At 36.6% G+C, this 128,257-nt stretch overlaps 2 protein-coding genes across 3 annotated transcripts in view; one reads left to right on the forward strand and one right to left on the reverse strand.

The window, feature by feature from the left end:
* LOC111544109 (disintegrin and metalloproteinase domain-containing protein 5) overlaps positions 1-9,609 on the forward strand; it is a 124,734-nt gene extending 115,125 nt beyond the window's left edge. The window contains exon 20 of the mRNA XM_023214502.2: positions 9,523-9,609. Coding sequence (XP_023070270.1) covers positions 9,523-9,601 — 79 coding nt within the window. The 3' untranslated portion in view covers positions 9,602-9,609. The remainder of the gene's footprint in view (positions 1-9,522) is intronic.
* A 31,122-nt stretch (positions 9,610-40,731) lies between these two features.
* Positions 40,732-120,615, reverse strand: LOC111544190 (A disintegrin and metallopeptidase domain 3-like). Of its 2 annotated transcripts, XR_002732060.1 has the most exons (21): positions 120,379-120,615; positions 111,713-111,768; positions 110,274-110,352; positions 103,904-103,980; positions 103,449-103,626; positions 102,325-102,390; positions 99,624-99,695; positions 99,200-99,366; positions 98,056-98,137; positions 85,376-85,512; positions 84,094-84,277; positions 82,578-82,672; positions 67,988-68,086; positions 67,069-67,264; positions 66,493-66,580; positions 66,039-66,219; positions 60,185-60,262; positions 58,399-58,513; positions 45,029-45,194; positions 43,721-43,771; positions 40,732-40,848 (listed from the first exon to the last, which is right to left on the reverse strand). XR_002732060.1 is itself a non-coding variant. In XM_023214648.1 (20 exons), exons 1-20 carry the CDS (start codon positions 120,434-120,436, stop codon positions 43,723-43,725), a joined length of 2,211 nt encoding a protein of 736 aa, XP_023070416.1. In that variant the 3' UTR covers positions 43,695-43,722. The 2 variants fall into 2 exon arrangements, 1 of the variants encoding a protein (XP_023070416.1); XM_023214648.1 differs by lacking the exons at positions 40,732-40,848; positions 82,578-82,672 and adding an exon at positions 119,888-119,970 and having other exon boundaries at positions 43,695-43,771; positions 120,379-120,436.
* Positions 120,616-128,257: the final 7,642 nt, after the last annotated feature.

Here is a 128,257-nt window from a genome sequence, read left to right on the forward strand (position 1 = left end):
GTTAATAAATTTCTGCTTTTAAATATTGTTTATTTTGGTTCTAAAATATTTTGTCTTTTTCAGTTTTATACTTAAGTTTATAACAAACATTTTGAATTCATTTTATATTTAACTGGTTTCATTTTTTGAAGTTCTAAAGAATGATTTTAACTTTTAATGGTGTTAAAAGCCTTTTTCTAGCCAGAGAACTTGGAATGCTCGAATCTTGACTTTGCCATAACTTTCTTCTTTTATTCAATAAATAATGTGTGTATGTGAGTGTGTGACTCATTCTTCTTCTTATTATAGTAGTAATGTATAAAAAACACTGATTAAAAATATATATGAGAGTAAAAGAATGAAACGGTAATCTTCATTAGCCCCAGCACCAGGGATGATCATTCTTAAAAAATTTCATTATATAGATATATACACCAATGTGCATGCATGCATGTGTGTGTATATGTACATGTTGGTGTTATCTAATAAAAAGGTACTTAGAATTACCATCTTTTAATTTTAAAATAAAATCATTGCATATGTTTAGAATGGAGTTTTCAAGGCACTTTATTTATTGACCTAAATAGTTACCAAACATGGATTAAAAAAAATAGTGTACTTTCACAAGTCACTTCTATTATAAAACTGAGAGTATTGTCAGTTGAGGTAACAGGTAATATTTTTCTGGAATTTTTATTTTCTTAATGTTTTTGCTTTTAATCACCCATAGTTTTAAAATTACTTGAGTTAGAAATGTGTTAGCTACAAGAAAGAAAAATGACCAACACTGGCATTTTATTTGTTTTGTTTTCTTCTATAGCACCAGTCTCTAACAACCTTGAATGCTAATACTTGGAGAGAGGAGAGTAACATATACATCATCAGAAACTGGCCCGAACCAAGGAGGAACAAAACACAATTTCTCTCTCAGTGCGGAGGGTTTTAAACTGTGAAATAAATCATCCGGCCTGAATCTCATGACTTATGTCCATTGAATTCTCTGTATTTGCAGTCCAAATTCTACCTTGTCAAATTTGGATCCATAAGATGCTCTGAATCAGGTGAAAGGAGCCTAAGACCTTCATCTAATAAAGCTAAGAGGGACTGCCAGTCAGCCACACAGCAGAGTATCTGTTTCCCCTTCTGCTTCTTAGGTTGACCAGAGTCTCTCTCAAGTCTGACCTATCCCTTTTCTTTCAGAATTCCTAGCCTCTAGCTAGTCTGTGACTGGTTACAGTGACTTTTATGAAGATGATATCTGAGCCCAGTTCCTCTCTTCTTACTCCTGCTTATTTTTGAAAGTTGTAAATCCACTTTAGTGAGTTAAAATACTTGTTTGCTAAAAGTAGATTTAACATAAAGCTAAGGAAGCAAAAACTTAAGAACAACTTAGTTGCACAGATTCTCTTTAAAGTCATGAGCCTAACTTTGTATTCTTAGAGTTTATCAAATTATATATGGTTCAGGCCCCATTGAGCCTGAATCATGTCTTCTGTTTACACGTTCCTTTGGCAGTGGTGTGCTAGAGACAGTTCATATCATCTCACCAGAGCTCACCAGTGAAAGTTTCAGAATATTTGCAAGTCAGTTGTTACACAGCGAATTACTTAAATCTAATACATTAAAAACCAACATTCAAATAACACCATTTATTCATTATTTTTTATTTTTATCTTTGCTTTTTAGGTTATGACTATTGCATCTTTATGGTTGAACTACTATACTATGGTAATGTGTGACTTACATGTATTACCAACTCTTCCAGAAATATCAAATGGTAGCTTGAAATTAGCCTTTGCTGAGACTGATAAACCTATCGTTGTGGACTTCCTCTCCCTCACATCACAGAAATAGCTGTATAATAATTGCTAGCAAACCACTGTTCTTGGGGATAGTTCACCTTTTTTCTGTTTTTGTTTTTAATAGCTTGCTGAAGGTACTTTTCTCTCATTGCTCAAATCTATCTCCAACTCTTTCTGAATATGAATACCCAATTGGTCTCAAAAAAATTGAGTATAGAAAGAATATAAATAAACACAATAAAGGTCATGTGTTAAAAATTAAACCCCACAGCTAACATCATACTGAATGGGGAAGAGCTGAAAGCTTTTCTTGTAAGATCTGGAAGAAGGCAAGTTTCCCACTTCTACTACTTTAATTCAGCATACTATTGGAAGTACTAGCCAGAGCAATTAGGTAAGAGAAAGAAAACAAAAGGCATATAAATAGGAAAGGAAGAAGTCAAAGTATCCCTGTTTGCAGATGACATAATCATATATTTAGAAAATCCTGAAGACTTCACCAAAAAAAAAAAAAAAAAAATTGTTAGAAAAAATAAATCAAGATAGTAAAGTTGCAGAATGCAAAATTAACATATAAAAATCAGTAGCATTTCTATATACCAATAGTGAACTATCTGAAAAAGAAATCAAGAATCAAGTTAATTTACAATAGCTACAAAATGTTAAATATCTAGGAATAAACCAAGAAGGTGAAAGAACTCTACATGAAAAATATAAAAGATTGATAAAAGAAGCTGAAGAGAACACGAGTTAAAAATTCCATGTTTATGGATCAGAAGAATTAATATTGTCAAAATGTCCATATTTATCCAAAGCAATCTTCAGATTCTTCAGAAATCTCTATCAAAATATCAGTGAAATTCTTCCCAGAAATAGAAAAAACAATCTTAAAATCCATATGGAAATGGAAAAGACTCTAGTAGCCAAAGCAATCTTGCAGAAAGAACAAAGCTGGAGGCATCACAGTACCCACTTCAAAATATGCTACAAAATATCGTAATGAAAACAGCATGGCACTGGCATAAAAAACAGTCACATAGAACAATGGAATCAAATAGAGAAATAAATCCATGTTCAGGGCCAGCTAATTTTCATCAAAGGTAGCAAAACACACATTGGGAGGACTGTCTCCTCTGCTGAGACCAGCTTGATTGGGGAGACCCTAACCCAGTGGCACTAGAGGAATTAAAGACACACACATAGAAATATAGAGATGTGGGAAATCAGGGGTCTCACAACCTTCAGAGCTGAGAGCCCTGAACAGAGATTTACCCACATATTTATTAACAGCAAGCCAGTCATTAGCATTGTTTCTATAGATATTCGATTAACTAAAAGTATCAAGGATGGCCTGAATTAAAGAAATAGGTTGGGCTAGTTAACTGCAGCAGGAGCAGGTCCTTAAGGCGCAGATCACTCATACTATTGTTTGTGGCTTAAGAATGCCTTTAAGCGATTTTCTGCCCTGGGCGGGCGAGGTGTTCCTTGCCCTCATTCTGGTAAACCCACAACCTTCCAGCTTGGGCGTTAGAGCCATTATGAACATGTTACAGTGCTGCAGAGATTTTGTTTATGGCCAGTTTTGGTGCCGGTTTATGGCCAGATTTTGGGGGGCCTGCTCCCAACTCTCCTCAGTAAGTGGTGCTGGCAAAACTGGCTATCCACATACAGAACAGTAAAACTAGGCCAGCATCTCTCACCATATACATAAAATTAACTCAAAATAAATTAAAGACTTAAATTTAAGACCTCAAACTATGAAACTACTAGAAGACTATAGGGGAAACACTTTATAAAATTGGACTGGGCAAGGATTTTTTCCAATAAGACCTCAGAAGAACAGGCAATAAAAGCAAAAATAGACAAATGAGATCACCTCAAACTAAAATGCTTCTGCAAAACAAAGGATATCGATAGTGTGAAAAGACAACCTATTAAGAAAAAGTATTTGCAAAATATGCATCTGACAAGGGATTAATACCCAGAGTATATAAGGAACTGAAACAACTCAGTAGCAAAACAAACCAAATAATCCAATTTTAAAATGGGCAAAAGACCTGAATAAACATTTCTCAAAAGAAGAAGTAATGGCTAAGAGATACACAGGCATATGAAAAGGTGCTCAACATAACCGATTGTCATAAAAATGAATAGAAATTACCATGAGATATCATCTCACCCCAGTTAAAATAGCTTATATCAAAAAGATAAGGAATAACACATGCTGGTGAGAAAGTGGAGGAAAAAAAAACACCCTTGTACACTATTAGTGGGAACATAAATTAGTACAACCACTATGGAGAACAGTTTGGAGGTTCCTCAAAATCTAAAACTTGAGGTATCATATGATCTAGCAGTCCCACTGCTGAACATATACCCAAAAGAAAGAAAATCAGGCCAGGCGCAGTGGCTTATGCCTGTAATCCCAGCACTTTGGGAGGCTGAGGCAGTTGGAAGTCAGGAGTTTGAGACCAGCCTGGCCAACATGGTGAAACCCTGTCTCTACTAAAAATACAAAAATTAGCCAGGCATGGTAGTGGGCACCTATAATCCCAGCTACTTGGGGGCTGAGGCAGGAGAATTGCTTGAACCCGGGAGGCAGAGGTTTCACTAAGCCAAGATTGCACCACTGCACTTCAGCCTGGGCAATAAGAGTGAAACTCTGTCTCAAAAAAAAAAAAAAAAAAAAAAAAAAAGGAAAAGAAAAAGAAAAAGTTCAGGATGCTGAAGAGATATATGCACTCCCATGTTTGTTGCAGCACTGTTCACAATAGCCAAAAATTGGAAACAACCTAAGCATCCATCAACAGATTAATGGATACAGAAAATGTGGTACACATACAGAATGGAGTACTTTCAGCCATAAAATGAATGAGATCCTGTCATTTGCAAGGAGGTTGAACTGCTGATCATTATGTTAAGTGAAATAAGCCAGGCACAGAAAAGCAGACATCAAATATTGTCACTTATTTGTGGTATCTAAAAATCAAAACAATTGAACTCATGGAGATAGGGAGTAGAAGGATGGTTACCAGAGGCTCGGAATGGTAGTGGCAATGAGGGTGAGGGTTTTAGAAGAGAGATATTCTCATTCATTCATAGAATTTTATTCATTCATAGAAAGAATGAATAAGAACTACTAATTTCTAGCACAACAAGGTGACTATAATAATATACTTGTACATTTTAAAATAACTAAAAGTACAATTGGATTCTTTGTAACACAAAGGAAAAATTGAGGGAATAGATACCTCATTCTGCATGATGTGATTATTACTGATTGCATACTTGTATCAAAATATCTCATGTATCTCATAAATATCTACACCTACTAAGTATCCACAAGAATTAAATATAAAAATAAAATGGCCAAGATATATGTGAAAAAATGGTCAACATCACTAATTATCAGTAAAATTCAATTCAAAGTCATAATGAAATACTATTTCACCTTAGTTAGAATGGCTATCAAAACATCAGGGGTTTGGTCTCGGTTCTGCTGCTCACTGCACAGAAAGCCAATGACTGAGACAATGAGTATTGACAGGGAAGATGCTTTAATCGGGTGCTGCAGCCAAGAATCAGTCCAAATTCATCTCCCTGACCGAATTGGAGATTTATATAGCAGGGAAGAAATATGTAACTAGATGTGGGAAAACAGGAACTCAGGAGGGGTAAAGAAGCAATCATGGGCTGGGTGTGGTGGCTCATGCTTGTAATCCCAGCAATTTGGGAGGCCAAGGTGGGTGAATCACCTGAGGTCAGGAGTTGAAGACCAGCCTGACCATCATGGCAAAACCCCTTCTTACTAAAGATACAAAACTTAGCCAGGATTGGTGGTGGGTGACTGTAGTCCCAGCTACTTAGGAGATTCAGGCAGGAGAATCACTTGAACCCAGGAGGGGGAGGTTGCAGTAAGCTGAGATTGTGCCACTGCACTCCAGCCTGGGTGATAGAGACTCCTCTGAAAAACAAAACAAAAAAACAAAATAAAACAAAAAAACCCAAATAAAAAAAGAAGCAATCATGACAAATGAGACAATGAATTATTGTCTGGATGTGATGACCTGGTGAGTTTCAGTTTTTAAATACTTTCTGAGAGACCTGGGAGTCCTTTCCTGAGGAAGGAACTCAGATAAAATGAATGTAAGTTTTAAGTTTTAACACCAGAAGGGTCAATTTCTATGTTTATCAAAAACAAACAAAAACAAAACTGTCCATGGGACTCTTGGATTGGCTTCATGGCTATGATAAAAAATACAAAAAATAATGAATGTTGATGAGAGTGTAGAGAAAGGGGAACTCTTTTGCACTGTTAATGGGAATGTAAATTAGTACAGCCATTATGGAAAACAGTAAGGGGCTAAAAACTCACATGTTAGTTTTTGGAACTACCATGTGAGTCTGAAATCCCATTACTGGGTATATATTCAAAGGAAATGAAACTATATGTTGAAGAGATATATGCCATCCCTTGTTTATTATAGCTTTGTTAACAATAGCCAAGATACAAAATCAACATAAAAGCCTATCTACTGATTAATGTATTTAAAAATGTGATATATATACAAAACAAAATATTCTTCAGCCATATTAAACAATGAAATTCTGTCATTTGCAGCAACTTGGATGAAGCTGAAAGGCATTATGTTAAGTGAAATAAGCCAGGCAGAGACACAAATGATTTGAACTCACATGAGATCAACAAAGTTGATTTCATAAAAGTTAAGAATAGAATAGTAGTTACTAGAGGTTTGAGGTGAGGATACTGTATTAGTCCATTTTCATGTTGCTGATAAAGACATACCCAAGACCGGGAAGAAAAAGAGTTTTAATTGGACTTACAGTTCCACATGGCTGGGGAGGCTTCAGAATTATGGCAGAAGGCAAAAGGCACTTCTTACATGGTGGCAGCAAGAGAAAATGAGGAAGAAACAAAAGTAGAAACCCCTGATAAACCCATCAGATCTTAGGAGACTTATTCACTATCACAAGAATAGCACGGGAAAGATCAGCCTCCAGGATTCAATTACCTTTCCCTGGGTCCCTCCCACAACATGTGGGAATTCTGGGTGACACAATTCAAGTTGAGATTTGAGTGGGGACACAGCCAAATCATATCATTCCACCCCTGGCCCCTCCCAAATCTCATGTCCCCACATTTCAAAACCAATCATGCCTTCCCAACAATCCCCCAGTCTTAACTCATTTCAGCATTAATTCAAAAGTCCACAGTTCAAAGTTACATTTGAGACAAGGCCAGTCCCTTTTGCCTATGAGCCTGTAAAATCAAAGGCAAGCCAGTTACTTCCTAGATACAATGGGGGTACAGGCTTTGGGTAAATACAGCCATTCCAAATGGGAAAAATTGGCCAAAACAAAGGGGTTACAGGGCCCATGTAAGTTCAAAATCCAGCAGGGCACTCAAATTTTAGAGCTCCAAAATGATCTGTTTGACCCCAGGTCTCACATCCAGGTCACAGTGTTGCAAGAGGTGGGCTCCCATGGTCTTGGGCAGCTCCACCCTTGTGGCTTTGCAGGGTACAGCCTCCCTCCTGGCTACTTTCATGGGCTGGCATTGAGTGCCTGTGGCTTTTCCAGGTGCACGGAACAAGCTGTTGGTGGATCTACCATTCTGGGGTCTGGAGAATGGTGGACCTCTTCTCATAGCGCCTCTAGGCAGTGCCCCAGTAGGGACTCTGTGTATGGGCTCTGACCCCACATTTCCCTTCCACACTGTCCTAGCAGAGGTTCCCCAGCCCTGCAGCAAACTTTTTCCTGGGCATCCACGTGTCTCCCTACGTCTTCTGAAATCCAAGTGGAGGTTCCCAAACCTCAATTATTGACTTCTGTGCATCCACAGGCTCAACACCACATGGAAGCTGCCAATACTTGGTGCTTCCATCCTCTGAAGCCACAGCCTGAGGTCTATGTTGGTCCCTTTCAGCCATGGCTAGAGCAGCTGGGATACAGGGCACCAAGTCCCTAGGCTGCACACAGCACAGTGACTCTGGGTACAGCCCATGAAACCACTTTTTCTTCCTGGGCCTCTGGGCCTGTGATGGGAGGGGCTGCTGTGAAGATCTCCGACATGGCCTGGAGACATTTTTATTATGGCTTGGGAATTAACGTGAGGCTTCTTGCTAATGCAAATTTCTGTAGTCAGCTTGAATTTCTCTTCAAAAAATGAGTTTTTCTTTTCTACTGCATTCTCAGGCTGCAAATTTTCTGAACTTTTATGCTGTTTCCTTTTTAAAACAGAATGCTTTTAACAGAAGCCAAGTCATCTTTAGAATGGTTTGCTGCTTAGAAATTTCTTCCACTAGATATCCCCAAACCATCTCTCTCAAGTTCAAAGTTCCACAAATCTCTAGGGTAGGGACAAAATGCTACCAGTCTCTTTGCTAAAACATAACAAAAGTCATCTTTGCTCCAGTTCCCAACAAGTTTCTCATCTCCATCTAGGATCACCTCAACCTGGACCTTATTGTTCATATCACTATCAGCATTTTTGTCAAAGCCTTTCAACAAGTCTCTAGGAGGTTCCAAACTTTCCCACATTTTCCTATCTTCTTCTGAGCTTCCCAAAGTGTTCCAACCTCTGCCTGTTACTCAGTTCTAAAGTCGCTTCCACATTTTCAGGTATCTTTTCAGCAACACCCCACTCCTGGTACTGATTTACTGTATTAGTCCATTTACACACTGCTGATAAAGACATACCTGAGACTGGGAAGAAAAAGAGGTTTAATTGGACTTCCACATGGCTGGGAAGGCCTCAGAAGCATGGCAGAAAATGAAAGGCACTTCTTGCATGGTGGTGGCAAGAGAAAATGAGGAAGAAGCAAAAGTAGAAACCCCTGATAAACCCATCAGACCTCATGAGACTTATTCACTATCATGAGAATAGCACGGGAAATATCTGCTCCCATGATTCAATTACCTCTCCACTGGGTCCCTCCCACAACACATGAGAATTCTGAGAGATGCAATTCAAGTTGAGATTTGGGTGGGACACAGCCAAACCATATCAGTTACCAAGATACATTGGTCAATGAGTACAATGTTACAGTTAGACAGGAAGTTATAGTGTTCTACTACACTGTAGGGTGACTATAGAAAATAAAAACATATATTTCGAGATAGCTGGAAGAGAAGACTATGAATGTTACCACCACAAGAAGTGATAAACATTTAAAGTGATGGGTACAGTAATTACCCCGATTTAATCATTTTATTCAATGTTTACATGCATTGAAGAATCACACTGTGCCCCAGAAACATGTACAATTATTGTGTATAGGTTATAAATAATAAAAATGAATAATACATAAAAGAACACGCAATTTTCTGGGTCCCTAGGACATTTGACATAGTTTGGAGTGAGCTTAACACCAACATCTGTCAGAGTTCCAAAAGGTACATTTCAGACCTGCTCTCTGTTATGGAGGGTGGAGAAGCTGCTAAGAGATAACTAGAGTTGCACCACCAAAAATAACAAGGCTACCAAGTCTGTGTTCCAACGACCTTACCCTTAGAGCTATTCAAATACTGATAAGCTGGGAGGTCTGAGAAGAGGAGCAGTATGTAAGGCAAACATTTACCAATTGCTATGATTAAATGTACCAAGTTTACGAAAACCTAAGGTAAGTGAAATACTCTCATGGCTCTGGGCCAGTGTGAGTTTGGGACATCTTATAAAATAGGATTTCTACTTTTACTGACATCTACCCTGAAATTGTAGAAAGAAGTGGAAGGGAGAAGAAATCTTTGAAGATGGAGTAGAAATTTCTTGGAAAAAAGTGACTTGCTTTTATATCTGAAGAGAGAGGTAGGTGCTACAAGTTTGAAGGTGCTGTAAAAAGAAACTATTTTGCTTCCTGGAAAAAAAACTTTCTTGTTACTCAGAACTCCATACAAACTATGTCAAAGGCTGGTGATGATTTTGGTCCCTTATTTTTTTCTGAAATTACTCTGGAAACATCATCACTTATCTCTACAGTGTTAAATTTATGAATTCCTATTCCTCCTCTTTTTTTTTTTTTTGCTTTTTAAATTGGTATTTGATTGTCTGTTTTTAAACTCGCTCCTTTCATTTCTAAAATGTTTTTATCTGTTTTGATTTTTAGCCCTGTGTCTAACCTCTCCAAGAATTTTTTCTCACTTTGCTTTATTACAATCAACTTATTTGTTGATTAATGTTTACTCACTCTTGATTTCTATCTCTTTTCACTACATACTAGTAGTTTATAACTAAGTGTGTAGATTATTCCACTTGAGGAGATTTTCCAAATACTCATTACATAGCACCAATTCTAAAGATTCTTATTCAGTAGGACATTTCTCTGATACCATCAGTTATTCTTTGGGCACAAATATTTGTATTGCTAATGATTCAAATATACATATATAAAGCTCAATATTTTAACTGAATTCTTATGCCTAGTGAACTTGAGAGTAGGTTCATGATGAACTGAACATCAGACGACCAATTCTCCATGAGTATTTTATGCAACTTTATATATTTTTTTCCTTTTAGATTCAGCATGCAGATGTGCAGGTTCATTACATGCATACATTGTGTAATGGTGAGGTTTGGGCTTCTAGTGAACCCACCACCTAAATAGTGAACATTGTACCCAACAAATAATTTTTCAACCCTCATTTACCTCCAGTCTCCTTGCTTTTGGAGTCCCCAGTGTTTATTATTTCTGTTTTTGTGTTCATGTGTATCCATGGTGTAGGTCTCACTTATAGGTAAGAACATGCAGTATTTCATTATCTATTTCTGACTTATTTCACTTAGGATAATGGCCTCAGGCTCCATCCATGTTGCTGCAAAGGACATTGTGTGTGTATGCATTCAATCAACCATTGATGGACACTTAGGTGATTCCATGAGCAAATTCACTTTTTGAATTCCAGGGTCAAGGAAGAAGCCTACTTAAACAGATATAGCACAGATCATGCAGGACACCTCTGTGAACCACCAAGAAAACCTGTAAAGCTTGCCTTCTTTACCAGAATTATAGTTAAGAACAAAGACAAGTTTCGTAGGATGCTCTTACCCATGATGCTTGAGATGATCCATCCTAACATTTTAGAATTTCTAACAATTTAAAATCCATCTGATGTTGGTTATCATATATCATCTTAGGCAGGTCCAACAATTCTCCTGGGCAGCAGAGTCTGTCCTTTATGTGATAACTAGATATCCAAGCTTCTTCAGTCTTGTGGCTCCATATTCTCACCACATGGTCCCACAGTTGCCAACAAAATTGAAGGAAGTGTGAAAAACTCATACCTTCTCACTAAGTGCCTCTAACCAGCAGTGATACAACAAGTAATTTATTCTCATGGTCCATTGACCCAATCTAGTCACACAGTCCTAGCTGCAAAGGAGGCTGGGAAACATCAAGATAACCTATAGAGTATTTGGTGAGTGCTACTTCCCTCTCACACTGTGAAATAGAAACTATGAAGGATGTACCACCTGTGACTAGTTGCAGGCATGCCATAGTTCCATATTGGAACATCTTCTAAATTACTCTGTGACAGGACTGTCATCATTTATCTGGCAAATGCATTCCAGCTCCCTTCCTCCCTTATTGGAGTACTCTTGTTATCTAGGATGGGTGAGACAAGTTCCTGTATAATCAGTTTGCTGGTTTTCAGGTTGGATGTCAAATAAATCTGAGTTACATCAATGTTGGAACAGCGTTGTCACTGTGCTGACAAAGCCTAGAGCCATTTTTAAAGCCTGGAAATTCTGGAAGCAGGTATGCATATCAACTGATGCAGAAAAACATTCACAAACACGAAACAAACTGGGAATAAAAGAAAAATGCCTTAATATAATACAAGCCATAGATGAAAAATCCACAGTTAACATATTCGTCACTGGTGAAAGTTCGTAAGGTTTTTCTCTAAGATCAGAAGCAAGATAAAGATGCCTGCTTTTGCATAATCTGAGTGGTATGGGTGGCACATGGGAGTGCCACTTGCAGATCTCCCACTACCAGGAGCATAAAAAATAAACGGTCTGAGCAGCTGCAGGCTGAAATGCACCAGTGGATTTTTATGAAGTCCTCACTTCCCATGGTGTGCTCCCAACCAGTGACTGAAAATGATGGAGATCCTAAGGAAGGCATTCTTAGGAGACCTGAGATTCCCCTGACAGCGGCTCTGGCTTGAGGACTTCCCAACAGCTTTGTGAAAACTTCCTGGTAGTGCATGGGCCTTCTTTAAGCTGCATAAAGCCTGGATGGCTTCCATCCAACTTTGTCTCCTTCTCTTTTTTACTTCAGTGTTTGGCAGCTTTCTCAGCCTTTTCATCTTTCTTTTCTTTATTTTTATTTTTTGCACAGGGCTGTTTCTCCTGTCTTGGTGTCTATTTCTCAGAAAATCCAAACTAAAAGAAGTGATAATGAGACTATTATAAGTACACAAGGGGTAAGATGTAAATTTGTCTTGGCTTAACTAACCTTGCAACTGACAGAGTATATGATCCTGGTTGGGAGGTGGGGGAGAGATAGTCCCTGCCACGAGATGACAGTAAAATTCTAAAAAATTTTTGGTAACTGAGAAAAATGTTCCAATAGAGACAAATTTGACAGATGCAATAAAGCAGACATTTAAAGTCAGTGGAGTTTGGCCAGGTGCAGTGGCTCACTCCTGTAATCGAAGCACTTTGGGAGGCTGAGGTGGGATCACCTGAGGCTAGGAGTTCGAGAACAGCCTGTCCAACATAGTGAAACCCTGTCACTACTAAAAATACAAAAATGAGCTGGGCGTGATTGCGCGTGCCTGTATTCCCAGCTACTTAGGAGGCTGAGGCATGAGAATTGCTTGAACCTGGGAAGTGAAGGTTGCAGTGAGCCGAGATCACACCACTGCACTCCAGCCTGGATGACAGAGGGAGACTCTGTTTCATAAATAAATAAATAAGTCAGTGGCGTTAGCTGATTGCTGCTAAGTTTTATTGATTATTGATGCCATGCAGAAGGATAATGAGATATTGAAGGCTGTTAACAAGCGATTACTGGCTATGATTGAGACCCAGAGAATCTCAGTGGTAACTTACAAAGAGGCCTTTATCAGTCATAGCAGATAGGAGAGTGGCAGGTGGGAGTTCTGTTTGTTGCAGCAGCAAGCTCTAGAGACTCTAAATACTCAGCCAAAAGAGCTTTGTTGTGCTAAGGTTTCGACATTGTAGAGAAAATTTGGGATCCTGAGAATTAGAAAGAGGACTTCTGGATGTAAGTCTCTGAAGATATTGACTTCACAAAACCCACTTCTACTGGGTTCATTGGGTTTGCAGAATAACCCAGTTTTGCATTTCCACATTTATTGTAGATGCTGCTGAGCATGTTAGAATCCTGTGTCCAGAGATCAAATAGCAAACAAATGAACAAACAAACAAAACAAAAAACAATCACTGTACTGTTAAGGAAAATTGATTTTAATCAGCAGGAGGAGGTAAGGGTGTTTTACCCAATGGAGGTAGAGCAGAGAATAGAGGTGGAACCCAAATGATCTGTTTGGGATTATTCCACTGTAACTATGAAAGGACATGTGCAACCCTAGCATGAGAAAAGTATGACAATTCATGGTGCAAGCACTTCACGATAAAGATTTGATTACATACCCATTAAGGCATGGAGTCAGGCCCTGTGAGACCTGAGCAGGAGGGTTGTTCAGAATGTGCTGTAGATATTAGGGGCTAATTTATAACAAATAGTTAGATACAATTTTCCCTTAAAGTTTAGATACATCTTTTTAAAAAAATCCTTTATATTACCTAAAATCAGAAATGTAGTAAAATGTAGATTTATTGTATAAATTAATTTTTCAATATAAGATTCATTAGATCTAGAGTTCTAGATCCATGAAATCCTTGCATTTTAGTTTTCTAATTTGTTATTTTGAAGCTAACAAATAAGCTACACCCTTATAAATTTTGAGTTGAGCATAAGCAATTGAATCCAAGGACTTCAAGTTCTGTATTAAGTACATTTGATGTGAAATCTAACTTGGCTACAAAACAAGGGGTTGGTGGTGGAAAATGCAACTTCTGGCATATGCTTTTATGGGTGTAATAATTCTATGGGGTTTTAAATAACTTTATTGAGATATGTTTTTTATATCCTAAAATTTGCCTACTTCAACTGTACAATTCAATGTTTTTAATAACTTTTGCTGTGGCTATCATCATAAATCACTTTAGGCCGTTTTCATCCATCACCCCATAAAATCTGTCTTGTCAATTTACAGATAATCCCTGTTTCCAACCATAGCCCCAGGCAACAATTAATCTATGTTCTGTCTCTATAAACTTGCATTTTCACTACATTTCATACAAGTGGAATCAAAATCCCTTATTTCTGCCTGAGTTTTTAGAGATGAACAAGGCTGGAGAAAATTAATCTCACATAGTTCATTAATGTCTCCACTTAATTCCGGCTCACTACACTTGCATTGGCCTTAATGCCTCTACAATTCCATTAGAAATTCTCTTTCTTAAATTTTTGGTAACTTTCATGTTTCTAAATGCAATGGTTATTTCTTTTTATCTATTAATTTAGGTTCAAGGGGGCACATGTGCCAGTTTGGTTATGTTGTTAAAATAATGTGCCCCTGATGTTTGGTGTATAAATGATCCCATCATACAGGAAGTGAATATAGTATCTGATAGTTTTTCAATCTTCTCCCCTTTCCTGACATCCCTCCTCTAATAGTCCCCACTTTGTGTTGTGCACATCCTTATGTCTTCGTGTACCCAAAGTTTAGTTCCTACTTATAAATGAGAACATGTGATATTTGGTTTTCTGTTCCTGCATTAATTCACTAAGATAATGGCCTCCGGCTGCATCCATGCATTCATTTTTCTTTTATGGCTGCGTAGCATACCGTGGTATATATGTACACATTTTCTTTATTCAATCCACCATTGATGGGCATCTAGATTGATTCCATTTCTTTGCTATTGTGATTCCATGTCATTGCTATGTTGCAATTAACATACAAGTACATGTGTCTTTTTGGTAGAATGCTTTATTTCTCTTTGGGTATATATCTAGCAATGGGATTGCTGGGTCAAATGGTAGCTCTCAGTTCTTTGACAGATTTTTAAATTGCTTTCCACAGTGGCTGAACTAATTTAAATTCCCAAAACAGTGTATGAGTGTTCCCTATTCTCTGTAACCTTACCAACATTTCTTATCTTTTGACGTTTGAATAATAACCATTCTGACTGATGGGGAATAGTATTTCAATGCGGTTTTGAGTAGCATTTCTCTAATGATTAGTGATGTTAAGCATTTTTTATGTATTTATTGGTCACATGTATGTCTTATTTTGAGAAGTGTCTGTTCATACCCTTTGCCCCTTTTAAATGGGGTTATTTTATGCTTGTGGATTGTTTAGGTTCCTTACAGATTTTGTATATTACACCATTGTCAGATCATAATTTGTGAATATTTTCTCCCATTATGTAGGTTGTTTACTCTTTAGATAGTTTCTTTAGCTATGCAGAAGCTCTTTAGTTTAATTAGGTCCCACTTGTCAATTTTTGGTTCTTGTTGCAATTGCTTTTGAGGACTTAGTCATAAATTATTTACCAAAGCTGATGTCTACAATAGTATTTCCTAGGTTTTCTTCTCATATTTTTGTGGTTTTAGGTCCTAAATTTAATATTTTAACCCATCTTGAATTAATTTTTGTATATGGCAAATGGAAGGGGACTAGTTTCAATATTGTGCATATGTCTAATCAGTTGTCTCAGCACTGTTTATTGAGTAGGGAGTCCTTTCACCATTGTCTGTTATTGTTGACTTTGTCAAATATCAGACAGTTATAGGTTTGTGGCTTTATTTCTGGATCCTCTAACCTTTTCCATTGGTCTATGTGTCTGTTTTTGTACCAGTACCATGATGTTTTGATTACTGTAGCCTAGCAGTGTAGTTTGAAGTTGGGTACTGTGAAACTTCTGGCTTTGTTCCTTTTGCTTAGGATTGCTTTAGCTATTCAGGCTTTTGTTTCTTTGGTTCCACATTAATTTTAGAATAGTTTCTTTCTAATTCTGTGAAACATAACACTGGTAGTTTGACAGGAATACCACTGAATGTGCAAATCGTTTTGGGCAGTATGACCATTTTAACAATATTGATTATTCCTATCCATGGTCATGGAAAGTTTTTCCATTTGTTTGTTCCATCTCTGATTTCTTTTTGTAATGTTTTGTAGTTCTTATTGTAGAGAACTTTGTCCATTCTAGTTAGCTGTAGTCCTAGAGATATTTTTTCTCTTTGTGAGTATTGTAAATGAGATTGCATTCTTGATTTGGCTCTCAGCTTGAATACTATTGGCATATAAAATACTACTGATTTTTGTACACTAATTTTGTATCTTAAAATTTTACTTAAGTTGTTTATCTGTTCTAGGAGGCCTTGGTGGAGTCTGTAGGGTTTTGTAGGTATAGAATCATGTTGCCAGCAAAGAGAGAGAGTTGAACTTTCTCTATTCCTATTTGGATGCCTTTAATTTCTTTCTCTTACCTGATTGCTCTGACTAGGATTTCTAGTACTGTGTTGAATAAGAGTGGTGGGAGTGGGTATCCCTGACTTGTTCCAGTAATTAAAAGGAATGCTTCCAGCTTTTGCCACTTCAGTGTGATGTTGGCTGTGGGTTTGTCATAGATGGTTCTTACTATTTTGAGGTATTTTCCTTTAATGCATCATTTGTTGAAAGTTTTTGACATAGAGGAATGGTTGAATTTTATTGAAATCCTTTTCTGTGTCTATTAAGATGGTAACATGATTTTTGTTTTTAATTATGTTTATGTGGTGAATCACTTTTATTGATTTGCATATGTTGAACCAACCTTGCATTCCTGGAATAAAGCCTACTCAATTGTGGTGAATTAACTTTTTGTTTTGTTGGTGGATTTCCTTGGCTAGTATTTTATTGAGGAGTCTTGCATCTATGTTGCTCAGAGATATTGTCCTGAAATTTTCTTTTTTGTTGTGTCTTTGCCAGGTTTTGGTATCAGAATAATGCTGGCTTCATAGAATAACTTAGAGAGGTGCTCCTCCTCCTCAGTTGTCTCTAATAATTTCAGTAGGATTTGTACTGCCTCATCTTCATATGTCTGGTAGAATTCAGCTGTGAATCTGTTTGGTCCAGGTCTTTTACTGGCAGGTAGGTTTTTTATTAGTGATTCAATTTCAAAGCTCGTTATTGGGGAGTAGGGGTTGGTGCTAAGATGGCTGACTAGAAGCAGTGGAAATCAGAGGCTCTCATTGAAAAGATCCAAAAGAGCATGTAAATCCTGCACTGGTGACTGAGGTATCCAAGTCCTGTTATTAGGATGGACTAGGTGACTGGTGTGACCCATGGAGAAAAAGGAAGAACAGTGTGGTGCAGCAGCCCACCAGAGAGCCACATGGGGCAGGGGAGCTCCCACCCCCAGCCAAGGGAGGCAGCAAGTGAGCATGATACCCAGCCTGGGAAACCGTGCTCTTTCCAGGGAAATGTGCAACCCATGAATTGGAAAATACCACTTGGGAGCCCATGCCACTGGAGCCTTGGGTCCCAACCACGGAGCCATGCAGATTCTCAACACCTTCTAGGCTGGGATCAGCCTAAGCCTGAGTTCCTATGGGCAGGGGTGGCCATCACCACTGCTGTGACTGCCTGCAGTCTAAGCCATCTGATCTCCTTGGGGGAGTTTGGGAGCCAAAACTATGGCTGCAGAGCCTCTCTGCAGGAACTCCAACTTCAGTCAGGGGCTCAGGGACAGAACTATGATTTCCCTGGGCCTGAGCTCCCTAGGGGGAAAGGTGGCTGTATGCTCCATGGACCAGCAGAGTTAGTCTTTCCTCCTGCTAGATTTGAGGAATCTGGGCAGCCCAGATGACTGCGTTTCCCCCCAGTGCAGCATGCTCTTTCCACCAAGGGACAGCCAAAGTGCCTCATTAAATGAGCCCTGCTTCCCATGTCACTGAACTGGGTGAGGCCCTCCCAACAGGGATTGTCAAGCAACCTATACAGGGGTGCTCCTACTAGCATTAGGTCAGTGCCCCTCAAGGTCAGGGATCCCAGAGAAAGGAGCAGGTAACCCTTTTTGCTGTTCTCCAGCCTCCTTGAGTGACATCTCCAGGTATGGGAGCAAAGTAGATGAATAGGGCCTGAAGTGAAACCCCAGCAAACTGCAGCAGCCTTAGAGAAGAGAGACATAGCTGTTGAAAGAAACAACAAAAACAAAAACAACACAAAGCAACAACAGCAGCATCAACAAAAAACGTCTCTGCAAAAACTTCATCCAAGGGTCATCTGAAGGCAGTCTCAAAGATGGAAACTAGACAAATTCATGAAGATGAGAAAGAATCAATAAAAGAACATTGAAAACCAAAAGGTCAGAGTGGCTCATCTCCTCCAGATGATAGCAGCACCTCTCCAGCAAGTCTCCAGAACTGGACAGAGGATAAGATGGACTAATTGACAGAAGTAGATTTCAGAAGGTGGGTAATAACAAACTTCACTGAGGTTATGGAGCATGCTCCAACCCAATTCAAAGAAACTAAGAACCTTGATAAAAGTTAGAAAAGCTGTTAACTAGAATAACTAGTTTAGAGAGAAACATAAATGGGCTAATGGAGCTGAAAAACACAGCATGAGCACTTCATGAAGCATACACAAGTATCAATAGCCAAATCAATCAAGCGGAAGAAAGAATATCAGAGATGGAAGACTATCTTGCTGAAATAAGGCAGGTAGAAAAGCTTAGAGAAGAATGAAAAGGAATGAAGAAAACCTTCAAGAAAGGTGGGACTATGTAAAAAGACCAAACCTATGACTGATTGGAGTACCTGAAAGAGACAGGTATAATGGAACTAAGCTGGAAAGCACACTTTAAGATATTAACCAGAAGCACTTCCAACCTAGCAAGAAAGGCCAACATTCAAATTCAGGAAAAACAGAGAACCCCATTAAGACACTCTACAAGAAAATCAAGCCCATGACATATAATTATCAGGTTTTCCAATGTCAAAATGAAGGAAAAAATATTAAGGGTAGCCTGAGAGAAAGGCTGGGTCACATACCAAGGGAAGCCCATCAGACTAACAGTGGATCTCTCAGCAGAAACCTTACAAACCAGAAGAAAGAAAGTGGGGGCCAATATTCAACGTTTTTAAAGGAAAGAATTTTCAACCCAGAATTTCATATCCAGCCAAACTCAGCTTCATAAGTGAAAGAGAAATGAAATCCTTTTCAGACAAGCAAATACTGAGGGAATTCATCACCACAAACTCTTCCTTGCAAGAATTCCTGAAGGAGGAACTAAATATGGAAAGGAAAATCTCATATCAGCCATTGCAAAACACATGAAGACACAAAAACCAGTGATACTATGAAGAAATGACATCAACTAGTGTGCAAAATAACCAGCTAGCTTCATGATGACAGGATCAAATTCACACATAGCAATATTAACCTTAAATGTAAATGAATTAAATGCCCTAACTAAAAGACAGACTCAAAAACTGGATAAAGAGTCAAGACCCATTGGTGTGCTGTATTCAAGAGACCCATCTCATGTGCAAAGACACACACAGGGTCAAAATAAAGAGATGAAGGAATATTTACCAAGCAAATGGAAAGCAGAAAAAAGCAGGGGTTGCAATCTTACTCTCTGACAAAACAGACTTTAAATCAATAAAGTTAGAGACAAAGAAGGGCATTACATAATGGCAAAGGGATCAATTCAACAAGAAGAGCTAACTACCCTAAACATGTATGCACCCAATGCAGGAGCATCCAGATTCATAAAACAAGTCCTTAGAGACCTACAAAAAGACTTAGACTCCCACACAAGAATACTGGGAGACTTTAACACCCCACTCTCAATATTAGACAGATCAATAAGACAGAAGGTAAACAAGGATTTGCAGGAGTTGAACTCAGCTCTGAATCAAGTGGACCAAATAGATATCTACAGAACTCTCCACCCCAAAACAACAGAATATACATTCTTCTTGGTGTCACATGGCACTTATTCTAAAATCTACCACAGAATTGAAAGATTCTGCAAATGCAAATAACTGAACTTATAACAGTTTCTCAGATGACAGTGCAATCAAATTAGAACTCAAGAGTAAGACACTCACAACCACACAACTACATGTAAATTGAACAACCTGTTAATGACTCCAGGTAAAATAATGAAATGAAGGCAGAAATCAAGAAGTTATTTGAAACCAATGAGAACCAAGAGACAATATACCAGAATCCGTTGGACACAGCTAAAGCAGTTTTAAGAAGGAAATGTATAGCACTAAATGCCCACACCAGAAAACTAGAAAGATCTCAAATTGACATGACAATTAAAGAATTAGAGAAGCAGGAGCAAACAAATCAAAAGACTAGCAGAAGACAAGAAATAAATAAGATCAGAGCTGAACTGAAGGAGAGAGGGAGAGAGATGAAAAAAACCCTTCAAAAAATCAATTGATCCAGGAGCTGTTTTTTTTTTTTTTTTAAATTAATAAAATAGATAGACTGGTAAGTAGGTTAATAAAGAAGAAAAGAGAGAAGAATCAAATAGGCACAATAAAAAATGGTAAAGTGAATATCACTGCTGACCCAATAGAAATACAAACTATCATCAGAGAATACTATATACTACTCTATTCAAATAAATTAGAAAATCTAGAGGAAATGAATACATTCCTGGACACATACACCCTTCCAAGACTAAACCAGGAAGAAGTCCAGTCCCTGAATACACAAATAACAAGTTCTGAAATTGAAGCAGTAATAAATAGCCTACCAACGCCCCCCCCCCCAAAAAAAACCTGGGACCAGACAGATTCAAACCCAAATTGTACCAGAGGTACAAAGAGGAGCTAGTACCATTCCTTCAGAAATGATTCCAAATAATTGAAAAGGTGGGACTCCTCCCTAACTCATTTTATGAGGCCAGCATCATCTTGATACCAAAACTTGACAGAGATACAACAACAAAAAAAGAAAACTTCAGGCCAATATCCTTGATGAATATTGATGCAAACATCCTTGATAAAATACTGGCAAACTGAATCCAGCAGCATATCAAAAAGCTTATCCACCATGATCAAGTTGGCTTCCTCCCTGGGATGCAAGGTTGGTTCAACATACACAAATCAATCAACATAATTCATTACATAAACAGAACCAATGACAAATTCCCATGACTATCTCAACAGGTGCAGGAAAGACCTTTAATAAAATTCAACATCACTTCATGTTAAAAACTCTCAATAAACTAGGTATTGATGGAACAAACCTAAAAATAATGAGTCATATATGACAAACCCACAGTCAATATCATACTTAATGGGCAAAAGCTGGAAGAGTTCCCTTTGAAATCCTGCATCCTATTCAACATAGTATTGGAAGTTCTGGCCAAGGCCATCAGGCAAGAGAAAGAAATAAAGATATTCAAGAGGAAGTAAAATTGTCTCTGTTTGCAGACAACATGATCCTATATTTAGAAAACCCCATCATCTCAGTCCCAAAACTCCTTAAGCTGGTAAGCAAATTCAGCAAAATCTCAGGATACAAAATCAGTGTGCAAAAATCACAAGCATTCCTATACACAAACAATTGAAAAGCAGAGAGTCAAATTATGAATGAACTCCCATTCACAACTGCTACAAAGAGAATAAAGTACCTAGGAATACAGCTAGCAGGGAATGTGAAGGACCTCTTCAAGGAGAACTACTAACCACTGCTCAAGGAAATAAGAGAGGACACAAACAAATGGAAAAATATTCCATCCTCATGGATAGGAAGGATCAATATTGTGAAAATGGCCATACAGCCCAAAGTAATTTATAGATTCAATGGTATTTCTATCAAACTACCATTGACATTCTTCACAGAATTAGAAAAAACTATTCCCTATTTATTACATGGTGCTGGGAAAACTGGCTAGCCATATGCAGAAAACTGAAACTGGACCCCTTCCTTACACCTTATGCAAAAATATACTCAAGATACATTAAAGACTTAAATGTAAAACCCAAAACCATAAGAACCCCTGAAGAAAACCTAGATAATACCTGTCAGGACATAGGCATAGCCAAAGATTTTATGCTGAAATTGTCAAGAGGAATTGCAACAAAAGCTAAAATTGATAAATAATATCTAATTAAACTAAAGAACTACTGCATAACAGAAGAAACTATCATCAGAGCAAAAAGGCAATCCATAGAATGGGAGAAAATTTTTGCAGTCCACCCATCTGCCAAAGTCTAATATTCAGAATTTATAAGGAATTTAAACAAATTTACAAGAAAGAAACAATCCCATGAAAAACTGGTTAAAGGATATGAATAGACCCTTCTCAAGAGAAGACATTATTAAAAAGTCAAGAAACAACAGATGCTGCTGTGGCTGTGGAGAAATAGAAATGCTTTTACATTGTTGGTGGGAATGTGAATTAGTTCAATCATTGTGGAAGACTGTGTGGGAATTCCTCAAGGATCTAGAACCAGAAACACCATCTGACCCAGCAATTCCACTACTGGGTATATACCCAAAGGAATATAATTCATTGTATTATAAAAATACATGCATACACATGTTTACTGCAGCATTATTCACAATAGCAAAGATGTGGAACCAGCCCAAATACCCGTTAGGGATAGACTGGATAAAGAAAGAAAATGGTACATATACAACATGGAATACTATGCAGCCACAAAAAGAATGAGATTATGTTTTTTGCAGGGACATGGATGAAGCTGAAAGCCATCGTCCACAGCAAACTAACACAGGAATAAAATATAAAATATAAAATATAAAATATAAAATAAAATAAAAAATCAGTCACCACCTGTTCTCATTAATAAGTGAGAGTTGAATAATGAGAACACATGGATGCAGGAAGGGGAACAACACACACAGGAGCCTTTGATGGGAGGTAAAGGAAGGGAGAGCATCAGGACAAATAGCTAATGTGTGCAAGGCTTAAAACCTAGGTGATGGGTTGATAGGTGCAGCATACCACCATGTCACACATATACCTATGTAGCAAACCTGCACCTTCTACACTTGTATTCTGGAACTTAAAATAAAAACAAAACAAAAACAGTGAAAAAGAAAGAAAAAAGTTCATTATTGTTTTATTGAGGGTTTCAATTTTTTCCTTTTTCAATCTTGGGAAGTTGTGCATTTCCAGTAATTTATCCATTTCTTATATATTTTCTGCTTTCCATAGAGGTGTTGATAATGGTCTCTCAGGATATTTTGTGTTTCTGTAGCGTTGATTGTAAAACTACCTTTGTCATTTCTGATTGCGTTATTTAGATCTTCTCTTTTTTTAAATTCTCTTTGTTAAACTAGCTAGTAATGTCTCAATCATGTTTATTCTTTAAAAAAAAAACTCTGGGTTTCAATGATTTTGTTTTCCCTTCCCTTCCCTTCCCTTCCCTTCCCTTCCCTGCCCTGCCCTGCCCTGCCCTGCCCTTTTCCTCAGAGTATTGCCCTGTAATTCAGGCTGCATGGAGTGCAGTGGCATGATCTTGGTTCACTGCAACCTCTGCCTCCCTCCTTCAAGCAATTCTCATGCCTCAGCTTCCTGAGTAGCTGGGATTACAAGCACACATCACCACACCGGGCTCATTTTTGTAGAGACAAAGTTTCTCCAGGTTTGGCAGGATGGTCTCAAATTTCTGGCCTCAAGTAATCTGCCTGTCTTGGCCTCCCAAAGTGCTGGGGCTACAGGCCTGAGCAACCGAATCTGGACTTTCATTGATTTTTTTTTTTGATGTAAGTTCTCATTTTCAATTTTGTTCAGTTCTGCTCTGATTTTTGATACTTCTTTTCTTTTCTGCTAGCTTTGGGGGCAGATTGCTCTTGTTTTTCTAGTTCCTTCAGCGGTGATGTTAGGTTGTTAATTTGAGATCTTTCTAACTTCTTGATGCTAGGTGTTTAACACTAGAAACTCTTTGCTTAACATTACTTAAGCTGTGTCCCAAAGATACCAACTATATTGTGTCTCTGTCTTCATTTATTTCAAATATTTAAAAAAATTTCTGCATTAATTTTATTGTTTGCCCAAAAGTCATTCAGGAGTACATTGTTTAATTTCTATGTAATTGTTTGATTTTGAGAGATCTTCTTGGTATTGATTTATATTTTTGTTGCTTAGTATGATTTCAATTTTTGTGAATTATTTGAGATTTACTTCATGACCAAGCATGTGATTGATCTTAGAGTAAGTTCTGTGTGCAGATGAGAAGAGTGTATATTCTGTTGCTGTTGGGTGGTGTATTCTGTCGATGTCTTTTAGTTCCAATGGATCCAGTGCTGAGTTTAATTAAGTTCAGAACTTCTTTGTTAGTTTTCTGCCTTAATATTCTGTGAAATGCTGTCAGGGGGATGTTGAAGTCCCTCACTATTCTTGTATGGCTTTCTAAATCTTTTTGTAGATCTAGAAAAACTCTTTTTTATGCATCTAGGTGCTCCAATGTCAGGTATGTATAAATTTAGGGCAGTTACATCTTCTTGCTGAAGAGAAGCAATGGTTATTTCTTAGTCTTGATTTTTTTCTGATTAATCAGCAGCATTTGGCATAGCTGATCAGTCTCTCCTGTATAAAGTACTTTCTCATTTGGCTGCAGGATACAACAGGCTCTTTCTTTAACTCTTGCTAATGTAGTTACTGCTTCTCAGTTTTTTTTTTCCCAATACCTCCTGATTTGTCTCTAGAAGTTAGTACTCCATGATGCTGTCTTTGAATTTTGTTTTTCTAGATACATTATTGCCTATCTCATCTAGTCTTACGGTTTATTATTATATCTTTAAAAATAGCTAAAAGAGATTATTTTAAATGTTCTTGTGTAAAGAAATAAATATTTGAGTTGATGGATATGTTAATTAACCTAGATTTGATCATTCCACAATGTATGCATGTATCGAAACATTACATTGTACCCTATATATAGATACAGTTGTATTTGTTAAAAGTAAAAATAGTAACATAACAGTCATATATGTGTTAGTTACTCCCAGTATCTATCTCTGCTTTATGCTTCTTCAGTGAACTCCAGATTCAATTATTTCACTACCTACTTGATAGTTCCACATGAAGATACTTATTAGAATTCTCATATTTAACATGACCCTAATGGACTTCTGATCACATTTCCAATGCCATTTGCATTCTTCTAGTTTTTCAGAACAAAACCTTGGAGTCGTTTTGCCATCTTTTTTTATTACTTTGTTTTCCCCTCAAATTCAGTGAATTATTAAATCTCATGTTTTTCTCTTTAAAGTACATCCAGAATTGTGCCTCAACCCCTGCTACTATTCTATTTAAAACCATCATCATGTTGTGTGGATGGCTGCAACAGTCTTATAACTGGTCTTTTTACTTCTGCTTATTTGCCTTGCAGATCATTCTATGAAAATATTGGTCTGATGCTGTCACTTATTTGTTCAAACTCTCTGATGATGTCTCATTTCTATGACACCATCTGTGACTACTTTCATGCTCACTCCAGACACGTTGCCCCCCAGCTATTCTTTGTATAAACATAGGATACTTTGGCCTCAGGGTCTCTGCATTTTTTCCTAACTCTATCTGGAATCACATTTATGTGAAAATACATGTTACTTCTACTTTATATCTTTATTTGCCTATTCAATAAAATTTTCCATGTCGTCCAATTTACATTTTGTTACCACCAGTCTTTCCCACCTAGGCTTAATTTATTGTTATCTAAAACACAAGAAAACTAAGAAATTTGTCTTTTCTTTACTGCTGTATCCCAGTGCCTAGAAGAGGGCCTGTCAGATAGTAGACACTAAGTATTTGTTGAATGAACACACACACAGCCATACATGCTAATATCTGATCCAAAGGAGTCACAGAGTCTGTTCCAGTGTTAAGAAAGTCTGAACTCTCTGATACACCATTTCTATGAATTTCAACCAATTACTTAATTGCTAAGACATAGTGAAATTACCATCATCAAAAAATGCTGTTATATGAATCCTATACATTCATATTAATTTTATTGTTTATAAACATATATAATATTAAATTCATAACTCAAACATTATTTCTATTTATCTTTGATAATTCTTATTCCAGAAGTATTTGTTTTATGCACATAATAAGAAATCAGCTGTTTGTATTCTGATTCTTCACATTTTAAACTAAGACTGAGCTGTCTTTGACATTTATTTTCACATGCTTCTCTCTTGAGCTAGACATGTTACTCAAGATTGATATTTTTTTCCATGTTGAGTATTTAGTTCAAATATTTTATTGCATTTATTTGACCACTGCTTCAATTTGACTGTCATAGATAGAAGGTGCACGTGACAGTGATAAAACCCAGGCACAAGAGAATACTTGTTGGGTCATAGGTGGTCAAGAGTATAGAGAGTTTTCACAACTTTTGTCTTCCTGTAAATGTGTATTAATAATTCTGTATGATTGACATTCTTGTTATTAGCAAATCTTTGAGAGAGTTGAGAGAGAGAGAGAAAAAGAGAGAGAATAACTGCAATGGCAAGAGTTAAATCATGAGACTGGAATACTCTATAAGCTAAATGAAGAAAATAATTCATTGAGTAGACACTTATCAGCTATGCCAAATGCTGCAAACAGGATCAAGAAAAGTGAAGATTAAAAAAAGCCATTGTCAGGGGCAGAGCAAGATGGCCAAATAGGAACAGTTCCAGTCTCCAGCTCCCAGTGCGAGAGACACAGAAGACAAGTGATTTCTGCATTTTCAACTGAGGTACTGGGTTCATCTCACTAGGGAGTGCCAGACAATATCAGTGCTGGTCAGCTGCTGCAGCCCGACCAGCAAGAGCTGAAGCAGGGCAAGGCATCGCCTCACCTGGGAATCGCAAGGGGGAAGGAAATCCCTTTTCCTAACCAGGGGAACTGAGACACACAACACCTGGAAAATCGGGCAACTCCCACCCCAATACTGCACTGTACCAAGGGTCTTAGCAAACGGGCACACCAGGAGATTATATCCCACACCTGGCCGGGAGGGTCCCACGCCCACCCACGGAGCCTCCCTCATTGCTAGCACAGCAGCCTGTGATCTAACTGCAAGGCAGCAGTGAGGCTAGGGGAGGGGCGCCTGCCATTGCTGAGGCTTAAGTAGGTAAACAAAGCTGCTGGGAAGCTCGAACTGGGTGGAGTTCACAGCAGCTCAAAGAGGCCTGCCTGTCTCTGTAGACTCCACCTCTGGGGATAGGGCACAGCTAAACAAGAACAACAACAACAGCAGCAGCAGAAACCTCTGCAGATGTAAAGGACTCTGTCTGACAGCTTTGAAGAGAGCAGTGGATCTCCCAACATGGAGGTTGAGATCTGAGAACAGACAGACTGCCTGCTCAAGTGGGTCCCTGACCCCTGAGTAGCCTAACTGGGAGACATCCCCCACTAGGGGCAGACTGACACCCCACACCTCACACGGTGGAGTACACCCCTGAGAGGAAGCTTCCAAAGCAAGAATCAGACAGGTACACTCGCTGTTCAGCAATATTCTATCTTCTGCAGCCTCTGCTGCTGATACCCAGGCAAACAGGGTCTGGAGTGGACCTCAAGCAATCTCCAACAGACCTACAGCTGAGGGTCCTGACTGTTAGAAGGAAAACTAACAAACAGGAAGGACACCCACACCAAAACCCCATCAGTATGTCACCATCATCAAAGACCAGAGGCAGATAAAACCACAAAGATGGGGAAAAAGCAGGGCAGAAAATCTGGAAATTCAAAAAATGAGAGCGCATCTCCCCCTGCAAAGGAACGCAGCTCATCACCAGCAACGGCTCAAAGCTGGACGGAGAATGACTTTGATGAGATGAGAGAAGAAGGCTTCAGTCCATCAAACTTCTCAGAGCTAAAGGAGGAATTACGTACCCAGTGCAAAAAAACTAAAAATCTTGAAAAAAGAGTGGAAGAATTGATAACTAGAATAATTAATGCAGAGAAAGCCATAAACGAACTGACAGAGATGAAAACCATGACAGGAGAAATACGTGACAAATGCACAAGCTTCAGTAACCAACTTGATCAACTGGAAGAAAGAGTATCAGCGATTAAGGATCAAATGAATGAAATGAAGCGAGAAGAGAAATCTCAAGAAAAAAGAAGAAAAAGAAATGAGCAAAGCCTGCAAGAAGTATGGGATTATGTAAAAAGACGAAATCTACGTCTGATTGGGGTGCCTGAAAGTGAGGGGGAAAATGGAATCAAGTTGGAAAACACTCTTCAGGATATCATCCAGGAGAACTTCCCCAACCTAGTAGGGCAAGTCAACATTCAAATTCAGGAAATACAGAGAACGCCACAAAGATATTCCTGGAGAAGAGCAACTCTAAGACACATAATTGCCAGATTCACTAAAGTTGAAATGACGGAAAAAATGTTAAGGGCAGCCAGAGAGAAAGGTCATGTTACCCACAAAGGGAAGCCCATCAGACTAACAGCAGATCTCTCGGCAGAAACTCTACAAGCCAGAAGAGAGTGGGGGCCAATATTCAACGTTCTTAAAGAAAAGAATTTTAAACCCAGAATTTCATATCCAGCCAAACTAAGTTTCATAAGTGAAGGAGAAATAAAATCCTTTACAGATAAGCAAATGCTTAGAGATTTTGTCACCACCAGGCCTGCCTTACTAGAGACCCTGAAGGAAGCACTAAACATGGAAAGGAACAACCGGTACCAGCCATTGCAAAAACATGCCAAAATGTAAAGACCATCAAGGCTAGGAAGAAACTGCATCAACTAACAAGCAAAATAACCAGTCAATATCATAATGGCAGGATCAAGTTCACACATAACAATATTAACCTTAAATGTAAATGGACTAAATGCTCCAATTAAAAGACACAGACTAGCAAAGTGGATAAAGAGTCAAGACCCATCAGTCTGCTGTATTCAGGACACCCATCTCACAGGCAGAGACATACATAGGCTCAAAATAAAGGGATGGAGGAAGATCTACCAAGCAAATGGAGAACAAAAAAAAAAAAGCAGGGGTTGCAATCCTAGTCTCTGATAAAACAGACTTTAAACCATCAAAGATCAAAAGAGACAAAGAAGGACCTTACATAATGGTAAAGGGATCAATTCAACAGGAAGAGCTAACTATCCTAAATATATATGCATTCAATACAGGAGCACCCAGAGTCATAAAGCAAGTCCTTAGAGACTTACAAAGAGACTTAGACTCCCATACAATAATAATGGGAGACTTCAACACCCCACTGTCAACATTAGACAGATCAACGAGAGAGAAAGTTAACAAGGATATCCAGGAATTGAACTCATCTCTACAGCAAGCAGACCTAATAGACATCTATAGAACTCTCCACCCCAAATCAACAGAATATACATTCTTCTCAGCACCACATCACACTTATTCCAAAATTGACCACATAATTGGAAGTAAAGCACTCCTCAGCAAATGTAAAAGAACAGAAATTATAACAAACTGTCTCTCAGACCACAGTGCAATCAAACTAGAACTCAGGACTAAGAAACTCAATCAAAACCGCTCAACTACATGGAAACTGAACAACCTGCTCCTGAATGACTACTGGGTATATAACGAAATGAAGGCAGAGATAAAGATGTTCTTTGAAACCAATGAGAACAAAGATACAACATACCAGAATCTCTGGGACACATTTAAAGCAGTGTGTAGAGGGAAATTTATAGCACTAAATGCCCACAAGAGAAAGCTGGAAAGATCTAAAATTGACACTCTAATATCACAATTAAAAGAACCAGTGAAGCAAGAGCAAACACATTCAAAAGCTAGCAGAAGGCAAGAAATAACTAAGATCAGAGCAGAACTGAAGGAGATAGAGACACAAAAAACTCTCCAAAAAATCAATGAATCCAGGAGTTGGTTTTTTGAAAAGATCAACAAAATTGACAGACTGCTAGCAAGGCTAATAAAGAAGAAAAGAGAGAGGAATCAAATAGACGCAATAAAAAATGATAAAGGGGATATCACCACCAACCCCACAGAAATACAAACTACTATTAGAGAATACTATAAACACCTCTACGCAAATAAACTAGAAAATCTAGAAGAAATGGATAATTTCCTGGACACTTACAATATCCCAAGATTTAACCAGGAAGAAGCTGAATCCCTGAATAGACCAATAATAGGCTCTGAAATTGAGGCAATAATTAATAGCCTACCAACCAAAAAGAGTCCAGGACCAGTACAAGGAGGAGCTGATACCATTCCTTCTGAAACTATTCCAATCAATAGAAAAAGAAGGAATCCTCCCTAACTCATTTTATGAGGCCAGCATCATCTTGATACCAAAGCCTGGCAGAGACACAACAAAAAAACAGAATTTTAGACCAATATCCCTGATGAACATCGATGCAAAAATCCTCAATAAAATACTGGCAAACCAGATCCAGCAGCACATCAAAAAGCTTATCCACCATGATCAAGTGGGCTTCATCACTGGGATGCAAGGCTGGTTCAACATATGCAAGTCAATAAACGTAATCCAGCATATAAACAGAACCAAAGACAACACCACATGATTATCTCAATAGATGCAGAAAAGGCCTTTGACAAAATTCAACAGCTCTTCATGCTAAAAATGCTCAATAAATTCGATATTGATAAAACATATCTCAAAATAATAAGAGCTATTTATGACAAACCCACAGCCAATATCATACTGAATGGGCAAAAAAGGGAAAAATTCTCTTTGAAAACTGGAACAAGACAGGGATGCCCTCTCTCACCACTCCTATTCAACATAGTGTTGGAAGTTCTGGCTAGGGCAATCAGGCAAGAGAATGAAATCAAGGGTATTCACTTAGGAAAAGAAGAAATCAAATTGTCCCTGTTGGCAGATGACATGATTGTATATTTAGAAAACCCCATCGTCTCAGCCCAAAATCTCCTGAAGCTGATAAGAAACTTCAGCAAAGTCTCAGGATACAAAATTAATGTGCAAAAATCACAAGCATTCTTATACACCAGTAACAGACAAACAGAAATCCAAATCATGAATGAACTTCCATTCACAATCGCTTCAAAGAGAATAAAATACCTAGGAATCCAACTTACAAGGGATGTAAAGGACTTCTTCAAGGAGAACTACAAACCACTGCTCAGTGAAATAAAAGAGGACACAAACAAATGGAAGAGCATACCATGCTCATGGATAGGAAGAATCAATATCATGAAAATGGCCATACTGCCCAAGGTAATTTATAGATTCAATGCCATCCCCATCAAGCTACCAATGAGTTTCTTCACAGAATTGGAAAAAACTGCTTTAAAGTTCATATGGAACCAAAACAGAACCCACATTGCCAAGACAATCCTAAGTCAAAAGAACAAAGCTGGAGGCATCACGCTACCTGACTTCAAACTATACTACAAGGCTACAGTAACCAAAACAGCATGGTACTGGTACCAAAACAGAGATATAGACCAACGGAATAGAACAGAGTCCTCAGAAATAATACCACACATGTACAGCCATCTGATCTTTGACAAACCTGAGAGAAACAAGAAATGGGGAAACGATTCGCCATTTAATAAATGGTGTTGGGAAAATTGGCTAGCCATTAGTAGAAAGCTGAAACTGGATCCTTTCCTTACTCTTTATACAAAAATTAATTCAAGATGGATTAGAGATGTAAATGTTAGACCTAATACCATAAAAACCATAGAAGAAAATCTAGGTAATACCATTCAGGACATAGGCATGGGGAAGGACTTCATGTCTAAAACACCAAAAGCAACGGCAGCAAAAGCCAAAATTGACAAATGGTATCTAATTAAACTAAAGAGCTTCTGCACATCAAAAGAAACTACCATCAGAGTGAACAACAGGCAACCTACAGAATGGGAGAAAATTTTTGCAATCTACTCATCTGACAAAGGGATAATATCCAGAATCTACAAAGAACTCAAACAAATTTACAAGAAAAAAACAAACAACCCCATCAAAAAGTGGGCAAGGGATATGAACAGACATTTCTCAAAAGAAGACATTCATACAGCCAACAGACACATGAAAAAATGCTCATCATCACTGGCCATCAGAGAAATGCAAATCAAAACCACAATGAGATACCATCTCACACCAGTTAGAGTGGCAATCATTCAAAAGTCAGGAAACAACAGGTGCTGGAGAGGATATGGAGAAATAGGAACACTTTTTACACTTTTGGTGGGATTGTAAACTAGTTCAACCATTATGGAAAACAGTATGGCGATTCCTCAAGGATCTGGATCTAGATGTGCCATATGACCCAGCCATCCCACTACTGGGTATATACCCAAAGGATTATAAATCATGCTGCTATAAAGACACATGCACACGTATGTTTATTGCGGCACTATTCACAATAGCAAAGACTTGGAATCAACCCAAATGTCCATCAGTGACAGACTGGATTAAGAAAATGTGGCACATATACACCATGGAATACTATGCAGCCATAAAAAAGGATGAGTTTGAGTTCTTTGGATGGACATAGATGCAGCTGGAAACCATCATTGTCAGCAAACTATCGCAAGAACAGAAAACCAAACACCGCATGTTCTCACTCATAGGTGGGAACTGAACAATGAGATATCCTGGACTCAGGAAGGGGAACATCACACACCGGGGCCTATCATGGGGAGGGGGCAGTGGGGAGGGGGTAGGGATTCCACTGGGAGTTATACCTGATGGAAATGATGAGTTGATGGGTGCAGGACACCAACATGGCACAAGTATACATATGTAACAAACCTGCACGTTATGCACATGTACCCTAGAACTTAAAAGTATAATAATAATAAAAGAAAAGCCATTGTCATTAAAAAAATATAGGGACCATTGATGATCTCTTAAAAATAAACATTTTTGTTGCAGTTGTAGTGTCATGAAAGGCCAACATGACGTTTGTAAGCCTTCATTAATTAGGGTGGTGGTCATGAATTAAGTGAGAATAATTTTCTCCAGCCTTGTTCAAGTACATGGTTGCAGGCAGACAAGGGGTAGTTATTATAAATATTTATTTTAAAAGATGCAGGCAGAGAAGAGGCTGTTTGATTTCATTTGTATGAAATTTTGACAAAAAAAAGCAAACCAGGAAAGAGAAAGCAGAGATTTATTGTTGCCTGGAGCTGTGGGTGAGAACAGAGATTAACTGAAATGACATGAAAGCTCTCATTTGGAAAATAAAATGTTCTAAAACTGATACGTGGTTGATGGCTGCAAAACTGCATAAAGTTATTTAAAAAATTGAATTTTACATGTCAGTGAATTTTATGATATATAAAATACACTAAATAAAGTCTTTTAAAAAAACACATATATGATTTATACATTATAAATAAGTATGAAACTAGATTAATTTCCCACCAATAACCGCTTGTATAACTATATTCACTTTCACATTAGACATAATATATAACTTGTTGTTCTTTATTTTAATGGCTTATACTCAGTTGAAGATTTATAAATACGTAGCTTATTTCTTTAAAATGCAAAATTCTCACAGATCTAATATACAAGACCTGATGAATCCTAAGTGAAAAATAGATCAATAAAACTGTACATTTTACTGCATTTGTGAATTTAAATGTGGTACAAAAACTTTAAAAAGGAAAATCTAAGCTTGAAGAAAAAATAATATCTTATTGTTAAAGGGTACAAACATATAATAAGTAGATGGAATGAATTAAATGCTTGATAGCGGAGTAGGATGACTACATTTATGAAATGTTATGGAATCAGGTGACGGGCACCCTAAATACCCTCGCTTAATAACCGTGTATTATACAAATGGCCTGATATTTCAAAAAAAAAACCATGCACCCTACATATTTGTACATATATAAATATAAATAAAATAAAAATGAAAATAAACACAAGAAGTAAAAATGCTTCAAAATTACAACTTGTAAAATCAATATTATTGGTCATTTACCTTCTCTGAAATTTCATCCTCATTTTGCCCTATCTTCTGTGGAACTGGGGTATGCAAGAATATTCCTTCAGAATCTGCAGTTGAAAAATGTTTTTTGATTTTACGTTGTTTGTATCAACAATCACGTCAGTCAAGCAATGCTTATTAATCCTGAGTCAATGGTGGGGTCAAAATGTAGGAAAAGTTATTTATGAGTGTCCACTCTCCAGTGTGATATACACTTTCACGACATTATCAATGGCACATTGAAAATGATTGAGATACAAAATATTAAACAAAAAAAATCAGTCTCTGCAGTTCCACAGGATAGTCCAGTTCCTCTTCTGAATCACACTGGAGCCCATTTCTGCTCAGATTGAAGGCAGTGCATCCCCATCTCTATTCTCCATCACAGAGTGGAGAGATCCTGAAAGTCCTGCTGTGTGTGGGTAGCTAAGACCCTGGGCCCTGATGCAGAGCTCAGATATCTCCTCTGCTAATGTCCTTGGCTCACCTGGCCTGATCTGAGAAGGTGTGACACATGAGAGGCACCAGCATGGGATCCAGGAAAGGGGCTGTAGAGGGTCTCAGAGATACGGGAAATTGTTCTCCAGGAATAGTCCAACACTTTTCTGAGCAAAAGGAAAATAAATTTTAGGCTACTGTGGACTTAGGTGGGCTTGAAGCCTTCCATGCTCAGCAAGGAAGGTAAAGAGAAAGAGCATGGCTTGGCGAGTGCAGGAAGCACAACCAAGGACAAAGGCCCCCTGAGGCTCATGGAAGCTCTTGATCACTGGGCCAAAGGGCCACTTCAGAGTATAGTGTGCTGTCCCAGAGCCCTTGAGGTGACAACTGAGGTTGCTTTCTGCCTGAGTTGGCTCAGCATTATGGAATCCAAGGGCCTGGGAAGCTTCAGCAGGGAAGGAGAGGAAACACCAGACACAAGCACACACAATGGAGCACAACTGCTTTGTTGTGGGGAAGCTTAAATTCTTTAAACCCTTTAGTAGTGATGTAAAGGCAAATAAGCATCATTTAGACTCATAGTGAAGTTCTTGAAAATGTCTCTGCATCACAGTTTTTTTTTTTTTCTGGTAGGATTTATTTATTATGGAGAAACAGGAAAGTAGAAATATTAATTACCGTTACTAGCAATTACTACTAACAACTTACATACCACTGCCGACTTAAATGTTTAATATGTTTGCAAATGAAAACAAATCAAGAAAATGGTACTTTATCCTGATAATTCCATCAAAAAGCACTTTTACTCAACTATGCATCTTTTTAAAAATACTAGATTACAATCCATGGCGAAAGGGAAAGAAAAGCTTTAAAATACAACCTGACTGTGTTATGTAAACGGTGATTCTAAGCACTACTGAAGAACCTGTGGAGATCAGAAGGGCAGCAAGGCAAGGAGAGGAAAAGTGACACCACTGTAAAAGGAAGAGTATATATCTGCCTTCCTGAACTTTCACAAATATCTTAAACTGCACATGTCCAAAACTAACTCTTTTTTTTTTTTTTGAGTTGAAGTCTTGTACCGTTGCCTGGGCTGGGGTGCAGTGGCACCATCTTGGCTCACTGCAACCTCTGCTTCCTGAGTTCAAGCAATTCTTCTGCCTCAGCCTCCCAAGTAACTGGGATTACAGGTGCCCACCACCACTCCTGGCTAATTTTTTTTTGTATTTTTAGTACAGATGGGGTTTCACTATGTTGGCCAGGCTGGTCTCGAACTCCTGACCTTGTGATCCACCCACCTTGGCCTCCCAACCTGCTGGGATTACGTTACAGGCATAAGCCACAGTGCCCAGCCCTAACTCATCTTTTATCCCATTCCTTACCTAAAACACCAGTACACCATGTTACAGGGATGAACTGTGTTGACAGTTTTAAAATAAAACTCTGGTCAGGACTAAAACTCAAGCCTACTAGAGACTGGTACATCTGGGCAATAGAAATCATAAGAAAGAGGCAGGACAGTGAGCATAAAGGCCCCAAATTGCCTCATTGCCATGAGGTTGAGATAAATCTAGTAGAACAATCCCAATTTGCATTTTAAACAGCCTTATTAAGATATAATTCACATACCACAAATATCACCCACTTAAAGCCTAAGACTAAATGATTGTTAGTATGTTCACTGGTATGTGTGACCATCACCATAATCAATTTGCGATAAGTTTCATCTTATTATGAAGTAACCCTATACCCTTTAGCCATCACCTTCCCACACACAAGTTCTTTATCCCACACCTCTACTCCCTAAAAAAACCATTAAACTAAGAGCTGTCCCTGTTCTGGACATATCATGCAAATAAATACACAAGTAAATATCTAGTGTTGGTGACTGGCTTTATTTACTTAATATAATGGTTTCAAGGATCAACCATGTTGTGCAAGAGTGGATATACCACATTTTGTTTATCCATTCTTCAGTTGATGGATATTTGGAATAGGAAACTCTGGACCTCTGTGATGAGCCTCCTCTACCCCTGTCCCAGGAGCATCTTGGTTTGTGATGGAGACTCTGTAGGTCCTAATTGGACTCCAGGTGGGCTGGTGGATCCCTAATCCATGTGTAATGCTCTGCGATGTGTACAAGTGCCCCCATCTCAGCAAGAGGTGGAGGGCAGGGGAGACCAAGACAAGAAAATCTTACCCAGAAAAACCCAGCTTCAGGGAAGACAGAGTGGCAAGTTTGGGTTTTCCCAAAGGACAGAGAAATATTCTAGAGCAGTTTATACAGGGCCAAGGAAGCATAATACCTGGTGGTACAGGTGTCTGTGACCCAGAGCTCAGTTTGAGCAATTCATTTAAGGTAGGATTTAGGCTAATGACTAATGTGACTGTGGAGCTGACCTTACTCAGCAATACTTCCTCTCTCAATATTCCAAAACCTAGAGTGAATAGGACAAGGGGATAATTAACTATTAGAGGGGGGTGGGCTGCAGGTGTCCTGTCTTGGGATGAGAGCAGTCAGCATGCCATGGGCATCTGAGAGTGGGCAGGAGCAGTGGACAATGGAAGTGATATGGATTGGAGAAAGGGAAACACAGGGTGAAAGAGGGTGGTTCCCCAGAAAAGGCCCACCCTCAAGTCTGGATACCATGGCCCTAACTGAGAATAGGCAGTCCCGTTTTCATGCCCAAAAAGTTGCCTTTTGGCCCACCATGACCCCTACCTAGTACTCACATAAACCTTGAACTCTAGCATCCAGAAGCAGACAAGCAGATGAGGAGACAAAACAAGCAGATGGACAGCAGAATGACATGGCAGAGAAAAAGAGAAGAGAAGGAAAGTCTGAACACTGAGAAGAGTTTGGCAGGGGTCAGCTGGAGAAGAGTCTGGCCACTTGATGCTCAACTCCAGGGGAAGGCCATCTTCCCACTCCATTCCCCTCTTCCAGCTCCTCATCCATCCCACTGAGAGCTACCTCCATCACTCAATAAAACCTCACATTCATCCTGACAGAGCAGAAGCATCATGGTCTTGGATAAGCACAGTCATTTTAAGGTTCACCTTGATCAAAAACTACCTAAATCCAAAGGGCATCAGCCTAATGGGTAAGGTCAGCATGACCATAAACCACAAATAACATCTCCAACCAGAAACATTCCAAACCCCTTCCTGAGCAGAAACGTACCAGCACCAAGATAACCTCCCCTCTTGCTGGAGGAATGTCAGCCTCAAGATAACCTCCTCTCTGATCAGAGACATTCCAACCCTGCCATAAACTTCTCCCCCACACAGAAACATTCCAAGCTTGTGATAAGCTCTCTCACCCTAAAAAATCAATAAATACTCTTAGTCTGTAAGAGACAGAGCACCTGACCAAAAAAAAAAAAAAAAAAAAAAAAAAAAAAAAAAATCATAGAGAAGGCCCTCTCAGGTTCATTCTCTAAAATAAACCTGTCCTTGACTGTTGGGTTACTTTTTGTGTTTCTTTCCTCTTTCTTTAACTCTTATAAATTCTTCAAGCCCATGTGTGACCCAATTCTTCCAGGCAGGAGCTAGAATACAGAAAGCTGTCACACTGGCCCTCTGCCTTTGCAAAAAGGCAGAGGGTCCACTGAGCTGGTTAACATCAGCCATATGTGAATGGCAAAGTGGAAAGAGCTCTGTAATACTGGGGTTACAGGCACCCACCCCCTAGACACTACCATGGGTCTGGAACCCAAAGCACTCAATCTGGCTCCTGCACCTCCCTGTCTGTGTGCTCCCCATCACGTTAGGGGTTTGAGCAGTGTTGGCACTGAATGGGCAAGCCACACCCCTGTCACACCTCCTGTGAAGAGATTCAGGAACTCTCCTGTTTCACCTGGGGTCCTGTCCAGGATACAAAGAAAGGTGAGTTAAAAAGCAAAACTGTCAGATCTGCCTCTTCTCCGAGACTCTGCCACCTCTCTCTTTCCTGCTCTGTTTCCCTCCAGGGAGGTCTAGCCACCACATGGGACTGGAGTAAAGCCATGGGGCAACCAAAAGCATTTTTTTTTTTTTTTTGCTGAAAGGCCCCAGGACTGAACTCTGTAGGCCAAGACCCCAGACTTCCACTGGTGTCTTTTCTTCACTCACAGTTTAAAACGGCTCTTATCTCTTCCTTTATAATGTCTAAGGTTTTGCTACATGTTGCGGCAATGATATTAAATAGAATGAGCACTTGACTCAGCCATCAAAGATGCAAATCAGAACAAATACTTTTCATTTGTTCTTAAATGTGCCATCCCCAGCCTGACAGCCACAGGCACGTGTGGCCCCCAGCATGTCCTCTCCTTACCCCCTCCTGTCCTGACTCAGGCACCTAGAGGTGTCCACAGCACGCACAAGAGGAACAGGAAAAGACTGTGAGACTGTGGCTGCCACAGGGACCTAGCACAGCCAGCTACCTGCCCATTGTGCCAACAGAACTTTTCCTCCCCAGCCAAGGAATTTAGCCAGATCTGAACCAGACAAAGAATACAAGGATTGATGGGACCCATTTGCACTGAGCAAGGGGTTCTTCCCCCAGGACCTTCCCTTTTTGCCTTGTAAGCTGTTTTTTCTTTTTTACATTTTCTAAGAGAGGGTTCCTACCCTCAGCACTCTGCTTACAATAGAGAAAATAATGGAAGAGTGACCCCTGCTGATAACTGAAAATTCAGCAGGGCTCATTTGAGACAATCTAAACAGATATAGCCCCTGAAATACTTTGTCTGAAACTCGATTCCAAGTATCAGGCTGAAGTCCTAGTAAGGAAAATCAGATTTGAGGGACCCAAAGCCAGGCAACAGGCACAATGTAGATGGGCAGGACCAATTCCTGCCAACTAAACACCCCCACCTCATGAAAGGAGGCTATGTTCCATGGCATAATGAGGCCCAGGGAACTCAAAGTTTGCCAACAATTGGGAAGATGGAGGCATAGGTGAGAGTGGATAATTCCTATTCCCTAGGCCTTCCCTGCTTCATGGGTGCATGCTGCATTAGCACCCATGCATGGCACCTGCTAAGGTTGCCAGGACTTGGGGACGAAAAGATGGAAGAGAAAGGGAGGATGTTCACTTTCTCTCTCACACCCCGAGTTTTCACTGAAAGAAGAGTTGAGGGATGCCTCTATTCCCTGTCTTTCAGAATGGGCAATCAGCTCTCTTTACCATCCCCAGCTTATACTCCTCTGAAGTGTATTTTGAACCACTGGAACTGCTTTGACACTCAGAATGTGAAGGAAGAATGCCTCATAGCCCTCTGCATAAATTTTTGGCTAAATTATGGACTGGAAGACCATTCATTTCAGTACCATCAGGCAGTTGGACCTAAAGATACAAATCCTAGAGGCACCCCCAGCAGAGGAGCCAGTTCCCTCCAGCCCTGCTCCTCTAGGTCCGTCTCAATCTCCCTATCCAACTTCAGCCTCTCACTTGCCCCCTCCTAGAAATCTTCACCTGAGACAAGCCCCGGTCTCACCCCTGCCCTTCCAACAATTGCTTCAGATGCCTGGTGAGTTTGACCCCGGTAAAGTCCAGATCCCCTTCTCGCTACAGGAGTTAAGGCAAATTAAAGGGGCTCTTGGCAAGTTTTCAGATGGCCCTGTCCAATATATAGAGGCTTTCCAGAATTTCATCCAAGTATTCGAACTCTCCTGGAGAGACATGGTGTTACTTTTGAATCAGACCCTGACAGACACAGAGAAGCAGGCTGCTCTTCAAGCAGCAGAGAGATTTGGGGATGAGCTTTGTAGCACATATAGCATCAGGGAAGAAGGTGAACATTATCCAACTGGAAGAAAGACAGTACTAATGAATGACCCTGGATGGGATCCCAATGGTGAGATGGGAGACTGGAAGATGAGACACTTTCAGGTGTGCATAATGGAGGACTTGTGTAGGACCAGGACCAAGCCTCTCAGTTATACTAAGTTATCCATGATTGACCAGGGAGTTGATGAAAATCCCACTGCCTTCTTGGAAAGACTTAGCGAGGCCTTGGTAAAGCACCTGTCTATCTCCTGATTCAGTTGAGGAACAACTAATCCTAAAGGATAAGTTTATTATTCAGGCAGCCCCTGATATCAGGAGGAAGCTGCAAAAAACAGGTCCTGGGACCAGATAGTACTTTATAGAACTTCCTGAAAGTGGCCACTTCAGTCTTTTGTAATAGAGACAGGGAGGTCCAGGAAAGAGAGAGGAAATACAGGAAAGAGACAAGGGCTTTAATGTCCACCAAGCAAGCCCACAAACCCCACAATTCCCAGGGTATACCTGTTAACTGCTACAGATGTGGCAAGACAAGCAGATCAGCAAACGAGGGCTTTGAGCAGGGGCATCCGAACAGGTGAGCCACTCCCCTGCCACATGTCTTGTGAGGGAGATAACTGAACTCTCCTGTTTCAGAAGGCTTTAAAGCTTATGATATAACAACTTCCAAAGTTACAAAGAGACAAAGCTGCTCACCTCCTGCTAAAGGATCATGGAGGGTAGAAGAATCAATAGACACAAGCTTGTATGCTTTTAGTCATATGATTTATTTTGTTTTGTGAAATTGAAAGTTTTAAGTTAATGGTGAGTTTCTTGGTAATATCCTTTCTTCATCCGATGGCTTTGATTTTATCACTTGGTTACTGTTGCAGAGGAAATATGAAAAAATAAAAATGTTAAATCTTCACTGTTAATAAAAGCTGTTATTTACTATTCAACTATTGGTAGAACACTTAATTAGTATAATGAGACATTGATTATACTGGTGCAGTCTGTGTCTGTGATTCAGGAAATTTATAAATCTAAATTTATTTTTCATAAATGGATTGTGATAGCTACATTAAAAGGGAATATTATAAATTGATATTTATATTTTTAATTTACACAGTCTCTAAACTTTACATGGATAAATGAAAATCATCAACAAAGAAACAGAAGAAAAGTATAAAGGAAAACCACAAAAAGGAAACAGAAAAAAAACAGCAACAGAAATATGTGAAAAAATAGGAAAGAATTACTATAAATTTTTCTCTATGTATCTGAGGAGGAAAAGAACTTTCAAAAACCCTCTGTGCATTTCCAGTGGTAAGAATCCACACACTTGTTTAAAGACAAACCAACTCTTCATCCTGTCCACTTCCTCACCCCAAACAAAACCAGTTATTTCTCTACTATAAAATGTGTCACTGGTAAAAGGTGTCACTATCCATTCTGTCAGAAGAGTGGAGGTTTTTTAGTTCTCTCTTTTATTCTAACCCAAAAACGTCCATCCAGTCACTACTCTAACAGATCGGCCCTCTATCATACCTCTGAAAATGTTTTTGTGCTTTTCCTCCTCTCCAGTCCTGTCCTCATCACACCTTTCCTGTGCATTCAACAGTCTCTTAACAGCTTCACTACTTTCCATTTGTGACTGAATCTACTTTCCCTATTTTATCCCAGTGAAATTTGTAAACTACAAGACATATAGTACCAAATCCGTTTCTTACCATCTTGAAAAGTACCTTACCTATGTTCTTAGTCATATAGAAGAATATTTAAACTCCTCATTGTGACATACAAGATACTTATTTTGGCTCATGGTTACCTACATGGATTTTACATCTCAGTATTCATAAACTTGCAAATTCCCAGCACTTTGGGAGGCTGAGGCGGGCAGATCACGAGGTCAGGATATCGGGACCATCCTGGCCAACATGGTGAAACCCTGTCTGTACTAAAAATACAAAAATTAGCTGAGTGTGGTGGTGTGTGCCTGTAGTCTCAGCTACTCAGGAGGCTGAGGCAGGAGAATCACCTGAACCCAGGTGGCAGAGGTTGCAGTGAGTCAATATTGTGCCATTGCACTCCAGCCTGGGCAACAGAGTGAGACTCCATCACAAAAAAACAAAAGCCAAAATTTTGTAAATAAAGAGGGTGGTTTTACTTTTTAGCCTTGCTATTTTCCTGCTGTATATCAATAGCCATATTATTTAAGCATTTTTTCTTACATTCTGCATCCAAACTGTCAGTACATTCTGTTGCATTACCTTCAAAATGTATCCATAAGACCATCCTTACCACCCCTGGTCTGAAGCGCCATCCTTTCTCACCTGGATTACTGCAGTAGTTTCTCTACATCTACTCTTGCCATCATATAGCTGTTTGTTTTCAACAAAGCAGCTTTTTAAAGTGTAAGTCACATGCACCATCCAGTGATTCCTCCTTTTCACTCAAAGTAAGACAGATGGCCTCCAAGAGCACCAAGACCCTCCATGGGTGTTACTTCTCCGACCTCATCACAACTGCAACCCTCTTGGTAACTCTTCTCCAAATAGAATGACATCCCTGATATTTCTCCAACATTCCTGACTTATTTTAGCATCATATCATATATATGTTTTGAAAGCTGCTGTGAAGATATTTGCATGGATAATGCCGATATATGCTTGTGTGGGGTAGATTTGATGTGCAGCTGGAATGGAAAAGCTCTATCTTTATCCCTGGGAAAGCCTGGATGTCTGGTTTTGACTTTTTCCTAGGAGAAGGGGAGTAGTATTTATGATGATCCACTTACAATTTAAAATAAGAAAGCTTCGGCCCTAGTATCTCTCTAATTCCCAATGTTTAGTGGCAGATAAGGAAACAGAGACCCATTGACTTAACTGTCAACAAAGTCAGATATGAGGGAATGGCAGCTAAGTAATTAGATGAACTCTTGATCTCACTCATGGTTGAAGTTTTGAATTTTCCATTTATTCCCAGTGATAGGCCTAACACATCAAATATAATTATTTCTTTACACATATGAATTAGAACTTTGAACAATATATATGAATGCCTATTTTGTCCCATGTTAAAAATTTTTTAAAAAGTATCTTTCTGCCTTTGAAGAAAGGTGCATTTAACATTTTGCCTGGCATCTCATGTGTCTCAATCGATGTAAATTCCATTCCCAATCCCCAGTCATATATCAGGCTATATTTGTTCAATATTGTGGCAATCTTAAGAGTTTAAATTCTGAAGTCCGATCGTCTTAAGTTAAACTCCACTACAATACTCACTAAAATTCTATTTTCCTGGGGAATCAATTTATTTCCTTTTATCCATTTCCTCATCTCTAAAATACCAGTAACAATATCTATGGCATTTTAGTAAGGATCAATTATTGTAAATGTGGAGAGACAATCTGTGTAAATCGCCCAATGAGAACCTTAAATAAGGCCAGAGGAGGTATGATTGTTTATGAATATTTTACAAAAATATTTATAATCTCTGTAACATCATTCTTTATTACAAAAATGTTGTTCAATACATCTCTGGCTAATATTAGTTAACATTAAATATTTCTAAATAAGTATAAAACATGATTAACATCAAATATATTCTCTTATCTTTGTTTTACTATATGGTATTAATAAATAGGAGTCAAGATGATGAAATATGGGAATAATAGTTTTCTCATACTAAGGTATTGTTAAAAGTAAAAAAATACTCCATGAGTTATCATTTTCTTAACAATTTATTTCACATCACCTTTAACTCTGTGACTCGCTGTTGTTACTACTGCTGTCTTCTGAGATAGATCTGTATAAAAGAGATAGCATTAGGAAACACTGTAATCTTGAGCGAAATCAAGAAAAGTTTAAAAAGCTAGATTGGCACTAATTAATCAATTAATATGTATCAAGTGGCCAAGTGCAAGCAGAGCAGTCAGTTTGGAAACAACGGACATAGACAAGAAGGGGTGACGTCAATTATAAAGCCTTCAACTGCTAAAGATAATGACCTAGTACCTGATCATCTGGCTCATTGCTATCCTTTTTGCTTCAGCCCTACTTCATTTCTTACCCTGGCGGCCCTGAAACCACTTACTGTTGTAAAACTTAGGCTGTTGTGACCAGATTTTGTCCGTTTTAATTAATCAATGATCCCACTTGTTCTTCCTTTTGAGTTCTCAAATCCCTACATATTCATAAAGCAAATTATGGTTTGATGTGGTGTTAGAGTAAAAAAAAAAAAAAAACAAGCTGTACAAGTTACCTTACCTATAATTTCCAAAAAACATGAGCCATATTAATTATGCACAAAATACAAAGTATCCTATCTGAGTTCTCTCCCTCATTCTGTACCATCTCCTATTTTTCTTAACTTCTACATATTCTATTCACAAAATTTTCTTCCCCGACTATTTCTGTGGACCTTTTTGGCACAACTGGTTGTCAATGCAAGAGAAATGGGGTTCCTTGGGAAGTCAACAGAACTTCCTAAACAATTGTAGAGAACTTGAATTTCTATGTGAAAGGCAATGAGGCTTTACTGAATAGCTTTAATTGTTCTTGGCCCTGTAAGAACATGCAGGATACTCAGATGACTGAAACAAAAACACAACACAACAAAACAAAAAACAAACAAAAAACTGTTATATGCTGAGAACTTACTCAATATTTCTTGTCTCACTCTGTTGCCCCGGCTGGAGTGCAGTGGCATGATCTTGGCTCACTGCAACCTCTGGTTTCTGGGTTCAAGCAATTCTCCTGCCTCAGCCTCCCAAGTAGCTGGGACAGTTGGGACTACAGGCACATGCCAGCACACCCAGCTAATTTTTTGTATTTTAGTAGAGACGGGGTTTCACCATGTTTCCCAGGCTGGTCTCACATTCCTGAGCTCAGGCAATCTGCCTGCCTCGGCCTCCCAAAGTGCTAGGATTACAGGCCTGAGCTTACTCAGTATTTCTAAACATTAATCCAATCCATCCTAGAGTCCCTTCTTGGATTCTGAATTGCACTGAATTCTTCCCATAATCAATTTTAATATTAAATTAAAAATAATACATTTACTTACTTGCTGCTTACTGTTCCCACTTTGCTCCAATATCTCTTCATTTTATTCCATTTAAGACTGACAATAGCAATTAAAATGAGCAAAGGTGAAAAAATGTAGAAACTGATCAAAAGACCATTGTTTTTAGGAGCAGCACGTCGTTTTGGAAACAAGGGTACACTTTTATCTGAAAACATGAGAGTACATTTTTAACTATTTGAAAAATGATCAAATCATACCAGAATTTGAATTATAGAAATTTAGAACTCAACACAGTTAAAGAATGAATATATTTGAATTTAAAAGTGTTTTTAGCCTTCTCTGACTGGTCCCCAAAGTGCATTACACATTTTGTATGTCAACTCAATACACTTATACATATAATTGACAATACACTGTCATTGACAATATATAATATTGTTATAAATGTACTTATTTTATTGACATAAAAATACATATTTATTGACATAAATTTACTTATAATCCCTTCATGTATACTTAATATTTACTTATATAATATAATCTATTTTAGTGTATCATATTTCTTTTTGTGAACTGCATTAAGTACATACACATTGATGTGCAACCATCACTACTACCCTGCTTCAGAACTTTCTCATTCTGCAAAACTGAAATTTTTTACCCATTCAATATTAATCCACCATTTTTCCCTCTCCCCAGCGGAACCACCATTATTCTGCTTTGACTCCATGAATCTAACTAACCTAGGTACTAATGGAAGCAGAACTCAACCCCTGGCAACCACCATTCTACTTTGACTCTGAGTTTGACTACTCTAGGTAGCTGATAGAAGCAGAATCGTATAATATTTGTATGTTGAGACAGGCTTATTTCACTGATCATAAGGTCTTCAGTTTATATCCACATTGTAGGGTGTGACAGGATTGTCTTCATTTCAAGGGTGAATAATCTTCCATTGTATCTCTACACCTTATTATGGTTTTCCATTTACTTGTCAATAAACATTTGGGTTTTCCATGTTTTGGCTATTGGGAATAATGCTGCTATAAGCATGGGTATAGAAACATCTGCTTGAGTACAAGGAGGAGCTGCTACCATTCCTTCTGAAACTACTCCAATCAATAGAAAAAGAGGGAATCCTCCCTAACTCATTTTATGAGGCCACCATCATCCTGATACCAAAGCCTGGCAGAGACGCAACAAAAAAGGGGAATTTTAGACCAATATCTCTGATGAACGTCGATGCAAAAATCCTCAATAAAATACTGGCAAACAGAATCCAGCAGCACATCAAAAAGCTTATCCACCATGATCAAGTGGGCTTCATCCCTGGGATGCAAGACTGGTTCAACATATGCAAATCAATAAACATAGTCCAACATATAAACAGAACCAAAGACAAAAACTACATGATTATCTCAATAGATGCAGAAAAGGCCTTTGACAAAATTCCACAGTGCTTCATGCTAAAAACTCTAAATAAATTCGGTATTGATGGAACGTATCTCAAAATAATAAGAGCTATTTATGACAAACCCACAGCCAATATCATACTGAATGGGCAAAAACTGGAAACATTCCCTTTGAAAACTGGCACAAGACAGGGATGCCCTCTCTCACCACTCCTATTCAACATGGTGTTGGAAGTTGTGGCTACGGGCAATCAGGCAAGAGAAAGAAATCAAGGGTATTCAGTTAGAAAAAGAAAGCAAATTGTCCCTGTTTGCAGATGACATGATTGTATATTTAGAAAACCCCATCGTCTCAGCCCAAAATCTCCTGAAGCTGATAAGCAACTTCAGCAAAGTCTCAGGATACAAAATCAGTGTGCAAAAATCACAAGCATTCTTATACACCAGTAACAGACAAGCAGAGAGCCAAATCATGAATGAACTCCCATTCACAATAGCTTCAAAGAGAATAAAATACCTAGGAATCCAATTTACAAGGGATGTAAAGGACTTCTTCAAGGAGAACTACAAACCACTGCTCAGTGAAATGAAGGAGGACACAAACAAATGGAAGAACATAGCATGCTCATGGATAGGAAGAATCAATATTGTGAAAATGGCCATACTGCCCAAGGTTATTTATAGATTCAATGCCATCTCCATTAAGCTACCAATGACTTTCTTCATCACAGAATTGGAAAAAACTGCTTTAAAGTTCATATGGAACCAAAAAAGAGCCCGCATTGCCAAGACAATCCTAAGCCAAAAGAACAAAGCTGGAGGCATCACGCTACATGACTTCAAACTATACTACAAGGCTACCGTAACCACAACTGCATGGTACTGGTACCAAAACAGAGATAGAGACCAATGGAACAGAACAGAGGCCTCAGAAATAATACCACACATGTACAGCCATCTGATCTTTGATAAACCTGACAAAAACAAGAAATAGGGAAAGGATTCCCTATTTAATAAATGGTGCCGGGAAATTGGCTAGCCATAAGTAGAAAGCTGAAACTGGATCCTTTCCTTACTCCTTATACAAAAATTAATTCAAGATGGATTAGAGACTTAAATGTTAGACCTAAAACCATAAAAACCCTAGAAGAAAACCTAAGTAATACCATTCAGGACGTAGGCATGGGCAAGGACTTCACATCTAAAACACCAAAAGCAATGACAACAAAAGCCAAAATTGACAAATGGGATCTAATTAGACTAAAGAGCTTCTGCACAGCAAAAGAAACTACCATCAGAGTGAACAGGCAACCTACAGAATGGGAGAACATTTTTGCCATCTACTCATCTGACAAAGGGATAATATTCAGAACCTACAAAGAACTCAAAACAAATTTACAAGAATAAAAATAAACAACCCCATCAAAAACTGGGCAAAGGATATGAACAGACATTTCTCAAAAGAAGACATTCATGCAGCCAACAGACACATGAAAAAATGCTCATCATCACTCTCCATCAGAGAAATGCAAATCAAAACCACAATGAGATACCATCTCACACCAGTTAGAATGGCAATCATTCAAAAGTCAGGAAACAACAGGTGCTGGAGAGGATGTGGAGAAATAGGAATACTTTTACACTGTTGGTGGGACTGTAAACTAGTTCAGCCATTGTGGAAAACAGTGTGGCGATTCCTCAAGGATCTAGAACTAGAAATATCATTTGACCTAGTCATCCCATTACTGAGTATATACCCAAAGGATTATAAATCATGCTGCTATAAAGACACATGCACACGTATGTTTCCTGCAGTACTATTCACAATAGCAAAGACTTGGAATCAACCCAAATGTCCATCAGTGATAGACTGGATTAAGAAAATGTGGCATGGCCAGTTGCGGTGGCTCATGCCTGTAATCCCAGCACTTTGCAAGGCCGAGACGGGCGGATCACAAGGTCAGGAGATCGAGACCATCCTGGCTAACATGGTGAAATCCCATCTCTACTAAAAATACAAAAAAAAAAAAAAAAAAAAGAAAAGAAAATTACCTGGGCATAGTGGCGGGTGCCTGCAGTCCCAGCTACTCAGGGGGCTGAGGCAGGAGAATGGTGTGAACCCGGGTGGTGGAGCTTGCAGTGAGCCGAGATCGCGACACTGCACTCCATCCTGGGCGACTGAGCAAGACTCCGTCTCAAAAAAAAAAGAAAATGTGGCACATACACACCATGGAATACTATGCAGCCATAAAAAAGGATGAGTTCCTGTCCTTTGTAGGGATATGGATGCAGCTGGAAACCATCATTCTCAGCAAACTATCAGAAGAACAGAAAACCAAACACTGCACGTTCTCACTCATAGGTGGGAATTGAACAATGACAACACTTGGACACAAGAAGGGGAACATCACACACCTGGGCCTGTTGTGGGGTGGGGGGTAGGGGGTAGGGATAGCATTAGGAGATATACCTAATGTAAATGACGAGTTAATGGGTGCAGCACACCAACATGGCACATGTATACATAGGTAACAAACCTGCACGTTGTGCTCTAGAACTTAAAGTATATATATATATATATTTATTTCTTTATATATATAAAGAAATACCTGCTTGAGTCTCTGCTTTTACTATTTTTGGGCATATATGTAGATGTGGAATTCCTGGATAATATGCTAATTCTGTGTTTAATATTTTTAGCAACCAGCATGAAGTTTTCCACAAAGACCACATTATTTTACATTTTCACCAGTAATGCAAAGAGTTCCAATTTTTTCATATCCTGGTCAACACTTGATATGCTTTGAATTTTCTTTGTAATAGCCATCCTAATAGGTACAAATTGGTATTTCATTATGGTTTTTACTTGTATTTCCCCAAGGATTAGTAATGTTAATATGTGAAAAACACACATTTTCTTGTGCTTACTAGCCTGCTCCCCAGCTTGACATTTCCTCAAAGATGTATTAAAAATATTCAACTACTTTGCCCATGTTTAAATGAAATTGTTTTGTTGTTGTTACTGACTTGTAAGAGTTCTTTATATATTCCTAATATTAATCCCTCATTAGATAGATTATTTTAAATATTTTTGGCCATTCTGTGGATTATCTTTTCACTCTTGATAATATCCTTTGACGCACAACAGTTCGTAATCATGATGGATCCTAATTTATCTGTTTTTTCATTTACTGATGGTGCTTTTGGAGTCATATCAAAGAAATCATTGCCCAATTCCATGTTATTACAATTTCCTATTATGTCTTCTGTTTTAAGGGTTTATAATATTAGTTCTTACATTTAGATTGTTGATCCATTTTGAGTTAATTTTTGTATATGGTATCAATGAGGGCCCTACCTCATTCTCTTACATGCAAATACCCAGGTATCTCAACATGGTGCATTGAAAAGACTGAACTTTCTCTCAATAAATGGTCTAGGCATTCTTGAAAATCATTAGATCATATATGTGAAGATTTATTTCTGGGATCCATTTTTGATTCCTCTGGAAAACTTCAGCTTTCTTATATTTTTGTCCAATGTGATATATCAACTATCAAGAAAGTACAACAAAGTCCTGGAGACTTCTGTCTTTCTGTCATAGCTTTTGTTGAACACATTTGAGAATTCAGCCTTTTTTTACTGCTTATAATAATATAAGGAAGACTATTGATGAAGAAAATATTATACAATTATTAATTTGACAGATGCAAAGAAACATAAAGCAACAGTTTAGCCTGTAATGATTATCTTAGTCTGTTCAGGCTGTTGTAACAAAAATATCATAAACTGGGTGGCTTACAAACAACAGAAATGTATCTTTCATCATTCTGGAGGCAGGGAATTCCAAAATAGAGGCACTGGCGGATTTATTCTCTGGGCCTATTTTCTGGTTCATAACCATCTTCTCATTCTAACCTTACGTAGTGGAAGGGATGAAGGATCTCTCTTGCTTTCTTTTATTAGAACACGAATCCCATTCAAGAGGGCTCTGCCTTCATGACCTAATTAGATACCAAAAACTTCACTTCCAAGTACCATCACATTATGAACTAGGTTACATAATAAAATGTTGAGGAATGCAAACATTTAGTCTACAAAAATGTTGCAATTGACCATATAAATGAAATGTCAGACTACAAGTCTTTAGATGATGATATCCTAATTTTTTTCAAGTGAAGAATCAGTGAGTCAATGATATATTTCAAGAGACAAAATGGATACATAGAATTCTCATCCAGTACTCATGTAATAGGAAGGACTTCAGCAAGCAATATTTTTCATAAATACTTGAGATTTCTTGCACTGTAAATAAGATTTAGAATAAATAGTATTTCAGCTTCTATGGAAGACGTACATGAACATTTATTGGATATTGTTCACAAGTGGACACATAGTGAAGTTGAATATTTATGCAGAGTTGATTGAATGGAGTCAATGTAGGAGTTTAAAAACTGAGTAATTATTTTAGATGTTTATTAAAATGAACTGAAAATATTTTAATTATAGTACAAAGAGGATAACATCAGGAAAACTGTGACCATCAAAGTTGTCTTTTGAAGATATAAATGCACACACTCAAAAAGAATCACAAAGTATAGTCACCTCTAACCTACTAGAGACGTACTTCAAATGTTCCTCACAGTCATAGAAAGGATATGATCTAGATCCATGTTTGACAGCAGGAACTGTATTCAAAACACATAGAGCACTTTAGTTATATATCCTTCAAAGACTAGAGTAAAATATTGAGTTTTCTATATTTAAAATTTTTTATTGAAATTTTTCATAAAGCTGATTTCACTATTTTTATTTCTACTTTTATATATTTCTTGTAATATGTTTTTTACATTAAAAAAATGGTTTTGGGCCTACAAGTTATAGGTAACTAATAAGGGTTAATTTCAGGGAAAATAGAATTCCAGACAAAGATAAACATTACAGAAATAATAAAAGCAACAATACACCAGAAATAAATCTAAACTACACATGCAATAATGAAGAAAAAATCAAAATAAAATGAAATACAAACTAACTGATAAAATGAAAAAAAAAAAACACATAATTATGATTAGAATTTTTAAAAACTCCTCTCTTAGTAATTGATAGAAGTAAAAAGAAATCAGTTGGTCAGTTCCATGAAAAAGTGTAACGTACTTTAACTCATCTAATATGAAACAGATAATATTATTGTCTACATATTTATTAAGAAAATATAGAAATATCTTAATTTTAAAAGTTTCCCACAGAATAAATCTTCAGACCCATATGAGTTCACTGGACATTATTACTAAAGTTTTTTTAATGCTAATTTTAAGCAATCACTTCTAGAATACACAAGAGGAGTAAACACTTCCCAATTCATTTTATGATGTCAGCTTTAGTTGACAATAAAACAAGATAAATACCAGGAAGAGAGAGACAGAGAAAGAAAGAGAGAGAGAGAGACAGACACACACACAGAGAGAGAGAGGCAGGCAATATCTCTCACCAACCTAGACACAAAAATCCTCAACAGAATATTAACAAATCAAATTTAGTAAAGTACAAAAATTAATAAATCATGAAGAATTTATTCTATATTTTCAAAATTGATTCAAAATTAAAAATCAATGTAATTGATCATATCAGTGAACTACAAAGTTCATATGCTCCTATCAACTGATACTAAAAAGCATTTGAAAAATTAATACAAAACATCTCAATGAATACATATTAAAGGAAGTTCCTCAAACTAATAAATAATATCTACAAAAGCCCTACAGCTACCATCATACTTAATTAATGGTGAAATAATAAATTCTTTTCTGCTAAAATAATTATTAAGGTGAGTCGCTTACAACTCTTATTCAACATAGGCCTGGAAAGTCTAGGAAGTGCAATAAAATAATAAAAGTTATACATATTGGAAAGGAAGAAAGAAAGCTGTTATCTTCAAACCTATTTGAAGATGGCATAATCACCTATGTAGAAATCCCAAAGAACTTGCAAAAACAAAAAAATCTCAGAAAACTGAATTCAATTATATTGGAAAATACAGGATTGATGTGCAAAAATCAATGGTATATTTGCATATTAACAAGGAACAAGGGGAAATCAAAACATAAAAAACATCCAACATCATCTAAAATTGCTCTGAAGATAATGAAATAAAAATGAAATAATAAATGCATGGGACATGGTAAAAATTACAATAGCCTCATGAAAGAAATCAAAGCAGATTTCTTTCTGAAAGATCCAATAATAATGAAGATGTAAATTCTTCCTAAATTGATTTGTAAAAATCACAGCAAGATTTTTAAATAAAGATAGATGAACTTATGCTACTATGTATGCATATAGACAAAGAAGAGCTCTGAGAACAGCTGCAGCAATTTTGAAAAAAAAAAAGAATAAAGTGATAGAAATTCCTTTTTTCCCTGATGTTAAAGAATGTGGTACTAGTGTATGCAATAACACAAATCAATGGAACCGAACAGAGACCTAGTAAAATACCAATAAAAATATGTTTAATTAATTGTTGACAAAGGTGCAAAACAATTCAATAGATGAAAGATAACTTTTCTAAAAAATTGTGCTAGAATTTTTGTAGTTTCAGGTCTTGGATTTAAGGCCTTAACCCATCTTGAGTTGATTTTTGTATAAGGTGAGAGATGAGGACCCGGTTTTATTCTTCTACATGTGGCTTGCCAATTTTCTCAGTACCATTTGTTGAACAGGGTGCCCTTTCCCTACTTTATGTTTTTGTTTGCTTTGTCAAAGACCAGTTGGCTGTAGGTATTTGGGTTTATTTCTAGGTTCTCTATTCTGCTTCACTGGTCTATGTCTATTTTTATACCAGTACCATGCTGTTTCAGTGACTATGGCCTTATAGTATAGTTTGAAATCAGGTAATGTGATGCCTCCAGATTTGTTCTTTTTACTTAGTCTTGCTTTGGCTATGTGGACTCTCTTTTGGTTCCATATGAACTTTAGAATTATTTTCTGTGAAGAATGATGGTGGTATTTTGATGGAAATTGTGTTGAATTTGTAGACCGCTTTTGGCAGTATGGTCATTTTGACAATATTGATTCTACCCATTCATGAGCATGGGATGTGTTTCCATTTATTTGTATCCTCTAGGATTTCTTTCAGCAGTGTTTTGTAGTTTTCCTTGGACAGGTCTTTCAACTCCTTGGTTAGGTATATTCCTAATATTTTATTTTATTTTTTGCAGCTATTGTAAAGTAGTTGAATTCTTGATTTTATTCTCATCTTGGTCACTGTTGGCATATAGGAGAGCTACTGATTTGTGTACATTAAAAAGAACTCATTATATGAAAAAGATACTTGCACACACATGTTTATAACAGCACAATTTGGAATTGCAAAAATGTGGAACCAATCCAAATGCCCATCAATCAGTAAGTGGATAAAGAAACTGTGAGATAAAGAAACTGTGTGATGATACATACATTTATGATGAAACACTACTCAGCCATTAAAAGGAATGAATTAATGGCATTTGCAGCAACCTGGATGGGATCGAAGACTATTATTCTAAGTGAAGTAACTCCAGGATGGAAAACCAAACATCATATGTTCTCACTCATGAATGGGAGCTAAACTATGAGGATGCAAAGGACTTTGGGGACTCAGGGGAAAAGGATGGGAAGGGGGTGAGGAATAAAAGACTACAAATTGGATTCAGTGTATACTGCTCAAGTGATGGGTGCACCAAAATCTCACAAATCACCACTGAAAAACTTATTCATGTAACCAAATACCACCTGTTTCCCCAAAAAGCTATGGAAACAAAAAATTAAAAAAAAATGCTACAGTAATTGAACACTCATTTATCAAAAATTTAATCTTGACTTATATCTCTCATCCTATATAAAATTACTTTAAAATATATTATGGGCTTCAATGGAAACCATAAGGCTATACTTTTTAAATCTTCAGGTCCTAATACTCATAGAGAGGTCATATACTTGACACCAGAAGCACAATCCAGTAACTAAAAAAGTGGACCTTATTAGTAAAAGTCATATAAAGAGAAATTTTGTTCTGAGAAAAAACAAATTATAGACTTGGAGAAAATATATACAAATCACACATCCAACAAAATACATGTATCTGTAAAACATAAAATCTTTCATAAACATGGCATTTTTTTCTTTTTTCCTCTTCAATTTCTTTCATCAATGTTTTATAATTTTTATTGTAGAGATCTTTCACTTCTTTTAGTTTATTCCTAGGTAGTTCATCTTATTTGTAGCTATTGTAAATGGAATTTCTTTCTTCATTCGTTTTTCAGATTGTTGGCTGTTGGCATTTTGTATTCTGCACCTTTACTGAATTTAACAGTTCTACAATGTTAAAATGCCTTTACCACACAAAGCAATATGCAGAATCAATGCAATTGTTCACAGAAATAGAAAAAAATAATCCTAAAATGCATATAGAATGACAAAAGACACAGAGTTGTCAAAGTAATCCTGAGTAAAAAGAACAAAACTGGAGGAATCATGTTACCTGACCTTACACTATACAAAGCTATAGTAACCAAAATAGCCTGATGCTGGAATAAAACGGATACACAGAAAAATAGAACAGAATAAAGAACGCACAAATTAATCCACTTAATTAAAGTTAATTTATTTGCAATAAAGGTGTCAAGAACATATATTGGGGAAAGAACAGTCTCTTCAATAAATAGTGCTGGGAAAACTAGATAGCCATAGGCAGAAGAATGACACTAGATCCCTATCTCTTGCCATATACAAAAATCAAATAAAAATGGATTAAAGACTTCAATCTAAGACTCTAAACTATAAAACAACTAGAACAAAATACTGGGAAACCTCTCCAGGACATTGATTTGGGCACGGATTTCTTGAGTAAGACCTCAGAAGCTCAGGCAATCACAGCAAAAATTGACAAATCCACTCACATCAAGCTAAGAAGCTTCTACATAGAAAAAGAAACAATCAACCAAGTGAAGGGACAACCTACAGAACAGAAAAAAATATTTGCAAACTACCCATCTGACAAGGGATTAATAACCAGAATATGTAAGGAGCTCAAACAACTCAATAAAAAAATTAATTTTAAAATGGGCAAAAGATCTGAGTAGACATTTCTCAAAAGAAGGCATACAAATGGCAAGCAGCTATATGAAAAGGGGTTCAACATCACTGATCATCAAAGAAATGACACTAAAAACTACAGTGAAATATCATCTTATCCCTGTTAAAATGGTTTTTATCCAAAAGAAAGGCAATAATGTGAGAACGTGGAGAAAGGGGAGCACTTGGTACACACTGTTGATGGGAATGTAAATTAGTATAGCCACTATAGAGAACAGTATGGACATTCCTCAAAAAAACTAAAATAGAATTACGGGATCCAGCAATCCCACTGCTGAGTATATATCTAAAAGAAAGGAAATCCGTATATCGACGAGATACCTGCTCTCCTATGTTTATTTAAAGCAGCACTATCCACAATAGCCAAGATTTGGAATCAACCTAAGTGTCCATCAGTGGATGAATGGATAAAAAAATGTGGTACATATACACAACCGAGTGCTATTCAGCCATAAAAAGGATAAAATCCTGTCATTTGCAACAACATGAATGGAATTGGAGGCTATTATGTTAAGTGAAATAAGCCAGGCACAGAAAGACAGATGGTGCCTGTCTGTTTTCATTCATAATTGGGAGCTAAAAACAACAAAACAATTGAACTCATAGAGAGTGGACTCATGGTTGCCAGAGCCTGGGAAGGGTAGTGGGGATGGGGAGATAAAAAGGGAATGGTTAACAGTTACAAAAATACAGTCAGAAGTAATAAGGTCTGGTGATCAGTAGTACAATAGAGAGACTATAGTTAACAATGATTTATTGTATATTTTAAAATAACTGAAAGAGTGTGATTGGAATGTTTCTAATACAAATAAATAATAAAGGCTTGAGATGATGGATACCCCAATTACTATGATTTGATCATTACACATTGTATGTCTAACACACAGCACATGTACCCCATGAACATATACAACTATTATGTACCCATACTAATGAAAAATAAAAATTAAAAAACATAAAATCTCTCAAAACTGAACATTTAAAAAACACAAACAATCCAATTAGTAAATGGTAAAATGTATGAACAGACTTTTCACTAAATAGAATATACAACCAAATAAGCATATTAAAGATATTCAAAATCATTATCCATGGGGAGGTGCAAATGAGATATTAATAAACAGCTAATAGAATGATTAAAATTAAAGAAAAAACAGTGGTACAATCAAATGTTGGTGAGAGTGCAAAAACGTGGGTAATTCATACATTGTTGGTGGGATTGTCAAACAGTACGGCTATTCTGAAAAATTATTTAGCAATTGCTTTTAAAACTATAAGTAGTTTACAATATGTCTCAGCTATTACAGTCTTGTGCATGTATCCAAGACAACTAAAATATTATTTTCACATAGAATCTTCCACATGAATGTTCACCTCAGAGTTATTCATAATAACTAAAACTGGAAACCACTCAAATGCCCTTCAGTGGATCAAAGGTTAAAAAATTATGGCATATCCATACAAATGAAAACTAGTCATCAATAAAAAGGAATTAAGTATTGGTACATGCAAGAACTTGGATCCTATTCATGGAAATTATGCTAAAGAAAAAAAGTTAATTGCACAAACATAAAAAGCATATAATTTTATTTATATAACATTCATAAAACCACATAATTAGAGAGACGGAGAAGCATTTAATGGTTGGAAGGAGAGTTAGAGATGAGGGAAAAGAAAAAAATGTATCTACCAAGGGGTCATGTTAGACAACCATGTAGTGACGATACAGCTATGCACTGTCATTGTGATAGTTGTACATAAATCTAAACTGTGATAAAATTGCATAGAACACACACACACGTACACACACAAACACACAGACACACAAATGAGTATAAATATACTGGAGAAATCTGATTAAGGTCTCTGTATTTTACCAATGTTCATTTCCCAGTTTTGACATTGTAGGACAGATTTGCAACATTTTAACATTGGTGAAAGAGGAGCGTAGGTTAATTTATTCTTCTTTTAATTTACTTATGTACATATTTATTTCAACTACTTTTTTCTTCCTAAATTAACTGAAACTACTTTCTTCAGTATCATCTACCAATAAAGTACCCCAAATTCTAAGTTGTGGGAACAAGGAAACTCATTCTAACAACCTCTTGGCATATATTTTTTCTTGATCTTTAACTCTTATTGTCTTTAACTCCTATGCTCTTAAGTTGCCATATTAAGATATTCATATATCTAGTTATATGCCACTTCAGCATATTTGACATATGAATCCATTCCTCAAGTATTTATTCAAGTATACAATTCTAATAGTAAAAGAAAGGTTTAGTAAAAACAAATATATTTATTCATGACTTTCATCAAATCAATTTAAAAATATTCATTGCCACAGACTATTCATATGCTGTAGGCATGAACAATTTCATGATTTTTCTCTTTCGATATTACAGCTAACTTTAAAGATTGAATTTGATTGTGAATTGGGATATCACAGTAGGTGACGTCCTTGGAATACACAGACTATATAATAAAACTAAAATGTTTTCTATAATTTAACTACACTTACATAGAAAACTCTGCGTATAAATAGAAATATTCTGGGAACCCTGCTTAAAGTGAAGGGGAGGGCTTTTAAAATGTTTGTTTCTAGGTGAGAATTAAAACTATACAGAAAATTTTGGTTGGCAGAAAGATTTAGAGCTGCCTGGCTCTAGATCCAATTTAGTAGCCGCTAGTCACAGCGGTCATTTAAATTTAAATTAAATTAGGTAAAATACAGTTGAAATTTCAGTTCCTTAGTTGCATTATCCACATGTTGGATGTTTGATAGTTATACAGGACAGCAAAGATGTAGACCATTTCTATGAGAGCAGAAAGCTGTACTGAAACACAGATCTAGAGACTAACCTACTGAAAGCCAAAATCCGTCATCGATACTTCCTCCTGGTGATGATATTGATGGCTCACAATCTGGAGGAGCATAACCAGGATCACATTGACAATGGAAATGTTCATTGCAAATCTAAAACCAAAACAAACAAACAAAAAAAGCATTTATATACAACCAAAAATTAACTGCCTTATATGTGATTGTTAGTCAATGTAAATTTTAAAAATACTACCATTTAATATAAGGAGTTTTAAATTTAATATGAAAAATAATTTTAAAAATAAGAGGCAGTATGATAAGTGTTCATGCAATATATTTTCAAACATCATAGAGGTATCTTCTTGTTTGTCTCTTACATTTCTAATAAAGTCAATACCATTCTTGATACAATTTAAATGCTTTTTATTAGAAGGGCATACAGATTATGATGCTAGAAACCATAGAATGGTGGAAGTAAAAATTTATTATAAATTGTGTTGGACTTAAAAAAATAGTTGTGATGAGAGCCAAATTTTATTTAAAAAAATAGGGGGGAAAGCCAAAATTTTAAGACGCTTGCTCAATCAGATACAGACACAAAAAATTTATATAGAAAGCTAGAAAAAATGTAAAAATGTGATCTGGCAGACGAATGGAAAAAGGGCCAGTAGAGAATTCAGAAATAAATGCATGCAAAATTCATTATGAAAGTCAATTAAAACTATGTAAGAAAGAAAAGAAACTGTAAATAATAGATGTGTAAGTAATTTTGGGGAAAAATTGACGTAAACCACACAGGCAGGCCACTTTTTTCCTGAATTACTATAAAAAAAGAATCATCAATATGGCAGAAGACACTGACCACAAGGAGACAAATGCATGCTTAGAATGACTTATAAAGTTTAAAACATTTCTATAAGCCAGTAGATAGGTTTACAATAGATGAGGAGACAGAAATGCGAGTGGCAGATATGACCATACATACTTAGGAACTGTGTTATTAATTATCAATTAAATGCAAATTAACAATGGACTTAGCATGTTAAAAGATTAATACAACTAATCTGGACAGAATATGAGGAAATGCACATTTTCATACATGATAGGTGGGAGAAAAAACTGGTATAATGTTTCTTGATGACAGTATATTAATTAGAAAAATTCAAATTTTGCATATGTTCAGCCCAAACAAATTTTATTTGCTAATAATTTAAGAAAGCATATCAATGTGCAAAGGTAAATTTACAGTCATATCTGTTGTACTACTATTTGTAATAATTAAGCTAAAATTTAACATTAATTGAAAGGCCATCAGTGAACGGCATTTCAAATATAGTATGGATGAGCCATATAGTGAAATAAGTTGAAGCTGTTGAGGAATGAAACATATCTTAATGGATTGAAAACTCTGATCTCATAAATTGATGTGCATAACAGTGTGTGGATGTTCATAAACATTATATAAGTACACATACACTCAATTATAAACAATATGTATATATATGCATAAAAGTATAAGTATAGTCCTTAATAAATCCATTTCCAAAATTTAATAGTCTTAATCTAATATCATAATAATGGATTCTGTTTCATGGTGCATTTTTTACAAAGTGTAAACTTATTTGCTCATGAGGCCTATAACAATGTGATTATACACATAAATAATATGTATGTATAAATAGTAGATCTACTTTCCTTATTTAATGACAATTTTCAAAAAGAAATTTTCACATCTAATACTTGTGAACTTTGTTATTATCATAGAACATGTTATTGACATAGATTAAAATAATTATACTGAGAAAAATAGTAACTGTTACATACCCCATTCTGTCCACAATTTGTAGTACATTTTGTTATATTTAGTTCACTAAGATATCTGCATCCATGCGAATGACATACCTAAAATGTTACGAAGCAAACAACAACAAAAATACTAAATGTAAAGTAAAGAGATAAGGAATCATATTCGTACAAATATTATATGCACAGGAGACATACAGAACAGATGAATCTGAATTTCATAACATTTTAATAAAAACCATAGGAACAATTCTAAATGGTATGTTATTACTTAATAAGAAATATTACAAATGAGATATTTTCAGAAAGCAGAAATATACATTTTTATTGCAAACTGGTACAAGAAAAAAGTAGCCAGCTTGTACTAGCAATTTTTAATTTATAGGACCTCTTTTAACATTTTTTATGCACCTTTCTTTTATTTACTCATGTAGACCCTTAGAAGGAGATATTTTTATGCTCATTTTGTATTTGAGTAGTACGGTGGCTGTGTCAAATGGTGGGTCTACATTTAGTACTTTGAGAAATCTCCATACTGTTTCTCAAAGAGGTTGTACTAATTTACATTCCCAACATCAGTGTATAAACTTTCCTTTTTCTCCACATTCTTGACATCTATTGTTTTTGACTTTTTAATAATAGACATTCTGACTTGCGTAAGATGGTATCTCATTAAGGTTTTACTCTGATAGTTGGTGATGTTGGGCATTTTTTTCCATGTTTTTTGGCCACTTGTATGTCTTAGTTTGAGAAGTGTCTATTCATGTCCTTTGCCCACTTGTTAATGGGGTTACTTGGTTATTTTGTTGCTGTTGCGTTGTTTGAGTTCCTTGCAGATTCTGGATATTAGTCCTTTGTTGGATTTATAATTTGCAAATATTTTTTCCCATTCCGTAGGTTATCTGTTTACTCTGTTGTTTCCTTTGCTGTACAGAAGCTTTTTAGTTTAATTAAGTTCCATTTGTCTGCTTTTGTTTTCATTGTGTTTGCTTTTGAGGACTTGGTCATGTATTCTTTGCCTGGGCCAATGTCCAAGAGTTTTTTGTAGGTTTTCTTCTAGGGTGTTTATGGTTTCAGATCTTACATTTAGGTCTTTAATCCACCTTGAGTTAGTTCATGTATATGCTGAGAGGTATGGGTCCAATGTCAGTCTTCTGCATATGCTATCCAGTTTTCCCAGCACCTTTTTGAAGATGGTCCTTTCCCCAATGTATGTTCTTGCTGGCTTTATTGAAGATCAACTTGAAGTAAATATGTGGATTTCTGGGATCTCTTTTCTGTTTCATTGATCTATGTGTCTATTTTTATAATTATATCTTGCTGTTTTGGTTACCATTGGATTGTAGTGTAACTTAAAGCTAAGTAATGTGATGCTTCCAGCATTGTTCTTTTTGGTTAGGATTACTTTGACTAATCAAGCTGTTTTTGTGTCATATAAGTCTCACACTTTTTTATTTCTGTTAAAAATGACATTTTTATTTTGATAAGGATTGCATTGAATCCTTATCCTGTAGATTGTTTTGACAAGTATGGTCATTTTGATGATATTGATTCTCCCAATCCATGAGCACAGGATGTTTTCCCACTTGTCTGCATCATCTGTAATTTATTTTATTTATTTAATTCAGTGTTTTGTAGTTCTTGTAGAGATCCTTCTCCTCCTTGGTTAAATACATTCCTAGGTATTTAATTTTATTTTTTGGTAGCTATTGTAAATGAGACTGTTTTCTTGATTTTGTCCTTGGCTAGATCATTATTGGTATATAGAAACACTACTAACGTGTCTATTAATTTTGTATCATGAAACTTTATTAAACTCATTTATCAAATCTAAAAGCTTTTTTTTTTTTTTTTTTTTTTTTTTTTGGTGGAGTCATTAGGGTTTTCTAGACAAAAGCTCAATCATCAGGAATAATTTGACTTCCTCTTTTCCAGTCTGGATGACTTTATTATTTTCTCTTACCTTATTGTTTTGGCGAGGACTTCCAGTTAAGTAAGAGTGATAGAAGTGGGCATCTTTACCTTGCTTTAGTTCTTACAGGAAATGTTTTCAATTTTTCCTTGTTAAGTATAATGTTGGTTGTATGTTGGCTCTATGTTTGTTGTAGATTGCCTTTATGATGTTGAAGAATGTTCCTTGTATGCTGAGTTTATCGCAAATTTTTATCCAAAGAGATGCTGAAATTTATACAGTGATTTCTCTGCATCAATTGAGATTATCATATGGTTTTTTTCTTTCATTCTGTTGATGTGATGGATCAAATTTTTGATTTGCATGTGTTGAACCATCTTTGGATACCTGGGATGCATCCCACATAATCACGATGTATTATGTTTTTGATGTGCTGTTGGATTTGATTTGCTAGTATTTTTTGAGGACGTTTGCATCTATGTTTTCCAGAGATACTGGTCTTTACTTTTTTTTATGCCTTTGTTTGGTTTTGGTATCAGATGATACTGGCCTTGTAGTATGAGTTCGAGAGACTTTCCTCCTCCTTGATTTTTAAAAATTGTTTCAAAAAGATTCTAATTATTAGTTATTCTATTAGTCTAATTATTAGTTATTCTATTCTGGAGGTAGAATTGGGCAGTGAATCCATATGGTCCTGGCCTTTTTTTTTGTTCTTGGGATAATTTTTAATTACTGATTCAATTCTCACTAGTCATTATTGGTCTCCTTGGGAGTTGTATTTCTTCCTGGTTCAATCTTGGTAGGTTTTATGTTTTCAGGAATTTATCTATTTCCTCTAGCTTTTCTAGCTTGTGAGCATAAAGTTGTTCATAATAGTTTCTAATAATCTTTTGCATTTCTGTGGTGAGTTATAATGCCTGCTTTTTTATTTCTCATTTTGTTTGTTTAGATCTTCTATCTTTTCTTCTTCTTTAGTCTAGCTGATAGTGATAGGGACAGGGGGCAGAAAAATCTTAGGCAGAAGAGGGTGGGTCCCTGGCAAAGCCCCACCCTCAAGCCGAAAAGCCTGAGACCGCAGCCCAAAGTGAGAACTCATAACCCTGTTTTCCCGCTCAAATGCTGCCTTTTCCCAAACATCCAAAGCCCACCCCATTCCCTCACCCTGTGCCTATAAAGACCCCCAGACTCAGCCAGCAGAGAGAAGCAGCTGGACACTGGGGACTACAGCCGGACATTGGAGAGAAGTGGTTTGACTTCAGAGGGGCAGCTTGACGGTGTAACTTTGGAGAAGAGTCCAGCTGGAGATGGCCTGACTTGAAGGGATGATTACCTGCCCGTCCCCTTTCCAGCTCCCCTTTCCACTGACAGCCATTTTCCCTGGCAATAAAATCTCTCGCATTTACCATCCTTCAATTCGCTTGAGCGACCTCATTTTTTTCTGGATGCCAGGCAAGAGCTCAGGAGCCACAAGTGTGGATACAGAAGGCTGCCACACTGGCCCTTTGCCCTCGTTGGCAGAGGACATCTGCGGGCCCACTGAGCTGTTAACACTTAAGCCATCTGCAGACTGCAGAGCTAAAAGAGCACTGAAACACGCCCTCTGGAGCTTCAAGGGTCGCAGGCACCCCCCTTAGATGCTGCTGTGGGGCCTTCAGGGAGTTTGTTTCTGCCACACCCAAAAGCACTTGCTCCGGCTCCTTTACCCGCTCACCTGCACGCTCCCTCCTGCGAGGGGTGGAATGCAGCAGGTCCCAGCGAGTGGAGTTCATTCCTGCCAGCACCGCAGTGGCTGGCTGGTTTCTGCGCTCCTATACTCCAGTTCCCGCCTCCTTTGCTCCTGTGCTCCCTCCCGCGAGGAGTTGAGAGCAACAGGCTGAGTAAAGAGGGCACCCCTGTCGTGAATCCCGCGAAAGGGTTGGGGAAATATCTTGCTTCAGTAGTGTATCAATTTTATATTTTTGAAGAACAAACTTTTTGTCCTGTTGATCCATTGGATTTGTTTTGTTTGCTATCTGTTTAGTAATGACGGACCTCTCTTCTCACTCTGTTAGTTCTCATGAGAGCTGGTTTTTTTTTTTTTTTTCAAAGGTGTCTAGAACTTCCCTTCTCTCTCTCTTGCTTCTTCTCTCACCATGTGATCTCTGCACATACCAGTTCCCCTTCTCTTTCCACCAAGAGGAAGCAGCCTGAAGCCCTCACCAGAAGCAGATGCTGGCACTGTGCTTCTTGTTCAGTCTGCAGACCTGTGAGCCAAATAAACCTATTTCTTTTATAAGTTACCTAGTGTTAGTATTCCTTCATAGCCACACAACAACTGACTAAGACACGTTAAATCTCACAAGTTAAGGGGCTTCGTCCGTCCCTCAAGACTGGCCCCGTATCAGGTGCAAGTATTAGGTAAGCCATACTTCTGACAGACCAGATATAAATTGGGGGTTCTCATGATACCCTCCACAGTGTAACAATGTTAGAATGGCTCACAGAACTCAGGAAAATACTTTACTTACATTTAATGGTTTCTTATATAAGACACAACTCAAGAACAGCTACATGGATGATATATTTAGGGTAAGGTATTGGAGGAGAGGAGAAGAATTTCCATGCTTTCTCCAGCTGCACCACACTCCCAGCAAATTGATATGTAATAAATCCAGAAGATCATTGAATCTCTTTTTTCAAGGGTTTTAATAGAGCTTAATTTCCAGCCCTGCCTCTCTTCTTCCAAAAGTCCAGTGAGTCAGGCTGAAAGTCCCAACCCTCTAATTGCTTGGTCATCCTGATAACCAGCCCTGTTCTAAGGCCAGCTGGGGGGTCCCACCCTAAATCACCTGATGGAAATAAGCACAATTTCAGGTGTGACTGAAATGTGTTTATTCATTCTCAAGAACAAAACCACTCCCATCGCTTAGAAAATTCCAAGGGTTTTATTAGAAGCTGTATGTCAAGAATCAGAGACAGAGACCAAACATGTTCTGTGTTATGCTATATATATTATATATATATAAAAGATAAAATTAGTATACCTTTTATATATAAAAGATGCAATTAGTTAATATATTTAAGTATTTATGCTTCTGTATTTATAGTAAATATTTGCTCAGTTTGTTTTATATGGTCTTTGAAGGGATGACATATTACTTTATGATATAGTCAGCATCAGTATGTTCCTTTGATTAATTCATTACTTTTATGTGTGACTATCTTTTCCCATTCTGAGATAAGTATACTTTTCACTTAAATTTATCTTTTATTTTAAAAATATATTTTATATGTAAATTATTTTTATAAAAATGTGTGATAATTGTATACTTTTTAAATTAGTCAACTTATTTTTCAGTGTTAGTAGTTTGAAAAGACTTTATTAGGTATCTCAAAATTCTTAAGAAGAACAAAAATTAAAAAAGCTTAAACGCTTGTCATGTTTTATGTGAAGGCCACATATTAGACAAAATATGCTTGTGGAAGAAGTAATAGGAGAGCAAGTTAATAAGAAAATAATTGCTTTACTTCAATTGTAACCAAATTCATTTGTTGTCAATCACTACAAGACAAAATACTTGGCTTTTTTGGGTTTTATTTTCTTTAAAGTTGTTGTTATTCAGGTTGTCCTGACATTTTTTTTGCATTCTTTTATTCTTTTTTGTTCTTGGTTTACACAAATCATCACAGATCAGATCCTGGCCTATCAGGCAGTCTTAGATTCTCAAGCAAGAGGAAACAAGTTTAAATATTGGTAGTAAAAATTTAATAAAAATAATGGATAGAAAAGCAAGAATTTCTTTAACCAGCTGAAATTGTGATCAGTGTATCTTAAGATCTTGATATGGTAACCGAAATTTGTAGCATTAATTATAAATGAAAATTTAAGCATCCTCTCAATCTCTCTTTCTCTCTCACATACACACACTTCAGACACTCACAGACAAATCCAGCATATATAGTATCAATAAAAATTTTATTTACCTTTTGCTGACCACACGCAGTTATATCTTCTGTATAGGTCCTCAATTGTTTTGAAGCATTTCTTGCATGTGCTGACAAACATACATGACCTCCAAGGTAAGTATATTGTATATCTAAGTCTGTCATTGGTACTAGTTCTGAATGTATCCAGTGACAAACAATCTTTCCACAAAGGATATCACTAACAACATAAGACAGAAAAACGTTACCAATTTGTCACTCAGGTACACAATTATTAGGTTAATAACAATTCAAAAGTAAGGATAATTCAAAATATTACTCAGATCATAACAGCAAAGCTTTTCACAGCACACAATGCCTTATTAAATGCAACAAATAAATCTATCTGCATATACTAGATACTGTCTCTCATTTATTTCAAGTCACTCTTTGCAGTACATACACAAAACACAACATATGCACTTGGAAGATGTATACTTTTCTAAATACGTACAAAAAATTACAGCGTTGACCACAGTTTCCAAATTTGTCATGTTGAAAATTCACTTCTTCTGTACACAGAAGATTAGCGGACTTAGAAACTGAAAACATACGAAGTTATAGTTACTTATATTAAAAATATTAAAAGGTAAAAGTGTGGTAAGTCAATAGAGAGCTATCTAGACCACAACAATGTCCAGTCAGTGTAATCTGCTATAAATTTTTGATGTCCTCTACTGGGCTTTACAAGGAGAAGCACTTACTGAAAACTACACACACGAGAAGAGAAAAATTCATGTTATAGTGTAGAAATAATTAAGAAATCAGTCGCCTGCTCTCTTATCTACTATTCTAATAGTCTACTCCCTTTGCAACAACCACCTTCAGCTGGACTAATGTCCTACTATTGCGTCCTGAAGCTATCAGGTCTATTTTAACTCTTGACATCATTCAAAGTTACTTTGATTTGCAATTTTATTTCCAAATTTGAATGTAAAACAACACTTTCAGGGATGGCTCTTGGGTGGGTTACTGACTTTAGAATAGCTACAGTTTAAATATAAACCTCAAAATAAGGTAAAACAATTACATTTTCCAAATAACTGTGAACACTGTCTATCCCTTTCTCTGCATACTCCTTTAAAGCAATAGCTAGTCTTATTACTGCAGGATTCTAAATCAGCAGCTTTTACATCAGGTACACAAAACTCAGATGTTCCATTGCAATATTCTGGAAAATCACACATATCTATGCTTTTTCTGCAGACATGGCCTCTTGCATAGATCTGTGAGAGAAAGAAAAACAAATACATTTATTTTTCGGGCTCAGTCCGGTTTACCTCCACTACCAAGAATTGAAATGGACTAAATCAAACAAGGAGCTCCAATGACCTATGTATACTACATATTGAGAATGCTTGCTTGAGAATTGTCAGCTTAAAAGCAAGGATATCCAAGAGATGCATTGAATCAGAATCCTGTTTGAAACAAACACTCACTAGAGCACGAAGCCAGACCTATCTTCAATTTTAACCTAAGTTTGTGTTTATTTTTCTTTGCTCGGACATTCATCATCCAGTTACAACTGACCAATACTTAATCAGTATTAATGTTTTTATTTAAAAATTACCTGTAGGAATATCTAAGCACTCATTAGAAACAGGAAATAAAGGCCAGAAATAAAGGCCAGGTGTGGTGGCTCACGCCTTTAATCCCAGCACTTTGGGAGGCCGAGGCAGGCAGATCACCTGAGGTGTTCAAGATCAGCCTGGCCAACATGTTGAAACCCTGTCTATACTAAAAATACAAAAATGTGCTGGGTGTGGTGGCATGCTCTGTAATCCCAGCTACTTGAAGGCTGAGGTGAGAGAATCACTTGAACCTGGGAGGTGGAGGTTGCAGTGAGCTGAGACTGCACCACTGCACTCCAGCCTGGGCAACAAGGGCGAAACTCCATCTCCGTGGGGACGGGGGGGAAAAAAGAAAAAGAAATAGGTAATACAACTTACCGTACAAGTTTTATTGTTACAGCATGGTCCAGTGCCACATTCTGCAAATCCAATTAGAGTACAATCTACAGGATTACAGCATTTTTTATAAGTGCATGCCTAAAAGCAAATACAATAAATTTACATGTTTTATATCAAACTTTAGTCAAATAAATAGTTTTATTTTCAAAATAAAGTATCTCTCCAACTTGATTCTAATCACACCATGACTTTTGGATTCTGTATTTTTACACCACTTCACTTAAACTTAATATACTTTCCTTATAAGAAAAAAAAGATGACAATGAAAATACTCACAATTTCATTATAAAGAAATTGATCTATTAAAAATTAAGTGCAATTTTTTAAAAAAATTATTTTTGTTTATGAAAGCATGCATGCAAGTTTTTATATTTTTTTACTTACTATGCCATAAGTACACTTCTGTATTATCAAATCCTCTCAAGGGGAGTCACTGGAAGAGTTTGGAGGAGCAGGATAGAAAAAGCCTACATTTGGCCAGGTGCAGTGGCTCACCTGTGATCACCCAGTCAGGGTGGAGGTTGCAATGAGCCGAGATTGGGCCGCTGCACTTCAGCTTGGGTGACAGAGCAAGATTGTATATCAATAAATAAATATGAATAAAAAGCACAGATTCTTGTTAGAGATTAAAGGACAAGAAGATGAGGGAAAGTTTTAAACTTCTTAGAGATTCGATAAATGCTCATGACCAGAATGTTGATAGAAATATGGATGGCAAAGATCATTCTCATCAGGTTAAGATGAAACTGAAGAACAAGGTTTTGGAAGCAAGGGCCATCCTTGCTATAAACTGGTCAAGAACTTGGCTGAACTATGACCATGCCTGAGGGGTTTGCAGAAGGCCAAACTTAAGAGTGATGAACTAGGATATCTGGCAAAAGAAATTTTATGTAGCAAAGTTCTCAGAATGTTGTGTGGTTGCTTCTAATTTCTTATGGTAAACTGCTAGAGAAAAGGGGGATGGAGCAGAAAAACTTGAAAAATTCATAGTTTGGCAGTATAGTAAGGAAAGAAAGCGTATTTACAGGAGAGAAAACCAAGGATGTAGCACAGGGACACCTTTGCTTAAGAGATTAACAAAGATAGAAGAAAGCTGATACGGTTAGGATCGGTCTTCCTAGCCAATTCTCCCTGCAATGTCAATTGTAATCCCCAGTGTTGGAGGTGGGATCTAGTGGGAGGTGGCTGAATCATACGGGTAGTTTCTCATGGTTTAACACCACCCCACTGTGGAACTGTTGTCATGACAGAGTTCTCACAAGATTTGGTTGTTTAAAAGTGTGGAGCACCTCTTCCTTCTCTCTCTCTTCCTCCTCCTCAGGCCATGTGAAATACGCCTACTTCCCCTTCATCTTCTGACATGATTGTAAGTTTCCTGAGGCCTCCCCCAGCTGTGCTTCCTGTAGAGCCAGCAGAACGATAAACCAATCAAACCCTTCTTCTTTCTTTATAAGTTACCCAGTACCAAGTATTTCTTTATAGCGTTGAGAAAATGAACTAATACAAAAGCCAAGTGCTATTCCTCAAGCAATGAAAGAAATGTCCCAAAGGCATTTCAGATACCTTTGAGGCCCAGATGCCTAGGAGGGCTGAATGGCTTCAGAGGACAAGTCCAGGGCACTCTCCATGAGCTCACTGACCAATTCCACCTCAGGATACTGCTCCTGGCCCTGCTGCACAATGCCCTGCAGCTACCATGGCCTCAGCTGCAACGGCCATAGGTACAGCTCCTATCTCAGCTCCAGATGGTACAAGTCATTAACCCTGGTGGAATTCACATGGTGCTAATTTTGCAGGCTTGCAGAAAGTAAGAACTGTGGAAGCATGGCAGCTCCCACTCAGATTTCAAAGGATGTCCTTGAAAGCCTGGAGGGCTGGCAGAGACTTGTTGCAAGAGCAAAGCCACCACAGAGTCTCCCCAGAGCAGTGCCTAGTGGAACTGTGAGAGTGGAACTAACACAGAGACCCCAGAACTATACAGCAACCAGCATGCAATGCCAGCCTGGTGGTGTTGGGTTGATTGAGCCCAGCCAAACCATAGGGATAGGGCGACCCAATGCCCTGGAGCCCACTGTACCTGTTTATAGAAGATGCAGGACATGTCGTCAAAGGAAATTATTCAGGAGTCTGAATGCCCATCGTTGGCTCTCTTGGGTTTCAGACTTGCTTGAGGCCTGTTACCCATCTCTTCTTGTCTATTTCTCCTTTTCAAAATGGGGTTGTGTGTGCTGTGCTTGTAAGTAAATAACTTGTGTTGATTTTACAGGTTCTTAAAGTATCCCTAACAGACATATTGCCAGTCCTCCCCAGTGGACTCCTTGTGGCTAAAATGAGACACACCAGAAACCAGAATATCATGGCTAGCAAAATGAAGGGGTAGTCATGTATTCTGGTATAGTTAATTCTATGCCAGCTGATAACCCTCTCCCGTACCTTGTGGTCCCGCCACAACTCCAACTGGACAGAAGATTGGTCTTATAAACATTCTTTATTGATAAACACTCATGAACTTCAAGCCAGTTTCAGGCAACTTACAGAGACTGCACACAAACTGTCTTTGTGCTCTACAGTCCCCTTTTGACATAAAGAGCCAAATTCCACCTCATTTTAGTGCTAATTAAAAGTGAAATGAAAGTAGAACATATGTTACACGAATGTTTACTCACTGTACACGCGCCTGACTTCCTTTATGAATATTCATAGATTTCTCCCAATCTTGCGCAGTATGTGTGTAAAGCCGACTCTGTAAGACAAATATACAACCTCCCACTTCCCTTCTGCAGAGAATGAACTTCTAGCTTTCACTGGAGGCTGTGTTCCCCAATCTACAGATTGCTTCTCCCTCTGAAAATAGTCTTTTCCTTTTCTTCCTTCATGGATATCAAAGTCTTTTGTTAACAATTCTGGCAACATGGGATGGGATCCACAGTGGCCCCTGATTTCTTTCTTGGCACTGCCTTGAAAAATTCCTAAGTTCAATTGCTTCCTGATTACACTGGGCAAGAACTGGGTAAGCGCTATTTAATCTAAGAGTCCATGCTTTTAGATTGAAATCTAGGGAACTGTTTTCTTTAAGAAAGGTCTGCCCATTCAGCTGTGGCCTGCAGTCCACCTGCAGTCCAGCAGGGATGCCTGCACCAAGGTTGCACTGGGAAGACCACCTTCTTTAGGTGAGTGCTGTGTGTAACTTACTCAGTATGGAAATGGTTTTGGACCAACTACTGTCAGAGACTCTGGGGTTTACACATGTTTAAAAACTATAGGAAAAATTCTTGTTAATATTTGGTATCCTGGATAAAAATAAGTCGATATAACTTAAAGCTTTCTTGGCCACAATGGGGAACTTTTAACATGTCTCAATCAGTTTATCTACATGCACAATAAAGAACAGAAGATTCCACACCTCTCAAAAGCAATGTGAGGTCTTTTTCATTTGCTAAAATGAAAGCTCTAACTGAAATCAAGGATCCCTAGTTGCCCCTTTAAATGAGACTAAATAAAAACTTAATCAAGATCTTAAAAAAATTGAAAATCCTTCTAAATCGGACCCTAAATCCAAAACTAAAAAGGACACTGTGCCTTCTTGCCTTTCTCCTTGAACTCCACCAATGTCACCCCCATATGCATTAGCCCCTTGCTGCCAATCACTTCTCTCTGAGCTGCCTTTCTTTCCTTCACCTTCTATTCATGAGCAACCCTCTCTAGTTGCTAATTCTGCAACCCCTCTGATCACACCTTTTAAAAGGATTGCTAACCAGGCTTGCAGATTACCTCTTACTGTCCTGAGACAAAGTCTGAGCTTTCCAGCATTAGTCAAAGATTTTTCTAATCCTAAAATAGACTCGCTTGAGTTTGAATGCTGCTTTAGTTTGATTATAAATGTTTACCAGCCAGGACCTCCTGATGTTCACTAGTTGATTCAAATGTTAGTGGAAAATGTCTTAACCCAAGGACGGATGTGTTTGGATGACTGGACTAAGCCCCAAGATGATTTTCAGCATACTAGGGAAATAGCCTTTGAAGTGGTGAGAAAAACAATTGTTGAATTGATTAAAGCCATCTCGGCACTCTTTCTTGACAAACTAATTGGAACGCCATTGACTCAGAAAAAAGACAAATCTGTCATTGATTCCTTTGACTGATTCAAAAAGACTTTCTTCCTTTCTCTTTCTTTCTTTCTTTCTTTCTTTCTTTCTTTCTTTCTTTCTTTCTTGAGACGGAGTCTCACTCTGTTGCCAAGGCTGGAGTGGAGTGCCAAGGCACGATCTCGGCTCACTGCAACCTCCACCTCATGGGTTCAAGTGGTTCTCCAGCCTCAGCCTCCTGGATAGCTGGGATTACAGGCGCATACCACCACAACCAGCTGTTTTTTTGTAAATTTTTTGTATTTAGTAGAGAAGGGGTTTCACCATGTTGGTCTGGCTGCTGTCAAACTCCTGACCTCAGGTGATCCACCCACCTCGGCCTCCCAATGTGCTGGGATTATAGGTGTGAGCGACTGCGCCTGGCCGATTCAAAAGGCTTTCCACAAAATTCTGATATCAAAGATCTAACTGATGATATTATAAATCTTTTTAAACTCACTTTCCCTCAAGTAAGTTAAAGCCCTTAACACCCTGGCTAAGCAATATGATCCCAACTGGCCTTCTAAGAGACCCTATGATACAGCTTCTTTGGCCAATCACCTCTCTAAAATCCTAGAAAAGAAAAAAGAGGCTAAAGCCACCAAGACACTAGATGGCAAGAAGGACAGATAAATTCATGACCTTGCATATTCAACAACTCGTAAAGTCTCTCCCATATCAGCAAACTCCATTTAATAGTTAGAAATTAGTTTTGTCTGCTGCAAGAGGTATAATTTGCTTTTCCTGGCATTTGAAATGAGACTGTAAAAAATATAAATGAGGGCTTCAGAAGGACACCAATAAGATAAAGAAGCTCCCTTCTGTGGAAACAATAAGAGAAATGTTTATTGATCAGAACTAAGAGTACTCCAGGGAGACATGGGAGATTTTTCCTCTCCTTTCAGTCAATCAGTTGGGAGAAGTTTATCTTAAAAATTAACAACAGAATAGTCCAAGTTGTAATAGACACTGCATCTATGCTTAACCTTGACTCCTTTTAAAATCCAGCCACCCAGAGTGACCAGGCTATTCATATGGCTGAGGCACTAACCAATCTAAGACTATCTTCAAGTCTGAACTAGTTTCTTACCAACTAGGGCCTCTTACTGGCATTGCAGCTTTTTACTTCTTCCTTTTGCCCCAATACACCTAATAGGAAGGGACTTTCTTGAAAAATACCAAGCTTGTTTTTCTTTCACCTATAAGGGAGACATTGTTTTAAAGGTCTCCTTGCCTGAGACTTCAGCCTCTGACCTCAGCCATGTATTCCCCTTAGTAGTGTCCAGTCATCCAGTTGATCCTGGACATCCAGCTCTAAAGAAACTGTTTGAAATCCTTTCGGAATAAATCAATACCAATGTCAGCCTGATCCAGTCAGCACCACCCATTTCTACACAAATAGATCCTAACAAACCTCTACTGAACATAAAATAATATCCCTTCCACCATGAGGCTTTAGCTGGTATAGAACCCATTGTCAATAATTTCATTTTCAAGGAACTTATAGTCCCTTATACCAGTCCCTGTAACATACCCCTTCTACCTGTTTCTAAGCTAATAGAAAGGGATGGAGACTTGCCCAGGATCTTAGAGCCATTCATAACATTTTATTTCCTCGCATCCTGTTGTGCTTATTCCACATACCCTCTTAACCAATATACCTTCTAACACCCAATATTTTTCTGCTGTTGATCTCTGTAGTACTTTTTTTCACCATCCCTGTCGACCCCGAAGGTCCGTTTCTTTTTGCCTTCACATGGAAGGGCCATCAGTTCACCTGAACAGTGCACCCTCCAGGATGCACTGAAAGCCCTACCTACTTTTCCCAGATCTTACAGGCTGACTTAAAAGACATAACCTTCTCGACATGAACAGACACTTCTCAAAAGAAGACATTTATGCGGCCACCAAACATGAAATAAAAGCTCATCATCACTGGTCGTTAGAGAAATGCAAATCAAAACCACATTAAGATACCATCTCACACCAGTTAGAATGGTGATCATTAGAAAGTCAGGAAACAACAGATGCTGGAGAGGATGTGGAGAAATAAGAATGCTTTTACACTGTTGGTGCGAGTGTAAATTAGCTTAACCATTGTGGAAGACAGTGTGGCGATTCCTCAAGGATCTAGAACTAGAAATACCATTTGACCCAGCAATCCCATTACTGGGTATATACCCAAAGGATTATAAATCATTCTACTATAAAGACACATGCACCCGTATATTTATTACAGGAATATTCATGATAGCAAAGACTTGGAACCAACCCAAATGCCCACCAATAGATAGACTGGATAGACTGGATAAAGAAAATGTGGCACATAAATCCCATGGAATACTGAGCAGCCATAAAAAAAGGATGAGTTCATGTCCTTTGCAGGGAAATGGATGAAGCTGGAAACCATCATTCTCAGAAAACTAACACAGGCACAGAAAACCAAACACTGCATGTTCTCACTCATAAGTGGGAGTTTAACAATGAGAACACATGGACACAGGGAGGGGAATATTACACACCAGGGCCTGTTGGGGAGATGGGGGCTAGGGGAGGGATAGCATTAGGAGAAATACCTAATGTAAATGATGGGTTGATGAGTGCAGCAAACCACCATGGCATATATATACCTATGTAACAAACCTGCATGTTCTGCAAATGTATCCCAGAACTTAAAGTATAATTAAAAAAAAAAAAAAAAAAAAAGGCATAACTTTCTCACATAGCCCAACTCTATTGCAATACATTGGTGATTTGCTTTTGTGTTCTCCCTTATGAAATACCTCTCCATTACTTCACCAGCTATGTCTTAAGGGCCATAAAGATTCTAAAGATAAACTACAGTTTTGATGACAAATAAATCTCTTGGACATTTGCTGACCCCTTGGGACTCAACGCCTTTCCGTCTTCAAGGCATATTTTTCTTTCCCATTCCCACTATGAAAAGACAAAATCTAGGAGCTTTCTAGGAAACATGGACTATTGCAGAGATTAGAACACTAATTTTGCTTTACTGGCATAACCTTTATAGACCCTGATTAAGGCCTCCTCTCCTTACCCCCTTACCTGGACTACCAGTGGTGAACAGGACTTTAAGTCTCTGAAAGATAAGCTGTCCTCTGCTCAACACCCTCTGGCCCCCAATTTGGGACACTCTATTTATGATCTCCCCTTTTCCCCTGTTTGTTCATGAGCAAGAGGGAGTTTGAACTCAACCACATGGGGGTAATAATTTACCCAACTGGTTACCAGAATGCCAAACTAGATTGTGTTTATCTGGGGCTACCACCATGTTTCAAGGCAGTTGTCACAACCACCGTCCTTATAAAAACCACTGAGAAAATAGTAATGGGATTTCCTCTCACTGTTTATGCTCCTCACTCAATTAAAGCCCTCCTTACTTCTCACCAAATCCAGTATCTTTCAGCCAGGCTACTGACTGCCTGTGAAATACTTCTCTTTCCCAACCTATTTTCTGTTGTAATCTCCTTAACTCTGTTCCTCTTTTACCTTCCCCAGAAGATTCTCTGTGACTGCATTACCTTTATACTCTTCTTTCACCCCATATGAATTTAAAGGAAACGCCCTTACCCAATTCTGATGTTGTCTGGTAGATTGATGGGCCTTTTTTCAGAGACCCTACTGGCTTCTATTAAGCTAGGTTTGCAGTTGTTTCCCTGCAAACTCTTGAATCAGGCCTTCTACCCAACAGGCAGAATTCAATGCTCTTACCCGAGTTTGCCTGTTGGCCAAAGATAAAACTGCAAACATTTACACAGATAGCAGGTATGCTTTTCGGATTGCTCATGACTTTGGAATTCTCTGGAAATAGAGGATTTCTAACCTCTTCTGGACTGCTTATCAGAAACAGAGACCACATTTTGTCACTTCTTGATGCCATTCAAGTTCCTAGGGCTCTGGCCATGATTAAAATTCAAGGCAATTCCTTTAGACATACCGAAAATAGCAAAGACAAACATCTAGCTGAGAGTGCAGCTAAGTCTGCAGCCTTAAACAACACCCCCTCTTCTGTTATGACAGTCTTAATCCAGGCTCCACCCTTACATCCTGTTCTAAAAATCTCTTGAAACAACATCTCAAAAAAGTGCTCAGAACTTGAAAAGGAAAATTAGACAAAACAAGGCTGTATCTATAATCCCAGATCCCAACTATGGGCTAAACCTAACAGACATTCAGTACTTCTGGAAAATTTACCAAGGGTCACTCTTACTTTTGTATATAACCCCACCATTAGAGTTCTGACCAAAGGATCCAATGGTGTAAACAGTGCTGTTGGGGATTCTCCCTGGTGATTGCTTCTCAAGTTAATATATTAGGCAAAATTCACTCTTATACAATGCAGGGAAGTCCTTAAGGGCTACCCCAGGCAAATTCCCATTGTGAAAAGGGCCTTTCTAAAACTGACTACTGACTTTATCCAATATTCCCTTTCTCAGTGATACAAATATGTACCTGTCATGATAGATATGTAGTTTTACAGCGGGAAAGCTTTCCCCTTCAGACAAGTCACAGTGCTGCCAATAGCCAAAGTACTTCATGAGAAAATTATCTATGGAGTTCCACCAAGTTCCATAGTGATCAGGGAACTCATTTTATTGGCCAAGCATTAAAATGAGTTGCTAATGTTTGGCCTATTCTACGACATTTCAGTGGTGCTTACCACACCAAATCTTTTGGGCTTGTAAAATGAACCAAGAGAATATTAAACTCAATTGGCTAAAATTACAAGCAACTTCAATCTGTCCTGGCCCAAAGCTCTTCCTCTGGTTTTGGTAATTGTGAAGTCTATCCCCACCAGAGTTGCTTTTCCCCTTTTGAGGTGGTCACAGGTCAATCCATTTATTTAACCGAAGAAACATTTTCTCCTACTCAGATACAAGGAGATCTCCTGACCTACTGCCAAGTCCTGGAGGACTTGTTAAGGCTCTAAAGACTAACAGCTGGTTGTGAGTCCCTTTACAGTCATCAACCAGGAGATGAACCCCAATATCATAATGTCCAGCCTAAAGATTTTATATATTAGAAGAGATATTGCTGAATGACTCCCTCCAATCCCACTAGAAAGGTCCATTTCAAGAACACTTAATTAACCCATTGTGCTGCTAAGGTGCAGGTCATTAACTCCTGAGTACATATATCTCACCTAAAAACAACACTAGACTCTGTTGAGAACTGGACTTCAGCATCAATATCTGACACTAAGCTCAGGTTGACTAAAGCTTCAATGTCAAGACAAGAAAAGGATGACAACTGAGGTAGACTGCCCTCTCACAAAACTCCAGGCCTATATGGTCTGGTTGAATCAATGTTTATATTTACCTTATAATATTCATTGTTCTTATCACTTTAGGAGTTTTCATGATTGTTACTATCCAATGTAAAATAGAACACTTATCTTTGCTTTACTTATTCTAAACTAACATGCCCAGTCTTTATGATTACTTTATAACTGTTTCCATTATTATAACATTAGCAATCTTGTCTATCCTGGATATCTTACACCATGCTGGGATAGTTCCGTGTATTCCAATACTTAGACACCCATAAGCCTTTGTAAAACTATAAGACTTTTTGTCTGGCTAAACTCTTTGTTCCAGAGCTTTGTGAATGGTTATGTTGATTAGTCCAGTTCAAAATACATTTCACTCTCTTCTTTATAACTGTCCCTTGGTCTCACTGCATAGACTGACACGATAACACTTTGGCTAACTGCCCTAAAGTGTTGTTACAAAAAGAAACCTATCAGATGGTTAGATTCACCAATAACTTCCCACATTCATTCATGGTAAACATGTGACATTGACAATACTTGTCACTGACTTCTCATGTATCCTTAACATCACCACTTAGCTGGACCAACTGCTTTCTCTGTTGACTCTGAGTACAATCGCCTCAAGACTCAAATATTACCACCTCTTGGTTTAATTTGTCCCATGTTATTAATGTTAGAAACCCATTCTATACCAGTAGACCTCCTCGATCTTTAAACTACTGGATAGATAAATATAGTCTAGATTGAATAAAGAAAGGTATGTCCCTACTATTCAAATGATTCATGATTCCATTCAATACTGTCAACATTTACCATGAATAAATTAATTAGTGAACACACCCTTGAGGGCATCGCTTGTGCCTTCACCAGGCTTTGTGTTTATATGGGACATAGGGTCTGATCTGCCTGGATAGGGATGGGCACACCATTGCCTCAACAGGTTACACATAAAAGGTTCAGACTTGCTTATGAAAAGACCCCTGCTCTCTCTTTATTATAAAACTAAAAGGTTTATGCTAACAGGATGTAAAGATAATATAGGTAAAAACATCCTAGAAGTATTACTTCTAAGTGCTTGGGATTATGTTACTAGAGATATAATTCAAAAACCTATCCACTACCATTGGTTAGATAGCTAATGACACTGTAGAAAGCCTTAGAGCACAACAAAAAGTTTCTGAACTCTGTTGCTCAAGTAATACTAAATAGTACGATTGCCTTAAATTTTCTCCTAGCCAAACAGAGAAGAGTCTGCACAGTGGCCCATGTAACTGGTTACACTTACATCAACACCTCAGATAAAGTAGAGGTTCCTATAAAAAGAATTTCCAAACAAGTGAAATCGTTATGAGATATACAAACTACTGATCCTCTCCATCTATTTAGTAGGCTTCCTGTCAGACTGGAACATTCTTTTCACACTGACATTCAAGTGCTTGTTATAATCACAGTCTTCATCATACTTTTCTTCCTAATAGTTAAATTACTTAAGCAACTGCTGTAAGTCTACTGATTAAATCAGAATTATGGCAGCATAAGGTATTCAACTGATAGATAAAATAAACCTATAAACCTAGCTACAGTCTCATCCCTACAGTGCTGTTCTGGTGCAGGAATGTGTATATGTACGAAGACAGCTGTGCTAGTTAAAAACAAGTGTTACAATCTCCCATAAACAGAGAGTTTTAACTGTAATCCTGATGCCTATGACTTCCCTGTGTAACTGGAGTCTGTGAAGTATTTCACTGACAGGTACCAGCCACAAGCTTGTTTACTTAGTCTCTGTAAAACATTTTAATAATCTTCCTGCCAGACTGCAGTTTTCTCCCATCTCCAACAAAATATTTTTAACCTGTCTACTCTTTTCCCCTGCCTGGCCTAAGTTATACAGTTAGCTCTAAGTCTCTCTGCTACATGAGTCTCTTCAAGGGACTTGATATACTCAGGACAGGTAGCCATGCCACCCTGGCACCAATATGGGACACAGTGTAAATTGGTCATCAAGGCTGCCTACAGCAGGTTGCAACTAACAGGGAAAACAATGAATATAAATATTCCTACAGGCAGCCAAAATGGACTCCCTGTGGCTAAAATGAGATTTAGCAAAAAATAGAAACTCATCCCTAGCAGGATGGAGGATCAGTCACATATCCCAGTGTTATTAATTGCCATAAGATTTCTCTCTGGTAATTAAGCAGAAATAAACCCCTGAAAAGCATTCCTGAAACAACTGCAACTGGGAAATTTCCCAGCTGACCCTGACAGGCTGCTAATTCTAGTCAACACCCCCAACACTCCTGATGCCTGCACCTTGCAGTCCTGCCATAACTCCAGTTGAACAGAGGACTGGTCCTTCATTGATAAACAGTCACAAATCTCAAGTCAGTTTTAAGCAGTTTACAGAGACTATGCACAGACTATCTTTGTGTCCTATTGGTTCTTTTTGATGTAAAAAGCCAAATTCTGCCTCATTTTAATACTAAAACCCTACATCAAAGTGAACGTTGAGTGTATGTTACATATATTTTCACCCACTGTGCAGGCACTTGACTTCCCTCACGAATATTCATAGATTTTCCCCAACCCTGCTTAATATGCAAGTAAGTCTGACTCTGTAAGATATGTATCAGCTCCCCCTTCCTTCTGCAGAACATGCAATTTTGATTTTCCCTGAAAGGGCATTTCCCAAACTGTGGATTGCTTCTCTCTCTAAAGTAAAGTATCCTTTCTTTCCTCTGTGGACCTCACAGTCTTTTGTTCATAGATCATAGATGAGACTTCGGCCCACACATCAGTGGATAGGAGATGTTTTAAGATGGCATAAGATATACAAGCAACAAACTGCCAAACCACCTAGGGATGAATCCAGCTATTTGGTTTGGTTTTGTGTGATGAGCAAGGAGAAAGGGTAAAGTGGTTGCTACAGACACTGGTTATCTGATCATGCGGCCATGAAACAAAAGCAGCTATGGCAGGTGGATAACGAACACCTTAGACCCTGGGGAGTCAAGAGTAGAAGGAGAAAAAATTAAAGTCTCAGTTCTCATTTGTGGGACAGTTGGGCTGACCGTGTCGACTCACAATGCTTTGGTGATCATCTTGTTCCGGGCTATCACCACTGTTCTTAACCTAAGTACTGGATACCCCTACTAAGGAAACTTTTCTTAAGAAAACCTTAACCTGAGACCTTTCTCTTGTTTTTATTTAAGGATCTTATTTTTTATTTCTATAGATTTAGGGGGTACAAGTGCAGTTTTGGTCACTTCTGGGCTTTTAGTTTACCCATAACCCAAACAGAGTACATTGTACCCAAAATGTGTTTTCTTGTCCCTTACGCTCCTCCCACCTTCCCACCTTTCCAAGTCTCCAGTGCCTACTGTTCCACTCTCCATGTCCCTCTGTACACGATTTGTTGATGTTACAGGTAGGCAGCCGCTACGCAAGATAAAGTTCTGCACACTAATGTAGTTTCCTTTAACCACATCTTGTTAAATATGAATGTCTCCATTACTGTCAAGGAAAAGAAAGACTCTCTTGTGTATTTTGCTCAAGCCCATAGCTACCCCTCTGAATTATATGGCTTGCTGGACCTGTCAACTCAGTAATTGTCCTGGCAAAAACCATTAGTTATTACCCTGAACACTTCAGAAATAGATTTCTTCCCACAGGAAATAATAATTTCCTCCCACTACAAAATGCTGCTGAGAAAAAAAATCAGACATAAATAAATTGAGGTGTACACCTCAAACATATCTAAAGATTCGATGCAATATCTTTCAGGAGATCAGTCTACTTTGTTTTTGGTACCAATCTGAAAAAAGTCAGAAATTTACAATAAAATTCAAAGGGCCCAAAATACTCAAGACAACTATGAACCAGAAAAACAGTGTGAAGAATATACAATACAATATCTCAAAGTTAATAAGAAATGTGTATTTGTCCTGTGTCCAAGTGTTCTCATTGTTCAATTCCCACCTGTGAGTGAGAATATGCGGTGTTTGGTTTTCTGTCCTTGAGATAGTTTGCTCAGAATGATGGTGAACATCACACACCAGGGCTTGTTGTGGGGTGGGTGTAGGGGAGGGATAGCATTAGGAGATACACCTAATGTAAATGCCGAGTTAATGGGTGCAGCACACCAACATGGCACATGTATACATATGTAACAAATCTGTACATTGTGAACATGTACCCTAGAATTTAAAGTATAATAATAAAAAAAAGAAATGTGTATTTATCAAGATAGCGTACTATTGGTACAAGAGGAGGAAAAGCAGAAACATGCACATATGTTCACTTGATTGATGATCAAGGGTACGATTCAGTGTAATAATGAAAGGACAGTCTTCAAATTGTGAATATTTAATTTAATAACTTTATGTGTATATATGTGTGTATACACACACACACACATAAACTACAAACTGATTGCATATCTAAATGAAAATGATAAAAGGTATTCCAAATATCTTGAGAAAAATAGAGCAACATACATTAAGTCCTATGTGATATCTGTAAGTATTTGCTGCATGGCAAATACTTAGAGGCTTAAAACAATGGGTCATTTATTATTTTATGTTTTCTTTGGGTCAGGAATGCAAGTGTGGCTTACATGGCCAATTATGGCTTAAGATCTCCCACACAGTATTGTTAAGATGAAGCTCTCCTGGTTCTGAGTGCTGTTTAATTCATGAATCATACTGTGCTTCAATAAACTGCTATATTTCTCTAAAGTTTTTCTTTTCACAAATGGAAGATATCTTTAAAAAAAGAACCAAATGGAAATTTTAAAGATGTCAAATGTTGCAATGAAAAATTAACTGGATCTCTTAATAAAAGGAAATATTAGTGGTCTTGAAATATAATAGTCAAATATATCCATATCAAAGCACAGAGTGAAAACTGAAGAAAAAAATAAAAAGAGCTTCCATGAAGAAAGAGTAAAACTTTCACTAGTCAAACAAAAACATATTACGAAGCTGAAATAATGCAGTTTTCAATGGAAACACATTAATATTTTAAGTAGTTAAATTGTTTACATAAAAATTATATTGAAGAAAGTGTAAGAATATGAAAGACATTTAACATATATTAATCAGCATGAGAATATATTAATAAATAGAAAGGAAAAGGGTGGGGCATGGTGGCTCACGTTTGTAATCCCAGCACTTTGAGAGGCTGAGGCAGGTGGATAACCTGAGGTCAGAAGTTTGAGACTAGCCTGGCCAACATGATGAAATCCTGTCTCTACTAAAAATACAAAAATTAGCTGGCGTGGTGGCAGGTACCTGTAATCCCAGCTACTCCAGAGGCTGAGGCAGGAGAATCGCTTGAACCCAGCAGACAGAGGTTATAGTGAGCTGAGATCACACCACTGCACTCAAGCCTGCGACAAGAGCGAAACTCCGACTCCAAAAAAAAAAGGGAGAAAATACAAATAAAATAAACCTTTCACAGGAAAGAACAGACATTTCACAGCAAAGAAAACTTTGAAGATATAATCAATGCTACTAGCAATTAAGGAAAGTCTAATTGAAGCCACAAAGAGATAATATTTTACACAAATACACTGGCAAAAATGACAAAATCTGGCAATACTATGTACTAAATAGGATATAAAATAAACAACTTGTTATACAGTAAACAGCCATTGGATGTGTTAATTAGCACATTTAGTTTTGAAATACATTTCCCATTGCCAAGGCATGATCCACCCACTTGATAACCCAGAAATTCTACATCTAAATGTGTAGCCAGAAGATGCTTAAGTACATCAAGAGTTAAATACAAGACATAATAAAACTCTTCAGAATGTGAGGGGGAAAAAAACCTATGAGCACTCCAACCGCTCATAAATAGAAAAAATCAGTAATTATATATTTGCATACATACTGGATTATTACACAAAAAGTGAATAAATGAGCTGTGTCACACGAAATTACTTGGATATTGTTAGTAATATAGGGGATGAAGAAAACAGTCCCAGAAGATTATGCTATATTTTTTAAATGGTCTAAAAGTCAAAGCTAATAAAAACTGTGGTCAAATTATAAAATGATATTGTTAAATTAAAAATATGGATAGAATTTACTTTTTGGATAGAGAAAAGGGTGAAAAATTAGGGATAGTTGGGCCATGGATGTATCATTATTGTATCATGTATATTATCATAAATGGCAATGAACCAAACACTATAATTAGTCTAATTCTTTGGAAGCAAGTTAACATAAATTAAGTTGCTACAGATGCAAGGACTAAAATTAGGAGGTAAGAAAATAAATGAAAACACACTTGTAACAATTTAGCCACCAATGTAGTCACTTTGGTGGAATTTAAGGGATGATTAGATGATGATATTATTGATGCTACCGATGTGTGTGGTACTAAAAAGCGATATTGCTACCATTGCTTCTAAAATGATACAAATCTGTTTTTTAAATTGATGTCACACTTACCCGGGGCTTAGACTCTAAACATTTCAAATTTAGGATGAGTCAGTTATTGCAGGCCCCATATCTCTCTATCTTATATTTGACAAAATAGTAAATATTTTTTAAAAATTTCCTCCTTATATATATCATATCTATATCTATAGACTCCATAAAAAATAAACACAAAACATAATGAAAGAACAAATCTTTGGATAACCTGTAAGCTTTGCCACTAACCTTTCTATAGCCACAATCACACTGTTCTGTAGGTTCCAAAATTCCATTGCCACAAGTTGCGGACTTTCGGTAAGTCATTTCTGAAACTGTTTTATCCTGAAAACATTTAAGTTCAGGCTGCAGAACTATCTGTTTAAATCCATCCATGCTGCAACTGCTAAAAAACTTCATACCATGGGATCGTCTAAAATTAAATTGTACTTCTTAGATAAATGTACTAAAAGAATCACAGTAATACTCCTCAACAAAGTACTACGAATTCTGAACTACTTCAATTAGAGAAGAGCCAAAAGGAGAAGAGGGTGCTTTTATTTTTAATACAGGTGATAAGCAAAAAATAAATTATTTTCTATTGTAATTTGATATGATAGACACTGAGAGAGTAAAGAAAGTTAAAATGGTAACGCACTTAATAATATTTGGTACACAATACGCTCCATTTGAGTATACCCTTATTGTCAACATTAAGAAACAAAATTTGGTTGATTGCATTAATGAAAAATCATAATTATTGGTTCTTTGTTAAAATTAATCAAAAAAGTTATTCCAATACTGAAGTATATAAATTGTACAAATTCTAGATTCCTTTCACTTTGTTTTAATTTTTGTATTTCTACACATTTAAGTATACTGCTTAATGTGTAATTTTGTAATAATCTCAAACTTAAAAGAAATAATGCAAATATAGCACCCAAAATAAATTTTGTTTTCTGAAACAGTTAAGAGGCCAACAATGTGTTCTGCGAACACTAGATACATCTATATAGTTCTTACATAGAAATGGGTTATTCTACCTCAGCACTCTAGACCCTTCAAAATCATAAAATAAAGATGTGTTATTAATATCTAATCCTTGAACTCCATTCAGATTTTCCCAAACATCACAGTCCTAGCATTTTATACCAAAAGAATCCAGTTCAGAATCAAGCATTGCAAAATTCTCATGTCTTCTTAGTTCTCACATCTCCTTAGTTTAGTTGCTTCTCAAACTTCTTACTACCTAGGTACTATTTCATCTGATGACACTGAACAGTTTTTCAACCAATGCAAGTAGAATGTTGTAAGGTAATCATTAGCATCCACTTTTTCTCTAAATAATATCATTGAATGTAGAACTATTAAGCACATTTTCTACAACATTCTATACTTTCTTTAATATCTTAAATGAGCACACTTGTATCTAAAAAAATTTCTTAAATTATATTGCACGAGGTTCTACATCAAGGAATACTAGAAATATTTCTTAAGAGAAAACATAGAGTTGATAAAAACAACGCCTTACATCGCATCAGGATTCATTATGCATGTAGGTCCTGGACAGTAACAATTGTAGATATCATCATATGTCAATCCCAGATTAATTCCAAGCAACTGTGCCATAACAACTGAAAAGGCCTCTACAGTGATTTTCTTTGGATACTAAATAGAAACAAACAAACAAAAACTCAGATTTATTGCCTAAGATTTTTTGTTCACTCCTTTGATCTTGTCAAATGTTTCTGGCCATACTGCATAAATGCAAGTGCAAATTTTAAAAACTGTTATTTATTTACTTAGAAATAAATTATTTCTAACTATTTACTTAGGAATAAAAATATGTACAGTTTTTTATTCCTTTTGAGTGACAATATTTTTAATCAAAATGGCATTGACCTAAAATAAGAATAATTCAATCACATATTTTTATGACATACTATTGAATTTAATTTCAGCAAATTTCAGAAAACATTCTGAGAAGTAGGAAGATTATTTTAGTAACTACAATATTTTTCAAGAGAACACTTGGAAAAGATATACAGATTTTGGAGAGTTGAACTGGCAATCAGTTTTGACCTCAGAAATAATTTGCGAAGAGTCAATTAATTTTTTAAAGTAGAATAATATAATATCTTACAAGTAGCATTTCTACAAACTTCCAGAAACCTTGTCATTACCTCTATATTTTTCCCTATTTCTGAACATCATATAGTGAAAATAATACCACATATAGTCTTCTAGTAAGGGTTTCTCTCACCACAAATTTAAGGATTTTCCACATCTTATTGTGGCTTATTATTTAAATCACTGGGTAGTATTCCGTTGTATGGATGTTCTAAAGTTTGCTCATCCATTCACCTGTTAAAGGATATCTAAGTTACTTCCAATCTGTGACAATTATGAATAAAGCTAAAAACACATGTGTGAAATTTTTTTGGTAGATAAAAGTTTTTAACTCATTTAGGTAAATACTAAGGAGGATGATTGCTGGATCATATGGCAAGGGTAAGTTGAGTATTGTAAGAAACTGTAAAACTGTTATCCACAGTGGATATCATTTGCATTTCTGTCAACAATAAATGACAGTTCCTGTTGGTCTCACAGAATTTGATGCTTTCCATTTTTGATGCTGACTGTGACTGGTAAGCTACTTTCTTGTCTTTTTCCTGATCTAAGTAGTAACGTGTTATTTACTCAAAATATGCTGTTTCCTGTTTTTTTTTTTTTTTGATGCTCTCTTTAAGTTAAATAAGTTCCCCTGTATTTTTAGTTTGCTGAGTGTTTATTATAAATAGTCTCAGATTTGTTTTTTCTGAATCTACTACTAGAATCATATAATTTTTCTTTTTTAGTCTATTAATATAATGGAGGACATTATTTTATATTCATATGATAAACCAACCATGCATATCTGGGATAAATTACATATATATGTACATTATTGCTATATATATGTATGTTACATACATTACACACACACTTTGTCGCCCAGGGCTGAAGTGCAATGGCGTGATCTCGGCTCACTGTAACCTCTGCCTTCTGGATTTAAGTGATTCTCCTGCCTCAGCCTCTTGAGTAGCTGGGATTACAGGCATGCACCACTATGCCACTATGCCCGGCTAACTTTTTAAAATTTTAGTAGAGATGAGGTTTCACCATGTTGGCCAGGCTTGTTTTGAACTCCTGACCTAAGGTGATCCACCCACCTCGGCCTCCCAAAGGGCTTGGATTACAGATGTGAGCCACTGCACCCAGCTCTGGTTTTAATTTCACATAGCTGAAAGGGTGCTGAAGTAGAAAAACCACTGACACAATCCCTCAGCAATCCTGTGGCAGCAGTGGCATGGTGCAAACAGCATTTCTTTGTGCTGGCGAGAGGAGAGCGCAGCAATTGTGAGGCATTGAACTCAGTGCTGCACTGTTATAGCAGAAAACAAAACTGGGCCAAACTCAGCTGATGTCCACCTATGGAGGGAGTATTAAAACCAGCCCTAGCTAGAGAGGAATCGCTGATCTCAGTGGTTGGAACTTGAGTTCCCACAAGACTCACCACCATGGGCTAAAGTGCTCTAGGGCCCTAAATAAACTTGAAAGGCAATCTAGGCCACAAGGACTGCAATTCTAGGTGAATCCTAGTGCTGAACTGGGCCCAGAGCCAGTAGACTGGGGGCACATGGCCTATTGAGATACGAGCTGTTGTGACTAAGGGAATGCTGGCATCACCTCATCCCTAACCCCAGGAAGAGACCCCTTCCCTCTGCTTGAGGAGGGGAACGGGAAGAGTAGGGAAGGCTTTGTCTTGCATTTTGGATGCCAGCTCAGCCACAGCAGGATAGGGCACTAGTCAGAGTCCTGAGGACCCCTTTTTAGGCCTTAGTTCCTGGATATCATTTCCAGAAGGAACCACTGCCTTGAAGAGATGGACCCAGTCCTGAAAAACATCATCACCTGCTAACTGAAGAGTGCTTGAGACCTGAATAATACCCAGGGAGTGTGCCATGGGCGTTGGGTGAGCCTGTGAGACTTGCTGGCTTTGGGTGAGACTCTGCATTCTCAGCTGTGGTGGCAACAGTCTCAAGACTCCTTTGCTTGAGAAAAGTGGAGGGAAAAGTAAAGGGAACTTTGTCTTGCATGTTAGGTAGCATCTCAGCCGTAGGGCAGCAAACCACTAAGCAGGCTCTCCGGTCCCTGATTCATTTCTGGACCTGCCCAAGGCCAGACGGGAGCCCAATGCCCTGAAGGATGAGTCCCAGGTCAGGCAGCATTCACCACCAGCTGACTGAAGAGCCCTTGGGCATTAAGGGAACATTAGCAGTAGTCTGGCAGTGGTCTCCATGGGCCTGTGTTGGTGATGGCAATGGGGTGAGGCTCCTCACCCAGTTTGTCCATACATGACAAACAATATGCTCCTGAATAACCAGTGGGTCAATGAAGAAATTAAGATGGATATTGAAAAATTTCTTTAAACAAATAATAATGGAAAAATGACATACCAAAACCTGTGGGATACAGTAAAAGCAGTATGAAGAGGGAAATTTATAAGTATGCACACCAAAAAAGAAGTAAAACTTCAAGTAAACAACCTAATATGTGTCTTAAAGAACCAGAAAAGCAAGAGCAAACCAAATCCATAATTACTAGAAGAAAAGAAATACTAAAGATCAGAGCAGAAACAAATGAAATTGAAATGAAGAAAATAATACAAAAGATCAAAGAAACAAAAAGTTGGTCTTTTGAAAAGTTAAACTAAATTGACAGACGTTTAGCCAGACTAAGAAAAAAAAAAAAGAGAGAAGATCCAAATAAATAAAATCAGAGACGAAAAAGGAGACATTACCACTGATGCCACAAAAATTCAAAGGATCATTGGTGGCTACTATGAGCAATTATATGCCAATAAAATGAAAATCTAGAAGAAATGGACAAATTCCTAGAAACATACAACCTACCAAGATTGAACCATGAAGAAATCCAAATCCTGAACAGACCAATAACAAGTAACAGATCGAAGTGATAATAAAATGCCTTCCTGGAGAGAAAAGGCCAGGACTTGATCGCTGCACTGCTGAATTCTACCAAACATTTATGAAGAACTAATACCAATCTTACTCAAACAATTCTGAAAAACAGAGTAGAAAGGAATACTACCAAACTCATTCTATGAGGCTAGTACTACCTTGATACCAAAACCAAAGACACATTGAAAAAAGAAACCTACAGGCCAATATCTCTGATGAATATTAACATAAAATTTCACAACAAAATAGTAGCAAACCAGATTCAACAGTGCATTAAAAAGATAATTCTTCATGTCCAAGTGTGGTTTATCCCTGGGATGCAAGGATGGTTCAACACATGCAAATAAATCAATGTGCTACATCTTATCAATGGAAATCAAGGACAAAAACCATGTGATTATTTCAATTGATGTTGAAAAAGCCTTTGATCAACTTCAAAATCTCTTCGTGATAAAAATACTCAAAAGCGGGGATGCACCCAAGATGGCGAATAGAAACAGCTCCAGCCTCCAGCTCCCAGTGTTAGTGACACAGAAGACGGGTGATTTCTGCATTTTCAACTGAGGTACTGGGATCATCTCACTGGGGAGTGTCAGACAATCGGTGCTGGTCAGCTGGTGCAGCCCGACCAGCGAGAGCTGAAGCAGGGTGAGGCATTGCCTCACCTGGGAAGCGCAAGGGGGAAGAGAATCCCTTTTCCTAGCCAAGGGAAACTGAGACACACAACACCTGGAAAATCGGGTAACTCCCACCCTAACACTGTGCTTTACTAAGTGTCTTAGCAAATGGTACACCAGAAGATTATATCCCACACCTGGCCCGGAGGGTCCTACGCCCACGGAGCCTCCCTCATTGCTAGCACAGCAGTCTGAGATCTAACTGCAAGGTGGCAGCGAGGCTAGGGGAGGGGTGCCAGCCATTGCTGAGGTTTAAGTGGGTAAACAAAGCCACCAGGAAGCTTGAATTGGGTGGAGCCCACTGCAGCTCAAGGAGGCCAGCCTGCCTCTGTAGACTCGTCCTCTGGGGATAGGGCATAGCTAAACAAAAAGCAGCAGAAACCTCGGCAGAGGTAAATACCCCTGTCTGACACTTTGAAGAGAGCAGTGCATCTCCCAGCATGGAGGTTGAGATCTGAGAACAGACAGACTGCCTGCTCAAGTGGGTCCCTGACCCCTGAGTAGCCTAACTTGGAGACATCCCCCACTAGGTGCAGACTGACACCTCACACCTCACACGGTGGGGTACACCCCTGAGACGAAGCTTTCAGAGCAAAAATCAGACAGCAACACTCGCTGTTCAGTAATATTCTATCTTCTGCAGCTTCTGCTGCTGATACCCAGGCAAACAGGGTCTAGAGTGGACAGCAGGCAAACTCCAACAGACCTACAGCTGAGCTCAGGTCCTGACTGTTAGAAGGAAAACTAACAAACAGAAAGGACACCCATACCAAAACCCCATCAGTACGTCACCATTGTGAAAGACCAAAGGCAGATAAAATCACAAAGATGGGGAAAAAGCAGTGCAGAAAAGCTGGAAATTCAAAAAATCAGAGTGCATCTCCCACTCCAAAGGAACGCAGCTCATCACCAGCAATGGAACAAAGCTGGACGGAGAATGACTTTGACAAGCTGAGAGAAGAAGGCTTCAGTCGATCAAACTTCTCAGAGCTAAAGGAGGAACTACATAACCAGCACAAAGAAACTAAAAACCTTGAAAAAAGAATGGATGAACAGATAACAAGAATAATCAATGCAGAGAAGACCTTAAAAGAACTGATAGAGATGAAAACCATAACACGAGAAATACGTGACAAATGCACAAGCTTCAGTAACTGACTCGATCAACTGGAAGAAAGAATATCAGGGATTGAAGATCAAATGAATGAAATGAAGCAAGAAGAGAAGTGTGGAGAAAAAAGAGTAAAAAGAAATGAAAAAAAGCCTCTAAGAAGTATGGGATTATGTGAAAAGACCAAATCTACATCTGATTGGTGTGCCTGAAAGTGAGGGGGAAAATGGAACCAAGTTGGAAAACACTCTGCAGGAGAACTTCCCCAACCTAGTAAGGCAGGCCAACATCCAAATTCATGAAATACAGAGAACGCCACAAAGATACTCTTCGAGAAGAGCAACTCCAAGACACATAATTATCAGATTCACCAAAGTTGAAATGAAGGAAAAAATGTTAAGGTCAGCCAGAGACAAAGGTCAGGTTACACAGAAAGGGAAGCCCATCAGACTAACAGCAGACCTCTCAGCAGAAACTCTCCAAGCCAGAAGAGAGTGGGGGCCACTATTCAACATTCTTAAAGAAAAGAATTTTCAACCCAGAATTTCATATCCAGCCAAACTAAGTTTCATAAGTGAAGGAGAAATAACATCCTTTACAGACCAGAAAATGCTTAGAGATTTTGTCACTACCAGGCCTGCCCTACAAGAGATCCTGAAGGAAACACTAAGCATAGAAAGGAACAACAGGTACCAGCTATTGCAAAAACATGTCAAAATGTAAAGTCCATCGATCCTAGGAAGAAACTGCATCAACTAGTGAGCAAAATAACCAGCTAATATCAAAATGACAGGATCAAGTTCACACATAACAATATTAACCTTAAATGTAAATGGACTAAATAGTCCAATTAAAAGACACAGAAAGGCAAACTGGATAAAGAGTCAAGACCCATCAGTTTGCTGTATTCAGGAGACCCATCTCACATGCAGACACACACATAGGCTCAAAATAAAGGGATGCAGGAAGATCTACCAAGCAAATGGAAAACAAAAAAAAGCAGGGTTGTAATCCTAGTCTCTGATAAAACAGACTTTAAACCATCAAAGATCAAAAGAGACAAAGAAGGCCATTACATAATGGTAAAGGGATCAATTCATCAGGAAGAGCTAACTGTCCTAAATATATACGCAACCAGTACAGGAGCACCCAGATTCATAAAGCAAGTCCTTAGAGACTTACAAAGAGACTTAGACTCCCATACAATAATAATGGGAGACTTTAACACCCCACTGTCAACATTAGACAGATCAACGAGACAGAAAGTTAACAAGGATATCCAGGAATTGAACTCAACTCTGCACTAAGTGGACCTAATAGACATCTATAGAACTCTCCACCCCAAATCAACAGAATATACATTCTTCTCAGCACCACATCACACTTCTTCCAAAATTGACCACATAGTTGGAAGTAAAGCGCTCTTCAGCAAATGTAAAAGAACAGAAATTATAACAAACTGTCTCTCAGACCACAGTGCAATCAAACTAGAACTCAGGACTAAGAAACTCAATCAAAACTGCTCAGGTACATGGAAACTGAACAACCTGCTCCTGAATGACTACTGGGTACATAACAAAATGAAGGCAGAAATAAAGATGTTCTTTGAAACCAATGAGAACAAAGATACAACATACCAGAATCTCTGGGACACATTTAAAGCAGTATGTAGAGGGAAATTTATAGCACTAATGCCCACAAGAGAAAGCAGGAAAGATCTAAAATTGACACCCTAGCATCGCAATTAAAAGAACCAGAGAAGCAAGAGCAAACACATTCAAAAGCTAGCAGAAGGCGAGAAATAACTAAGATCAGAGCAGAACTGAAGGAGATAGAGACACAAAAAACCCTCCAAAAAATTAATGAATCCAGGAGTTGGTTTTTTGAAAAGATCAACAAAATTGATAGACCGTTAGCAAGACTAATAAAGAAGAAAAGAGAAGAGAAGAAAATAGACGCAATAAAAAATGAAAAGGGGATATCACCACCGACCCCACAGAAATACAAACTACCATCAGAGAATACTATAAATACCTCTATGCAAATAAACTAGAAAACCTAGAAGAAATGGATAATTTCCTGGACACTTACACTGTCCCAAGACTAAACCAGGAAGAAGCTGAATCCCTGAATAGACCAATAGCAGGCTCTGAAATTCAGGCAATAATTCATAGCCTACCAACCAAAAAAAGTCCAGGACCAGATGGATTCACAGCCAAATTCTACCAGAGGTACAAGGAGGAGTTGGTACCATTCCTTCTGAAACTATTCCAATCAATAGAAAAAGAGGGAATCTGGCCAGGCGTGGTGGCTCAAGCCTGTAATCCCAGCACTTTGGGAGGCCGAGGCGGGTGGATCACGAGGTCAGGAGATCGAGACCATCCCGGCTAACACAGTGAAACCCCGTCTCTACTAAAAAAATATAAAAAAAAATTAGCCAGAGCCGGGCATGGTGGCTCACGCCTGTAATCCCAGCACTTTGCGAGGCTGAGGTGTGTGGATCACCTGAGGTCGGGAGATCGAGACCAGCCTGACCAACATGGAGAAACCCCATCTCTACTAAAAATACAAAAAATTAGCCGGGCGTGGTGGCACATGCCTATAATCCCAGCTACTACGGAGGCTGAGGCAGGAGAATTGCTTGAACCTGGGAGGCAGAGGTTGCGGTGAGCCGAGATCGTGCCATTGCACTCCAGCCTGGGCAACAAGAGTGAAACTCTGTCTCAAAAAAAAAAAAGAAAAAAGGAAAAAAAAAAATTAGCCGGACGAGGTGGCAGGCGCCTGTAGTCACAGCTACTCAGGAGGCTGAGGCAAGAGAATGGCGTAAACCTGGGAGATGGAGTTTGCAGTGAGCTGAGATCCGGCCACTGCACTCCAGCCTGGGTGACAGAGCGAGACTCCGTCTCAAAAAAAAAAAAAAAAAAGAAAAAGAGGGAATCCTCCTTAACTCATTTTACGAGGCCAACATCATCCTGATACCAAAGCCTGACAGAGATACAACAAAAAAATAGATTTTTAGACCAATATCCCTGATGAACGTCGATGCAAAAATCCTCAATAAAATACTGGCAAACAGAATCCAGCAGCACATCAAAAAGCTTATCCACCATGATCAAGTGGGCTTCATCCCTTGGATGCAAGGCTGGTTCAACATATGCAAATCAATAAACATAATCCAGCATATAAACAGAACCAAAGACAAAAACCACCTGATTATCTCAATAGATGTCCTTCATGCTAAAAACTCTCAATAAATTTAGTATTAATAGAATGTATCTCAAAATAATAAGAGCTATTTATGACAAACCCATAGCCAATATCATATTGAATGGGCAAAAACTGGAAGCATTCCCTTTGAAAACTGGCACAAGACAGGGATGCCCTCTCTCACCACTCCTATTCAACATAGTGTTGGAAGTTCTGGCTAGGGCAATCAGGCAAGAGAAAGAAATCAAGGGTATTCAGTTAGGAAAAGAAGAAGTCAAATTGTCCCTGTTAGCAGATGACATGATTGTGTATTTAGAAAACACTATCATCTCGGTCCAAAGTCTCCTTAAGCTGATAAGCAACTTCAGCAAAGTCTCAGGATACCAAATCAGTGTGCAAAAATCACAAGCATTCTTATACACCAGTAACAAACAAACAGAGAGCCAAATCCTGAATAAACTTCCATTCACAATAGCTTCAAAGAGAATAAAACACCTAGGAATCCAATTTACAAGGGATGTGAAGGACCTCTTCAAGGAGAACTACAAACCACTGCTCAGTGAAATAAAAGAGGACACAAACAAATGGAAGAATATATCGTGCTCATGGATAGGAAGAATCAATATTGTGAAAATGGCCATACTGCCCAAAGTAATTTATAGATTCAATTATATCCCCATTATGCTACCAATGACTTTCTTCACAGAATTGGAGAAAACTGCTTTAAAGTTCATATGGAACCAAAAAAGACCCTGTATTGCCAAGACTATCCTAAGCCAAAAGAACAAAGCTGGAGGCATCATGCTACCTGACTTCAAACTATACTACAAGGCTACAGTAACCACAACAGCATGGTACTGGTACCAAAACAGAGAGATAGACCAATGGAACAGAACAGAGTCCTCAGAAATAATATCACACATCTACAGCCATCTGATCTTTGATAATCCTGACAAAAACAAGAAATGGGAAAAGGATTCCCTATTTAATAAATGGTGTTGGGAAAATTGGCTAGCCATAAGTAGAAAGCTGAAACTAGATCCTTTCCTTACTCCTTATACAAAAATTAATTTAAGATGGATTAGATACTTACATGTTAGACCTAAAATCATAAAAACCCTAGAAGAAAACCTTGGGAATACCATTCAGGACATAGGCATGGGCAAAGACTTCATGTCTAAAACACCAAAAGCAATGACAACAAAAGCCAAAATTGACAAATAGGATCTAATTAGACTAAAGAGCATCTGCACAGCAAAAGAAACTACCATCAGAGTGAACAGGTAACCTACAGAGTGGGAGAAAATTTTACAATCTACTCATCTGACAAAGGGCTAATATCCAGAATCTACAAGGAACTCAAACAAATTTACAAGATTAAAAATAAACAACCTCATCAAAAACTGGGCAGAGGATATGAACTGACATTTCTCAAAAGAAGACATTCATACAGCCAACAGACACATGAAAAAATGCTCATCATCACTGGCCATCAGAGAAATGCAAATCAAAACCACAATGAGATACTATCTCACACCAGTTAGAATGGCAATCATTCAAAAGTCAGGAAACAACAGGTGCTGGAGACGATGTGGAGAAATAGGAAAACTTTTACACTGTTGGTGGGACTGTAAACTAGTTCAACCATTGTGGAAAACAGTGTGGTGATTCCTCAAGGATCTAGAACTAGAAATACCATTTGACCCAGCCATCCCATTACTGGGTATATACCCAAAGGATTATAAGTCATGCTGCTGTAAAGACACATGCACACGTATGTTTATTGTGGCACTATTCACAACAGCAGAGACTTGGAGTCAACCCAAATGTGCATCAGTGACATACTGGATTAAGAAAAAGTGGCACATATACACCATGGAATACTATGCAGCCATAAAAAAAGGATGAGTTCATGTCCCTTGTAGGGACATGGATGCAGCTGGAAACCATCATTCTCAGCAAACTATCACAAGAACAGAAAACCAAATACCGCATGTTCTCACTCATAGGTGGGAACTGAGCAATGAGAACACTTGGACACAGGAAGGGAAGCATCACACACCGGGTCCTATTGTGGGGAGGGGGTCGGGGGGAGGGATAGCATTAGGAGATATACCTAATGTAAATGACGAGTTAATGGGTGCAGTACACCAACATGGCACATGTATACATATGTAAAAAACCTACACGTTGTGCACATGTACTCTAGAACTTAAAGTATAATAATAATAAAATACTCAAAAGCTGGTGTAGAAGAAGCAGGCCTTAAAATGATAAAAGCCATATATGACAGACCCACAGTTAGTATCATACTCACTGAGGAAAAACTGAAAGCCTTTCCTCTGTGATCTGGAATATGAAAAGGACACTTTCTCCACAGTTATTCAACATAGTACTGAAAGTCCTAGCTAGAGCAATCAGACAAGAAATAAAGGGCATCCAAATTGAAAAATGAAAAGTCAAATTATCCATGTTTGAAGGTGATATAATCTTATATTTGAGAAAACCTAAAGATTCCATGAAAAAACTATTAGAATTGATAAACAAATTCAGTAAATTTGTAGGACACAAAATCAACAAACAAAAATCAGTAGCATTTCTATGTACCAACAGAAAATAATCTGGAAAAGAACAATTTAAATGTGATAACATTTTCAATAGCCACCAATAAAAGTAAATACCTGGAAATTAACCAAAGAAGTGAAAGATCTCAGTAATGGAAACTATAAAGTATAAAATGCTGATGTAAGAAATTGAAGAGGAAACAAAAAAATGAAAAGGTATTCCATGTTTATGGATTGGAAGAGTCCATATTGCTAAAATGCCCATACTACCGAAAACAATCTCCAGATTCAATGCAAACCCTCTCAAAATACCAAAGACATGATTCACAGAAATAGAAAAAAATCCGACAATATATATGGAACCACAGAAGTCCCAGAATAGGCAAAGCCAAAATAACAAAGTTGGGGGAATTACATTACCTGACTACAAATTATGCTACATAGCTACAGTAACCAAAATAGCATGGTACTGGCATAAAAGTAGATATTTAGACCAATGGAACAGAATAGAGAACCCAGAAACAAATCCACACAGCTACAGTGAACTCATTTTTGACAAAGGTGCCAAGAACATACACTGGGGAGAAAACAGTCTCTTCAATAAATGGTGCTGGGAAAACTGGATATCCACGGGCAGAAAAATTAAACTAGACTCCTATCTTTCACCATACACAAAATTCAAATAAAAATGAATTAAAGTCTTAAATCTAAAACCTCAAACTATTTAACTACTAAAAAATATAGAGAAATTAGAGAAATTCATGAAAAGATGAATCCGTTCATGGATTAAAGTATAAACGGGCTATCCTAAGAATGAGACTGGTGGCTTTATAAGACGAGGAAGAGAGACCTGACCTGGCATGCTCAGGTCCCTTGCCACGTGATGCCCTGTGTCACCTTGCAGCATTTTCATCAGCCACAAGCACTCACCAGATGTGGCCCCTTTACCTTAGACTTTGCAACTTCCACAACTGTAAGGAATAAATTTCTCTAAAATTACACAGTTTAAGGTATTCTGTAATACGTGATAGAAAATTGATTGTTAAGACAGTATTTATCCAAAAGTAATAGAATCGGAATATCAAGGAGATATATGCGCTTCCATGTTTATTGCAGCATTACATACAGTAGCCAAGATATGGAAATAACCTAGACATCCATTGTCAGATGACAGGATAAAGAAAATGTGGTATATACTTACAATTAAATACATTTCAGTCATAAAAACAATGGAAATTCTGTCACGTGCTACAACATAGATTAACATTGAAGAGATTATGTTAAGTGAAATAAACCAGTCACAGAAAGAACATACTGTATGACTGCACTTATATGAGGAATATGAAGTTGTCGAATTGATGGAAACAGAAAGTTAAATGGTGGTTTCCAGGTGGTTAATGGGTATTGAGTTTCAGTTTTTTTTAAAAAAAAAATGTTCCAGAGATTTGTTTCACAACAGTGGGAATATACTTAACACTACTAAACTGTACACTTGAAAATGGCTAGAGTTATACATTTTATGTTACCTGTTTTCACTCCCAGCAAGAAACCTCTTGAAAAATTACATTTGATTTCCCAAATCTAAAAATACAGTTTCAAAGATTTATCAAAACAGTGTGAGAGATTACCAGAGCGATTCCTGTTGCAAACTTTGGATCACATGCCATTCCATGATATGTTGCTCCCACATAAGTAGAATGGTTCCTATAACTGAATAATGAAATTTTTCTTGTGGATATGTGTATTTCAAAATAGCAATAACTTACTCACATTTTATGAGTTGGATTTCTATATAAAGGTATGCTTTCTCCAAAACACAGAAATTACATATAATGTCTTATGCTTTCAGTCATTAAGATTTGGGTATCCCCTATAGTTCATACAAAGTTAAGTCCTAAAAGTTGTTTAACATTATCTAATACACAGCCCAAAACCTAGCAGTGCCTGATTCTTTCAAAAAATTAATCATCACTGGAAGGATATAATTAATTCCATGATATAAAAGTCAAAAGTGTTCATTGCTGTAATTTGTATGTAGTAAACTAACTCCAAAAGTGTGAAGAAACGTAGGACTGAAAGCGATAGAGATAAAATATGCATCAGATGTACGAAGAGAAAGAGAGGTAAGGTGTAGAAACTATCCTTACATATTTATATTGTAATATTTCTCTGCAATCCTAGAGACTCTTTATTCCAATACATTGATAAATATATTCCACATATTGCCTAAGGTCTTTAAATTGGGTTTTTGATTTTTGCATATGAAATAATCAAGTTAGTAAAATAAAAATATGTAAAGACTTTTGAAAGATACAGACCAAGTAGGTAAATAGCTATATCTTAGGTCAGTATAGAAATACCAGAAGGAAACCACAGGGAGAATAAAGTAGTCTGTTTTAGTTTTTTATTAATATTTCATATTGTAAGAAGCATTTTATGCAATTATTGCATTCAATGAATTAACTTATAGGTATGTAATGTTAAAGTGATAGTTTCAATTATTTACCAGTGAGAAGGTCTTTACAGAGAGGTATCATGTTTTTATCACAAGACTTTCCATTTTTCAGTTTATTACATTTCTATAATTAAACAGGTTACTATGAGCTACTATGATTTAATTAGTGTCTTACATGGTTATTAGAATCTTAATATTTTACAGTTTGCCAACACAGTCTTGAGATAGCTTTTTAATAATTTTTGTTATATAAAATTTATATATAATTATGATAGCTAATTTGATTAAACCTTTCTAAATATGAATAAAGTACTTACATTAATAAGTATGTCATATCATAAGACCTTTGAAACAAAAGTTTTTGTTTCCAAGGCAAAAATCGCTGTAGTATTTCATCAGCATGACCACTTGTTGAAATCTTATTTTGATCTGACCAGATCTCCAAGGAAGACAGCATAACTGTTATATTAAGCTGGGAAAACATCTGAGAACAGAAATTAAGTGTTTTACAATTTTAGGTAACCATAAATATGACATTACTTCTCAATATCTAATGCTAATATATTTAATTTACTATTTTTTGAAGATAAAATCATTGGTGGATAAAACTAGTGGTTGGGCTACATTTACATTTTTACTTTTTGTTAAAATGTAAATGCTATATATATGTACACAAACACAAAAAATTTTACTTCATTAATTGCTATATTGCTTACATAAATATAAAATATAAATACTTACCGTGTTGATAAGACCAAAGATTTGGAAAACTTTCTCAACTGCAACTGCCACTGCAGAGCCCATATAATCATACTGAAAGACAAATTTTGTTTCTTAATCATTAGTAAAAATAACTAACTACCACATTTTAAGTGGATTTAAATATAAATGTAAAAGTAACTCAGTGGTCAATTGAAGAGGCCCTAAGTAGAATTAAAATATATCACAGCTTACCAGGTTTTAAACATCGGCCTAGTATTTTATAAATTAATCAATGATATTAAAATGAGGTAATTGTGATTATCTTCCTCTTTACAGATAACAAAATTCAAAGTCAAAGTATTAAGGTATGAAGAGTGAATAACCTACTGGTTAGCCCAGTGTGGAGGCCGGCGCCTGTAATCCAAGTAGCTAGCTTTTTAAAAATTTAATTAATTAATTAATTTAAAATTTCAATTTCCATATAGTTGTTTTTTTATTGTCTTTGTCATTTATTTACTGTTTAGTCTACTGATATTTTGTGATTATGTATCAATCAATTGTATATCAAAATATCAATTTTGAGACTATATATCAATCAATTACATATCAGTATATCAGTTTTGTGTTTATATATCAATAATCACAAGATGTCAACAGACCAAACACTAGATGACAAAGAAAATGAAAAAACAACTATATGCAAATTAAAAATTTAAAGGACCCATAAAATATAAGTACATAGAAATATTAATAATCAAAGGATGAAAACACATCATCTAACATCAGGAAAATACTACAAAAGAAAAAATATGTTATGTGATAATTATATTAACTAACATAATACATTGATAAGAATAGAACTTAAGGGCAAAAAATGGACATGTTTATTGCAACGTATTAATAAAATAATTCATCAGGGAGATGGAGACTTTCTAAATTTGCTTATAACTAAAAACATGGCTGCAAAATATATAAAACAAGATTTAACACAATTAAAAATAGAAGCTATCATACTGAGATATTTTACATAGGTCACTTAATAACAAATAAATTAAGAGGAAAAATTAATAGGAAAGATACTCAAGACTTTAAAAACCCAAAGGAATGTTGGATAAAATATACATACATAGACGCTTATATACAACAATGAGAATATGTATTTTTTTCAAATACAAGTAAAAGTTTTATGCACATTGATTCATATTAACCAATATCAGGCCATAGAACACATCTTTGAATAAGAAACAGAGTGTCACTTAAATCACATTATCTGAATACAATGCAACTAAGTTATAGTGGACTTGATAAAAATATTTTAACAATGCTATTTTTAATGAAATGGATACCTCTGTTGTGGTTATATGAGATGATAGGCTTATTCTAGGTAAATACACACTAAAGAATGTAAGAGTAAAGCTTCATGATGAGCTTTACAACTTACTTTCAAATTTAAACGAAGAGTGCACAAGTGATAATGGGATTCAATATTAATAAATGTGAGAAAAGAGAATGAGGGTCCTCTTTGTATTATTTTATTCTTGTAACTTTTCTGAAAGTTTCAAATTATTTCCAAAAGAAATGTTTAAAAAGTGAAGATGAAATAAAGACAATTTCAGATGAAAAGAAACTGAGGAGAATCCAGCAGGCTAAAGAGAAATATCATACATTAAGACCTACTAGAAGGTATGAAAAGCTCTGCAAGTGAAAAATGTATATGTGTGTGTGTGTGTGTGTATTTTCATATATATTCATATATATGAAATACTTTCGAAATATATATGAAATACATATGTATGAATATTTATGAATACATATTCATATATCTAATACTTTTTATTTCCTTAATTTCTTTTTAAAATCATTGAATATTTAATTTTTAAAAATCTATTTTTCAGTTTATAACACATGGAGAGGTAAAATATTTAAAAACAGAATCGTAATGACTTACCAAGGTTAAATGAAATTTTACTGCTCTGAGGCTCTTACATTATTAATGAAGTGGTATAACATTAATTCTAGATTATGATAAGTAAAGAATACTAATCAGAATCCCTAGGGAAACCATTAAGTTTGGAGACTGGAAAGAGAAGCATAGCAAAAAAAAAAAAAAAAAAAAAAAAGGTTAAATGTAACCCATTGATCCAAGTGTAGGAAAGAAGAAACAAATAAGCAAATAATTGATGGGATGTAAGAACACTAATAGTAAAGTATTATTTAACCTACATCCGTAGTTATCAATTCTTTTGAGAAAAAAATCAACATTCTGTGATTCTTCCCATTTTTAAGATACAGAACTTCTATCAGAGATGGTAAGCGACTATAAAACATAAAGTAATCTTCTGAGGGATAATATTTAATAACAAAGATTTCCAACTGAGTAATAAAATAACTCACTTAAAAATAGAAATAGATTGAAGAATTTCAATCAACAATTGGAGTGGATCTAAAAGTATCTGCAGCTAGATATGCTACAATAGATTAGAGTGTAGTGGAACCCTTCCACATGAAGTTATACATTATTAGGAAAATTGATATTGATTTAGAAATCAATATATAAATATTGATCCCCCATGTCACTGTAAAGGCAAGTGAAAACATTTCTTTATCTCCTGCTAGACTGAGACACACATTCAAACAGATTAAAATATATCTGTGTTGAAAACGTTGAGAGTTTTTTATTCATATTCTCTCTCAATTTCAACAAAAGCAAAGATATAATAAACATACTGATATTGCATACCATGGCTTTATCCATAATGACTTGTATTTTCAGAGTTCTTTTCGATAGCATGGCACCTGAATTTATCTGTGAAATAGAGGACATGAATTAAATAACACATTTTCAAAATTTTTACATTGCAGTTGTCATGCACAATACATATACACACACACTCACAAGTGAGATATAGAATATCCATCCATTTAGCTACCCATCTATCTATATGCAGATGGATGATAGATATACAGACACAGATACACGAATATAGATATAAGCAATAACACGAGAGGATGGGTACACACTTAGCAGGTGGGATTCTAACTACAAATTTTACAAGAAAATCAGAAACATTTTACTTTACGTTATTGATAATTAGAATTATCAAAAAGTCACTGAAATGAGGAAAAATCCCATATTTCCTTCCCCTTTTAACATTACTATGTACTCTGTAGCACACCACTCCCTCACCAATCTTCAAAGTAAACTAACATCTGTAAACATTTCCCCAAATGTTGCCTTTATTTTCTTACTATTTTTGTACTTTTACTTCTTTATGTTAACTTTATTGGAGTTTACATTCAATAAAATATGTCCATTTTAAGTATAAACTTATATTATTAGTGAGTAATGTATACACCATCACAATTTATAAATTGGTATTTAGAACAATTGGAAGAATTACATCAAAATATTAAGACCACTATCTTTAAACAATGAGGTTTCACACAATTTCTAGTGTATTATCTTGCCTCCTTTTCACTTTTACATTTTCTATTAAAATAACACTTTTAAATAAAAAAAATGCATGTGCCAAAAAACTTATAAAGCAATTTGATCAAATTGGTAATAATTTTCTTAGTAAGATACAAAATCAATATAAAAATAGCTGTATGTCAATAAAAATCCCCGCAATTAAGGAAACAGGTTATGATGCTTTAGAATTATGTATGTTTGTAACGATTACATTTTCTAAATATCTGAATAAACAAATACATGTTTTAAACAAATATCCTACAACTGAACCTTTTAATATAATAAATATCAGTTTAAATTTGTTCTCCAAATGTGTCAAATTTCAGAATTTCACTGTGAATAACCTTATCAACAGTAAGACCAATGAAGAACTCATAAATGAGAATACTCACATCTGATTTGACAAGAATCCTGTAGGACTGATCTATATATTGAGCCACAGGGTAATTTTCTTGAAAGGAGGAATGACCAATAGCATCATTTTTTATTCGATAAACTACGTGCTCATATGTAGGTGAAGATTCCAATGGTTCAATACCATAACTGATATTATCTAACTGCAATAATCCTCTGGATATTCAAATACAAAAAAGGAATAAAAATGTTATTGATATATTTGAATACACTTTATGCTAGTGAGAGTTTTTTTCTGAATACATTTTATGCTTGCCAGCCTGGGATAGAGAAAAAGAGGATAGAAAAAAAGATCAAAAGAATATGTAGAAAAGAAAAGTATTTAAGAAAATAAAGTTTATATTTCTCTGTATTTATTCTGCCCTTCAGGAAGTTTCTGGAAATTAAAGGCTCACATAAAATCTCAATGTACATATCTGGAATATGCCATTACCTGAGTCCAGAACAGGTGCGTAGTGTCACAGCTGATTTTGGAATGTCTGCAGCATATCCTTGGTAAAAGCAAAGACCCTAAAAAGGAATACAGAAATATATATTCATAAATGATTTGGAAACAAAGTCCTAGCTTTCATCTTTACTTCCTATATATTGTCAAGCATTCATATTTAACCATTATCATAATATTATTTATCAGGTGTTGAATCTCCATATCAATCTACAATCTCTTTCTCTAAGTTCTTTTCTGCTATGTTATTAGCTCCTAGACATTTTCATAATTTCTATTCCCAATTGCTGACACCGGTAGGCCAAATTTACCCCTAGTAGCAGTTATCAGAGCCCAAGTGGACCAATCAATCCTGCCCAAACACACATTTACAGCAATGTGTCTGTTACACTCACACCATCAAAACTAACAAACTCAGGCAGGGAAATCCATACCCTGCTCCATGTCAAGCAACAGCAGCAGTCACCTGCACTTGCGGTGGTGCCAGCAGGATCTGAATCTATAAGTCCCTCACAAAGAGATAGAAAGCAAACCAGGTCCCAACCTCTCTCCAGCAGTAGAGAGTAATCCAGACTCAATAGCTTCCGGCTGTGCACCCAGCAGGAGAAAACGATCCTCATGAGTTACTTCCCATTTCTCCCTACTATAAGTAGAAAAAGATCATTCAGATAGGAGCTATCTTCAACCAGGGTCACGGGCAGAGATAGAATCAAGCACACTGAAATCTAGTAGCGGAGAAAAGGCAGGATCAATGTTCTCCATCCTATGGATCTTTCCTTACCCACTTCAAACAGAAACACTACCTGGCCCATGGAAGTACGATTTATACCTCTAGCTTAACTGCTTAAGAGGCAGCAGAAGGTCCAATGCAGCCAGAACAATGAAACACAACACAATAATATTGTAAAGAAAAACTGTTATTGGAACAGTGGACTCCAGTAAAACAAAGCTCAAACTGAATGACTTTGTCTTCTAAAATAGAATATTAAAAGAAGGTCAAGAGCCTTGACTAAATGTCAAGGATACAATCAAAATAATTCATTATAACAAGGACCAGGAATATCCCAACAAGAATGAGAAAAGAAAATCAATTGATGACATCGTTGAGATGAGTCATAGGATATTAAAAAATATTTGAAAGAAGTAATAAAAATTTCACTAATGAATAATGAGAAATTCTCTTGAAGTAAATACAATAACAGAAAATCTTAGGAAATAAATAGAAGCCAAAAAGGGAACAAATGAAAATATTAGAACTGAAATATATAATAAACAAACAAGTGAATCACTGAATAAGCTCTATAGTCTGGAGTACAGATGACGGTGGATAGGATCACCAGCGTTAAGGAGAATCCAATTCCATATACCCAACCTACAAAATAGAGGACAAGTGGCTGAAAAATGTATGATGTCTCAACAACTTGTAAAACAATAGCAGAAGATCTATAATTTATACTTTAAAAAGAAAAAAATGGGGTTTAAATAATATTTAAAATATTATTACTGAAATTTTGGTCAGCCAGATTGTGAAATAGGAATCCCAGGACACTTCTTCTCCCCACAAGCATACCAATTCAGCAACATTATATAGGAAAATTACCTTTGTGAGTAATCAGAAACTAATATAGAGACAGACATGCTGGGAGGATGCAAAACTAGACTCCCTAAAGCTGGTAGAGAGACTTGGGTCACTCTCTTCCCAGGGAACCCAAAGATATCCACACCTAGATCTATTTTAATCAAACATTAAAAGATCAAAAACAAAGAGAATTTTGTAAACTACAAAAGAATAGCAAGTTGTCGCATACAAAGGAAACTCCATAGGACTGTGAACAGACTTTTTTTTTTTTTTTTTTTCAGGAGAAACCATGCTGGCCAGAAGAGAGTGGGATGAGACATTTTTTAAAAGCGCTGAAAGAAAAATTAAGCCAAAAAGAATGCTACACAAACCATTATAGATTTCTTACAAAATCTATAAGAAACTCACTTGAGACTCAAGTACACATATAGGATGAAGGTAAAGAAACGGAAAAATGAATTCCATGCAAATGGTAAGCAAAAGGGGGCAGAGATTTGTATGCTTATATCAAAGAAAATAGATTTTAACACATAAACCATCATAAGAGAAAAAATGACATTTTTTCAGGGTCAATATCTGAAGAAGATAGATTACTTATAAATATGTACACACTCAATATTAGAACATATAAATAAATAAATCTGAAGGAAGAAAGAGACACCAATACTATAATAATAGGAGACTTTAATACCTTATTTTAAATAATGAATAGAACATCCAAAGAGAAGATTAATAAGAAAACAGAAGATTTGAATATTACTATAAATCAAATAGTTCTAAAAAACATGTAAGGAATTTCATTGAACAGCAGAAGAATACACTTCCTTCTAAAGTATACTTGGATCTTCTCCAGACAGATCACATATTAGGCTAAAAAACAAATCTAAAAATTTTAAAAAGATTGAAATCATAACAAGTGTCTTTTCTGAACCCCATAGAAAGAAGCTAAAAATAAATAGTATAAGGTAAACTAAAATATTAACATACATGTTGAAATTGACACACTATTGAATAACTATTGACTGAAAGAATAACATCAAAACAGAAATTAGAAAATACCTTGAAATAAGTGAAAACATAAAAATAAAAGTAAACAAAAAATATTAAATGGATGCAGGAAAAGCAATACTATGAGAAAAGTTCATAGCAATATATGCCTACATTAAAAAAAGGCATATCTCAAATATGTTTATCTGAAGGATCTAGAAAAACACGCTAAAACTAAGCCCCAAATTAGCAAAGAAAATTAAAAAAACAAAGATTAGAACAGAAATAAAATAAAAATAGAAAAACCAATATAGAAACAAAGAAGTTCATGTTTCGAAAAGAAACAAAATTGACAATTAAACTTAGCTATGCTAAGAAAATAGAAAGGATGCGAATAAATAAAGTCAGAAATAAAACAGACTTTATAACTAATCCCACAGAAACAGAAAAAGATCATGTAAGAGACTAGTATGAACAATTTTCTGTCAGCAAACTGGATAATCCAGAAGTAATTGATAAATTTCTAGAAACATAGAAACTGCCAAGATTGAATCATAATGAAGTACAAAGTTTAAAAGGACTCACAACTAGAATGAAGATTAGATCAGTAATCAAAACCTACCGACAAACAAAAGAGCGTGATCAGAGAACTTTACTGTTGAACTCTACCAAACATTTAAAGAATAATTAATGCCACAACAACCATTCTTAAACTCTTGCAAAAAACTGAAAAAGGAAACACTTCCAAACTTACCCTATGAGGCCAGACATCAAAGCCACATAAATCATTACAGGAAAAGAAAACTACAAGCCAATATCCCTGATGCACATAGATGGAAAAAGTCTCAAAAACATCTGAATGCAACAGAATATTAAAAGTGTCCTACTCTATGACCAGGTGGAGTTTGTCTCTGGAATGTAATAGTGGTTCAACATAAGACAATCAATTAATGTGATACACTATATTATATAATAAATAATACAATTTACAGGATGAAATTAATAGATGCAGAAAAAGCAAATCTCAGTTTCCTTTATAGGACCTTATACATACATTATTATGACCCTAATACAAAAGTCAAAGTCAGTACAAAACAAAACTTGCAGATTAATATCTCTCATGAATACTGATGAGAGAAACCTCAAGATAATAAGTCATGTATAAAAAGAATTATAATTAATCATGTCAGGACTTGGTTGTAATTTTTTAGGTATGCAAAACTATTTCAAGATTTAAAAATAAATCAATTCGATCCAGCATGCCAAAAGACCAAAAAAGAAAAGAAAAACTTGTAATCCTATCAACTGATGTAGAAAAAGCATTTTCTGTAACTAAATAGCCATTAATGAACAAAAGGAACAAAATAAAATTTTAGCAGGCTAGAAATAGAGGAGGATTTTCTGAACTTCATACAGAGACTGTAAGAAAACCTAAAGCTAAAATTATTTTTTCACAATGAAAGACTGAATATGTTTTCCATGAAATTGAGAATAATCGAAGAATGCCCTCACTATGGTTATTCAGCATGGTCCTGGACATTTTAGCAAATTACAGTGAGGCAAGGCAAAGAAATGAAAAGCAGACTGACATACTGGTTGAAAATGAAGAAAGAAATTTGTCTATATTTGTTAAAGACGTGTCTATGTAGGAAATCTCAAGGCATATATTAAAAAGCCCTTTTAGAACTAATTGGTGAATTTAGCAAGATTGTAGAATAGTAGATGAAACCCAGAAAATGAATTGCATCACTAGAACAGTATACACATGGAAACTAAAATTAAAACACAATATCATTTACAATTGCTCCAATAAAATGAAATACTTAGGTATAAACCTAAAAAATGTATAGGATCTGAAAGCTGAAATAACAAAGACACTAGTGAAAGACATATGTGAAAGACCAAATAAATTGAGAGACTTACTGTGTTTTTGAATTGGAAAACTTAACATAGTAAAGATGTCAGTTCTCCCCAAATTGATCTACGGATTTAACACAATTTCTATCATAGTCCTAGCAAGTTTTTTTGTTTGTTTGTTTGTTTTGTTTTTGCACATGGAGTAGCTTTATCTAAATCTTACATAAAAAAGCAAAATATCTAGAATAGAAGAGTTTAAAAAGTTTAAGAAAGAAAAAGTGGGAAAAACCACTCTAGTTAACAACTCAGACATATATCCACACTAGATCCACAGATTTTTTTGACAAAGTAGTTAAAAGAGCAATTCAAAGCAGAAATATAGCCTTTTAAAAATATAGTGTTGTAACTATTATACATCTAGTCAAGACTGAACTTTGATCCAAATTCCACACCTTATACAACATTACCTCAACATAAAGAATTAAATGTAAAGTATAAACTTAAAAAAAAAAAAACAGAAAGTCTTCAGAAACTACTGTTACGTAGAGTCCATAGGTATGACATGAAAGCAGCCAATCATAACAAGAAATTGTTGATAAATTAGCCCTCATCAAAAATAAAACTCTTTGATCAGTGAAGACCATTTGAAAAGTAAGACAAATCACCGACAGGGACAAAATATTTGCAAAGCATATGTTTGACAAAGGACATATTCAAAATATAGAAAACTTAAAAATCAACAGTAATCAGCAGCCTTAAACTCCAAACTCTCGGATTTCTGCTTGGTTCCATGTCTGGATGCTATGGTTCAGACTATCTACAGTAGGGGGCAAACTTAAACATGAAATTCACCTCCTGTGCTTACATTCTCTCAGGTACAAAATTCCTAATCGGCCTATTGTCACATGGCTCAAAACAAGTGTCTCACGTAATTTTTTTTTTTTTTTTTCTGACTTCGAATTGTAATTTGGTAGGGAGGGAAAATCCTTTACCAGTTACCATACTGTAGATTTCGTCATCTCTCAGTTCCAATTCATTGGACCAGTCATTGCCTTTCACTTCCTCCCAGTGGCGTGAATAAATGTCTTACAGAGTAATAAATACCTTACAGGGTGTAATAAATATCTTACAGGGTAAAGTGAACTTTCTCATATAATTTCAAAACTTTCTTGACTCTTTAATGTCTTTCAGCCTGTAATCCCAGCACTTTAGGAGGCCAAGGTAGGCAGATTACTTGAACCCAGGAGCTTGAGACCAGCCTGGGCAACATAGTGAAATCCCGACTCTACTAAAAATACAAAAATTATCTGGGTGTGGTGTCGTGTACCTATAGTCCCAGTTACTCGGGAGGCTAAGGTGGGAGGATCACCTGAGCCTGGGAGGCACAGGATGCAGTGAGCCAAGATTGCACTGGGGTGACAGAGTGAGCCCTCGTCTCAAAAAACAAAAAAAAAAACAAAACCAAAAAGAAAAAAGTTTTTCTGATACAACTCGAATTCCGCGGTTTCACATTTGGATCTATTAAGGTTCGGTACACTGTCTACTTTTTCGCATCCTCACTCTCATTAGTTCCCTGGGGTCTTTCTGTAAGGTAATGTCTACCATTTTCTCCACTGCCCAGGCCCTCTCATGTATCGATTGAAACTTCTCAGTGTGTCTTTGCTGCTTCAGACACTTTTTTTCTCCATAAAACTCCTACTAATACTTCCAGACATACTTTAAATGTCCTTTTTGGAGAAATGATTCCTAAGTTCCAGATTTTTAAAAACGTAGTTCTATTCAATATGCTTTCATAATAATTGCCACATTATATTTAATTTTGTAATCTGTTTTCTCAATAATTACGTGGGCCATAAAGCATTCATTTCCTCCCCAACAATGGCACCTTAACCACATAAAAAAATGTAAATTTACTTGGCAGAAACCAAAACTTACCTTTGAAAATGAAGAATCTACATACAATGTTCCTGATTCATTGTATAAATACACCAGGAAATGTGGGTGTAAAAATGACCTAATTCAATAAAAATAATGACACTTCATTTTAATTATATCATTAATTAAAAAATAACTTCCAGAATAATAAAACTAAACAAAATTTACTTTCAATACAAACATCTAAAAATGAAATGGACTTATCTCTATATTAACTTGCTGCTTTTTGATACCATATTGTGAATATAAGAAAGAATAATAACCAGTATAATCAGAAAAATGTGTGGATGCTTTAATGAATTTAAAATAATCAGCTAGGGCCAGGTATAGTGGCTCACACCTGTTATACAAGCACTTTGGAAGGCCAAACCTGGAGGATTGCTTGAGCTAAGGAGTTCAAGACCAGCCGGGGCAACATATGGAGACCACTCATCTCTACTAAAAATAAAAATAAAAATAAAAATCAATTGGTGGATCATGGTGGTGTGTGCCTGTAGTCTTAGCTACTTGGGAGGTAAAGGCGAGAGGATGGCTTGAGCTAAAGAAATCTAGGCTGCAGTGAGTTACGATTGCATCACTGCACTCCAGCGTGGGCAACTGAGTGAGACCCTGTCTCAAAAATAAAATAAAATGAAATAAAATAAAATAGGCCAGGTGCGGTGGCTCATGCCTGTAATCCCAGCACTTTAGGAGGTCGAGGCAGGTAGATCACGAAATCTGGAAATCTAGAACATCCTGGTGAAATCCCGACTCTATTAAAAATACAAAAATTATCTGGATGTGGTGATGTGTGTACTTGGGAGACTGAGGCAGGAGAATCGCTTAAACCCAGGAGGCAGAGGTTGAGCCAAGATCATGCCATTGTGCTCCAGCCTGGTGACAGAATGAGATTCTGTCTCAAAATAAATAAATAAAAATAACTAACTAACTAAATAAATAAAATAACTGACAAACACAGATGTATGTACAGTAATCGGTAGGTCTGCCAGATTTCAAAAGAGGTTTTCTTTTAGATTCAACTGTAATTTTATGGCTCATATACCTTAGTATTTGTTAACAAGTAACAATAGATTTTATATATTCACATTAGTTTTCATGATGCTACTTTACATGATGTTAGTTTACATGATGTTTTCATGATGTTGGTAAAAACAACCCCAAAATTCTTAGTGTCATAAAACAGCAATGAGTGTCCTTCACAAGTTTACTAAAAATTCAGCTCCATCCTGCCTTCCTTCTGGAACCTAGGAAAAGGCAGAGTGCCTCCCTGAAACAGTCTCAAAAGGACAACCTGAAATTAATGACTAAAATGAATCACAGAGAAGATATAAAATGTTAAATGAATCTAATATTCAGTCTCTTATTTAAGATCAATTTAGGGTACTGATTGTAAAAATTTGAGACACTAAAAATAATGAATGAAAAAAATGGTAACTTACTGTTTTTCAAGCAGGAAAGTATATGGTTTCCCCTCAATTTTGATGGAATAAGTGGCCTGTAGCAAAATATTCAGAGAGAAAGTAATTGGTAGAAATTCTAACTTCTAAAAGTTAAACGTCACAGTTCCTTGAAACATATATTCATTCATACAAATGTAGATTATATCCTGCATGTATAAAAATTGGAACGTATAACAGAATTAATTGTAATTTAAATAAACACAAGGAATCTAAATTTCAAAACTCAGATCATTAATCATTAGCATATATTATTATGAGATTTGAATTTAAAATGGGGATAATGTTTAGAAATGCTGAGAAACAGTTGAAGAAACTTGAATTTTGTTATCTTTGTTCTATTTTACAGCTCTCAGCACAAATAAATTGAAAATGAAATAATGCAGCACAGGTTCCCAGTTAAGAATAAAAGACTTACTGCTCAGCTGCCAGAGGTACTACCCACAGGCAATCCTCATCTCCCTGCCCCCTTTGGCTCTTGCCTTAGCTCAAGAGAGTCATCTTACACAAAGTCACGCTTTCTGGGACAGCCCACATTTAATTAGAAGCTCCTCCATTTAATGGAGGTTTCTGGTTCAGATAGATTTAGTATGGTGTTCCAAACAGATTAAATATGGTGATATCTTCATGATAAATTGATATTTGTATCAATAATAAAAATTCCTTTTGTTTCCACAACGTTTTAAGGCAATTTTATTTTTTCAACTTTATTGAGCTACGACTGAAAAACAAGTTTTGTATTTATTTAAAGTGTGTAAAAGATGTATATGATGTTTTAACATACATATACATTGTGAAATGATTAAAACAATCAAATTACTATATCCATCACCTCCCAAAGTTACCATTTTATCATATGTGGTGAGAACATTTGAGGTCTATTCTTAGCAAATTTTAAGTAAACTAAACATTATTATTAACTATAGTGACCATGATGTGCATTAGATCTTCTGAATTTATTAATCTTATAACTGAAAGTTATAACATTATATAAGATTATATAAGAAATTAATACATTTTTAACATATTTGACCAATGTCTTCTCTTTTCACCCACGCCTCCAACCCCTGGTGACTACCGTCTCATTTCTGTTACTATGTGTTTGACTTTATTTTTAAGATACTATGTATAAGTGAGATAATGCAGTATTTGTCTTTGTGTGTCTGGCTTATTTCACTTAGCATAATGTCCTCCAGGTACAACCAGGTTGTTAAAAATGATGGATGGCAGGATTTCCTTCTTTTTAAAAACTGAATACTTTCCATTGTTTGTCTATTTATCGATCAATTGATCGATCATCTATCAATCTACATTTTCTTTATCCATATACCCAGAGATGAATGCCATACTATTTTGATTATGATAGATATATAATTTACTTTTAGTATATTGTATGTATAAAGTATACAACATAAGTTTTTGATAGTCTTATCTTGATATAGAAATAGATAAGTGATTTTGGCAGTCAAGCAAATTAAAATATATATCATTCCAATATAGGTACTTTCTTTTATATTTTCCTTGTTGTTTTGGTGGTAAGAGTACCTAAAATCCACTTTATTGGCAAATTACTGGTATAAAGCATCTTATTGTTAACTACAGTTCTTTTGTACATTAGATTTCTTAGATGTTTCATCCTAGGTAACTACGACTCTGTACCTTTTTACCTACATTTTTACATTTGCCCCTGCACCCTCCTCCTCACACAGAGTCCCTGGTAACCATTGTTTGCTCCACAATTCTATGTATGAAAATTTTTGAAATTCCACATATAGGTAAGATCAGGCAGAATTTTTCATTCCGAGTCTAGCTTATGCTACATAGCATAATGTCCTTTCCCTTATTTCATGTCATCACAATGGTAGAATCTACTTCTTTTTAAAGACAGAATAATATTCTACTTCATATGTAAATACACACATACCACAATTTCTCTATCCGTTCATCTGTATATGGACATTTTGGTTACTTTCATATCTTGACTGTTGGGAATAATGCTGCAATGAACACGAGAGTGCAAACATCTTTATGAGGTAGTGATTTCATTGTAATATAATTGGAAATGAAGAAATGTGATGGTGCATCAGGGTTTTTGCTCAGAATTGTTTTAACTATTTTGAGTCTTTTGCGGTTCCATGAGAATTTTAGATTTGTTTTTTTCTGTTTTGGTGAAAAATGCCATTAGAATGTTGATGGGCATTGCATCATTGCATTGAATCTGGAGGCTGCTTTGGGTAATATGCACATTTTAACAATATTAATCCTTCTAATCCATGAGTAAGGGATATCTCTCCATTTGTTTCTGTCTTCTTCAATTTTTCTTATCAATTTGTAGCTTGTAGTTTTCAATGTACAGATCTCTCACCACCATAGTTAAATATGTTGCTAAATATTTTATTCTTTTTGATGCTATTATAAGCAATTTAAAAAAAATTTATTCCTCAGCTAGTTTACTATCAGTGTGTGGAAACACAGCTGATCAGTTTTATGTTGGTTTTTGCATACTGCGACTTGACTGAATTCATATCTTCGTTCTAACCTTTTCTTCATATAGAATGTTTAGGATTTTCTATGTATAAGATCATGTCTTCTGATAATAGACAATTTCACTTGGAGACATTTTATTTTCTCTTCTTGAATAATCTTTCTGGTGCAACTTCCACCTACGGTGAAGTCCAAAGGTAATGTTAGTCTTATCTCGCAAAGAGGCAAGTTTCTCTCATCTAATTGTCGAGGAAGGGCAATCCAAGAAAAGAAGGTCAGAAGGACTTCCTGACCAAGGAGCTTTATGTCAGGGCCTGCATGGGCACTTCCTCTCCCTTGGCAAAGACTGTGGTCTCTCATAGGACACTTGAGGTGACTTAGGTCTTCCCTGCTTAAGACCAGTGGCTGCCATCTAAGTCCCATCTGTGTTTGGAGAAGGCAATACTCCATTTGGCTGTAGTTGGCAGCTCAAGCTTGGCTTGGGATTTTCCAAGTGTCCCCATCCTTTGGCCTCTTCATTGGAAGTACCACATCTCCTGTCACTTGCACATGCTGCCATTGATGGCATACAACAATTTAGTTTTCCTGTGCTTGTTTCCTGAGAGCAAGGCAGTGGCAGGTCTCGATTTCTTTGAATAAATGTGAGGTGTTATGTAAGAAATGCAGCCACATATACACCGACTTTATTTTTTTATTTATTTTTTTGAGACAAACTCTCATTCTGTTGCCCAGGCTGGAGTGCAAGAGCGCTACCTTGCCTCACTGCAACCTCCGCCTCTGGGGTTCAAGTGATTTTCCTGCCTCAGCCTCCCTAGTAGCTGACACTACAGGTGCTTGCCACCACGCCCAGCTAATTTTTTTTTTTTTCTTAAGTAGAGATGGGGTTTCATCATGTTGGCCAGGCTGGTCTCAAACTCCTGACCTCAAGTGATTTGCCCACCTTGGTCTCCCAAATTGCTGGGATTACAGGCATGGCCACTGTGCCCAACCTGATCTCTTTATCATTTCCAGGCTGTTCTCCCCCCACCTTCCCTTTCTTCCTTCAGAATATGCTCACAAAGGCCCCCTAAGCAGTGGGTACTGGAGATAGCAGAGAGAACAAGGCTCAGCCCTGCTGGGTGCAGTGTGGGTGGCAGACAAGGATATTCAAGATTACAATAAATCAGTCTCCTGGTGGAAATGCACAGGGGACTGTGGGAATGCACAAACAGGTGGCCTAGCCCAGCTGTGAGAGGGACTTGCAAGGAGGGCTTCCTGGATCCCTGGGTGAGGATGTGAATTTTGGCTTCCACTGGGCCTACACTGAGTGCCCCTGGCCAGCAGGGGTCAAAAGACTTACAGGGAGAAGCTGATACACAAAATACAATTTTAAAGACTTAACTTGAATTGAAGTGAGGACTGCTGTCGGGGTGCACTTCCAAGTGGTCTTTGGGAGTGGTCCACTTGGCCTTTGTTACAAGCAGGTAATTTTTTTTTTTTTTTTTTTTTAAGATGGAGTTCAATGTTTAACAGTAGTGGTGAGACTGGGCACCAGTGTAGTTTTCATGATATTAGAGGAAAAGCTTTCAGCTTTTCCATATTGAGTATGATGTCAGATGTAGGCCTGTCATTTATGGCCTTTATTATTTTGAAGTAAATTCTTTCTATACCCAATTAGTTGAGAATTTTTATCATAAAAGAATGCTGGATTTTGTCCAAAGCCTTTACTTTATTGGGATGATGATATGTTTGTTATCCTTTATTCTCTTAGTGTGGCATACACATGTACTCATTTGCATATGTTTAACAATCCTTGAATCCCAGGAATAAATCCCAGTTGATCATGATATACAGTCCCTTTATTGTGCTGTAGTATTTTATTGAGGATACTTTCATCTTTGGCCAGGGATATTGGCTCATGTTTTTATCTTGGAGTATCTCAGTCCAACTTTGGTATTAGAGTAATATTGTAATACTGGCTTCATGAAATAAGTTTGGAAGTGCTCCTTCCTCTTCCATTTTTTGGAAAACTCTGAGAATAATTGTTATTTACTCTTTTTTAAAAAAAATGTTTGGTAGAAATCACCAGTTAAGTCATCTGGTCTTGGACTTTTCTTTATAGGAGATTTTTGATTATTGATTCAGTCTTACTTGTTATAGATCTCCTCAGATTCTCTATTTTTCATTATTCAGTCTTCATAGATTGTTTCTAGGATGCTGTCCATTTCTTCCAGGTTATGCAGTTGGTCAGCGTAAAATTGTTCATAGCATGATGCTTTTACTTGGTGATGTCAATTGTAATGTCTCCTCCTTTATTTCTGGTATTGCATATTTGAGTCCTCTGCTTTTCCTAATATTGTTAAAGGTTTATTAATTTTATTTATATTTTTAAAAATATAACTCTCAGTTTTGTTCCTCTATCTATGGTTATTCTACTCTCTTTTTTTCACTCTTTGTTTTCTTCTTTGACCAATTGGTTGCTTAAGAAGGTGTTGTTTAATTTCCACTTATTTACGAGTTTTCTATTTTTCCCTGTTTCTATTTGATGGAACATTCTATAGAGGTCTTTTAGGTCCATTTGGCCTAAAGTGCAGTTGAAATCTAAATGTTCCTCATTAATTTTCTGCTGCATAAATCTATCCATGGTTGAAATTGGGGTATTGAAGTCCTCTGTCAGTATTATTTCTCATTTCAATTCTGTTTAAATTTGCTTTATACATTTAGGAGGCTCTGTGTTGGGTGCATATACACTTTAAATTGTTGTATCTTCTTGATTAACTGGCCCCTTTATGATTACAGTATGACTTTTTTGCCTTTTGCTACAGTTTTTGACTTAAAGTCTATTTTTGTCTCATAAAAGCATAGAGATTTCGTTCCTCTTTGGATTTTGATTTCCATGCAATATCTTTTCCTTTCCCTTCACTTTCAGCCCCTGCGTGTTCTTAAAGCTGAAGTGTGTCTCTCTCAAGCAGCATATCTTTGGATACTTTTAACCCATTCAGCCACTCTAGGTCTTTTGATTGGAGAGTTTATAGTCCATTTAAATTTAGAGTAATTATTGACATGAAGACTTACAATTGCCATTTTGATCATTGTTTTCTGGCTGTTTTATATGTTGTTTTGTGCACTTTTCCTCTCTTGCTGTGTTCCTCTGTGATTTGATGTTATCGTGCAGTGGTATCTATTGATTATTTTCTCTTTAATTTTTGTGTATTTACTACAGATTTTTGCTTCATGGTTTACCACGAGACTTACATAAACATATAGGTATATCAGGTTATTTTAAGATACTAGAAATTTAACTTCAATCACATACAAAAACTATGCATTATTACTTCTACACATATGCATAATTTTATGTTATCTATGTCAAATTTTCCATCTTTTTATGTTTTGTATCCATTAACTATGGTAGTGATAGTTATTTTAACACTTTTGACTTTTAACTTTAACGTTAGAGTTATAAGTGATTCATACACCGCTATTACAGTATTATAGTATTCTGAAATTGACTTATATTTACCTTTGTCTGTGGGTATTACACTTTCATATGTGCTCCTGTTATAATTTAGCCTCCTTTCATTTTAGCTTAAATAACTCCTTTTAGTATTTATTAGGCAACCCTGATGATAATAAACTTCCTCAGCCTTTGTTTGTACAGGATATTTTTTATCCTTCATTTCTGAATGACAGGGTTGTCAGGTAAAATATTGGCTATTTATACACTTTTAGTTATATTCCTATGCAATTTTCAAGTGTATGTCAAATTTATGTATGTAATTTATTTACTCTTGCCTATTATGCATTGTATAATATCCATTATCACTTATTTCTTCTTCACCCTGTGAAATGTGTAGAAGTATGTCTACAAATTGCTAAATGCATTTTTGAGTTCCTTGTTAAGTTTTATCCTAATTGATTGTTACCATATAATTAGTTTTATGCTACCAGTATTTGATTTTTAATTTTCTTTCTTTACTATCATCAATTTTGTTGACTGTTCTATACATTCTTCAGAAGAATGTACATTACTTACAGTGGCATAGAGCTAAATTACAGCTGGATTGGAAAATCTCTATCTTTAGATCTGGGGATCCCTACACATCTGGATATTTCAGATTCTTGTCCAAAACAAAGGGAGTGATATTTATAATGGGCTTTCAGGGCTCAAAACGTCCCTGGCCAAGGGAGCCTCCTCAGTGTTTGCCTAATTATTTTGACAAGCCCTGCTTGACTATTTAAAGAGTCACTGAAAGATTTCAGCTGAGTTCTCTGAAAACCAACATTTCTTCTGTAGTTCTTTTGTTGGTAGACTCAGTATGCTTCAGGAACACAGAGATTGTGTTTCTAAACAGGGAGCTCACAGTGAATGTTTCTTGGATTCATGTGTGATAAACTGTAGAGTCTAGTGAGTCCTAAAACATATCAGAACTGGAGAAAACAATACATTCACTTCACTGGGTTCATGTTCTATATATGTCCATTGGATAAAAATATTTTTGTTGTTCAAATTTTCTTTATCTTTATGAATTTTTTTATGATTTGTCAACCAACATTTGAGGAAAACATTTTAAGATCTCACTATGGAAATGGATTTCACAATTTCTTCCTCTAGAGCTATGAATTTTCACTTTATAGGTGCTGAATGCATTTTATTAAATTTATACAACTTTAGAATTGTTCCTAGTAAGCTGAATATTTCATCACTAAAACATAATGCTTATCTCTCACAGTGGTGTGTTCATGTGTGTGTTTGTGTGTGTTAGTGGAGATGAGAAAATTGAACAAAGCCTGGTGACAGTTCAAAAAGATATATATCATTATTGTTTGTTAATGAGAGTCAAGTGTAAAGTAACTTTTCTGGAAGATATTCTGCAATGTTTACAAAACAATTTAATGGCTTGCCCATTGATCTACATAAACAACTATCAAAGAAATTTTATGAAACTACGAATTGAAAATTTGATTAGATATATGTTACATCCATATGACATATCAGGAAGTCATAAAAATGACAGAGCCATATTAATTATCATAAAAGTAAATCCAATATTTATAAATAAATGAAAAAGTCAATTACAGTCATATATAATCATTGAAAATATATGTGTGCATGTGCATGTGTTTCTAAATATTCATTTAGTACAAATTTATTATTTTTAGGGTCTGATGTGGACATTCACTGAACACAATTCAGCATTCTCTGTATTACCTCAATTTAATTTTACAACATACCTACTTTCCTACTCTAATTAGATGAAAGATGACATTACTTTCATTTTTACAAAGGATTTATATACACATGTATAGGCATGAAGATAGTCTTTATATATTATCTTATTAAAAACATATTGCTTGGTAAATATGAGTATGACCTCAACTATATAATAACACAGATTTAAATGTACATATTTTCTAAAAGAACCCAGTAAACTGAATATGGTTCCTTTAGTTACAGGAATCTGGGGATTATTTTTCTGAATCTCTGTTTTAAAAGAGGTATCTAACATTCATATATTACTTGAGAAATGAAAAAATATCAAACTCTTGCTGTCATTCAGACCAAATGACCCCTTAGCACGGTAAATTAGAACACAAACAAAATTTCACAAAGGGATATGTATGAATTGATTGGGGCCATGTAGTCCAGAAAAAACAAAACACCATAATTTTAAAAGGTGATCTCTTAATTACATGCGTTTCTGAAACATCGCCATCATTGGTGTTTATCTGGATCTTCCGTGGTACTGTAATTTGCAGAACTGGTGTTTCAGAATCTGCATGAGGAAAAGCATATGTGAACATTCCCAGTGTATTCATGTTACAGCGTCCTTTCTCATCACTCTTTAAACTTCCATCGCATACACTCGCGCGCGCACACACACACACACACACACACACACACACACACAGTCCTGTTCCAGGAAACGGCTCCTTCAGGCGTGGGAGGTTTACCCTAGCTCTGCCCAAGGACACTTCAGGGCTTGGTGACCTCAGCCCTGCGTGGGAGAAGTGTGGGCTACAGGTCCCAGACCCCATCCGGCATCCCCGCTTCCCGCTGCAGCCTGTGGTCCGACACTTGTGAGCGGTTCTGAGGCCCCCTCCCCAGCCTGGCCTGCGCTTCTCTGCCCTGCGAAAGGCGAAAGGGGAAAGGCGCGTCCTCTCCTGCAGGGCTCTTTACTTACGCGGGCCCGCGGAGGTCAGCCGGCCCAGGCCTGAGAGGATCAGCAAGAGAGACAGCATTGCATAGCCGGCGGCCCAGCCACAGGGACGGCCGTTGCCCTTGGAACGGCTGCAGCTCGAGGCCAGGGTGGTGGAGGCCGAGCGGAGCGGAAGGGCCGTGGGGTCTGCGAGGGGCGGCGGGGACCCAGCTCTGTGGATCCTGAGGCAGGTGGATCCTACAGCCCCGCGCGCCCGCCCACAGTGGGCTGCATCGGAGGAGGCACGTGGGAGCCGGCATTTCTGGGCACGTGGGCTCTTTTTTTTCTAAAAAGTTGACATTTACAATGCATTCAAAGGTAACATAGGGTTATAAAGCGCATTTCTACTAGACCTTTTGCTGATGAAGTCTTAGCAAGATGACTGTTCCACATCATAGCCTTCTGGGAAGACGGTTGAATTACTGTAGTGAAGGAAAACAGAAAAAAAAAAAAAAGGAATCACAGTATGTTTAGCAGCAGCCAATTGCCAATTTTAGTAATATTTAGTTCTAGTTTTCTGCTCTTAAGACTCAGGTGAAAATACAAACACATACTGAAAACTAAAATATCAGTTTCTTAGAAAACTGTCTAAGGAGTTTAAATAAAATGCCAAATATGAATATATGGATGTATTTTATTATTTTAGTACAATTTATAAGTATCAGGGAAAAAAAATCACACCTATAAAATTACTTCATAAAAACAATCAAAATCCATGTATTTATTGACTTTTCCACACTTTTGTTTCTTAGAAAAGCTTTATGGCTTAGGGAGACTAAATGAAAAGCCAGACATATTTTCCCCCATCAATATGGAGTTCACACAAGGAATGATAATATAGTTAAGTGGAAATAATTTTATTTTCTCTCTTACTACATAGGTAGGTGGTTTGCCTAATTTCAATTTTTTTTTACAATTTATTATTTATTGTAACATTTGTATTGTACTAAAATACACAATATAAAAATTACTATCTTAATGCTTTTTAAGCCTGCTTTTCAGTGGAATTAAATACATCCATATTACTGGGCAGCCATCACTATCTTTCATATCCAAAACTTTGGATTTTGCCAATTTTTATATAAACCGACTTGTGTTTGTGATTTCATGTGTAGATTTGCATACCCAATACAAAAATTGGCATACATATTGACATACAGAGCTATTGCATGACCACAAGTATCCTATATACGATGGCTATAGAGTATACTGACCTGCCTTACTCCTCCTAATTCCTAATCCCTGACAAACACTAATCCAGTCTCCACAATCCATCTCCATAATATTATTTTTGGTACTATATATAAGAGGCATTATATAGTATCTCTTGAAATTTGTTTTTTCACTCATATTATTCCCTTGAGATACATCAAATTATTTTATTGTATTAATAATTCAGTCTTTGTTATTTCTGAGTAGTATACATAATACAAATGTTCCACAGGTTATTTAATCATTCATCCATCAAACAACATTTGGGTAGCTTCCAGTTTTTAAATTTGCAAAAAACATTGCTATGAATGTTCATGTACATGTTTTTATATATAAATCAATTACACATTGGTTAGACTAAGTAAGAAAACAGTAGATTGAAATAAATGAAAATTCGAAATAAATGAGGAGACATCCCAACTGATACCAGAAAAGTAGAAATGATCATGAGAGAATACTATGAACAGTTATATGCCAAGAGGTTGGATAAACAAGGAGAAATAGATACTTTTTTACATGCATACAATCTCTTAAGATTGAATCATGAAAAATAGAAAATCTGAGCAGGCCAATAATGAATAAGAAGATTGAATTAATAATAAAAAGGCTCCCATGAAATAAAAGTGCAAGACTTTATAGCTGAATTCTACCAAACATCTAGAGAATTGATACCAATCCTTCAAAACTCTTCTGAGAAACTGAAGAAGAGGCAATTCTTCCAAACTCATTTTAACACATGAATATTATCCTGAAATCAAAACCAGACAAGGACATCACAAAGAATGAAAACTACAGGCAGAGTGCGGTGGCACACAACTGGAATCCCAGCAATTCGGGAGGCCAAGACAGGTGGATCACTTGAGGTCAGGAGTTCAAGACCAGCCTGGCCAACAGGATGAAACCCTGTCTCTACGAAAAACACAAAAATTAGCTGGGCATGGTGGTGGGTACCTGTAGTCCTAGCTATTTGGGAGGCTGAGGCAGGAGAATCACTTGAACCCAGGAGGCAGAAGTTGCAGTGAGCCAAGATCGTGCCACTGCACTCCAGCCTGGATGACAGACCAAGACTTTGTCTTAAACAAAAACAAAAACAAAAACAAAAACTACAAGCCACTAGTCCTATAAACATGGATGCAGAAATCCTCAACAAAATACTAGCAAATCAAATTTAACAGTACATTAAAGGGGTAATCCACTGTGATCAAGTGGGATTTATTCCTAGGACACAGCGATGGTTCACAATACACAAATGAATTCATAGAACATACCACACTAACAGAATGAAGTACAGAAATCCTATGATTATCTCAAAAGTTGAATACAAAGCATTTGAGAAATTTCTTCATCCTTTCGTAAAACTCTCTGATCAAATTAGCATAGAAGGAATGTTTCTTTGTTCAATAAAGGCTATGTATGACAAACACAGAGCTAACATCATAATCAATACTGAAAGGCTGAAAGATTTTTTTCTCTGAGATTACAAACAAGACAAGGATATCCACACTCTTCACTTTGTTCCAACATAATATAATTTCTGGTCACAATTAGGCAAGAAAAATTTAAAAATGCATTCTAATAGGAAAGGAAGAAGTGAAATGGACTCTTTGTAAATGATATAATATCATATCTGAAATTATATATGTTTTATGGCTATAATATAAATTTTTATATATTAAAATATAAATATTTAATTTATATTTATATTTTAATATATAAGTATATAAAAATTATATATAATTTATAATTTTAAATTAATATAATTTAAAATTAAAGACTCCACCAAAAAACTGATAGAACTAATAAACCAATTCAGCAAAGATACAGAATATAAAATCAGAGTATAAATATCAGTAGTGTTTGTATGCACTAACAAAAAACTGCGAAAAAGAGATTTAAAAATTAGCCTCTTTATTAAAATACTTGGGAATAAATTTAACCAAGGATGTGAGAGATCTATCTATGTGCTGGAAATAATAAAACATTTATGAAAGAAATTGAAGAAGGTGCAAATAATTGGAAAGATATTCCTTGTTTATGAATTGGAATAATTAATATGTTAAAATATCAGTGATATCCTAAGCAGTCTACAGATCAGTCCAATCCCTACCAAAAATACAAGGACATTTTCCACAGAATGGAAAAAACAATGCTAAAATTTTTATAGTACAGCAAAAGACCTCAAATCATCAAAGAAATCTTGAGCCAAAAGGACAAAGCTGAAGACATCACACTGCTTGTTTCAAAACATGTTACAGAGCTATAGTAATCAGACCTTCATGGTACTGACATGAAAACAGACTGATTAAGCAATGGAACAGAATAGATCCCAGAAATAGTCCCCACAAAATTTTGGTCAATTGAATTTTGAGAAAGGTGCCATAAACATATAATGGGGAAATTACAGTTTCCTCAATAAATTCTTTTGGGAAAAGTTCATATCCACATGCAGAAATATGAAATTGGATCCGTATCTCATAACATACACAAAAATAGACAAAAATTGCATTATCGACATAACGGTAATATCTAAAATTTTAAACTATTAGAAAAACACAGGGGAGGAGCTCCACAGCATTGGTCTGGAGAATAGTTTTTTGAGAACTGCATCAAACTGAAAAGCTTTTTCACAGCAAAGAAAAACAACACAATGATGACATATTTTCTGATCGGCAGAAAATATTAGTAAGCTATAAATCTGATAAGGGACGAGTATCCAAAATATGTTGGAAACATCTCAACAGCAACAAAACAAATAACCTGATTGGGCAAAGTATCTGAGTATAGACATTTCTCAGAAGAAGACACACAAGTGGCCAAAAAATATATAAAAATATGCACAAAATCACCAATCTTCCAAGAAATGCAAATTAAAATCACAATGAGTTATCACCTCAGACACGTTAAAATAAGTATTATCAAAAAGACAAAAGATAACTAGTGACAAGAAGGATGTGGACAAAAGGAAACCATTGTTCATTGTTGATGGAAATGTAATTTAGTGCAGCCATTATGGAAAACAGTATGGAATTTCTCAAAAAAATTAAAACATAGCTACCATATAATCCAACAATTCTACTTCTGGGCATATATCCAAAGGATTTTAAATCAGTATATTAAATAAATATCTACACCCATTTTCATTTCAGCATTATTTACAATAGCCAAGATTCATCAACAGATGAATGGATAAAGAAAATGCCCAGTGTCTATTTCTCCTATTCTATTGTTCACAATGGAATACTTTTCAGCCTTAACAAAATGAGGAAATTATGTAATTTGCAACAACATGGAGAAAGCTTGAGGGCACAATGCTTAGTGAAATAGGCCAGGCACAGAAAGACAAATATTGCATTATATCACTTATGTATGAAATCTAGAAAAGTCAAACTTAGAATTAGAGAACAGAATGATGTTTACCAGAGCTTGGAGGTAAGGAAGTGGAGAGATGTTGGTCGAAGGGTACAAAGTTTCAGTTAGATAGATGGAATAAGATTTTAAGGTCTATCATATAGTATGCTGAATATAGTTAATAATAATGTAATTCATATTTCAAAAATGCTATTAGATTGCACTTTTTCACACCACAAAAAGAACAATTATGTGAGGTGGTTAATATGCAATTTATCTTAAATATTCCATAATGTATGCATATATCAAAACATCATATTTTACCCATAAATAAATACATATATTTATTTTATTTAAAAATTAAATAAATTAAATACAAACACCCAATCTGTAATGTGAAAGTCACATTTAAGGAAATAGAGAAAAAAGTAAATTAAGAAAGCAATGATATAAAACTGATGGGAAAGAAAATCTAATAACATGTGATGGTTAATTTCATGTGTCAATTTTGCTAGGCCACGTTGCTCAGATATTTGGTCAAACATTATTCTTGGTGTTTCTATGAGACTGTTTTAAATGTGGTTCACACCGGTGGACTTTGAGTAAAGTGGATTGTTCTCCATAATGTGGGTTGGCCTCATCCCATCTGTTGAATACTGGAGAGAATGAAAAGACTGACCTTCCTCCAACAGGAACTTCAGCATCAGGTCCTTTTGGTTTTCAGCCTGACAGCCTCTGGACCTCAATTGTAGCATCAGCTCTTCGTCTCTCCACCCTCCTGGCTAACTCTGCTGATTTTGAACAAGTCAGCCTCTGTAATCATAAAAGCCAATTCCTTACGATAGATAGCTTTCTATTTATATAAACATCCTATTGATTCTGTTTCTCTGGAGAGCCCTAATATAGTAAGAAAAGCTAACAATGGCAGTTCAAGATAAGTGAAATTATCATGAATAAAGTAGCATGAAAAGTATTCCAAACTATTAAAGAATAGAAGTATATTGAAATAAAGTTGCCCTAAATGAGAAAAAAATTTTTAAGAAACTCTGATAAAAACTTGTATCATTGAGGTATAGTGAAATTAATATATTGGACAGTGTAATTAAATAATGAAAAATCCTATGGGCATCTTGGCCACAGGGATAGTCAATAATGAGGTTAGGAAAACTGACTGGTGTTGGGCTTTGACAAAATGGAGTGCTTACAAATGAGTCAAATAATTTCTGTGAACTTACTGGAGGACATACAGTATCTCAGTGTTTTACACGGTCAATTTCGCATTGTAGTATAAACATTCTAACTTTTTCAAGAATTCTGAGACTGCAGTATCTATGGAACTTTGTGGCAATGTTACTTAAATCAATACAGCCAAACAAGAACTGAAATACGCAATGTAACAGATACATGTAGAGAATCATGGCATCATAACGATAGTTCCAGGAAAAATCCTTTGGAAAAATTCCACATCCATTCATGATTTAAAAGTATGAATAGAGAACTTTATTGGTCCCAGAGTAGTGACTCATGCCTGTAATCCCAGCACTTTGGGAGGCAGAGGCAGCCGATCACCTGAGATCAGGAGTTTCAGACCAGCCTGGCCAAAATGGTGAAATTTCGTCTCTACTAAAAATACAAACATTAACTGGGCATAGTGGCACGTGCCTGTAATCACAGCTACTTGGGAGGCTGAGTCAAGAGAATAGCTTGAACCTGGGAGGTGGAGGTTGCGGTGAGCCGAGATCATGCCACTACACTGCAGTGTGGGCAACGAAGTGAGACTCCATCTCAAAAAAAGAAAGAAAAGAAAAGAAAAGAAAAAAGAAAAGAAAAGAAAGGAAAGAAAGAAAGGAAAGAAAGAAAAGAAAAGAAAAGAAAGAAAGAAAGAAAGAAAGAAAGAAAGAAAGAGTTTATTGATCTAATTAAGAACATCTATGAGAAACCTACAGCTAACATAAAAGTGTAAATGACTGAATATTTTCCACCTACTGTAAACTGCATGTTTATGTACCCCACAAATCCACATGTGGAAACTCCCCCAAAAAGATGGGATTAGGAGATCAGACTTTGGAAGGTAATTAGATTGGTTGATAAGAACCCAGTCTTCCTGATGGAATTAATTTTCTTACAAAAAGAGGGCAGCATTCAGAGGATCTTTATCTCTGCTCTCTGCCATGTGAAGACACAAAGAGAAGCAGCAGTCTGCAAGCCACGAAGAGAGTTCTTACGAGATATCAGATCTGTGAGTGCCTTCATCTTGAACATTTTGGTCTCAAGAAATGTGAAAAAGCATGTTTGCTGTTTATGACACCCAGTCCATGTATATTTGTTACAGCAATTTAAACTAAGATGGGATTGGGATTACTACTTCCATTCAATATTTTACTGAAGTTTCTAGTGTAACAGGAAAAGTAACAATAATAAAGAGCATAGAGTTTAAAAAGGAAATGGTAATCCTACTTATCTGGATCCTTACTCTTGACATAAAAATTCCTAAAAAGTCACCACTAAAAGTACCAGGACAAATAAGAATTTAACAAGTCACAGGAAGTAGAGGAATTAGCATTGTTAAATTGCTCATTATTCCCAAATTGATCTGTAGATTCAGTGCAGTACTAATGGGAATTCTAGAAAGCATTTTTTTTTTTTTTTGTAAAAGTTGGTTATCAAATTCATAAAGACATTCAAATATCCTGGAGTAGTCAAACAGTTTTATAAGGCAGAATAAGAAGGACAAGTTGTATTTTTCTTAAAAGGAAAGGAGAACTTACTTCTTAAAAGACCAGATTGTAAATATGTTAGGCTTGTGAGAAATGTGGTCTGTTGAATCCACTTCATTCTGCCTTTGTACCATGGAAGCTGCGTAGATGATATGTAAATAAATGATTATGGCTGTGTTCCAAAGAAGTATTATTTCCAAAACAGGGCCATAGTTTGCTGACCCCTGTATATTGTGTTATTGGCACAAGAATAGACATATAGAACAGTAAAACAGAATGGAGAAATCAGAAGTAGACCCATATATTATTATTGGTTGGCTTTTCAAAAGGGTGCAAGAACTTTCAAAGGGTAAAAAATTATCTTTTCAACAAATAATACTAGAAGAACCGTATACCATACAGAATAAAATATACTTTGACTCCTGAAGAAAATGAATTAGGCATAGACTTATATGTCAAGGCTAAACAAAATTTCTAGTGGAAACTTTAGGAAAAAACAAATTAGTGGGCCACAAACATGTGAAAGATGTTCATCATCACTACTCATCAGAGAATGGCAAAGAAAACCTCAGTGAGCTATCAATACA

Source organism: Piliocolobus tephrosceles, chromosome 7 (assembly GCF_002776525.5).
Source record: "Piliocolobus tephrosceles isolate RC106 chromosome 7, ASM277652v3, whole genome shotgun sequence".
Taxonomy (NCBI): Eukaryota; Metazoa; Chordata; class Mammalia; order Primates; family Cercopithecidae; genus Piliocolobus; species Piliocolobus tephrosceles.

Coding starts and splice junctions, on each gene's coding strand:
- LOC111544190 (XM_023214648.1), bottom strand. CDS start 120,436: ATGCTGTCTCTCTTGCTGATCCTCTCAGGCCTGGGCCGGCTGACCTCC. Junction 99,367..99,623: donor TCTTTGGTCTTATCAACACG/GTAAGTATTTAT, acceptor TTCTGTTCTCAG/ATGTTTTCCCAGCTTAATAT. Junction 58,514..60,184: donor CAAATTGTGGACAGAATGGG/GTATGTAACAGT, acceptor TTTTGGTTTTAG/ATTTGCAATGAACATTTCCA.